We start from the raw sequence: 119,318 nt of genomic DNA, 5'->3' as shown, positions 1-119,318 counted from the left end.
GATGGCAGCACCATACGGCATATGGAATTTTACCGCCAGTGGCGAGAATGAGAACTGTTTTAAATACCTAAAATGGCGACGTTTTCCTTACTTGAACAGCATGCAATCATTCGTTTTCTGAATTTGCATGGTGTGAAACCAATTGAAATTCATCGACAGTTGAAGGACACATGTGGTGATGGAGTTATGGATGTGTCGAAACTGCGTTTGTGGGTGCGACAGTTTAATGAAGGCAGAACATCGTGTGACAACAAACCGAAACAACCTCGGGCTCACACAAGCCGGTCTGACGACATGATCGAGAAAGTGGAGAGAATTGTTTTGGGGGATCGCCAAATGACTGTTGAACAGATCGCCTCCAGAGTTGACATTTCTGTGGGTTCTGTGCACACAACCCTGCATGACGACCTGAAAATGCGAAAAGTGTCATCCAGGTGTGTGCCACGAATGCTGACGGACGACCACATGGCTGCCCATGTGGCATGTTGCCAAGCAATGTTGACGCGCAACGACAGCATGAATGAGACTTTCTTTTCGTCGGTTGTGACAATGGATGAGATGTGGATGCCATTTTTCAATCCAGAAACAAAGCGCCAGTCAGCTCAATGGAAGCACACAGATTCACCGCCACCAAAAAAATTTCGGGTAACCGCCAGTGCTGAAAAAATAATGGTGTCCATGTTCCGGGACAGCGAGGGCGTAATCCTTACCCATTGCGTTCCAAAGGGCACTACGGTAACAGGTGCATCCTACGAAAATGTTTTGAAGAACAAATTCCTTCCTGCACTGCAACAAAAACGTCCGGGAAGGGCTGCGCGTGTGCTGTGTCACCAAGACAACGCACCCGCACATCGAGCTTACGTTATGCAACAGTTTCTTCGTGATAACTTTGAAGTGATTCCTCATGCTCCCTACTCACCTGACCTGGCTCCTAGTAACTTTTGGCTTTTTCCAACAATGAAAGACACACTCCGTGGCCGCACATTCACCAGCCGTGCTGCTATTGCCTCAGCGATTTTCCAATGGTCAAAACAGACCCCTAAAGAAGCCTTCGCCGCTGCCGTGGAATCATGGCGTCAGCGTTGTGAGAAATGTGTACGTCTGCAGGGTGATTACGTCGAGAAGTAACGCCAGTTTCATCGATTTCGGGTGAGTAGTTAATCAGAAAAAAATCGGAGGCCTTAGAACTTGAATACACCTCATATATTTTGCTAAGAGCTTTCTCCTGGTTTATACACATTCTCCTGGAGATAAGCATGCTGAAGTACGTTAAATACAAATAACTTAAATAGTGGCAACTGTTTATTCACAACCGATACAAAAGGGTTATATGTTTGCACCTGTTACTGTCCTTCAAAGTAGTCCCCAGCGTTGTGTAGAACCCGCTGGTTGTTTCGATTTGCTGTCACACGATGTTCTGCCTTCATTAAACTGTCGCACCCACGAACGCACTTTCGACACATCCATTACTCTGTCACCACATGTCTCCTTCAACTGTAGATGAATTTCAATTGGTTTCACACCACGCAAATTCAGAAAACGAATGATTGCACGCTGTTCAAGTAAGGAAATCGTCGCCATTTTAAGTATTTAAAACAGTTCTCATTCTCGCCGCTGGCGGTAAAATTCCATCTGCCGTACGGTGCTGCCATCTCTGGGACGTATTGACAATGAACGCGGCCTCATTTTAAAACAATGCGCATATTTATATCTCTTTCCAGTCCGGAGAAAAAAAATCGGAGGTCTTAGAGCTTGAATGCACCTCGTAAAACGTGTTAAAACATTCGATGATTTTTTTTTATTTGTAAAGACATTCTACGATTTAGGCTACCAGACGTTTACCAGTTGCAGTGAACACAAATACATGAACATTCTTTTCTTACAAGAGTAACAATATCCAGGAATACATTCTTATTGATCTGTGCATGTAAAGAAGTGTTAAATGAATACACAGTGATTCAGTGTGCTACAGCTACTACTGACTACGTAGGCTTTTCCGTTGAAACAACTTTCTAAGCAATGGTAGAAATCACTTGAATTTTTTGAATATGTAGGCTTCAGATAATCGCTGCTGATTCCATTATGTTTGTATCTATTGTATGTTAACTTAGATTACATTTTACGCCGTATGTGACCTTAATCTACGGTGTACTGGAACTACCTGGAACTATTTGCTTATCTACGGCAAGGATGTCGTACGCGAGGTATTCTGCACGGAACCACAAGACTAGGACGGTACAGTGAAGTTCGCAGCTGAGGCAAAGTTGTCTGTTACTTTGAGAGCGGTCTCCTCTCTAGGACCAGTGATCTCCAGCTGCAAGTGCGGTACTGAGCAGAGGTGTGCCAGCTATTGGAGTTCACAGGTGTGTACAGCATATACAGGACCAGTTCCGGCGATTACGTAGGCCATAGGACGCGACTATCGAACCTCTGGCTATTGTCAAAGAAATAAGAGTGCAGACTACATACAGAACATTATGTCGACGTTCCAACTACATCATGTAATTGTACTTTTGCAGCAGGAGAGTGTCCATCATACACACACATCGCCCTTTAACCAACGCCCTCTGCTACATCTTTGGCAGCTGTCCTAGTCATCGAGATCGCCGGACCAGTCCACCGATGAGCATGTCGCGAACGCGGCGGCCTGTGTCTCCTCCTGTCAGAATTAAAGGCTCAGTCGACTCCGCGAGTACGTCTGTACAGGTGGAAGCTAGTATGGCAGATGACGCCAGGCTTCTCAGTGATCGCCTACGTTCTGACCACAGGAATGTAATACGAGATGTGACTATAAAATTGCGGGAGTGAAGGTATCACATGGTAAGTACGCATGCGACAGACGTGACCGGCCAATACCTGTGAAGCCTTCTCAGTCGAGTACAGCATCTCTGGTGCCTGTAGCCATATCTGTTTGGGCGTGCCCTTCGTTTGTGTTAGAGCTATTATGTCTTGCCGAAAAAATTATAATTGTAACAAAAGAGCAACGAATTGCCATGAACTTTCACATGAAAACTGGAAAAAACTGCTACTGAAACTTATCTGTTACTAAATGAAGTGTATGACGAAGGCTGTTTATCACGTAATCGAGTTTTTGAGTGGCGGAGATGTTGAAGGTGACTCATACCCCCCCCCCCCCGGACGTCCAATAACATCAAAAATGGATGAAAATATCAAAAACGTACGTAATCTGATTCGATCTGACAGTTGTTTGATTATTCGATCGACTGTTGAAAGTAGGAACGGACAAAAAATTCGTAAGAAAAATTTTACATGCCCAATTTAACACGAGAAAAGTGTGTGCGAAACCCATGCCAACAATTCTCACGATCGACCAAAAAGAAGTTCGTGAAATGTTTGTACAGTCGGTTTTAACACCACTGAAAAGACCAATTTCTTGGAAAGAGTGATAGCATGTGACGAACCTTGGTTTTTTACTTATGATCCAGAAAGTAAGCGCCAGTTCGCACACTGGACGGGACCCAACTTCACTGAGAGTGAAGAAAACTCGAATGAGCGAATCGAGATTCAGAGCGGTGATGACTGTTTTTTCGATATTCACGAAATTGTATACCTGCACAAAGATGCTGAAGGTGAAACTATTGATCAACATTATTACCTAAAGCTTCTTGATCCACTGCGTGAGAAAATGAGAAAAAACGACACGAATTGTGGGAGAACAAGTAACTGGTTTTGCACCAAGACAACGCATCGGTTCGTACTGCATTGCCTGTAAAGAGTGTTGCAACGAAGCACGGTATTCCAGTGTTAGACCATCCACCTTATTTGACTGACCTAGCACCAGGTGGGTGGTAAGTTCCTGTGGGACCAAACTGCTGAGGTCATCGGTCCATAGGCTTACACACTACTTAATCTAACATAAACGAACCTACGTTAAGGACAACATAAACACCCATGCCCAAGAGAGGACTCGAACCTCCAACGGGGAGAGCCGCGCGAACCGTGGCGGGGCGCTTACAGACCGTGCGGCTACCCCTCGCGCCTAGCACCAGGTGATTTTTATCTATTCCCCAAGGTCATAACTGATTTTTGACGGTATCGATAATAATAAAACATCTACCTTGATCTGAGTGAGATATGGGGTGCCATTGGTTACACGTCTCGGTCACTTCTTGTTCGCACTGACGGCACTTTGAACAGCCGACGTTACATTTCAGATGTGTTACGACCCGTGGCTCTACCCTTCATTCGATCCCTGTGAAATCCCACATTCCGGCAGGATAATGCACGACCGCCTGTTGCAGGTCCTGTACGGGCCTTTCTGGATACAGAAAATGTTCGACTGCTGCCCTGGCCAGCACACTCTCCAGATCTCTCATCAATTGAAAACGGCTGGTCAATGGTGGCCGAGCAACTGGCTCGTCACAATACGCCAGTCACTACTCTTAATGAACTGTGGTATCGTGTTGAAGATGGATGGGCAGCTGTACCTGTACATGCCATCCAAGCTCTGTTTGACTCAATGCCCAGGCCTATTAAGGCCGTTATTACGGCCAGAGATGGTTGTTCTGGGTACTGATTTCTCAGGATCTATGCTCCCAAATTGCGTGAAAATGTAACCGCATGTCAGTTCTAGTATAATATATTTGTCCAATGAATACCTGTTTATCATCTGCATTTCTTCTTGGTGTAGCAATTTTAATGGCCAGTAGTCTATTTTAAGCATAGGAACATCTCCTTTAATAGATTTTGGTAATTACTGGTGGTCCATGGTCAGTCGTTACAGAATCTGCATCCGGAGACCATCTGGTATATGAGCCTAACTCATTTCAAGGCAACATTCGAGCTGATTATTGACTATACAATTCAGAACGCACAGCAAATAGCTGCAGGTTACCTATATTAGGCCTATGGGGAAAAATTTACTTGCTTTACCGTTATTTATCGATTCATTAGCTGTCACCCGCGGTGTTACCCGCGATTAAGCGGTTATTTATAAAGAAACGTTAATGCTGAAACTCACTATCCATGCTTATGCGCCATCACAAAATTTATCTGTTATATCTTGGAGGTAATGAAGTGCGAACGGCGCAGTAAACCGCTCGACATTAGTAAAAAAAAGCACCAAACTTTGAGACGATGGGAGAAGCTGACAGAATACAAGTCGATCACAACTCACTCGTTTACTTAAGGAAAAAAAAAAATAGACAACGCAGTAGTGAATTACAAAATGTGGCAGGAAATGGAGTAAATAATTTCAAGACTGTCTCCGACATGCCTAGCACGGGAAAGTTCATAATTGTCTTGATGTGTGTGAAGAGCCAGAAATGTACTGTCATACTACGTTGACCATACCACAGGAACAGCGATCTTTTTTTGAAAATAAAAGTTGGCTATGTGTTAACTCACGGCAGAGGTTGTCTTGATTGGAAGTTCATGTAAATCCGTCCAGCCGCTTGAGCGTGAAAGCGTAACAAAAATACTAAATCGACGAAGAAAGAAAATAAGCAATTTCTAGTTCGATGCAGGGCAAATTTTATTTGGCCCTAATGAAAATTTCTACTCACTCCCCGTCTTGACAACATTGTTGCAGGTTTCTCGGAAGCAAAACAGCAAGCAGACAGCGGGCAAGCAAGATTCCTATATTTAAATAAAATTTCCAAACAATAATGAAACTGTTGCATATGATATGGTGCAATGTGGTAATGCGTAATGATAAACCTTCTTTAAACAGCCGGATGGGAAGAGTACGAGTAACTGTTCCTATGACATCATATTTCAAGACGACGATTTTAGAGTGAAGAATGTATTCAAAAAGAGCGAGTGAAACTCCGCGCTATCTTCTCACATGACATTGGTCTGAACAGTACTATGCTTAACGAATTCAACAATGATATGAAAATGACACAATTTTAACAGAGAACTATAAAAACCAAACAGCTTAATCGGTTGATATCTTAATGCATGATTCAGGGAAGGGGGGTCTCTCTCTCAGCCCTGACCAAGTCAACTAGCTGTCAATAATGATTCCGCCAAGCCAGCTGCCCAGTGCTGCAGTCTCACCTCCAAACTACTTCTCTTCATGAAAGTAATAACGGTATTCAAAATTTACGTTCTTTTCACCTTCCAATATATACACCATATTCATCCTTGCTCTCCTCTACAATAAATCTTTCTTCATCTAAAAGATACAATCACGAGTCAGCACAGCACTACTGAGACGTCCATCACCTGCCACACTTCAACTAAGAACGTATCAGACTGCACAGACGCAAAGACTGTGTCACAACAAGCCCAAAGATAGTTTAACAGTGACATACCTTGTGTCTCTGACGTGCACATACATAACTTACAAAAATCAAAATGACATGCCCATCTTACAAAGCTAATTCAGTTCCAAATTTCTTCAAAATCCCTCCAGCCGTTTCAGCGCGAAACAGTAACAAACATATCCTACACAAGCTTTCGCATTTAAAATATATATGGGACATGAGACAAAAATATCGCAAAGAAGTATTATAGTGACTGTTACTTGGAAGTTTTGCCCAGCTGCTATACTATACGACTACTTCGTAAAATAATATTATTTCGAAGGAGGATATTTTACTGCATGGTGAGTATTACTTGGTCAAGTGGTAATCCCAATAGTTGTAAAACTTTTTATGTAATAGGGTCATGAAAATGAAATGATAGTGTGCCATGATAACATTCGTGCATTGCACCATGTCAGTGCCTTGTATGCACAGTTAGGATGGCTGTGGCTTCCAGATAGCTTAAGCAGAACACAACGGCTCACTCATCTAGTATCGTAGCCGTGCCCATCCGTAGAACAGAAACATTCACACGCCCTTGTGTTGCTGCTTTCAGCCCCTGTAACAAGCTGACCAGCGTTTTGCGCACGATACAGTGCCCCGACGCATTTAGAAAAAGCTGACGTACTCCCCTTTGTCGACCTTATAACATTTCCCCAAAAATTAACGTGTATGGTCAGTTTCCCTCTGTCAAACAGTAAAGTGAACGCCCACATGTTTGCCCAGGCACGCTTCATTCACTTTTCATTTCTCGATTATCACGCCACTTTCTTTTCCCCTCCACTCATTAAGGCAGTTTTATCACGTCTCCTCTTCCATCCCATCTTTTGTGTCCACTGCTGCTCTCACTCCTAGTTTACCTGCGTGTATTTTGTTTCCTCTTCCTGGCCTCATCCCGTATCTTCAAGCATTCGACACGTTGTTTTAGATTGGGCCATATTAGTGGTAGAGAATGTCGAATTCCTAACCTAACTTTAGTCGCAAGTGCTAAGGATTACCCTCATGCCTGATGCGTTGGACATTTATAGGGAGTTCTAGTTTTCTATTTGTATCGCTATTGTTATGGTGCATTATTGTGCCGGTGGTTTTTGTTAGGGTTTGGATATAGATGGCACTTGGAGCAGTACAACAGGTGTCTAGCCGTACTTCCCGGTTGGCATTTCCGATCGCTGAGTAATCTTCTGCTTTTCATTAGCGTTTGGATTACAAATTCCATGTCTCACATCCATACGCCCAAACGGAAAACACACGCACCCTCTGTAAACTCTCATTTTTAAACATATTTTGACGTTGCAGAGTACCAAGCGTAATTACAGGAATAAACAACCAGGCTGAACGGGCAAACATACGCTTTGTGTACGCTGTTTCAGCGTCATGATCGACTTCATCTTAATGCGGCTGTTGGGCATGTTAACAGTCAGCTGATAGGAATACCTGCTTAAAGGAAGTTCCTCTAACGAAGGGCTCACTTTCAGAGGACGTCAGGTTTCCATGTAGAGAAAGAATTAGCATTTTCATCAGAATATAAGAGGTATTAGAGATAAAGTTAGTGAACTGCATTAGGATGTTGACTCTGACATTACTGGTATATCGGAGCACCACTTAAATAATTTGACAATTCGGAGGCTTCCTTTACCAGGATACAGATTAGCTGGCTGCTTTTCAAGGAGTTCCTTGCGGAGTGGGGGAGTGGCTATGTACGAAAAAACAGTATTCCATTTGAGTCCAAAGACGTATCACGGCACTGCACTGAAAGGATATTTGAATGTTGTGCAGGGACAGTTGAATTTAGTGAAACTAAATTTCTAATTGTTTTTGTTTATAGGTCACCTAATTCTGACTTCAGAGCATTTCTGCTCAAGCTAGAGAGGATTCTTGATTCACTTTGTAGGAAGTACCAGAAATTAGTTATATGTGGTGACTTCAATATAAATTTAGTATATGATGTTGCAAGAAAATGGTTGTAGGTAGATCTCATAAATTCATATGATCTGATCTTTTTCCAACTAGGGTCAGGGGAACAGTAGCACAGCCATAGACATATTTTTAATCATTCTTCATTACTGGATGGGCATTCTGTCAGTGAAAGGGAGCCTTTTAGAGCATGATGTAAAAATTTTAACACTGAAAGGCTTTAGTACTCAAACAAATGTCACATTTAATTACAAACTATGTAGGAAAGTTAATCAAACAGCAATAGAGATTTTTTAAACCTCGTCAAGGAACAAGAGTGGCATGATGTTAATAGTACCGATAACATAGATGACAAATACAATGCTTTCCGTAACACATTTCTCATACTCTTTGAGAGCTGCTTTGCATTATAACGTTCTAAACGGGGTACTAGTAGTAAAAGGCAGAGTGGGTGGCTGACTAGTGGGATAAGGATATCATGTAGAACAAAGTGGGAATTACATCAAAATGTTAGAAGTAGCCACCATCAAGCAACAGCAGCCCATTACAAACAATATTGTAAGGTGCTTAAAAATGTTATTAGAAAGGCAAAGAGTATGTGGTACACAAACAGAATAGCTAATTCACAGGATAAAATTAAAACCATATGGTCAGTCGTGAAGGAAGTGTCTGGTCAGCAGCACATGGTAGACGATATAAAGCCAGTTCATAGTAAAAATATTTCTATTACTGATAAGTCAGATATATGTACAGTATTTAGCAATTATTTTCTGACCTTTGCTGGTGAATTAAATAAAAATTTAGTTTCTACAGTGAACCATATAACTCTCTTGGCAAATGTCTTTCCGCGATCGATGTCTGAAATACTCCTCTGTGATACAGACAAGGCGGAGATAATTAAATAACTGAAGACTAAGGACTCGGGTGGATATGATGGAGTGCCTAGTAGAAAACTGAAGTACTATGCTGCACATGTTAGCCCTGTACTTAGCCATATTTGTAATTTTTCCTCTAAGAATGATCAGTTTCCTGAACGACTAAACTACTCAGTAGTAAAGCCGCCTTATAAAAAGGGAGAAAGGGATAATGTAGACAATTTTAGACCTATTGCTATGCCATCAATGTTTGCTAAAGTTGTTGAAAAGGCTGTATTTGTAAGGATAATTGATAATTTTATATCACATGATTTGCTATCAAATGTACAGTTCGGCTTTAGAAGTCGTTCAACAACTAAAAATGCTATATTCTCTTTTCTCTGTGAGGTACTGGATGGCTGAAACGACATATTTTTTTGATTTAACTAAGGCGTTTGATTGTGTTGATCACGAAATATTGCTCCAGAAGTTAGACCATTACAGAATATGGGGAGTAACTCACAACTAGGTAACCACTTACTTTAGCAACAGACAGCAAAGGGTGTGCTGAGAATGGCTGTGATGTGGAGTCTGAGTGGGGTATGGTCAAATGGGAGGTGCCCCAGGGATCAGTGTTGGGGCCACTCCTGTTCCATACTTCTATAAATGATATGCCTTCTAGTATTACGGGTAACTCTAAAATATTTCTGTTTGCTGATGGCACTAGCTTGGTAATGAAGGATGTTGTGTGCAACATTGGCTCGGTTTCAAATAGTGCAGTTCAAGACGTAAGTTCATGGCTTGTAGAAAATAAAGTGACGCTAAATCACAATAAGTCTCAGTTTTTGCACTTGTTTTGTAAATAAAACTGCATTTTCCTGCTGCTAGTTACTTTATTTACCATTACGTGATGGAGTCGCAATATTTATGTTGTGAAAAACAGTGTACGACGAAATAGTTGTATCGAGTGACAAAAGAACAATCGTCCACAACAAAAAAGAGTGAGAAACATGGTGAAAAGTGTGTGGAAGGCGAGAACACAAAGATGTGGTTATATGGCAGTGATAAAAGTGGTAGTGCGACCTCCAGACCAGATGTGAGGACACGCAGATCAGCAAATCATCCCACTGGTGATGCATTAGAACAGGAGAAGGCGAAAAGCGTATGGGATAAATAAAGTAACTAGCAGCAGGAAAAGGCAGTTTTATTTACAAAACAAGTATTTATATGCTTGCTGCGGAGGATGGCCATACAAACAAACTTGTTCAGTTTTTGCAATTTCTAACACACAATTCAACAAAAGCCGACGTTTTAATTTCACAGAATAGGCATATGATTAGTGAAACTGAAAAGTTCAAATTTCTAGGTGTTAAGATAGATAGTAAACTGTCGTGTAATACCCACGTTCAGGATCTTGTTCAAAGACGTAATGCTGCCATTTTTATTATTCGAAAGGTATCTGAAGTAAGTGATCGTTCGACACGAAAATTAGTCTACTTTGTTTATTTTAATTCGCTTATTTCGTGTGGTATTATATTTTGGGTAACTCTTCCCATTCGGAAAGGAAACGGGCTGTCCGAGCAATAAGTGGTGTAAGTTCACGAACCTCTTGTCGAGCCCTTCTCACTAGTCTGGGTATTTTGACATTGGCCTCTCAATATATATATATATATATGTATATATATATATATATATATATATATATATATATATATATATATATATATATTCTTTACTGTAGTTTCTTGTTAACAATATCAGCGTATTTCCAAGAATTAGCAGCTTTCAGTCAGTTAATTTTCGGCAGAAATCCAATCTGCATTTGGATCGTACTACCTTAACTCTTTTCGCAGAAAGGTGAGCAGTATACTGCTGCATCCATTTACAATAAGCTACCACAAGTATTAAAAATCTTAGCAGTAATCCAGGCGCTTTCAAATAGAAACTGAAGATTTCCTTATGGGTCACTCCTATTCTCTTGAGGAGTTCCTTGAAAAATTAAGCTGATTCTTATATTATATCGTTTATTGCGTTTACTGAAATTTGTGGCTTGAATTATTTTGGTTCATAAAAATTTTATTGTTGTTTGCTATTACTTTAATGTTGTAATTTTATGTAGTGACACGTTCCATGACCTTGGAGATTTGCTCCTCAATTTGGTCCTACGGAATTAGACGTGTAAATAAAAAATAAAAAATAAACGGGGCTCAACTACTCTTCTCTGTCTTCATAACTTCCTTGTTTGCGGAGGTTTTCTAAATGCAGCACAGTTAGAGTAAAACGCAAATTATTAAAATTATGTAAAAAAAGTCTGGGACGTGTCAGTGTTTTAGTACAAGAGATGAGAAGGAAAATGCAGCAACAAAACACGCCACATCTGTCGAATTACCCAACACCTGCTAAAGGAAATACAATTGTATTTGTTGAAACGCTGGAAGAAACATTAAATGGTACACGGGACACCGATTTGAAACGTGTGTTTTAAAATGTGTGATGAAGGTCAATGTCTTATATAAAGATAAAGACGCCTTAAAGGGCGAGACTTGTTTCGAGATGAGAAGATACGTGACGTTACTCATACAGCGACAAGAAAGCGACGAGGTGAAAACACGCACGTGGTTGTCAGTCACGGGAGTATTTGTCGTTGAAAGATTAAGGGAATACCGTTTTCTGACAGTTCCCACTATTGGTATAATAAGCGCTATCGCCAGGGGGTACCTCAGTCCACATGTTGAAGTAATATAGAATACATCCACTTGCTATAATTCAACTCATAAAATGAAAATATGCTTTTTCTTTTATACTGTGTTTCGCCAAACGTAATAAGTGTAAACATGCAATGCGTGTACGAAATATACAAATTCTTATCCCAACTGTATTTTTCAAAACTTTATCATTCAGTGCATAGTTGACAGTCTGCTGGTAACATGAGTGTAAATTGTTCACGAGGAAATATTTTAGTTAAAGAAACATTAAAAATTACAATTAGTGAAAACCATGTACACTGCCAAATTTCATGCAGACAGCAACAATCTGTATCGGGACTGACATGGCTTATTTGAAAGTCTTCATTCCCGTCTTCCTAACACTTTGACTGCCAGCCTCGTAAACGTTGCTGTTTCTTGCAGTGGTGGCTATTCTTATGGCTGTTTAGGAAACTACATGTCCATAACGGCTCAATGAAGAGCGATGGAGCTCGGCAATATAGAGGAATGTGTCTTTCCTTGGAACAGTTATCGAACTTACCCCTAGCTAGACCTGTAATAAAAACGTAATATGTTTTCTTACTCCATTTCCAAATGATGCCAATCAATTTTATGAGCTGCAGTTTTTTTTTAATTACAAAAATTACTCCCAAACATTAAGGTTTCTCCAAATGTGAAAACAAGTTCGAAGATATAACATGGCCAAGCACCTAGGAACAAATATTCTGTTGAAATATAAAAGCGGTGAAATATAGAAAATCGTGTCGATACTATATTTAATAGTGTATCTGTAACATTATTGCTCTGCACAACACAAATGTCAAGTAAGTGAAATCAAATTAAGCTGCAGTATTATCAAACACCAGTTGCAAGTTAAATTCATTTTGAAACAGAAAAGATTTGAAAATAACACATATGTCCACTTTCAAGACGGGTAAAATTGTTAAGACACTGAAAAAGCCTACTTCATTTGCAAGTATCACATTTTGCTTGGTGAAAGACCTTCTGATTCACGGCACACGATGGTGCACCACCGACGAAGTATGGCATGACGTATAAATAGTTCTAAAAATATATAACACTTCACTGACCATAAAATTATGTACCTGACGAATTAACAGTATTTCCCAGATAGCTTCAGTATATCATACAGCACTTAAATGTGGAGAACCGAAACATTTACAAATGCTGCACAAAACACATCCTCATGCGGAACAACAACGAAAACTACAAAATGCCGAAAAGTGCTTACGTCGGTCCTTTATGTGATTCTAAAATCAGTCACTACGCTAAAGTACCGACCAAAAATCATTGTGTGTTCTTAGGTACACTTTATACTACGAACAACACCACGTCCTGCGTGAACTCGTACTTAAAAGCAAAAAAAATCGTACCGAAATTTTCGCTTTCCGTCAGTTGATGGGATGGGCAGTCACAGTGCTAATTCACATGTGTTCTTTTCTGAAAACTGTGTATTTCAAAATTGTTGCCTCAGGTATCGAATCTTAAAACGTAATCCATTGAAAAATACAGTGTCACAGCGTAGTGGCCCTGATTTTCCTTTTTCCAAAAATGTACAATTTTGCTAGAATAACGTGTTATGAAATATGTCAGTTAGAAAATGTGAGATTTCATACAATTCTTGGTGGACTTTGGTAAATCTCAGTGTGTAACGACAACTGTACATATAATAATTTTTTTCTTTATGAATTTAGATAAATTAATGTAAACAATGTTTTGAATTTTTTTTTGGTTCGTATTGTTAGGTTAAAGAGACTGTGAGCAACTTTTGAAATTAATATTATTATTTATGTTAGATTTCAAATAATGTGGTAATCAAAGGAAAGTGTATTTAATGTTAAAACTATTGTAAGATGTGAAAATTGTAATTTATACACTTGGTCCATACGTAGGTAATGCATTAGGATACGTGTAGTAGAAAACCTGTGGTGAATACCCTACCTGTAGGGGAGCGGGAAAAGGTGGAGGCAGGCGAGGCAGGAAAACGCACACTGGCGCGGTTCGGCACAACGGGCACAGTATAACAGTCGGAGGCGAGCAACAGTCGGAGGTACACGTACTGTACCGAGGAGGCTACCCAGGAAAAGTTGATTCCATTGAGCCTCGGATGAACCGATTCCGACGACTACTGGGCATGGCTATATTCTGAGGCACAAAATTGGAAAGATTACGACGCTAAGAAGATGGAAAGTGCCGATGTTGTGTGAGCCTTAGCCGTGCTTGTATGTGTGCCGTGCTGCCCGCTATCTCGCTGCCCGCCAACCGCCGCACCGACTTGCACAGGTCAAACATTTATTTCATCTTTAGAAGTGTATCTGTGTGGACCAGTGTCGAAACTGTTTCTAACTGTTCAATAATAACGTGACTTTTACCAGAATTGCTTTAGCCATGACTTATCCTGATCACTGACCTAGACAGGATCCTTACCTCGTATTGTGCAATCCGAGTATCCTAAACTGAAAGTTTAATGTTAGTGCTAATGAAAATTATCAGCAGATTAATCTATGCCATAAAGGAATCTAAAGTGCTGTGTGTTATTGCAAATGTTGATAAAGAACAAAAGCATGACTAAATTGGAAGAGAGTTTTTTTTTTTAATTGAGTTAGCGATGTTATTTAATTAATTTGAGACAGAAATAATGACAGTTAAATTATTCAGAAGTAAGACAAAAGAGTAGTTATCCATAGATTGCTAAATTTGAGTGTAAATTTGCCTTCAGTACTTAATAGTTTCAGTATAACAACCATGACAGTTCCAGGCCCCCCCCCCCCTTTTTCTTGTCCATTCTTTCAAACCTTGAAATGTGTTGATCAGATCTGACCAGTAAAGCTAAGTCTATATTAATCCTAAGTGTATTAGTGTTTTTCCCTCATTAATAGTGATATTGTGTGTGTACTTTCAATATTGTCGATGCTAGGGCAATCTACGCCCGATTTCAGTCTGCTCAACATACAAAATGCAGTTCGTAGTAATCATTACTGTGTGGTGTTGTGTAAATTTAGCTCGTCCAAATTAGTACAAAAAGAGAAAACTTTAGTTCAGTGGATTTTTCTGGTTCCAAACTTTGCCATATAACGCAACTTTACTACGTGTAGTTATGCTTGTACATGCACCCACTTGTACAAGGAAAAACTCACTCATTGCCTAAGTAGGCTGGCGACCGAATTATTAATTATAGGTAGCATCTACTGTGTGTACTTCTTGCCCATGCGAACGAGTAGTTATACTTCACATTTGCTTGATGCATCACTGTAGTTATTGACTGAATATAAGTCCGATTTTGCTTCTATTAGGTACACGCGGTCAACTAATGTACTAAAATCCTTGTTTATAAGGTGAAGCCCGTGAACTTATTACAGTACAGGCTTTATAGAGCTATCGTACGTCCGAGCAGGGCGGTAGTGTTACAAGTGGACGTTAATGCATCCACGATGTAAAATACAACATATTATGTTACACATTTTTGAGGATATTTAACCAGTTGTTAATCAAGACAGCGTCTTTGCCCGAAGTGTATCCATGTTCTATATTTTTCCTGTCTTTTATGTTACCATCTAAAACCCAACAGCTTTGAACCCGCATCTCGTGGTCGTGCGGTAGCGTTCTCGCTTCCCACGCCCGGGTTCCCGGGTTCGATTCCCGGCGGGGTCAGAGATTTTCTCTGCCTCGTGATGGCTGGGTGTTGTGTGCTGTCCTTAGGTTAGTTAGGTTTAAGTAGTTCTAAGTTCTAGGGGACTTATGACCACAGCAGTTGAGTCCCATAGTGCTCAGAGCCATTTGAACCAACAGCTTTGATTTTAAAATTTTCTGATACGTGTCCCACGCGCGTCTCTTAATACGTGTCATGCAGAAACAGTCAGCCCGTGGAGAGTTGCAGTAGTGCGTAGTCAGCGTGCAGAATTCCGGGTAGCCCAGCATTTTTTCGGGTGAGCTCCTGTTTAGTAATCATCCAATGATGTTATGCAGTCAATGTGTGTTCAGCATTCCGTCACATAAAGTTCCACATCAGCAGAGTAAGCTGAGATACGACTGAAATATGTAAGTAATGTCACTTCTGTGGAACAGTTATTGTGTGTAGACAAAGCATTATTGTCATTTGTATCTGAGTTTACTGGTTTGTTGCGTGAAACTTATGAAGACTGAAATACATCGGGTCACGTAAAATACTTCTGCTGTGGCGCTATGTTACTCGGCTTGGGAATATGCCTCGCAGTGTGATATAAATCCCCCAGTACGAAAGAAGTAGACGTAACCGTTACCGGAAATGCCTGGCTAAGTACCCGATGTCTGAAACCAACTCCTGTTGACAAATTGTACTGCACGGCAGGTACTGCTTCTCCTGACGCCCCGGGAAGTAACCGAAAGCGGCGAAAGGAAGAAAGGCGAAGCAAATGAATTACAGCTAGTGCATGAGCATACTGCACCAAGACCTAGGCTGAGATCTAGGAAGAACTTTCTGCAGTAAACATCTGTCCTAGATACATCAACCAAGGAAGCCAGAGAAAACCTGTGAGCAGCCAAAATGAGTCATCTCCAAGCAGGGTTGAGGCTTGCACAGTGCCTTCCAGCCAGACACAACTTGGGCTGCGCAGCGGGCTACGAGCGGCTCTTAGCAAATCTAACAAGGGAACCTCCCCATCGCAACCCCCTCAGATTTAGTTGTAAGTTGGCACAGTGGATAGGCCTTGAAAAACTGAACACAGATCAATTGAGAAAACAGGAAGAAGTTGTGTCGAACTGTGAAAAAATAAGCAAAATATACAAACTGAGTAGTTCATGGCAAGATAGGCAACTTTAAGGGAGCTGGCACAGCAGCGGCACTGTGGTCTCGTGGTAACGTGAGCAGCTGCGGAACGAAAGGCCCTTGGTTCGAATCTTCCATCGAGTGATATTTTCAGTTTATGTGACAAACTCTTATGTTTTCATCACTTTTTTGGGAGTGATTATCACATCCACAAGAAAACCTAAATCGGGCAAGGTAGAAGAATCTTTTTACCCATTCGCCAAGTGTACAAGTTAGGTGGGTCGACAACATATTCCTGTCATATGACGCACATGCCGTCACCAGTGTCGTATAGAATATATCAGATGTGTTTTCCTGTGGAGGAATCGGTTGACCTATGACCTTGCGATCAAATGTTTTCGGTTCCGATTGGAGAGGCACGTCCTTTCGTCTACTAATCGCACGGTTTTGCGATGCGGTCGCAAAACACAGACACTAAACTTATTACATTGAACAGAGACGTCAATGAACGAACGGACAGATAATAACTATGCAAAAATAAAGAAAGAAAAATTTTCACTCGTGGGAAGATTTGAACCAAGGATCTCTCCTTCTGCAGCTGGTCACCGTACCACGGGACCACGGCGCTCCTAAGCTTACGGTCTTCTTTATGTTGCCTATGTGACCAAGACTGATGACCAGTTTGTATATTTTGCTTATTTTTTCACAGTTCCACACAACTTCTTCCTGTTTTCTCAATTGACCTGTGTTCAGTTTATCAAGGCCTATCCACTGTGCCAAGTTATAACTAAATCTGAGGGGGGTGCGATGGGGAGGTTCCCTTGTAAGGACGGCCTACTGAAATGGTGATACTCAAAAGGCCCAACACTGTGTGGATATGGAGTAGTACAGAGAACGAAACGTCCGTGTCAGTGTTTAGTTGCCCTGATTCTTCCAACGAGGAGTTGAAGAATAACAGAAGATAAGACCTACAAAAAAATGCAGACCAAATAAAGCAAGAAAATGGTATTGTTACAGAAGCAGACAAAAGTAACAGAATTATAATAACGAACGAACGAAGTGCATCAAAAAATTGAAATTCAGACAGATCAAGAATACTATGTAACCAACAAATGACCTGACAAACAGGTATCAAATAAATGTCCAGAGAGGAGGAAGACCATCGACATTGAAAACACTGCAATTAATTTTTAAAGCTTAGCTTCAAGCGGAACTTAGACAATAATTTTCCCAGATTATAGTTTTCAATGGATTTTGGGTTTCACTTGTCAAGAGGATTACAGTTATTCATTGTGTATGGTATTGGTAAACTGTCTACATCACTACTTCTAAAAAGAAAATGGTTTGATGGTTTAGGATTTAGAGGATAAATGAAAGACTACAAATCTGAATGTCTGGTCCACTACGTAGCTTGTCCTATATGATTTTCTCTGTCACACACTTCTTGAAATGGTTTATGTGTGAGAATAATGTCAAATTGCACCACGCTTCTGTGTTCGCACTGAATTCTAGATCCGAATTCAAAGGTCGGAGGAAGGCAAAAGACGATACCTAGCGATGTACTTCGGTGTTCAGACCAGCCTTGTGGCTGATGGTAGCTTCTCCTTCACATTATTTGCTGCAAACCTATTTGCCATTTGTACACACTGACAAAACCCAGTAGTTACGTTCGTCTTGTAGGTCAACTTATTTTTTTAATGCAATTACTGCAAAATTCCCTGCCTGTTAGGAGTATTTACAGTAAATGTAGGGGAAGCAATATCACCTAAGTGATTTCGTCTGTTCGGAGTTAAATCTCTCTCTTTTTCGCTTCGTTCGAGAGTTTTATCGTAAAATTCATACCTTTCATCACGAATAAGTCGGAAAATCTATTGAAGTGTGTGTGTTTAACGTTACTGTTCATCCATTTTGTGCTGTAATTTCATTATCTTAAATTGAGTTCCTACAAACACATAGTGAGAGAAGAAAGTACCGATACGTCTTGAAGTCACCAACTCAGTGGTTCTGCGACAGTACTGGACCGAAACGGTAGATGACACAGAGAGGCATCACAGCTAACAGCACTTTATTGTCGGCCAGGAAAGCAATGAAGACTACCAAGCGATCGGAAAGAAAAAACTGCGTGACACACCCTGTTAGAAGAAGAGTCGTCGGGCAGATGAACGAACTACAGAGCTAAATCGCTGGCCTCAATCTGTTGGAGAACCACTGAACATGTTTTGTGCTACGCGTTATTACAATTTTGGAGAACGGAAACCTCATCTATAAAAATCAAAATGTATTACGAAACTGCGGCCTGGAGGAACTCAGTTCACTCTGATTGTTCGTTGACAAAAGTGTCCAGGATGATGCCGAGTTTCTCAACTTCAGGAAAGCACCTGATGCTGATGCAGTCGGCGCTGTTTTTAGGTGAATAAAATATGAACTCTCTGGGTATCGGACGAGATTTGTGAGAGAGTTCGATACAGCTCACACGTTGTGCTTAACGGATCCAAGTTGACAACCGTAAACGTAATTAAAGGGGGTAGGATGGGAGGTTACTGTTTGCAGTGGGTAACCTTCGAGGATCTGTGGGGCTATTCGTGGACAGTACTGTTCTCTATTGAAAGTTTTTATTGCCAGAAAAGTAGTAAAGTGCAAGAATATCTGCAGAGGATGGACGGGCTGGTTAAAAAATTGGCAGCTGACCATTTACGTGAATAAATGTGACGTATTGCACCTACGAATACATGAACATATGGGGTGAAAGGAATGGAAAGGAAAGGGGATGGGAAAGAGATAGGGAGGAAATAATAACTTCCAGCAGTACAGGGCATTGCGGTAATGCAGTGGCGAAAGTTGAAAATTTGCGCCGAAGCCGTACGTTCTGGTTGTCTAGCACGGTCGCGTTAAGCGCCTCGGACATCCGGACACGCTTCCCGTCACACTCATACGTCGCAACTCTCCGCTCGCCGCACCGCAAATACCTCCGACTATTAGCCCTCTAATTGTACATTTCTGAGTCCTGTAGGAGTCCGGGCGTTGATCGTGCATCCTCACGGAAACTTTTCATCCAACAGCCATCGCGCCTATAAAGTGCATGGTGCCTGTTCTGTCGGACATCTCCAACAGAAGAGACCCCACTCATACCTGTAATAGTACTGTACATAGAAAGAAGAAGAGATCCCCTAGTGTTCATTTCCACTTTACTTTACATTACAGGGAACAGTGACAACTATACAACACAACAGACTAAACTGCTCGAGGCGAAATCAAGTGGAATGACCACATAAAACTCATTTTATGAAAAAGCAGATCCAAAGATGAAATTCACTGGAACCATCTCAAGTAAATGTTATTCATCCACGTAAAAAGTGTATCAGAGTCCCTAACGAGGCTGGAGTGACGGAACAGATAAAGAAGACCCAACGAAGAGAGGCGCTTTGCGTCACACGTACGTTCAGTAGGCACGAGAGCATCACCAAGATGGTCAACATACTCCAGTAGCAGACACTGCAAGAGATGGGCATCACGAAGACGTTTTGTCTTAAAGTTCTGTGTGCGTAACTTCCACGAGGACTCGGGAAAAATTTTATTTTCTCCTAGATACGTCTCGCGAAATCACAGAAATTAAGAGTTCATACGGCCGGCCGGAGTGGCCGTGCGGTTCTAGGCGCTACAGTCTGGAGCCGAGCGACCGCTACGGTCGCAGGTTCGAATCCTGCCTCGGGTGTGGATGTGTGTGATGTCCTTAGGTTAGTTAGGTTTAATTATTTCTATGTTCTAGGCGAATGATGACCTCATAAGTTAAGTTGCATAGTGCTCAGAGCCATTTTTTTTTAAGTTCATACGGTGGTTTAACGACAGTCGTTCTTCCTGTCCATCGTTCGGAAGAGGCGCGTGGGAAGTGGGACCGCTTATGAGAAGTGCTGTTCGCCAGACACAGTAAGCTAATCAAAGTTGGCTGTCTCCTTGGTAGTACGTCCCTCTAGTGTCTCGATCTTTCTCCATGGCTCTGAGCACTATGGGACTTAACATCTGTGGTCATCAGTCCCCTAGAACTTAGAACTACTTAAACCTAACTAACCTAAGGACATCACACACATCCATGCCCGAGGCAGGACTCGAACCTGCGACCGTAGCAGTCGCGCGGTTCCGGACTGAGCGCCTAGAACCGCTAGACCACCGCGGCCGGCGATCTTTCTCCATCCTTCTCATCTTGAAGTGATGTCCTGCTCACACACCAGGGCGAAGAAAGGAGGAGGCCGTTAACATTACTGGCTACAACTGTGGTGGGTCCCTGTTCAGTTCTGGGTGCTCATCCCATATTTTTCTGTGGTCGAGAAGTTTGAAACCGGGTCCACTCAAGCATGTGAGGGAAAATACGCAGTCGCTGAATAAAAGAAGCACTGACATTGTGAAGCAGTCTATTGAAGTAGCGTGTGCATCACTTCAAAAGAAACAAATAAAAAATGAATACAACCTGACACACACACACACACACACACACACACACACACACACACACACAGGCAGAGAGAGAGAGAGAGAGAGAGAAGGAGAGAGGAAGCAAACAAAGTTGGCGCCAGGATATTACAGAAACAAGTGAAGGTAAGAAGACTAGACAAACAGCAGCAAAATTAACTATGTGTCGTGGAATGCAGAAATGTAGCTTGCGAATGGAGTTCCACAAAAATCTGTATCGTCTTTCTGTGTGCATTTTCACAAGAGAGGATCATGCACGTGAGGACGGATACTCCGTGAATAATGTAAGCAATCATAAAAGAAACTCGTGAACTATTTCGCACAGCAAAAATACGTTTATAGTTAAAATGATTTGTTAACTGACGAATCTAACTCTCAATAAAAGCATTTAGTTGCAGATGACAAGCTAAGAACTGAATAAAAGTGCCAGGACTAAGATGCTGAAATGTGTCAGGGCATTTACGAGTGTAAAAACCAGCTGTTTGCATAACAGGAGGATCTCAGTTCCCATAATGTAATCCAACAGAAAGGCTTGCAATAGGGTGTGGGTGGGGAGGGGTGGGGTCTCACTCAAGGCAGGCTGCAGAGTACGTAATTCATCTACTGATGAACCATAGACGAACGAAAGTATTGGATGCGTACATTGTGTACGCTAGTTTCAATATTACCTTGTATTTGATACTACTTTCTGGGGCAATTATGCCTTCCAAAAGACAGATCACATACGCCGACCGTGACAGGACAAATTGCCAGGTATCAAAAACAAGGCGGAGTTGGCTGCAGAGAGTGGCGAAGAATGTAAGGCTGACCTCCGTGTGTGGTTCGTCGCGTCGCGGAGACATGGAGTTGATCGCTGACAGCGGTGATTAGTGGTGGAGGCCGGCGGGGGAGTGGAGAGAGGGGAAGGGGGGGGGGGGAATGGGCAGGCGTTGACAGGGCCACGCTGGCTGTGGGCCGCTGTATATAAAGAGCGAAGCTCGGGCGGTCACGTGGCAGTCAGTGCAGGCGGCGGCATCCGCGAGGGACACACAGCGGCAGGTGAGTGAAACACAGACAGTCGCCTCTCCTATAGGACTCGCCTGCTGATGCCAGCAGCCGAGTCAGAACCACCGTTTCCCTCGTTTGTAATTCTAAGCATCGATCGAAATATGATTTTCCCATTTCTCTGAAGTGAAACCAGTCACTGGGAGCTACCGAATGGAAATAAGTCCGTGCACCTGAGCCTTTTTACATTTCACAGACATTTAAAAGCAGCATGATCTGAAATAATAGTATTCACATTTACATATTGACGAGTAATTTCCACTGTTATAGTTTTACACATTCACTCAATTATTCACTCTTTGCTTTCAAGTGAAATCAGTCTAGTCTTTCCATCGGTTTAACCGTGTATTCATCCTTTCAGCTGAAACCATCCTCTAGTGTTTTAGCAGACTGAGGTATCAGTTCATTCTTCTGAATGAAACTAGTCTTGTTAAACTACAGCATATGTAATTATATGGAACAGTACACCCATGCCTTAGTCCAATGTGAGACGATAATACCGATCCGTACTACCACGGCGCCATCTGATGTGCTTACAAGTCAGTAACAATGTTTACCCTCGGATCTGTCAGCTGTAATGTGGTGATGAATGTGAGCACGTGTGATCGGCGCAATAAAATGTGTGTACACAGGTATTATTTTAAAAGTGACAAGCTCACTTCTAGTGTAGCTCACGATACCAACATGGACGTACATTCAGCACGACTTACTGTGCTGAAGGAGAAGACTGTGTAATAATGTAAACGTAGGTATGTCGTTATCCCATGTACTGCAACTCTTGGATATAATTATGTACCTTGTAATGTTAGTTGTTGTATCCAATCATTAAAGGAGAAGACTGTGTAATGATGTAAACATAGGTATGTCGTTATCCCATGTACTGCAACTCTTGGATATAATTATGTGCGTTGTAATGTTAGTTGTTGTATCCAATCATTTTCGGTCCCATTGTCTCCAGATCCGAAGATGGCAATAGAGAATTGGCGAAACCGATAACCTTTACGAATAAAGATTTTTAGCGTCCGCCCCCGGTAGCTGAGTGGTCAGCGCGACAGAATGTCAATCCTAAGGGCCGGGGCTCGATTCCTGTCTGGGTCGGAGATTTTCTCCGCTCAGCGACTGGGTGTTGTGTTGTCCTAATCATCATCATTTCATCCCCATCGACGCGCAAGTGGCCGAAGTGGCGTCAAACCGAAAGACTTGCACCCGGCGATCGGTCTACCCGACGGGAGGCCCTAGTCACACAACAACAACAACAACAGTACGTACTATTTACTCCACGTTTTCGTCAGCTTCATTAATAGTGCATTTACTGAACTGCGAAATATGTATCAGGACCAAAATGCCGAAACGCTCAGTGGCGTGAGAAAGAGGAAAATGATATGGCTGCATAAAAAGACATCCGTAAGATAAATTCAAAGCGATATGCAGTGTCTGCGAGGCTTACTCATATTCTGGAACTACGTTAATCGAAGAAAATTAACGTCTCATTACAAGTGAAGATGGAAAACGTTCTAAATGTCACTTTCTCACAAAACACATTTTCAGTGCTGTTGCGATCTCGGTACTGTCATGCACTGCCTTACACTTGATCAAGGTACCGAACCATGGACGAAGTCTTTTAAACATGCCGAGCTATGCTTCCCTCCGGATCTCCAGACTTTAAAAGATATGAGAATTGCTTTTTGTTGACTACAGTTCTGCCAGTCAGGAACCTAAAGCTGTATTTCTGTACTTGCATTATCACATATAAGACGTAGTGCCTCAGTATTAATGGCATTTGGAACAAAAACACTCTTCCCGCTATTTCGTCAAAAACAGGTTTTTTCAGACCACCGATTCATGCAGAGAAAAAACAACAAGCAGTCATTGTTAATAACGCTGGTTATTTACGCAAATAGCACTGTTACCGGTTTCGAGGCGACAGGTTCATCTTCAAACGGCTATTCACGTTTATAGTATCATTTTTGCTCTTTGTATTAGTTGTTGCATCCAACAAGCAATGTAAACACCACCGAATGTAATATAGTGACGTTATAAAAGTCATTGCATAGCGATATGCATATGTACAGATAGCAAATGCATCAAATGGCTCTGAGCACTATAGGACTTAACATCTGAGGTCATCAGTCTACAGATAGCAGTAGTATCGCGTACACAAGGTATAAAAGGGCAGTGAACGGATGGAGCTGTCGTTCGTACTCAGGTGATTCATGCGAAAAATGGTTCAAATGGCTCTGAGCACTATGGGACTTAACTACTGAGGTCATCAGTCCCCTAGAACTTAGAACTACTTAAACCTAACTAACCTAAGGACATCACACACATCCATGCCCGAGGCAGGATTCGAACCTGCGACCGTAGCGGTCACGCGGTTCCAAACTGACGCGCTTAGAACCGCACGGCCACACCGGCCGGCCATGCGAAAAGGTTTCCGACGTGATGATGACCGCACGACGGGAATTAACAGACTTTGAACGCGGAATAGCAGTTGGAGCTAGATGCATAGGATATTCCATTTCGGAAATCTTAAAGGAATTCAGTATTTCGACATCGACAGTGTCAAGTGTGTGCCGAGAACAGCAAATTTCAGGGGTTACCTCTCACCACTTACAGGGAGACAATTATTGAACTACATGAAATAAAATCGTCATAATTTCTGAATGGTTTGCGTTAGGACGTTGAAACAGCACGGTTGGCTGCGGGGCATGATGGGAACTAGTATGCGCTGTTCGGTTTGATTTAGCGACGAAGCCCACTTTCATCTAGATAGGTTCGTGAACAAGCAAAGTTGGCGCATTTGGGGGATTGAGAATACGCATTTCGAGATCGAGAAGTCGATTCACCCTTAACGGCTAAATGTTTGGTGTGCAATGTGCAGTTCAAATATACAAATGTGCGTGAAATCTTATGGGACTTAACTGCCAAGGTCATCAGTCCCTAAGCTTACACACTGCTTAACCTAAATTATCCTAAGGACAAACACACACACCCATGCCCGAGGGAGGACTCGAATCTCCGCCGGGACCAGCCGCACAGTCAATGACTGCAGCGCCTCAGACCGCTCGGCTAATCCTGCATGGCTGTAATGTCCAGTCACGGAATAATCTGTGCGATGTTCCTTGGTGGCACGGCGACTACCGAACGGTATGTGAATGTTTTGGAAGATTATTTCATCCCCATTATCCAAAGCGACTGATTTTGACTAGATGTGGCTCGACCCCATCAAATACATAGAAAGAAGGATCCTTTATTGTATGATTATATGATAGCGGAACAAACACTGGTAGCAGTTACTTCTGTAAAATATCTGGGAGTATGCGTACGGAACGATTTGAAGTGGAATGATCATATAAAATTAATTGTTGGTAAGGCGGGTACCAGGTTGAGATTCATTGGGAGAGTGCTTAGAAAATGTAGTCCATCAACAAAGGAGGTGGCTTACAAAACACTCGTTCGACCTATACTTGAGTATTGCTCATCAGTGTGGGATCCGTACCAGGTCGGGTTGACGGAGGAGATAGAAAAGATCCAAAGAAGAGCGGCGCGTTTCGTCACCGGGTTATTTGGTAACCGTGATAGCGTTACGGAGATGTTTAATAAACTCAAGTGGCAGACTCTGCAAGAGAGGCGCTCTGCATCGCGGTGTAGCTTGCTGTCCAGGTTTCGAGAGGGTGCGTTTCTGGATGAGGTATCGAATATATTGCTTCCCCCTACTTATACCTCCCGAGGAGATCACGAATGTAAAATTAGAGAGATTAGAGCGCGCACGGAGGCTTTCAGACAGTCGTTCTTCCCGCGAACCATACGCGACTGGAACAGGAAAGGGAGGTAATGACAGTGGCACGTAAAGTGCCCTCCGCCACACACCGTTGGGTGGCTTGCGGAGTATCAATGTAGATGTAGATGTAGAAAGTAGGAGAGTGTTTGATGTTCTGGAGGAGCACTTTGCAGATGGCATTCCGGCTCTGGGGTACCCTTAGGCCACTGGCATAGAACTTGGCCGCCCTGTTTTTCGAATCTGGACACATGCGACTCCTTTTTGTGGGGCTATATTAAAGACGAGGTGTACACCAATAACCCCAAAACCATCGCTGAGCTGAAAGCAGTCACTGAGGAGGTCATCGACGGCATCGATGTTGCGACACTTGAGCGAGTCATGGAGAATTTAGCTATTCGTGTGTGCCACGTCATCGCCAGTGATGGCAGGCATATCGAACATAACCTAAATCCGGATATCTGTAGTGACGTTTACATGTTGAATAAAGTAGTTTGTAAATAATTTACGTTTTTTTCATATAGTTCAATAGCTGTCACCCTGTACAATGCAGCGGCCGACGGCCTTCACTTAACAGCCGAGAGCAGTGGCGTTTGCGTAGTGCTAACAACCAACCAATATTGTGTGAAATGACCATAGAAATCAATGTGTGAAGTACGATGAACGTATCGTTGGAACAGCGCGGCGAACTTTGGCCTTAATGGGCTATGGTAGCAGACGAGTGCCTTGGCTAACAACGCGATGTCGCCTGCACCACCTCTCCTGGGCTCGTGACTACACCGTTGGATCCTGAAGGACAGGAAAACAGTGACCTAGTCAGGTGAGTCCCGATTTCAGTTGGTAAGAGCTGATGGTGGGGTTAGAGGATGGCGCAGACTCCACGAAACCGTGGGCGCAAGTTGTCAACAAGGCACTGTCCAAGCTGCCGATGGCTCCATAATGGTGAGGGCTGTACAGGGAATGGACCGGGTCCTCCGGTACAACTGACCCGTCACCGACTGAAAATGTTATGTTCGGCTACTTGGAGACCGTTTGCAGCGATTCATGGACTTCATATTCCCAAACAACGATGGAATTTTGATGGATGACAATGCGCCAACGTCTCCGGCAACAGTTGTTCGCGATTGGTTTGAAGAAATTTCTGGAGAATTCGAGTGAATAAACTGGCCACCCAGATCGCCCGACATGAATTCATCAATCGTTTGTGGGACATAATCGAGATGTCAGTTCGTGCACAAAATCTTATAGAAGCATCGTGGATCAGTATTTCTGCAATGGACTTGCAATGACTCTTTGAGTCCATACCACGTCGAGCTGCCGCACTACGGTGAGCAAAAGAAGGTCCGACACATTGTTGGGAGGTATCCCACGACTTAGGTCGCCTCATTGTAGCAACACGATCAGCCGTGCGGAGACGGAACCGTCGATTCGAAACCGGTAACGGCGATTTTTGTGAAAATAAACAACACTATTAACGGTGGATCGTTGCTGCTTTTTCTCTTTGCACGATTCAGCTCGTAAAAACTTTTTTGTTGGCACTTAGAACAAGTCAGCTTCCTGGTGTGGTAGTTAGAACTTCCTTGATAAAGCATTTATTTTCTAATTTATCATATTATTTTTCGCGGTGATGGGTGAGCAGCATAATTCTGTGGCATCAGAATAGGTTCTCAGTTTTTCGATACAAATCTGTTACGGAAACAAAGAAAAACATTGCTTTTTTTTCATTCTCCTGACAAATGTCAGACTTGGTGCTTATAACGCTCTTCGTTTCCAGCCTGTAGGCGATTATCACGAAAAATGCTTTCGACAGGTGGCTGCATATGTGTAAACAGCAGATGATTAAGTTAAGAAACAGGAAGTCGTATCCCACGTACTTTCTGTTCATGTCACCTCCGCATTTACGAAGAAAGAATAATCGGTGATTAGTACATACCAGTGCGAATAAAGAGACACAACTTCAACAAATCTATATAAATAAAAATGTAAATGTTCGTTTGTTCAGAATCTTAAATCTCCGTAAGTTCTTTTCACCGAGGAGAGCTGAGGGGAAAGAGAAGACGGGCAGAGGGGGGGGGGGGGGGGGGAGATGAACAAAGAGATGGGAGAAAGTGACGGGCAGTGACAAGGGCCAGAAGGACATCATATATCCAACTCCTATACTTATTAGAAAGTTGTTCCTTGTTTTTTTTTTGTTTTCCCTTTAACCACACTGCCCTGCAGCAATGCATAAACGGGAACAGGTGGTTTAAGACAAGTATGTAATTGGTCATTATTTTCAACGTAAATTTACAGTGTAGCATCAGTCACTAAATTTTTAAAACCAATCAGAAATCTTCATTTCATGTTATGAGTACGAAAAATTCGTATTTAAGTAAAAAAAGACACAAATTTTTGAAATGATTTTTAGAAATATATTTTTCTTCACCTCTCCCTGAAATAAGATACGTTATGTGTGTCTAAACAAGTGTGTAACACTAGTCATGGTTCATGTGTAACCGATAAAGTCTAACAAGCATGTAAGTGAAAGCACTCCTATCTGGAGTCTGACTGAAAGCACTTACAATTGCCGCAACAGTAAGAGAGTTGCACCATTCGTTAATGTCTCACTTTAAACGAAACCACTCAAACACGGTGAGTGAGCTGGCATGACCTAGGGACTAATTTCATTCGTTTCATTCGACTGAAAACAGAGAATGACCAAAGTGAGAACTGAATGGCCAATCGGTCGTTGCCCTGTCACTAGGTTCGTCCACGTGTCTGTTCCTCTTCCTGATGTGGAGTGCGAGGCGGAGAAATAAAGAGAGAGCCCTGGAAATAGAGGGGTCGAATGCCCCTTTTGCCATCGAAAGTTGTTTCCTATGTTTTCCCTACAGGCTGTTGTCCAGATGGTTGCCTTGGAAACAACACGGCCATTTTTCTACGGCAAGCTGGTCCAGTCTCACTTCACTCTCCGTCTTCAATGGGTTAGTCTTCAAGTGCTTAATCCCGGCTCTAGAGTAATAATTATGTTCCGATACTGGACGACACCAGCGATGTACACGGTCTAACACGTAAGTTCTTAGCTGAATTAACTACAGCGAAGCAATGAAAGAACTTATTGGTCCACTTATAATTTATTTGTCACATATCATATCCTACACAATCCATTTCAGTTACAGTACAGTCGCAATTAATTCTCCCATTTCAGATTGTTCCCTGGACATTATTTCGTATTCCTGTCTTTCCTACTGTTTCCTGTATCGTATCATGCACAGAGTCATTGGCACAAGTAGAAGTTAATTCAGGTGTGCCTCAGGGACGTGTGTTGCTCGTGTTTTATGTTAATGACCTGACAGACATTGATAACACCACCATACAGACGACGCACTGTTTGATAAAAGCTGCAGAAGTATTGTCTCAGGCCCCCCGTAAGATGGCAGCAGTTGACAACTTCTCTTCACAGCTGCCCTGTGGCTGGTCTCGGCAGAGGTCGACAGAGGAAGCTAGTCAACAGAAGGCCATGACCTCTCGCGTCGTCTGTGTTTTTACTGCGTGCCACTACTTTCAGGGGCAAGACAAGAGCAAAACAAGAAAAGACGAAGTGCAGCTAAGTCGGACTAAGGACTTGCTGATTCACGCCTTATTACGTCACACTCGCAGTCTAATACACTGACTGACGGCACCGCGAAAGTCAGATGGTGAATGCAAGAGAAAACTTGGCCTATAAGGGGTTCTAGGAAACATTCGGGATATGGTCCCTTCTTTTATCAAAATCAATTGTCTTCAAGCTTGTAACCAACTTCTTAAATTTCCTTTAAGTAGCAGGACTGCTGATAATCTGAAAACCAAAATGTTATCAATTCGATAGTGATATCTCCGATGCACCACTGACAGTTAACTGTAACCCTCGCATCATCGTATTGACGATGGAACACACAAATTGCGTCGTGATTCACTACTACAGTCTCCAGCCGACTTCTCCCCAAGCGACTAACGCGGCTGCAGTCGCCGTATGGACGTTCTCCTAGGAGTCAAGTTGCTACTATCGAGAACAAAACCTCCCGTTTTCGGCTGCAGATAAACTCGTGCAAGGAGGACTCAGCACCAAGACGAGAACAGCTGAACTCATTAAAGTTCTGGGTTCTCCGATGTGTATTCGCTTCCAATCAAATCATGATGTCCCTGTCCTATATGAATACTGTGAAACATGTTCAGTGCTACGTAAAATAGAATGTTACACCGAAAGCTGTATTTTAAAAGAAAGGTAACATTTAATAATGCTTGCCTTGTATTTGCATGAGCTCACCGACACAGAATTTCGCAGCGAAGTTCGCTATTAACATCTGGAAAGCGATAAATAAAAACACAACTATATAAAATATTTTGAAAGGAAGTTCTGGAGAAAATACTGTAGTTCAGATAGCAGTTTCAAATACTGTAGTTGTTTGGGTTGCAGTACGATATACAGAGCGCGGCGCTTAAATCCGGACAATTTTCAATTTGTATTCCCCACTGTATAGTAGTTCCGCTGGATGTCGCGCTTGGCGTTCTTGAAAGCCATTGACATCTAATAAATAGTCAGAACCACAAAATGGCCGAGATGTTACGGACAACCGCGGAGTACAACTGAAGCGCAGCGATTGTTGAAAGTCTTCGCGCTGGACGTTCGCCCACTGATTCTTCGGTTGCCCGAGATCAACTGTTAGTACGTTATTGTGGCCAAGTATAATGCTTCGGAGAAGTCTGGGGAACGTTCCGCTAACCCAGAGAGGGAAACCTCATTCGGGGAAACGCGTGTCACGAACAGCGGCAGCCATCGAAAAGGCTCAGACTCTGATTTCGGAGGACCGGAGCAAACGCTGAGGAAACTGGTGTCAGTATTGAACGTCAGCGAGTGAACAATGCGTCGGATGGCAGAGGAGGACCTCATACGAGTCATTCAGTCCAAAACTGGCTCTCAGATAACTCTGACATGTTCTGGACAAAGGAGTTCTGGCCCCCGAATAGCCCGTATTTGAATCCGTCTACTACTATGTTTGGAACGTAGTCGAAAGTGTTACCAATAAGACGAGGCACCCTAATGTCGCATGTCTACGCACCACTATCGAAGCAGTATTCGCGAGCCGGCCGGTGTGGCCGTGCGGTTAAAGGCGCTTCAGTCTGGAGCCGCGTGACCGCTACGGTCGCAGGTTCGAATCCTACCTCGGGCGTGGATGTGTGTGATGTCCTTAGGTTAGTTAGGTTTAATTAGTTCTAAGTTCTAGGCGACTGATGGCCTCAGAAGTTAAGTCGCATAGTGCTCAGAGCCATTTGAACCAGTATTCGCGAATATGGACAGTGCTGTTTTAAAGAGTGCGTGCGATCGCTTCAGGACAAGATTGGAGGCGGTAAATGCGGCTGAAGGGGGCTACATCGAGTAATGTTACTCTTGAAAGATACCACTATTTATAAGTAAAAGAATTTTCATTTTCATTTGCATTTTCTTTTAATAAATTTGCTTTAAAAAATTTTATTTGTCCGGACTTAACTGCCGCACCCTGTAGTTCTGGAGCTAACTTTTTAAAAGTTTCTTAATGGAAGATAAAAGTCATGTAATGCAACATAAAAGCCATAAAAATTCAGTTGAGCACAAATTAACCCCGATGAAATTGTAAAATTGGAAAATAAGTTAAAGATCATGGTAGCATATTAAATGAGGAGCAGGTGCTCATTATCACTAATGAGACAGGGTGTACTTGATAGAAGCCTGCAATATGTGGAAAGATGCACGCTATACTGCCTCTGCGTCATTAAAAATAGTTTGTGCAAGAGGTATTTAGAAATGATATAGGTCCATTTCATTTCGTTATGTCTATTTTTTCGCAATGTTCGGCGTTTGGCATTCAGTGAGGATCTGACGTAAGTGACCATAAGCGACCATAAATATTGACTCCATAATGTCTGCATATGGGGGACACTCCACTCCTTAAACTGCCAAGATATTGAGTTTAACCGACTGCCGTTACACGTTGTTCGGGCTGCCAGCAGCGAACATGTAATAAACGAGCAGAAACGAAACTTGCGCTGTTCGCCTGGTACAATTGCTGAAAAGAGCCATTCGTACTTAATGAGACATGACGGTAGGGCAAATAGCCAGTTTCCATCGTGAGCGAATCCCATCGATCCAGGGATTTAAGAAATGTGAAACATACACACACACACACACACACACACACACACACACACACACCGAGTGTGCGTGTGCCGCCTATGTTGAAAAAAAAAAAAAAACAGTGTGAGGGTGAGAACTACCTCATTCTAATATGGGTCAGAATGGAGGTGAAAAGCGAGTGGCCTCAGTAAAGTTAGTGACAACTGAAGAAATTGCTACAAAATTTTGTTTATATATCATTATTTATGTAAGAATTTCACTTGTTTGCCTAAAAACACTGTGCAGGTAATATTTCGCTACCACTTCTAAAGAAAGGGAGAGGATGAGAAGTTGTGCGTGAGGTTACGGCTGAGCCGTCGACATACCCCTGTGGATGTAAGAAACTCCTGTACAGGTGACCTTTCCGATAAACAGACTGCCCTCTATACAATCACGTGAATCAAATTACGTATGTTGTGCAACAGGTAACTTAATGAATTTATTAAAAAGGCGTTTCCCTAGCATATTTGAAACGTGGGTGCTGTAACTCGCAAGCTGATAAAAATACGGGGTTGGTGAAACTACTGAATGAAACAATGGTCTCAATAAAGCCCTATTTATTACAAGTCCCTGTAGACTTAAATTTAAACACAAGTGCACAAAGACAGGAAACTGTTATGTTTGTTGAGTATTAACACGGGTTAAATGCAGCTCAAATATCAATACTTTGACATGACCGGATAATGAATCTGAGGTGAATACTTACCTAAAGAGGAAGGTGCAACTCTCAAACATTCTCGGAGAAATTGTGTTTGAAAGTTTTAGGCATTTGTGTATATATATCATTGTGTGGTCGCCGAGTGATTAAATGCTTAGCTTTATAAGCGGAAGGTCTCTGGGTCGAATCTCGCTGCTGGTAATTTTTTTATTCCAACGTATCTCTAACAACAGATTTGTTATGACTGTCCAGATTGTCAGTATTTAATGAGTCATTTATGATTTGCATAATATTTATCCTGAAAAACAGGAAAACAAAATATTTTTGTAAGGACATTGGAAATAAAAAAAGAATACACGACCATTTTGAATGAAACCAGTCTAGTCTTTTTATTGACGTTATTGTACTTACATTTGTGACACGTGTGGAGCACTGCGCGAATCAGGATGATTCTGATCGTAGAAAAATGTAAAACAATTGTTTTGGGGTACAGCACAGAGCACGCGTAGTGAACGCTGAGTTTTTACATGACCATGTTTTTTTTTCAATATTTCTACTGCAAAACGAACTTGGTTTACCTTCATACGGTCATCACACAGTTTCGTGGCGGACCACGCATATCTGATCATATCATCGAATATTGGTGCAGACAACTGATGTGTACGATTCATTGAAATTTTATGCAGTCTTCTCTTGGAGCTACCTCTCTACAGTGTTTGGTGATGTACGAGCAATTTCGTAGTCACTTTATAATGTTTTTCGCTTGCCAGTAAAAATAAACGTCGCAGGGCTGCATCAAAGGACTACATTTTGGAGGAATTTCTTTAATACGGCACGTTGGCAAACCCTCTCTATCTCCAAAAATTTCGTCGTACAAAACCGGTTTCGTTTGCCCTCACCATGAATCGAGGAGCAAAAGGAATTGTTCCTCTCTCACGTATGACTTCAAGATGTCAATCACGAATTTCCTTTATACACTCCTGGAAATAGAAAAAAGAACACATTGACACCGGTGTGTCAGACCCACCATACTTGCTCCGGACACTGCGAGAGTGCTGTACAAGCAATGATCACACGAACGGCACAGCGGACACACCAGGAACCGCGGTGTTGGCCGTCGAATGGTGCTAGCTGCGCAGCATTTGTGCACCGCCGCCGTCAGTGTCAGCCAGTTTGCCGTGGCATACGGAGCTCCATCGCAGTCTTTAACACTGGTAGCATGCGGGGACAGCGTGGACGTGAACCGTATGTGCAGTTGACGGACTTTGAGCGAGGGCGTATAGTGGGCATGCGGGAGGCCGGGTGGACGTACCGCCGAATTGCTCAACACGTGGGGCGTGAGGTCTCCACAGTACATCGATGTTGTCGCCAGTGGTCGGCGGAAGGTGCACGTGCCCGTCGAACTGGGACCGGACCGCAGCGACGCACGGATGCACGCCAAGACCGTAGGATCCTACGCAGTGCCGTAGGGGACCGCACCGCCACTTCCCAGCAAATTAGGGACACTGTTGCTCCTGGGGTATCGGCGAGGACCATTCGCAACCGTCTCCATGAAGCTGGGCTACGGTCCCGCACACCGTTAGGCCGTCTTCCGCTCATGCCCCAACATCGTGCAGCCCGCCTCCAGTGGTGTCGCGACAGGCGTGAATGGAGGGACGAATGGAGACGTGTCGTCTTCAGCGATGAGAGTCGCTTCTGCCTTGGTGCCAATGATGGTCGTATGCGTGTTTGGCGCCGTGCAGGTGAGCGCCACAATCAGGACTGCATACGACCGAGGCACACAGGGCCACCACCCGGCATCATGGTGTGGGGAGCGATCTCCTACACTGGCCGTACACCACTGGTGATCGTCGAGGGGACACTGAATAGTGCACGGTACATCCAAACCGTCATCGAACCCATCGTTCTACCATTCCTAGACCGGCAAGGGAACTTGTTGTTCCAACAGGACAATGCACGTCCGCATGTATCCCGTGCCACCCAACGTGCTCTAGAAGGTGTAAGTCAACTACCCTGGCCAGCAAGATCTCCGGATCTGTCCCCCATTGAGCATGTTTGGGACTGGATGAAGCGTCGTCTCACGCGGTCTGCACGTCCAGCACGAAAGCTGGTCCAACTGAGGCGCCAGGTGGAAATGGCATGGCAAGCCATTCCACAGGACTACATCCAGCATCTCTACGATCGTCTCCATGGGAGAATACCAGCCTGCATTGCTGCGAAAGGTGGATATACACTGTACTAGTGCCGAAATTGTGCATGCTCTGTTGCCTGTGTCTATGTGCCTGTGGTTCTGTCAGTGTGATCATGTGATGTATCTGACCCCAGGAATGTGTCAATAAAGTTTCCCCTTAGTGGGACAATGAATTCACGGTGTTCTTATTTCAATTTCCAGGAGTTTAGAACTACTGTGAGTTTGCCGGATTTTGTAGAAGTTATCGTAACGTCTTTCCCTTTGCCCAAACGCGCCAGTGGTCTCTTGCAAGCAAACGAAGACCGTTAATAGTAATTTCCCAGATAGGGTGACAGCATTTGTGCAGAGTTCGAATGTCGCCTTGTGGCTATCGTTTCGCGGCACAGAAAAGCACCATTGTTGCGCTTTCAGCGAAAGTTCGGTCATAAGTTGTTTGATACTGGCACCCTAGAACAAAGATTCACAAACTAGCATCGTATGGTCTACAAAAATTACTATCACAATTGATGTGAATAAATCAGATAGTTTTATGTGTAATACCTGTTTGATCAGTGTTAATAACAAAATCCTTGCCGTATTTGCGTATGAGGACTTAATTCTGCATCGGAAATATGCTGCTGCATCAACGACTTGCTGCAGTGAAAAAGTTTCTCTTTCGGATACAAATCTCGTGATTTTTCTCCGACGAATGCGATGTCTTCGTTTGAAGAGCACTAACCAAGAGTAAGAAGCTTCGAAATTTAAATCAGAAAACGGTCTAGCAGCAGCAAGAGCTCATTATTGCTGCAGACTTCTCTTCGGCACCTGATGATTACATTCTTGAGCTTGTATTAAACGATCATGGGTCCACGAATCAATTGTTTTAAGTTGTTCATCCTTGTTCCACCATGTTTTACATATTGTTCCCATCTCGTTAAACCTCTCGTGCTTTTGAGGTGTGAAGCTTCCCTTATACGAAGAGTGGCCAAACTCCATCCTAAATGCTCTCTCGCTACATTGTCGACCCTAGCCTCGCATTACTGCGAAACGTAATGGCTGACCATTTTCGACTGCTTCTCTTCGGCCACGTAATCGTCTGATGAAGATGAAGCGACTTCTTCAGATTCTTCAAACACGCCTTCATTGATGTCATGGTGGGCAATTAGTTCGTCTTGTACCGTGAGTTATTTCTTCGCTAGCATTTGAAAAATTCTGCGAAATATTTCTTCTCCAATGTTCACGTATTCTTGTGTTGTTACTGCAGAAGGTTTCGAAACGATGAGATTGTTTTGGAGAAGATAGTACTTTTGAAACTTCACTGTAAAAGCGATTCGGTTTCCAGTGTGGTTCACGTTTTCTTGCTGTCGAAGTACCAGGCACATCAGTACATTTAATCGTAAAATCAGACATCCTGGAGCGTTGACCTGTAACTACCTCGGGGTAAGAATGAAGTATTCTTCGTGTTTTTAAACGCTGTTCCCTTTCTCCCTTGCCGACTGACGAGCCGGACGTCGAGGAACGGCCTAAATACCGTGGAAAGTGGGCGTGGACTGGATTTCACGTGATAGTAGAGATAAACCTTGTCAAAGATAAAATATACCTATCGATCATAGTACGTCAAAGATAAAAATTTCTCATCGATTCTGTAGCGCCACTGTCCATATATCGCTGTGTTTCATAGATTCTTCTTTTCTGTTAAAATTATCCCCATGTTAATATATTCCGATGACTTCTCTACATAGCCGTGGATAATGGTTCGTCATAGTACATAAAACTTCAGTTTCCGAAAATTTCACTACTTGATTACCCGACTGAAGAGCATGTCCCACTCGGCTGACTTGTCCGTTTTCCCTAGTCGGCAAAGACTTTTACGTTCCTTCAACCGTGTATTCACACTTCTCTTTGTAGTTCCAATGTAGACCCTACCACACGTACAGTGAATCTTGTATACACCACTTGCAGACAGAGGGGCACGTTTATCCTTAACGGAACGAAGTGCTTGGCCTATTTTCTTAGCTGGTCTGAAAATCGGTCGAACGTTATGTTTATTTAAAATCTTGCCGATTTGATCCGTTACTTTTTTGTAGTAGTACACTGCACCAGATGTATTAAAACTGCTACAAGACTAAGTTCCTGTTTGTCGCCCGGATCACTAATGTTGTCCGAACACATTGCTTCACTTCTGTAATATACATTATTGTGACCTGAATCAGCTCATACACTGTTCATTATTTTTTCCGTGTAATGGCAACACATAACAGCTCGCAAAAGATAAGTGGGAAATTCATTTATCACCTGTCTTAATACCTCACAATGGTGCCGTGGTGATATATGTACTACCATAGTTTTTGGTCCTAAATCACAAAAATAAAATTATCGCAAAATAAATATAGTCAGTTGATCACATTTCTAATAGGATACCAAAAAATTATCTTTGCTGAGTTGCTATAAAAAATGGGCCTGCCAAAGGGATAAATAACTGTAGCAGTAAGATATTACTAGCTCCCTTCGGGGTGGTAGAAGGCATGACATATAAAAATATACGAAAACGAACCGACGGTATTTCTTTCCTATATTTAATTAACTTGAAATACTTTAAAACTGCGAAGCGCAATCTGGCTCGTATCTACACACATCAAAAAAAGTGTTGCATCAGCCCGGTTCCCAGACCTCCTGGAGATCGACGTTGACTGTGGATATTGTATCACAGACACAATCCCTTTGACTGTTCAGAGATGTCGCTAAACCCGCCTAAAGATGTAAACAACAATGCACGAGCAGCGCCTATTAGACGGAGGGGGTCAGACAGCCGATCAGTTCCAGTCATTCCACTAGGAAGGAGGTATACGGCTCATGTTGTCTGTAGTTCAATTATGCCTAGATGGTCAATACCCCGGTTCGATCGCGTCCGCATTGTTACTTTGTGCCAGTAAGGGATCCCAAGAAGGGAAGTGTCCAGGCGTCTAAGCGATGTTGATCGGACAAGGAGAAGATACAGAGAGACAGGAACTGTCGATGACATGCCTCGCTCAGGCCGACTAAGGGCTACTACTTCAGTGGATGACCGCTACCTACGGATTATGGCGCGAAGGAACCCTAACAGCAACGCCACCATGTTGAATAATGCTTTTCGTGCAGCCACATGACGTCGTGTTACGACTCAATAGGCTGCATGAGGCGCAACTTCACTCCCGACGTCCACGGCGAAGTCCATCTTTGCAACCACGATACCATGCAGCGCGGTACAGATGGGCCCAACAACCATGCCGAATGGACCGCTCAGGATTGGCATCACGTTCTCTTCACCGATGAGTGTCGCATATGCCTTCAACCAGACAATCGTCGGAGACGTGTTTGGAGGCAACCCAGTCAGGCTGATCGCCTTAGACACACCGTCCAGCGAGTGCAGCGAGGTGGAGGTTCCCTGCTGTTTTGGGGTGGCATTATGGGGGGCCGACGTATGCCGCTGGTGGTCATGGCAGGTGCCATAATGGCTGTACGCTACGTGAATGCCATCGTCCGACAGATAGGGTAACCATATCGGCAGGATCTTAGCGAGGCATTCGTCTTCATTGACGACAATTCGCGCCCCCATCGTGCACATCTTGTGAATGACTTCTTTCAGGATAACGACATCGCTCGACTAGAGTGATCAGCATGTTCTCCAGACATGAATCCTATCGAACATGCCTGGGATATTAATATCTGGTATTCACAGTCATGTAGAACTTTATAAAAGACATCATATTTACGCCAGTGACTGTAACGCTTTCTTTATTTCACGATTGCAATTTCGGCCTTAGGCCATTATCAAGTGCAGATTTTTGTGGCTTTACATCATGTCAACTTAAAATGAGCTCACACGATACATAAATGTGTCAGCTCATTTTAAGTTGGCAGTTGGCATGACGTAAAGCCACAAAAATCTGCACTTCATAACAGCCTAAGGCCGAAATTGCAATCGTGAAATAAAGAAAGTGCTACAGTCACTGGCGTAAATATGATGTCTTTTATAAAATGCCTGAGATAGATTGAAAAGGGCTGTTTATGGACGACGTGTCCCACCAACAACTCTGAGAGATGTACGCCAAATCGCCATTGAGGAGTGGGACAATCTGGACCAACAGTGCCTTGATGAACTTGTGGATGAATACAGGCATGCATCAATGCAAGAGGACCTGCTACTGGGTATTAGAGGTATCGGTGTGTACAGAAATCTAAACCACTACCACTGAAGTTCTCGCTGTATGGTGGTACAACACGCAATGTGTGATTTTCATGAGCAATAAAAAGGGCAGAAATGATGTTTATGTTGATCTCTATTCCAATTTTCTGTACAGGTTCCGGAACTCTCGGAACCGAGGTGATGCAAAACTTTTTTTGATGTGTGTATGTTGTTCGCAACGGCCTTGCCGCAGTGGATACACCGGTTCCCGTGAGATCACCGAAGTTAAGCGCTGTCGGGCGTGGTCGGCACTTGGATGGGTGACCATCCAGTCCGCCATGCGCTGTTGCCATTTTTCGGGGTACACTGAGCCTCGTGAAGGCAATTGAGGAGCTATTCGACCGATTAGTAGCGGCTTCGGTTAAGAATACCATCATAACGGCCGGGAGAGCGGTGTGCTGACCCCACGCCCTTCCTATCCGCGGCGGTCGGATGGTCCCGGTAGGCCACTTGTGTCCTGAAGACGGAGTGTATGTTGTTCAGTTCGTCAACCAGGTCACAAGAATGAGCACAGCAATGAGCCAGTGATGTTGCCAGAGTGTCTCAGGGCTAAAGATGATTCCTCAGGGCTGTGTATGACACACAAAATTTAACGTCCCCTGTGGAGTCGCACGGTGTAAAACTGCAGAATCAGACAGTGACGTATGTGTATGTGTGAGCGTGGTCATACAGCTAGTGTAAAGTAAGTTCTGTTCCACCAGAAAGCAGGCTTCGTGTATTTACCAGTATAACTTTATTGCCTTTTCAGTCGAGTCGACTTGTAAGAGCTGAGCGATGGCCGTGCTGCTGGACTCGTGGTTGGCGGAGCTGGTGGTGGTGGCGTCAGCAGCTGCGCTGGCGCTCTACGCCTGGATGTCCCGCTGCCAGCGGCATTGGCAGAGCAAGGGCGCGCCCTACGTGGAGCCGGAGGTGCCCTTCGGCAACTTCCGACCCGTCGCCATGGGCCAAAAGTCCCTCGGCCTCTTCCTGCAGGACATTTACAATATGGCACCAGGTAAGGCCCTGCGAACATCCTGACAGTATGAAAATTCGTCATCCACTGTACGGTTTCCAATGTGTTGTAGCGGTAGGTGTTACCTACGGTGAATAACACTGACCTTAAAACTATCCAATGCGTGCTTTAATCTCGCTGCCCTCTTGTATCACTTCATACCGTGGGCTCGACAGATACGCTTAACGCTAGATGAGCATTTTTATCAGGGGTTCAACTGACAAGGAGAGGTAGGATCTTCGTTTTGAAACCACCACGTTCTGGTATAGGTTCTGTAATTTACCGTCTAGTTAGGTCATCCGAAGACCAGTATCAGTTGCAAAGCGATTTAGAAAATATTGCTGTAAGGTGTGGCAGGTGGCAGTTGACGCTAAATAACGAAAAGTGTGAGGTGATCCACATGAGTTTCAAAAGAAATCCGTTGGTATTCGATTACTCGATAAATAGTACAAGTCTCAAGGCTGTCAATTCAACTAAGTACCTGGGTGTAAAAATTGCGAACAACTTCAGTTGGAAAGACCACATAGATAATTGTAGTGTCACTGCCAGACACCACACTTGCTACGTGGTAGCCTTTAAATCGGCCGCAGTCCGTTAGTATACGTCGGACCCGCGTGTCGCCACTATCAATGATTGCAGACCGAGCGCCGCCACACGGCAGGTCTAGAGAGACGTCCTAGCACTCGCCCCAGTTGTACAGCCGACTTTGCTAGCGATGGTTCACTGACAAAATACGCTCTAATTTGCCGAGATGATAGTTAGCATAGCCTTCAGCTACGTCATTTGCTACGACCTAGCAAGGCGCCATTACCAGTTACTATTGATGCTGTAAAACATGTACCGTCAAGAGCGATGTTCACCAATTATGGATTAAAGTTAAGTATTCCAGCAGCTACGTACGTTTTTTGTTAGTCTCATTTCCTTGACCTGTTCCAGACCTCACGCCAGTCTGCGTGAGCTAAAACGCGTGCCTTTCGGCTTCCTCTCATAGTGGGTTGGCTGTCTTGCCAATCCACAACAATAATATTATGGGGAAGGAGAGCCAAAGGTTGCGTTTCATTGGCAGGGCGCTTAGAAGATGCAACAAGTCCACTAAAGAGACAGCTTACACTACACTCGTTCGTCCTCTGTTAGAATATTGCTTCGCGGTGTGGGATCCTTAACAGGTGGGATTGACGGAGAACATCGAAAGGGTGTAAAAAAGGGCAGCTCGTTTTGTATTATCACGTAATAGGGGAGAGAGTGTGGCAAATATGATACGCGAGTTGGGATGGAAGTCATTAAAACAAAGACTTTTTCGTCGCGGCGAGATCTATTTACGAAATTTCAGTCACCAACTTTCTCTTCCGAATGCGAAAATATTTTGTTGAGCCCAACCTATATAGGTACGAATGATCATCAAAATAAAATAAGAGAAATCAGAGCTCGAACAGAAAGGTTTAGGTGTTCGTTTTTCCCGCGCGCTGTTCGGGAGTGGAATGGTAGGGAGATAGTATGATTGTGGTTCGATGCACCCTCTGCCAAGCACTTAAATGTGAATTGCAGAGTAATCATGTAGATGTAGATGTAGATGTAGATGTAGGGTCGCATGTACCACACGCTGCAGCCACGCAGAAAGTAGGCCGTCACTTGAGAATAATCGACATGAATAATGCCTGAATTCCTTGTGACTGATGTTATGTCTCTTTCTGGTATAAGATATATGAGGATTCTATTAAGTTCGTGAAGTTAAATTTCATAAAGCTATATTTCATAAAGCCTCGTAAGAAACAATTACAAGTAAGCAATATTATATTTGCTGGTTGCCAAATTAAACTTTAAATTCTGATTGTAAACGAGCGCCAGGCTCCCTACAAATAATATCAGATGCGTTAGCGTAATAAAATTTATGCAAAGAGGCACCTGACCTATAATAAATTGTATCACTGAAAATAGTCACTTTATGATAAAATAAATCTTGTGATTTGATGCTAATTAATTTTGATAGTATTTTTAAATAAGTTCTTCTGCTCCGGCTTCGTCCTATTTCCTGTGGAAATAACAAGTTTAAATGCACCGCGTAATTGCGGCCAACTTTCTCAGTCAAAGATGGTCGCGGCTAGCTCCGGAGCAGCTGCAAAAAATGCTACACAAACTCTTGCGTTATAACAAATGTGGCGTGGGTTCCTTAAATGATTACTCTGCACTCCAGATTAGCTTATTATATTTTCGTAACTCTTTTACACATCAATTATGTTATAGTAATTGAACGAAAGCAAGACAAAAGCTATCGCAATACAATCGTACCTTATGCAGTCAAAAAATACCCAAGACACAAGAAAACATCAGAAGACAACTAAGTACATTGGCTTCCAGTCATTTTATAATGTAACAAAGATTATAGTGTTCAGTTCTTTAGTTTACACATATGATCTCATATCACGGAGAATAATGTCTTTTTTCTATTATCAGAATCGATAAATTGTCTTTAAAGCTATTTCGTCACTTTTTCTGTATCACAATTAGGCATTAACGTTCACACAACATTACGTATGTATAGTTCTTTTGTCGTTATTTATATTGTTCATGTCAAATATATGGAAAGGGACGCTATACTGACTAGAGCATTCAAAATAGTGAGTTTATCACAACACGTTTGCTGGCAATTAAGTTAACTGACTGGTATGTTGAACTTTGTGGCTTGGAATCCTGTTGGGTGCAACGTATATTCTCTGTTTTATGTCTTTATCAAAACGTCTTCAATCATTATTTTCATTGACATAATTGGCTTAAATATAATGTTTCTCATTTACAATCATTTTCTAGATAATTTTAATCTTTCACTTGCTCTCACTTTTTACTTCATTTTATTCTCTTTTCGTTTGGAATTTTTTTTTATGTCATTTTTATTACTTCATGTATTTATTTCGATTTAATTTCTTCCGTTTCGTTGTTTTATATTTTCCTCTGTATTAGGGCAATCGTAATTCTATGACTCACATTATTTGAATTTAGTTTCATTTATAAAACATTCTTTCATATAATTAACGTTCGCAATATTTTGTCCAAGGTGCGAAAGAATCTACTTTTTAAATTTCTCTCTGACAATAACCATTCAAAAAAGTTCATCTTGTAACGACTATTAATTTTTGACACCATTTCACAGTCAGCATACATTAACTAGATTATTTTGTCTTGTTTTTTGACGAACAGATCGGTATTTCGATACTCTTAAATATTACAATAGATAGATCAATATATTTAAAATCGATTTGACAAAGTTTCCAAATGATAAAAAGCATAAAAGCAAAAAAAAAAAAAAAAAAAAAAAAAAAATGGAGCAAATAAGAAATTTAATGTGACTGAAATGATGCAGTGAAGGATTAGAAATAAAAAGAAATATATTTAAATCAGTTAATTGAATAAAAATAATAACTTGTAGTGGATTCATTAAGATTTTAAAAAAACTGGAATGCACATGACAAAATTCGAACCCACAGCCTTCGGCATACGACACAGTTGGCTTTAGCGCTATCAGCGATGCCATTTTGGCAACAATGGTTTTTCAGTGTTCTAGAGCAGTGCTGTGATTCTGCAGCCCGAATCAGGTATCCTTGCGACCCGCTGTTCTCAGTCATATTTTATAACAATGTACATCCAGCAACTACCAGCTAAATCCACATACGCCAATTAAGGTTAAGAGGGTAGTTTTCCAGCTCAGTAACAAACAAAAATACTTACGGATACAGTAATATTTTAAGATGTGCTTAATTGTAATTGACGTTCGTGAATCTGGCCACTTACCTCAGTGGCAGAGGGGAAATCCGCGCGGGTGTGACAAGGGAGAATGTCCTATTGTTTTGTCTGCCAGTACTGGCAACTCAGGGGCGTGCGCTACTCGTACCGATCAGCTGCTACGGTGTAACTTCTGACGCAGAAGTACCACGAACTCATGAATATACACTCCTGGAAATTGAAATAAGAACACCGTGAATTCATTGTCCCAGGAAGGGGAAACTTTATTGACACATTCCTGGGGTCAGATACATCACATGATCACACTGACAGAACCACAGGCACATAGACACAGGCAACAGAGCATGCACAATGTCGGCACTAGTACAGTGTATATCCACCTTTCGCAGCAATGCAGGCCGCTATTCTCCCATGGAGACGATCGTAGAGATGCTGGATGTAGTCCTGTGGAACGGCTTGCCATGCCATTTCCACCTGGCGCCTCAGTTGGACCAGCGTTCGTGCTGGACGTGCAGACCGCGTGAGACGACGCTTCATCCAGTCCCAAACATGCTCAATGGGGGACAGATCCGGAGATCTTGCTGGCCAGGGTAGTTGACTTACACCTTCTAGAGCACGTTGGGTGGCACGGGATACATGCGGACGTGCATTGTCCTGTTGGAACAGCAAGTTCCCTTGCCGGTCTAGGAATGGTAGAACGATGGGTTCGATGACGGTTTGGATGTACCGTGCACTATTCAGTGTCCCCTCGACGATCACCAGTGGTGTACGGCCAGTGTAGGAGATCGCTCCCCACACCATGATGCCGGGTGTTGGCCCTGTGTGCCTCGGTCGTATGCAGTCCTGATTGTGGCGCTCACCTGCACGGCGCCAAACACGCGTACGACCATCATTGGCACCAAGGCAGAAGCGACTCTCATCGCTGAAGACGACACGTCTCCATTCGTCCCTCCATTCACGCCTGTCGCGACACCACTGGAGGCGGGCTGCACGATGTTGGGGCGTGAGCGGAAGACGGCCTAACGGTGTGCGGGACCGTAGCCCAGCTTCATGGAGACGGTTGCGAATGGTCCTCGCCGATACCCCAGGAGCAACAGTGTCCCTAATTTGCTGGGAAGTGGCGGTGCGGTCCCCTACGGCACTGCGTAGGATCCTACGTTCTTGGCGTGCATCCGTGCGTCGCTGCGGTCCGGTCCCAGGTCGACGGGCACGTGCACCTTCCGCCGACCACTGGCGACAACATCGATGTACTGTGGAGACCTCACGCCCCACGTGTTGAGCAATTCGGCGGTACGTCCACCCGGCCTCCCGCATGCCCACTATACGCCCTCGCTCAAAGTCCGTCAACTGCACATACGGTTCACGTCCACGCTGTCGCGGCATGCTACCAGTGTTAAAGACTGCGATGGAGCTCCGTATGCCACGGCAAACTGGCTGACACTGACGGCGGCGGTGCACAAATGCTGCGCAGCTAGCGCCATTCGACGGCCAACACCGCGGTTCCTGGTGTGTCCGCTGTGCCGTGCGTGTGATCATTGCTTGTACAGCCCTCTCGCAGTGTCCGGAGCAAGTATGGTGGGTCTGACACACCGGTGTCAATGTGTTCTTTTTTCCATTTCCAGGAGTGTATATTATAGAGACGGCTGTCCTCAAATGCGGTTGATATTTGTAGCAACGAATTCGAAATTAAATTAAGCCTGTTGAATTACAAAACAGTAAGTAGAAGAAACATGACATTTAAAATATTTAGGAAACGTTTGTATATTATACTACAGAACACATTTAAATGTAAGTAGCCAATTAAACATCCTTTCACACAGACAACACAGCTCCACTTTGTCAGGCAATCATGCTGTCGAGGGTGGCAGCAATCGGGAACAGAGAAGAGTCGACACGAAATGTTTCGAATGGTGCCGACTTTTACTGATCAGTATTTGAGGGCTAGCGGCCAACTTATCGCACCCTGGTCTACTGGTGGGCTCATAATGCACTAACTTGTGTAGGTTACCAATTAATAATAAGATCGATACACGTGCAGTCGTAAGTGTCATCCCACCAGTGGCGGATACAGAAGAACCTCAAGGAGGGGCGTTAAAAATATCTTGAGCTAGCTTTACTTTTAACGTAATAAAAAATAATCAGGTCACATGTAAAGTTTAAGAAAGTTTTATTTAAACTAATTACACACATATACAAGACAATGCCATCTTATGATATAAAAAGTTATAATTACGAGCTGGGTATGGGAAACTATTGTTACGTTATCAGTAAAAATATTATTAGAAGTCTCGTAACAATATTTTTACTGAGAAATTAATATGAATTACTGTTATTAATACTTCACAATCAACTGATCACTCTCACTCTTGACTAATCTTCACACGCGCACTTGCTACAACTAGGACTTTTTACTTAATCATTTTCAGTCTTAATATTTCTGCTTCTGAATGTAAACTAGCTTCCTATTCGGCGAATAGTTCGTATTTATAACGCTACATATCGAAGGTTCTCTGTAAAAAGAAAGCAGTAGAATATTCGCGACTTTTCTCGAACAAATGCCAGACAGAATAACGTATCGAGATCACTAGAATGGCCGCGACTTTTCTCGTAGGTATGTAAAATATAAAATAAAATGACACGGTCGCGCGTGCTATAGGAAGGAAAGTGAAACTACTCGATTACTCGATTCAGTCGGGTCGACTGACGAAAGAAACGAACTAATAGCGTGCGGGCTGACTGGCGGGGGCGGAGCGGGTGGCAATGTGGTGGCCCCCCAAGGGTGGCGTGGGGGGGGGGGGGGGGAACCGCGGGCCGCCATATGTTTCCGCCACTGCGTCCCACAACCTCAGTATTGGCTCTGGAGCAATATAGTTTGACGACCACTGCTCGTGACAGTAACAAAAATTCCGAAATTCTTTCTTGTCGATTACATGGAAATGAGGGCCCACATGGGGAGTGGCTGCTGGAGCCCTGACCTACACCAAGATGTTTCAAAGAGTCTAACCCTCTCGCCGGCACTTCTACTGACACATAAAAGAGATGACATTTGTTGTTGTAGTCTTCAGACAAACGAATGGTTTGATGCAGCTCTCCATGCTACTTTATCCTGTGCAAGCCTCCTTATCTCCGAACAATTACTGCAACCTACATCCTTCTGCAGCTGCTTATTGTATTCATCTCTTGGCCTTCCTCTACAATTTTTACCCCACATGCTTCCCTCTGTACTATACTGGTGAGCCCTTGATACCTCAGACTGTGCGCTACCAACCGATCCCGTATTCTAGTCAGGTTGTACCACAAACTTCTCTTCTCCACAATTCTATTCGCTACCTCCACATTAGCTACGTGATCTATCCATGTAATCTTCATCATTCTTCTGTAGCACCACATTTCAAAACCTTGTATTCACTTCTTGTCTAAACTGTTTATCATCCATGTTTCACTTCCATACGTGGCTACACTCCGTACAAATACTTTCAAAAAGGACTTCCTGACAACTGTATACTCGAGGTTAACAAATTTCTCTTCTTCAGAAACGCTTTTCTTGCCATTGCCAGTCTACATTTTACATCCTCCTTACTCTGATCAACATCAGTTACTTTGCTTCGCAAATAGCAAAACTCGTTTACCACTTTAAGTGTCTAGTTTATTAACCCACTTTCCTCAGAATCACCTTATTTAATTCAACTACATTCCATTATCCTTGTTTTGCTTTTGTTGATGTTCCCCTTATATCCTTCTTTCAAGACACTGTCCATTCCGTTCAAGAGCTCTTCCAAGTCGTTTGCCGTGTCTGACAGAATTACAATGTCATTGGCAAACCTCAAATTTTTATTTCTTCCCCTGGACCATAATTCCTACTACAAATTTTTCTTTTGTTTCCTTTTACTGCTTGCACAGTATACAGATTGAATAATACTGGAGATAGGCTACAACCCTGCCTAACTCCCTTCTCAACCACTGCTTCCCTTTCGTGCCCATCGACTTTTATAGCTGCCATCTGGTTTCTGTACAAATTGTAAATAGCCTTTCGCTCCCTGTGTTTCGCCCCTGCCACCTTTAGAATTTGAAAGAGAGTATTCCAGTCAACAGTGTCAAAAGCCTTCTCATAGTGTAGAAATGTTACAAACGTAGGTTTTCCCTTCCTTAATACATGTTTTATGAGGAGTAGTAGGGTCAGTATTGCCTCGCGTGTTTCGACATTTCTCTGGAGTCCAAACTGATCTCCCACGTGCCATTTATTCTACACTCAGGCTCATAAAACCGAGCGAGGTGGCGCAGTGGTTAGCACACTGGACTCGCATTCGGGAGGACGACGGTTCAATCCCGTCTCCGGCCATCCTGATTTAGGTTTTCCGTGATTTCCCTAAATCACTTCAGGCAAATGCCGGGATGGTTCCTTTGAAAGGGCACGGCCGATTTCCTTCCCCATCCTTCCCTCACCCGAGCTTGCGCTCCGTCTCTAATGACCTCGTTGTCGACGGGACGTTAAACACTAATATCCTCCTCCTCCTCCTCCTCCTCCTCAGGCTCATAAATTAAGGATAATGCTGATAAATGGTGAAACAACACTCTGGTGGGCGGTTTGCGGGTTTAAATCACCTCGGAGTATGCATTTGACCTCCGGTCGACTCACGGTGGCCCTGGCAGCAGTCCACATACGCAGTCCACATACTGCTGATGGTGCATGTCAGAGTACGGTTCACTGAGTAAGTGTGCTGACGTTTTCAGACGTTCTAATGATGGCTGTTTGTTGAAAATGGCTCAAAGAACACATATTGATGACGTCATGAGGGGTAGAATACTAGGGCGACTGGAGGCTGGTCAAACAAAGCAGGTAGTAGCACAGGCCCTCCGTGTACCACAAAGTGTGATCTCAAGATTATGGCAACGATTCCAGCAGACAGGAAAAGTGTCCAGGCGCTACAGTACAGGACGTCCACAGTGTACAACACCATAAGAAGGGCGATATCACACCATCAGTGTCCGCTGACGGCCACGGAGTACTGCAGGTAGCATTGCTCGGAACCTTACCCCAGGCACTGAAACAGTTGTCTCCAGACACACAGTCTGCATACGACTGAACAGACATGGTTAATTCGCCCGGAGACCTGCAAGGTGCATTCCACCGACCCCTGGTCACAGGAGAGCCCGTAAAGCCTGGTGTCAAGAACACAGTACATGATCATTGGAACAGTGGTCATGGACGAGTCCAGGCATAGTCTGAACAGTGACTCTTTCCGGGTTTTTATCTGGCATGAACCAGGAACCAGATACCAACCCCTTAACGTCCTTGAAAGAGATTTGTATGGAGGTCGTGGTTTGATGGTGTGGGGTGGGATTGTGATTGGTTCACGTACACCCCTGCATGTCTTTGACAGAGGAACTGTAAGAGGTCAGGTGTATCGGGACGTCATTCTGCACCAGTATGTCCGCCTTTTCAGGGGTGCTGTGGGTCCCAACTTCCTGCTGATGGGTGATACCGCACGGCCCCACCGAGCTGCCATCGTGGAGGAGCACCTATAAAAAGAAGATATCAGGCGAATGGAGTGGCCTGCCTGTTCTCCAGACCTAAACACCATCGAGCACATCTGGGATGCTCTCGGTCGACGTATCGCTGCACGTCTTCAAACCCCTAGGACACCTCAGGAGCTCCGACAGGCACTGGTGCAAGAATGGGAGGCAGCTGCTCGACCACTTGATGCAGAGTATACCAACCCGTTGTGCGGCCTTTGTCCGTGAGCAAGGTGATCACATCCCATATTGATGTTGGGGTACATGTGCAGGAAACAGTGGCGTTTTGTAGCACATGTGTTTCGAGACCGTTTTCTCAACTCATCACCAATACCGTGGACTGACAGACCTGTGCCGTGTGTGTTCCGTATGTGACTATAATATTAGCGCCAGTTTTGTGTAGTGCCACGTTGTGTAGCACCACATTCTGCAATTATCTTTCAAAAATTCAAATGTGTGTGAAATGTTATGGGACTTAACTGCTAAGGTCATCAGTCCCTACGCTTACACACTACTTAACCTAAATTATCCTAAGGACAAACACACACACCCATGCCTGAGGGAGGACTCGAACCTCCACCGGGACCAGCCGCACAGTCCAGGACTGCAGCGCCCTAGACCGCTCGGTTAATCCCGCGAGGCAATTATCTTTAATTTATGAGCATGAGTGTATATACATTCCCCAACAGTTAATGACACAGATGCATAAGAATGAGGGGTGCACTCAGGGTCACTTGAACTATGTCCAAAGTATGGGCCAGTGCTTTATGTCGTTTTTCATGCGTGAGGACTTCTGCTGCTGCTGCAGAGAGGCTGCTCCGCCCTGCTCTGTGCTGCAGTGAAATGAAATGATCGTATGGCATTGTTGGCCGGGAGGCCCCATGCGGGGAAGTTCGGCCGCCGTATTGCAAGTCCTTTTTAGTTGACGCCACTTCGGCGACTTGCGAGTCAATGATGATGAAATGATGATGAAGAACACACAACACCCAGTCATCACGAGGCAGAGAAAATCCCTGACCCCTCCGGAAATCGAACTCGGGACCCCACGCGCGGGAAGCGAGATCGCTACCGCAAGACCACGAGCTGCGGACTGTGCTGCAGTGGGCCGGCACGTAAACAAACACACCGTTGATGCACCCGCTCGATGGTCTGCGATGCCTGTGAGTGCGGCGGTCGTAGAATTGTCCCCAAAATCTTGTTTTCGGCATCAGTATAAACAATTTCGTTTCCCCTTCCATTTGTTACGGGTTTGGTTAGGATCGACACGATTAGCTAAATTCAATCCCTCCGTCTACCAATTCCCATTATTCTACCAAGTGCGTCTCTCTTTCTCCTTTCTCATTTCCTTTATCAGTTTTCATGTTGGTTTTCGTCGCCAGTTCGTCGTGTGAGGGTCTTACATTCTGTGTACTTCAAAACTAACGCCCCTCCATTGGATTTCCAGTCGCCAGTGTAAAGGATTGTGTAGTGACCATTTGGTCGCTCTTTGCATGTCGCACAACGTTGCCTGCCTGTAACAGCACGCAAATACTTTAAACTGTGCCCGGGGGAAAGGGGGGGGGGGGGGAACTCAGCGTACGTTACGTCCCAAAAAATGTCTCGCTGCGTGTGTTTGTCAGCCGTTGGTCAACGAATCGAGTGTGGCCACATTCCTGGAATTCCGCCCTTACCAGTGGCGCATGGCGTCGCTTGCGAAAGGTAATGCTTAACCCTCAGTGGAAGAGCGGTTCCTTGTCCACGTATATTCAGCACGTAGCGTAGCGACTGACATCATCCACGAAGCGGATTCACCGGAGATGAAGCTTCCTGGCTCTTTCTGTCGCAGACAATGACTTGATCCGCTTGGACACGAATGGGTGGCTCGATATCGCTGCCCTCTGTTATTTTGAAGCGAGTTGGGTACTAAAAATCTGGAGGAATTATCGAATGTGTATGTACTACAGAGGGATTAGAAATGCAGAAAAAAATTGTTTAAAACGTACTGCTGTCGCATAAATGGCACCACACACGAGCGACGGATCGCAGCGATCCGTCGCATGGGCGACCGACTGCATCATAGATTGCACGTGTCTGGGCAAATCGCAGCGATCGGTCGCTGATCGCTTGTCGCAGAGAAATGCCAGGCAGTCTGATCGATTGCAGCATTAGCAGCGATGTGGGCAATATGGCTGTGACTGGCTTCTCTATTTATCAAGCGTTGTAGTGCAGTTTTCTTTCGTTTCGCTTCACCCAATTTAAATAAAAAGTTACGTTAGAATTTTTAGTTATCCACAGACAACGAACTACTGTGAGAAGTGAAGTGGAAGCCAGAGTTGCCATTTACATTAAGAACTAATACAACAAAATGCACCCTCCGATTTTGCAGTGATTAGCATTTTGAAGCTTATAGCGTAAAAGTAGAACTGATAGGAAGTTCATAGTAATAGTCGCGATATAGTGGGCGCAATCTTATGATGTACAGTTATTTATGAAGTAATGTTATGCATTATTAAAGTTTTTAACTTTTAAACAGAATGACATACTTCCATACTATGATGTTAAGAGACATTTTTTAATCTAGTTCTGGTTGACGCAATTTATAACAAGAGTTATCGTAATCAGCAGTGCTGCTATTGACAAAATATCTCTGTAGACGTATCGAGCAAATTGTATAAATATTTGCAGTTAAACTACAAGGGCAACGAATAGAAAACGAAATGCGGACTAATAAAGGTAAAACGAATTTCATTGTCACTCTGAAACAATGTACGCAATTAATTTGCCGCCAGGGGAAAACGTAAATGCGCTGGAAAATAACCTACAGTTCCCAATAAAAGCGTTTGAAGACAAGTTTAATAAATTGTAATTCTCGTTTACTTTAAATTTGTTTTGCACATATTCTTGGGGATACGGAACCACTTATCAGAATGACATCGCACCCGCTCTGGCCTGGCTCGAGTTCTGTCGGGGACAGATCTGGGGGATCTCAAAATCGCACAGACAGTGCATAGACACACGTGCCACGTGTAAACGGGCATTGTCCTACTCAAAAATATAACAACGATACTGTCACACGAGATGTGACACATGAGGAAGCTGGATGTCTGTGACATTTCGTTGTGCCGTCAGAATTCCGTCAGTCACTGCCAACCTTGACCTGAAGTCACTGCCCCACACAGTGACGTCAGTAGTAACACCGCAGTGTCTCTCCAAAACACTGGAAGAAAGACCCACATCCTCAGGACGCCACCGTGCCGACGATGGTCATCCAGGCTACTGCAGAAGCGTCCTCCGAACGCAGCCTTTTGTGTTGTGGTGTTAACGGCAACCTAAGCTTGGTTCGGTGATACCATACTCTTGCAGACGCCTGTCTCCGACCAATGTTATGGGATGACAAAGACTGTCAGAGGGAGTCCATTTATTGTCCTCGGACAGCAGTCTAGACGTGCAGGGGTCGCGATATGCTTCGTGCACACTACGGCCATACTTCCTAGTAGTGGTCAGATGTGGTCGACCAAAACCTTCAAAACTTTGACGACCAGTATGCCTGCCCAGACGTTCCCATGCAGTCAGGCAACGGGCCTCTGTCGCATCTGAATGCTCCACAGATATGGATATTATACGATTCGACCAGCTGGCCAAATGGAGACCCCACAATGAAACTCTTTTCAAACTGAGTCACGCGCTGATAACGCTGTCTCACATCAGCACACAGCATCTCCGTGTCTGTCACACTGATCACTCAGCATCTGACGCTCTTGACGCCTCTTATACAGTGTGAAGGAAAATCGCGCGCTCTGACTTCGTAGCGCAATTCCTCACATACCAGCAAGACAAAAATGTGTGTCCCAAAATTTCGTCCTGCGCATATTTCTGGCAGTAAATGGACGTTAAGGACTGGCAATCTGGCGACATTGTAACAACATGTACGGTAACTATTTCTGTCAGCAAATACAGTAGTGCTGTGCAGTGGGTGCAGCGGATAGCGTTTTGGGTTAGCACGCAGGAGGTCGACGGTTTGCTACTGGGTCGAGGTTTATTTGTTTTTATTTGTCAAAAGCAGTCTGCATGGTATAGCATCTGGCGTCGTAATCGTTATACAGCGAATAGAGAGGGTCTTCTACAAAACATTTGCAATTGCCTACTACGAACACAGAAATGCAAGTACAACCGTTTTCATTGGTCAGCTTTCAAAGAAACGTTTTGCATGTCGTGGAGGACAACTGTTTCGCAACACTTCATCTATTAGATTCCAAACATGCTTTCTGTGTACCCTCTCCCTATAGCCCCATTGAAATTATTTGCAAAGCACGTTGCTATCCCTATTGGTGACGTAACGCCCTAACAAAATGTAATGGGCCTGAATGTGGCAAATTAATAGTTGGTATTATTCGATGTGACCATTAGGGGAAGGTACACAAAAAATTTTGGGACCTGGTAGGTGCAGTGGTGCGAAACAATTCGCGTCCATGACGCGTAGAAGGCTTTGAAACCTCACCACGAAACGATTGTTCTTACATTTCTGTGTTCGTAATACGTAACTGCAAATATTTTGTAGAAGTCTCACTGTAATCGCTGTATGACGATTAAGACATCAGATACTGTACTGCGCAGACCATTTTTAGCAAATAAAAACAAACAGGTCTCAACCCAGAATCGAACCTTCGACCTCCTACATGCTACCCAAAACGCTATCCACTATAGAAATCGCACAACACAACTTCTTTATCCCGACAGAGGTTGTTACCGTACACTTGATTACAGTGTTGCCAGATTGAAATCTTTAAATTCCATTTACTGCCCGAAATATGTGCAGGACGAAATTTTATGAGGGACATTTTTGTGTTTCTGGTATGTGAGGAATCGCGCTGCGAAGTGCGAGTGCGCGAATTTCTCTTAACCCTGTATACCGAGCCGAGTCAGGCAACAACACCAAATACGAGCAACGTCAGGGCATTCCAATGGCCGTTCTCTCACAGAGAATTGCAACTGAGGTCATTTACATGGCCGTCGATGGTGCGTTAGTGTACAGAGTTAACTGACACCCGACCATTTCTGCTGGGTGGTTCCCTTAATTTGTCAGGTAGTGTGTGTCAGATTGTTACTCGCTACACACATCGGTCGTCTAGTTTGACAGACAATGGAAGTTCCTCCGAATGCGTCTTCCAGCACTGTGGTGCTACTTCGCTTACGAAATGTGCCTACCTTCATGATGGACAGTTCTGATGTTTCGAGTTGGTACTTTGCGTCTCGTCATTGCAGTTTTGAGTGCACTTTGTCGCTTACACAGACTGGCCGTGAGCATAACATATGGAACCTACAGATGTTACTGGAACACCTTTCGCGAGCTGCAAGCTTGTCTGTGGCCTTGACATTATCCTAGGGCCTCCAAACGCTTTTGACATCGATCATCATCTGACCAACCAGTCAGCCGTAATGGTGCAACTAAGTAAATCGTGTTGTTGAAACATTACACCATCCTCCATATATAGAACAGAGATAGATCATGAATGCTTCGGCATTTAAGTAATTCCAGCTGTCTACGTGATCGGAGAAATCTATGCCCACTTTCTATGGCAGTACAGCTCGGCTGTACGTTTACCTGTCCACATGCAACATTCTCCCGTGTTCGGGAGCTGAAGTAATGAATTAAAATATATGCCGAGGCCTGCCCGGTGACCAGTGGCTGACATACCTGCTCGGACCACTCAAGTCCAATGCCCTCTATAACGGATCTTTTACGTTGGGATAAATCTATTTTATTTTTTGTTAGATGTTTTCGTTAAATAGCTGAATAAATTGTAATTAAGAATAATTTAATTAAGCAGAGTAGAAAAGATAGTCAAAGAGATGTTCATTGAGCGGACATTGTCGTAATGTAACGTCATTGCGATGTTCGGTTGTTAAAACAAGTCGTTTGTGTTCCGTTCTGCTATTCGGTCGTGCGCGTATCTGGAAGGAATTAATTCGGGGACTATAATAAACTTTCACATAATAGTTAAGATTCGATGTTCCGACAAAAGGGGTTAACGTCAGTGTTAATTTGAATTGTGGGCGACAGGATTAGTTTTGACAGATATGTGAAACGGACGTAACGAAAGTTATTCCCATATCATCCTTGAACGTGACTTTTTATTTAATTAACGATTGCGGGCTCATTAAAAGCTATTATCTCATGATTAGGATCAATCCCTCTTTCCTCCTAGATAGTGATCATTCATTAACATTTACGTCATAAGAAAAAGAATTATTAATAAAAGTGATGTTAAATGACAATTACGTGTTATTCCGTTAGTGTGGAACCGACGTAATATCTCTGAAATGACATTGATATATAATTTGTGTTCAGTACTGAACTGAGATAGGAAGTAAATTGAAATTAGTGAACATTTGATACTGAGACTATAGAAGCAGAAGCGCTTAAGGTTTCTCTTCTCTAACAAGGGGAGGCCGCCAATTGTGAAATTCAGATTCGATTCATACTGCGCATATCAAAAGCTCATGGCCAGAGGTGTAATGTGGCAAAGCACCAAGATGCACTTCTCAGCCGTTGTCGAGAAAATCGACAGTTAAAAGAAACCGTTGCGGTGATATACTCTTACGACTAATAATTTTCTACAGCGTCGTGGCGCAGCGGAAAGCGCTCGGGTTAGTAATCAGAAGGTCGCCGGATCGAATCTCGCGCCATGCAACCTTTTTTTTTTTAGTTTTAGTTTTTTGTGATTCAAATATATATATATATATATATATATATATATATATATATATATATATATATATAAAATTCCCGGCAATCAGTTGCAACAACTATGCATATAATAAGTTGTTGAAAGTCGTTTGTCGTGGAAAAACTGGCGACTTCGAACATCATTATGTTTTCCGCAAACAAAGTTGTATTTCACAAATGTTATTAATTATCTTCATAATGTTATCCACGTATAGTTAACGGAAGACGTAGAAACGATATTCCGAAACGAATACGTATAGCGTAAGTCAAACGTTCGAATTAGAATAGAGACATTACGAACTCAAATTTGCTGTGGCAGGTATGAAATATAAACTCCGTTACTCGCTCGTTACACTTGAAGGACAGATGTTGAATGGGCCGAAACGAGCCGTCGCATAACAGCGTAGTTGCGTGCTAACTTCGAAAGAAGGTAGATGCGGTCCCTAGCGCAACTTAAAACATCGTCGAAATATATATATATTTGAATTACAAAAAACTAATAATAAAAAAAAAAAGTTGCATGGCGCGAGATTCGATCCGGCTACCTTCGGATTACGATCCCGAGCGCTTACCGCTGCGCCACGACACTGTAGAACATTATTAACCGTAGAGCGTATTTCACCGAAACGGTTTCTTTTAACTGCCGATTTTCTCGACAACGGCTGAGAAGTGCATCTTGGTGCTTTGCCACATTACACCTTTGGCCATGAGCTTTTATTATGCGCAGTATGAATCGAATCTGAATTTCACAATTGGCCGTCTCCCCTTGTAAAATGGCAAAATAGGTACGAACTTTAACTCAATAGTCGACATTATGTATTGCAAAGACATTAGCATTTCATACTTATTTTGACGACGCGCTGTTAAACAAAGGAACGTTGAGTCTCTGTACGAGTAATAAAATTAAATCTAAAAACATAATCAATAACGGCGAACTCCGCTTTAGCAAACTGTATTGCGTGTCGTCATCGGGCAATGAAATGAAATGGCGTGTGACGAGGACCTCCCGTCGGTTAGACCGCTCGCCTGGTGCAAGTCTTTCGATTCGACGCCACTTCGGCGACTTGCGCGTCGATGTGGATGAAATGATGATGATTACGACAACACAACACCCAGTCCCTGAGTGGAGAAAATCTCCAACCCAGCCGGGAATCGAACCCGGGCCCTTAGGATTGAGAGTCTGTCGCGCTGACCACTCAACTACCGGGGGCGGACGTTAGCGAGCAATAACTGCTCGACCCTGGAGACTTATGTGGTGAAATTAGAAGTCGGGCATATAAAATAAACTTAAAAATCCATTCAAGCTACAGTGGAGTCGGCACAACACGACGTGGGCAGTTATACCTCCCTAACACAAACTTCACTTTACATTTCAGGCCATCTTGATTTTCCCCTCCTTAAATCGTCCTTGGTACAAACTTTAATGCATTACTTCAGCTTCTATCCTTATGGAAGATTAGGTTGAGATTCAATACGCCTCCAGGAAAATGTAATTACATCAAATCAATTCCCCCTTGTACTGTGAAAACACCGTAATTCCTTTTATGAAACGTTTGCTTTACAAATTGTAATTCACTACCTCCTCCCCCCTTGTAATGTGAAGATACCATAATTGTTTTGTCTTTTCATTTTGTTGCGCATTGTTATGCCAAGGTTTTCATAGCTCTAATGGTAATTCCGATTCCAGGAGCCCGATATGTGGGATTTTACGGATTCAATCGTCCAATGCTCCTGATCCGCGACCCTGAGCTGATAAGAGATGTGCTGATAAAGGATTTCGGGACGTTCCACGACAGGGGGATATTCTTCGACGAGGAGGAGCCGCTCAACAGGCACCTGTTCGCTCTGACAGGTATCAAGTGGCGCCAGCTGAGGATCAAGCTATCGCCAGCGTTCACGTCGGGCAAGCTCAAGGGCATGTTCAAGGTGAGTGGCGCCGCAGGAGAGGCAGCTGTCCTCGTGGAGACATCAATCGTCTGTAGTACACTGAAGTTATTTTAAATCTCCTGACTGATTTACAGTTTACATTTATTCTGTACAGTGTTGTGCTACAAGAAGGAAGGAACATACCACTTTCAGTTTATTTCAATTTTATTCAGAGGCTATCGGTCCCACTGGGTCCATTGGGTAGGCCACGTTGCCCCAATGGCTCTGCGTCCACCTTCTCCACTCCGTCCATTTTACCAGCATCGAAATACAGGTCCACACATGATCCAGGAACTACGCATGTAGTTTGAGTTGCCCATATTTGTGGTGAAAAAATGATGACTAAATACAATTAAAATCAGTATGCAAGGTGATTTTGCTTAGTGGGCACAAACTGTAGGAGACGATCCTTCAGAGGATAATGAAGATAAAATGTCATGTGCACACATGGTCAGAAATGTGTTACGAGGGAGGTGGTGATAAAAGATTTTTGACAGTGTAATTTTCAGTGAAGACACATACGGCAACACAACAGGCAAGTCGAGATGTTCTGACTGTACAGTGTTTTAGTTCCACACAGCTCCACACTCAACTGGAGCAACACCACGTAGTAGCCACATGTCACACCACCAAAGGCACAATGTCCAGCAGAAGAGGCACGCTCACCTGCAGGAAGTGCAGATATGACTCTCCTATGAGGCCTTGTGGACGGATAACTGGTCCCATGAGGTTGTCGCCAATAATCCCAACCTACACATCAAGACTGAGTCGGTACTGATTGTTTGCTGACACCATACCATAGGGATTTTCCGTAAACCACAGGTGAGTATTGTGAAGATTGTCGATACAGCCCCTCATTAAGGTAGCCACATCTGTGAATAGAATGGATTATAGAAATTACAGAGCCGTGGAGGCCTTTGCGATGAACCAGCGACAAAAGTGTTGCCATGCAGACAACTCTGTAGGCCTGAAAGCGTTGTAAGTTGTACAGACAGTGACAATAATCATGGGGAATCTTCCACATGTTCCTCCGGGTTACCACGTGCTGATGGGTCACCTACCCGGTTCAGAAAACAGGCCCACTGTTGAAGGTCTTTTATCTCCACTTTCAAGTGGGTGTATCTACTTTAGAACGCATTTCCGGCAATATGTCTGTAACATTTTCTGCTCCTTATTCTCTCAGTAATCGCTTCCTGCTGTTTGTATCCATTCAGCAAACTCACCCTGTATATATTTTGCTACAGACAAACAGTGCAGAGAAGAAATAGACGGTTTTATTCTAAACAAGAAAATTGAAAACAATATTATGAATACTGAACGAATCAGACAGACACATTAACTACAGATATCGTCTGGAAGCCACTGCATAAACACGCACACATTGTAATAAGAGGGTTGAGGACTTATGCAAAGTCATGAAAGCTGCCAAATTACAGCAAACTCAAGCACTAGGTGAGAAGGGAGGATTTTATTGCGAAAGTACGTGAAAAATTAAATAACGATTATTTATAGATAAATTTCAGATATGATACCAGAAGCAACAGTAAATATGTCGAGAAGAACGACAGATACATCCTTAGCACATTCTTTCAGAAGAAAACAGAAAATGAACTCTCTAAATGGAACCAAAACTTGTTTATCATAAAAATAAACAAATTGTAGAGAATGTGATGGCTTTGAACCACATTCGGACTGAAAGTGATCATCGACTCATCAGACGTGAGAAATCAAAGAGAGTTGTGGACAGGAGGTCATATTTGCACATTATCAGAATTTATTTAAGAATAGACAGGTATACCAGATTAAATTAAGGAACACGTTCTACATCTTAGAAAACGAAGGTTACGCAGACATACATGAAACGGATAATTATGTGACACCGGTTCTTATATATAGAGAAAAGGTCTTGGTATTACAAGGAAACCAAAAGATAAAGAAATCGTAATTATAGAGAAGTCGAGAATTTCAAGCAACCTATAATTAGAACTGCTGAATTGAAAAATCTAACTGAAAATATCTCCTAAAGGGACTCAGAAGATGTACACAATCCAAACTGATCTTTTCCAAGATTGGCTTCTACCAGTTTTTCCATTTTTATTTAAAGAATTCGTTTTAGTATTTTGCAACAATGAATAACTAAACTGATAGGTCCTTCATATTCACATCTGTTGGCACGTGCTTCTTTTGGAATTGGAATTATTATACTTTTCTTGAAGCCTGAGGGTATTTCGCCTGTCTCATACATCTTGCACACCAGATGGAAGAGTTCGCTCATGGCTGGCTCTCCAAAGGATGATTAAATGTCGTCTACTCTTGGAGCCTTGCTTCAACTTAGGTATTTCAGTGCTCTGTCAAATTTTTCTCACCGTACCATATCTACCATCTCATCTTCAGCTACGTCCTCTTCCATTTCTGTAATATTGCCATCAAGTACATCTCCTTTGTATACGCCCTCTAAACTGTGTATAAACAGCATAAGCTATGAAAATTATACAGATGGTACACGTCGGCGTGCTTGACAAAAGTGTAATGGAATATCTTTGTATCATGTTCTTTATTTTTGTGTACCTAAAAGACAGCTATTCATAGGAGTGATAGTAGATGCATTTCTGTTTACATTACGAACTGTCGGTACATGATCTTGCTTGTGTATTATCGACATCGACGCGGCGGTCAGAGAAAGGTAACGGACGGACCAGAGGAGTGTAAACATTGGATGTGTACAACGAAGAGGCGCTTCAGTTTGGTGTTGCTGAGAGAAGAGGTGTAAACAATCATTTGGTTCTAAAGAACAGGTAGTTCTTTTCACATAAGCAGTGAGCCAACTGTAACCAAACGTTTTCTGTTTTGCAACATTACCATGACGACGGCTGTGGTAGTAAAGAAAAACTAACATAAAATAAAATGTGGTTCTCTTAGTACAAAATCAACCAATTACCACCCAATTCGTTGTGCATTAATTGCAATCAAGTCTTCCCTCTTTTACAACAGTATCATATGGAAAACTAAATTAAGATTTTTTTCTTTAAACACAACAGCCACGAAAATGAGACCCATATTACTTTGTTTTCTCTTACACCAGTACTACTATAGGTGTTCTAAACGTCCACCATTCGATTCAACATATGCTTCATTACGACAAAGCCAGTTTCGTCGCACTCGTTCACACACATGCACGTTTGCCTTTATGGTACTGGCAGCACCGAAAATGCTCTGAGTATGTTCATCCACATTATTTGCTTGTTAAGCATAAGTAAGTTCCTTCATATGGTCCCAAATGTAAATATCTAGTGGATTTGAATAACGACTGCATGCTGTCCATCGATATGGACCAGAACGTCCTGGAAATCAACCGCTCAAAAATCTTTGTACTCTGTTACCAAGGTGGGGTGGAGCACCATCGTGGAATATCCATATGTTATGACGTTACGGCTAACGAATGTCCTGTACTAAAGTTGGGAGTAATGTTTCCTGTTGTTACCAGTGAATCGTACAGGCAAATCGTAAGGCCCAATAACGTAATTATCAATTATACCCCATCTCCCCCACCCCCTCCCCCACGCATTAACGGAAAAGCTGCACTGCAAATGTGTTGCTACTACTCGGCGCGGGCTGTCTACACATGACATGTGCGTGTTACGGAAATTAGTTATTGCGTCACGAGTGATACACGGTTCATCCTTGACGAGTATTTTGTTTACAAAATCATGCTGCGCAAAAATGGTTCAAATGGCTCTGAGCACTATGGGACTTACCATCTGAGGTCATCAGTACCCTAAAACTTAGAACTACTTAAACCTAACTAAGCTAAGGACATCACACGCATCCATGCCCGAGGCAGGATTCGAACCTGAGACCATAGTGGTCGCGCGGTTCCAGACTGAAGCGCCTAGAACCGCTCGGCCACACCGGCCTGCCATGCTGAGCACTTTGTCACAAAAACCACTCTCGTGGAGGGAAATCTTGTTCTTCCAACTCTTGTATGCGTTGAACGTGGGAAGGTAGCAGAATCAATGTGCGATGAACAACATTGTGCGATATCCGGAATTGGTTGGCAATGCTTCTAGTACTCTGTGTAGGATCTTGTTCCTCAGCTTCCAATGTGCGTTCTCCGGTTTGTGGCCTCTGCCTTCTGAGCGGGGCAATAAAGAGCCAGCATCTCTCAGTCTATGCAAATTAAATACGCATATTAGAACAGACAATATGCTTCGCTAACAGAATTAAATGCAAAAAGGTAAAGATAACTAACTACTGCACTTCATTACAAATGAATAGCAAAATAATCGTTCAAAAGCAGAGGATTGTGATGATACAAATCTTTGGTGAACAGCAACAAATGTTGGTCAGCAGGTAGTCTTCGTTGTGGGAGGCGTTCTCGATAAATTCGTACAGCTGCCCTCGCAGCACCTTTTGCCTCGCCATAAATTAAATGAATATCGAAAAGTTCAGCGATAGTAAATATCCCTTCCATCCTAATGTTTAACAGAGTAGCAATAACGTGTGCACAGGCAATCCGACAACAGGCCGTAGCTGCCTAAGAGTTTGCGACTCACGCTCGCGGCGTCAATGTGCGGATAATTAATCTGTGTTTGGGGGAGGGCGTGGAGCAGCCACCCCGTAGTGTTTTGACCTTTTTAGGCTGGAAGCCTAATGTGCATGGTGTTTACACAAGTGACGTATAATCCGGGTGCACTTTCAAGTGTCTGCTTGTCCAAAGACGTTGTTCCGAGATTAATATTTTTGTTTTGTTTTTTTCGTTGGCAACCGTAGCAAACGGACAAACACGTTAATACACGTTTTAAATCAGTTACTTGTGTTCTGTTAACAGGATTTTTTTGGCAGCTTATATCGTTTACATCCTGTATACTCCTTCCATTTCTCAGCTTTCCCTGCTTCGCTCAGGACTGATTTTGCATCAGAGATCTTGTTATTCAGGCAACTGCTTCTTTCTCCAAATGCCTCTTTAATTTTCCTGTAGGTGATATCCATCTCTGCCCTAGTGATATAACCTTCTAAATCCTTACACTTGTCCCCCAGCCATACCTGCTTAGGCGTTTTGCACTTCCTGTCAATTTCACTTTTCAGAGGTTTGTATTCCCTTTCGCCTGCTTCATTTACTGCATTTTTATATTTCTTCCTTACATCAATTAAATTCAATATCTCTTGTGTTATCCAACAATTTCTACTAGCCCTCGTATTTTTACCTATTCGATCATTTGCTGCCTTCATTATTTCATCTCTCAAAGCAACCCATTCGTCTTCTACTGTATTCCTTCCACTGTTGCCGCCATTCGTTTACTAACGCTCGCTCTGAAACTCACGACAGCCTTTTGTTCTGTCAGTTTATCCAAGTCCCATCTCCTTAAATTCCCACCTTTTTGCAGTTTCTTCATTTTTAGTCTACATTTTATAACCAGGACATTGTGGTCAACACCACGTCTGATACTAGAAATGTCTTACAAGCTAAAATCTGTCTTACCGTTACATAATCAATCTGAAACCTTCTGGTGTCTCCAAGTGTAAGGAATGATTAAACAGCGCTCTGTGCAAAATTCTACCAGGTGGATTCCTCTTTAACTCCTTTTCCTCAGTACATATTCACCTACTATTTTCTCATCTGTTTCCTACAACCGAATTCAAGCTCCCACCGCGATTAAATTTTGATCTTCTTTAACTAGCTGAATAATTTGTTTTAACTCATCATACATTTTTTCCGTGTCTTCATCATTTGGGGAACTAATTGCCTTCTAAACTTGTATTATTGTGATGGGTATTGGCTTAGTGCCTATCTTGGTCTTGCTAATACATTCACCATGCTTTATGTAGATACCGTCTGCAAAATGGTTGCGAATCGAGTTGGTAGTAAAAATGCAATAAAGTAAAACCTGATACCTGATGCTGAGGATTTACTGCATGAACAGTGAAAATGTAGTAAGACATGAACTGTTTTCCTTCCATTACTTTGTGCGGGATATTTGCGAGAAAAAGTTTCGATAAGGTTTGAAATTATGAGTAAAGTTTGAAGATGGTAAGTGCCCTCATTCGCAAATACTGGACGAATATAGTCCGAATAATTTGTGCGCCGTGAGTTAGGCTGCCTCAAGACAATGTTCACAGTCTGTAACTTTAATATTTGTCTTATAATGTCAAACCTTTAACTTAAGATTATTCCTTCTAACGAATAAAGTATGACAGCATTTTAAATTTTAAATTCTGTCAACAGTTACAGGGGCTGGACGAAAATATAGAAACAACACAGACACAACACATCTCATACCTGAACTTCTCCTTTACTGCATCTGTCTTATGTAGGTTTCAACTAGAGGCTCTCCGTCGTCTCTTGTTCTGAGCATCTTCCTTCATCTCTTTCTATGTTCATCCTCTTGTAGTGTCATCCAATTCTTTTCTACCTGTTCTTCTCATTCCTTTCACTTTTCCTTCTATAATTCTTTGTTACAGACAGTTCCAATGCAGTGTTTGTCCCAACCAAGATTTTTCCCCTTTCTGATTACTTCCAGCAATTATCTTTCTTGCCCTATTACCTTCATTACTTATTCATTCTTAAGTCTGTCAATCAGCCTAAACATTATCTCCATAGTCAATGTTCATAACATCCTAGTTATGTTTTTCTTTCTTATAATACTACACTCTAGGGATAACATTTAGCAGATATTTTCCTCAGCTCTATTGGATTTCTTTTAGATGTTAGTAATTGCTTCACCGTTTCAAATGTTCTCCTTCTCATAGTCATCCTCCTCATTGCTTCTGTACAACTGTTATTCTGTTATTAAACTTCTCAGATACAGAAAGAATTGTACTCATACTGTCTTCTTCCATCTTCCGCTCCTTTCTTACTTATTATAATCATTTTCCTCTTTCCTATTTTCTTATTCCTCCAGCGCTACTTGATCATACGCATATTTTATAGTCTGTATCCTTTCTTCCCCAATCATAATGCCTCTTGTATCGTCTCTGGCGTTATCTATCAGATTATCTCCATGTAAGTTGAATAGCATCGGGGACACTGAGCCTTAAACCCCTTCTAATGCTCATCTCTTCCATCCCCTCATTCCCTACTGCAATTTTCACTTTTTGCTGTGAATACATCTCCTTTATTAACCTTATATCTTTCCAGTCTAGACCCATATCTTATAAAATTCTGAACAGCATACTCCAGTTGACTATCGAAAACCTCCCCCCAGACCATAATAGAAAAATACACCTTGTTCATTTGTATAATTCTTTTTTCAATCATCCTGAGACAACACGTAGCATCTCGTGCTCCTTTACCTTTTCTGAAACCGGTTTGATCTTCCCCAGTGTCTTCTTCAGTTTTCTTGTTAACTCTGCCTAGTGTGACTCTAGTTATAGCCTTTGTAAGATGACTGATACAACCAGTTGTTCTACGGACTTTGCCTTCTTTTGTATCGCACTTTTTCCGTAAGATAGGGTGCAGGAAAAATCGTTGGCACTCAGTCCAGTTCCAGTCGTCTAGGAATGCATAAATACAGATCCTATATCGTTTTCAAGAGAATCTTGTTCCATTCTTTCTACAAAACAGTGGCAAGTTCAGGTAACGACTGTGAACGTGGGTAGCGATCACGTACCCTTCTCTCCAACGCAGACCTCAAAGTCTGAGTAATATTGAGATGTGGGGACTACGGTGGCCGGGGGTGATGTGACATTCCAAATTAGTGGTGACAAAGCCAGTCCTGGACAATGTGAGCCGTGTAAAGAGGGACCCTGTCGTCTTCAAACACATCGTCACCATTGGGGAACATACATTGTACCATGGGATGAACCTGATCAGCCAAAGTGGTCAGATAATCGTTGGCAATAATGCGATCTTGCAGAGAAACCACGGAGCCCACGGTATACCATGATATGGCTCCCCAAATCATCACTGACCACTTGCAATGTTTCACCCTTGAGACATAAAGTTGGAAACAGTCTGCAGCAACACTCGACCGACCAAAAGACTATCTTTCATTGCTCCATGGTTCACCTTTTATAGTTTCAGCCCACGTTTTCCTGTTACAAGCGTTTGCATCTCTGAAGGACGGTTTTGGAGTTCCAGCTTGCCCTGCAAATTGCAGGTTATGGAACCCACTGCATGTCATTTTGGTGCTGACAGGATTCGTGAGTACCACGTTCAGTTCTGCAGTAATTTTTTCAACCATCGTCCTCTTATTTTTCGTCACAATTCCCTTCACTAACTGTTCGTCACTATCACTCAACACACACTTTCATCCACGTTGTCACTTAGTGGACAACGTTCTTCCGCTTACCCCATTTGCTGTTTCAGTCTCCGACATGGTGCCTCTTGAAACGCCAAACACTTGTGCTCTCTTTGTTATCGGAGAAACCACCATATAAGCACCAGCAATTTGCATTCACTTAGCTCCGACAGAATGCACTCACAACTAGACGGAACACTGTTCTCATTGCGACTGACACTTCATCGTATTGAGGGCACTGCACAGGTGCCATTCTTGGTCAAACACGAGAGTGCATCCCGCATGCTTGGCTAGCATCTCCATTTATGTTCAACTACGCATTTCTCATGGTGTTTCCATGTTTTCGTTCACCTCCTGTATCACTTTCTGGAATTCGTTAGACAGGCTATCTGTATCTGGGACTGGGTGACTATTTGAGCCACTTAGGCCGGTATTACACTATCAAATTTCTTTGTCAAAGATTTGATCAAAGATGTGATCCAATATTCCTTCCAATATATTTGACAAAGATCTTTGACGTAGCGCTAGAAGGGGTATTACACTGTCATCAAATTTTTCGTCAAAGTTCAAGATGGCTGAGAACAACTTGTTATTAACCGCAGCAGTTGTACGTACTCCAATTGCATTGTGTGCACATGCGGAAAGGAAGTGGGGGAAAAATGGAACCATACATACGAGGTTGACAGTCTTAAAAGTCCTGGGATTACAACTTGATAATAAATTCAGTTGGGAGGAGCACACCATAGAACTGCAGAAAGGCCTTAACAAATCTGTATTTGCAATTCGAGTGTTGGCAGACATAGGCAACATAAAAATGAAAAAGCTTGCATACTTTGCCTACTTTCATTCCATAATGTCATATGGGATAATATTTTGGGGTAAATCAAACAAAGTCAAACAAAAGTTTTCAGAGTCCAAAAGCGTGTAATACGTATTATTTGTGGAGTAAATTCACGGACGTCCTGCAGAACCCTCTTCAAAGAACTGGGTATACTAACTACTGCCTCTCAGTATATTTACTTCTTAATGAAATTTGTCGTAAATAATATATCTCTTTTTCCAACAAACAACTCAGTTCATACATACAATACCAGGAACAAAAATGATCTGCACAAGGACTTAAAAGCACTTACTTTAGTTCAAAAAGGGGTCCACTACTCAGGAACACTCATCTTCAATAATTTGCCAGGAAACATAAAAAAATTAGTTAGAAATAAAGATCAGTTTAAAAGGAGCCTGAAAGACTTACTACTGGCCAACTCCTTCTACTCCATTGGCGAAATTTTTAATAGAAACGAATGATGTATTGTATTTATTCATACTATTAGTATTGTTATTTCAGCTTAAAAAAATCGACATGTTCAACATCCACGACGATCTCCTCAGCACGGATGTATGGAACGAAAAACTAATCTAATCTGGGTGAAGCCGTGGGTTTTACGACGACACGATAAAAGCATTCAACAAAACTTGTTACGTGAGCTTACAGTGGAAGACGTCAAGTTGTACATCAATTACTTAAGAATGGATGAGCATACATTTCTGTATGTGCTCAATGAAGTGTATCCTCATATCACAAAGCACAATATTCACTTAAGAACTGCTACATCTTCAGAAGAAAGGCTCACTGTAACACTCCGATTCCTTGCTACAGGAGAGGGTTATGTTAGGCTAGATTAGGTCTCCAACCTTCTTAATCTATTTTTGTATTCAGGGTGCCTCACGTTGTAAAGCGCCTCATCAGCTTCATACATCTCTATTAATTTTGTAGTTGTCGGCACACACCAATTGTATTTACCGACAATGTTTATAAAAACACTACAGACGACAGAACGCTGCAGTGATTCTAGCGCTCCATGTGGTAACATGTCACATTGCAGTGAACAGAAGACAAGCGACTTCTTTGATCAAATATACAGCGAGGCCCTAGATTTGATCAAATATTGGACGACATTTGACAAAGTCCCTATTACACTATCAAATATCTTTGACAAAGATATTGGACAAAGATATTGGACAAAGAAATTTGATAGTGTAATGCCGGCCTTACTGATACAGATTGTCTGGATGACTGATTATTCGCGTCCTCTTTCATCAGTATTAACTGCCCGAGAGGACTCTCGGGCAGTTTTCAAGTGATTGTAAGGTCACGAGTGATTCGCGTCCACTAAGAGACACTGCGAGCAGAGCCAGTGAGTAGTGAGTGGGTGTACTTACTTATCCAGACGCTGGTGGACTGCGGCCACGAGATGGCGGCTGTGCTGGAGGGGGCGGCGGGGCGCGGCGAGACGGTGGAGGTGCGCGAGCTGCTCGCCAGGTACTCCACCGACTTCATCGCCTCCGTCGGCTTCGGCATCGAGGTCCACTGCCAGCGCGACCCGGACAACGAGTTTCGCCGCTGGGGGCGCAAGATCTTCGAGCCCTCCCTCATCACCGGGCTCGCCATAATGCTGTCCATCATCAGCCCCAAGTTGACCAGATTCATTCAGTAAGTAGCAGTCTGGGGCAGTCACATTAACTTTAAAATGACGGTAAACGATTTTTCTTTCTTCTCACTGTATTTTTAGCACACCCCCTTGTTCCATAATGACGGTAGTCGTATATTGTGGCATGGACTTTAGGAGACATAGACAGTGACGAGAGTTGCTCGACTATCCGCCAAACATTAGAAGCATTAAATAATAAAATATCGCCAGTTCTTTTTTGTGATCTTACCAAACTGACTGATAGTATAGACCACACTAACTCTTGGAAAAACTTAGTTTTCTGGAGTAGATGGTATTACACACAATTGGTTTGAATTGTGGAACCGTAGAATGCAAGAAACTGTGCTGAGCAATTCCTACAATGGTGAAAAGAGAGAAAATTATTGTAACTGGGGGAGAGATCACAAAAAGAGATCAGCAGCGTCCGCTACAATTCCCTATTTTCATAGTAAGACACCCAAAAAAACCGACACATTAGAAAGCAATTGTCCGAATGGGACGAAATTGGTAGATGCGACTTATGTATAGAGACAAACAAATTATTACTTCAGAAAATTTGGATGATTTGTGCAAGAGAAACAGCTTCACAAATTGAGCAAGTCAATAACGCGTTGGTCCACCTCTGGCCCTTATGCAAGCAGTTTTTTGGCTTGGCATTAATTTATGAATTTGTTGGATTTCCTCCAGAGGATTTCGTGCCAAATTCTGTCCACATGGCTCGTTAGATCGTCAGAATCTCGAGACAGTTGGAGGGCCCTGCCCATAACGCTCCAAATTCTCAATAGGGGAGAGATCCAGCGACCTTTCTGGCCAAGGTAGGGTTCGGAAAGAACGAAGACAAGCAGTAGAAACGCTCGCTCCGAATGGGTGGGCCTTATCTTGGTGAAATGCAAGCCTAATAAGGCTTACCATGAAGGACAACAAAACGGGGCATAGTATATCTTCGACGTAGCGTCGTGCTATAAAAGTGCTGCGAACAACAACCAAAGGGCTCCTGCTATGAAACTATATGGTACCCCAGACTATCACTTATCGTTTTTGGGTCCACATGCCGAGCGACAGTAAGGCTGGCATCCCACCTCTGCCCAGGGAGTCTCCAGACGCTGGCCATTGTCCCTCATTTCGAAGTGGTACTCATCAGTGAAGACAATTCTATTCTAGGAAATGAGATTCCAGACCAAAGATGTGTCAGGACACTGCCCAGAACGTGGTGATATACCAACATGACTGTTGCCTGGTATATGGCCTAACAGCCATGAGATGCCCGTTCTTCTCATTGCAAGACCCCTTCGGTTGTTGTACGCAGCACCCTTACAGCACAGCTCTACATATACTGTACCTTGGCCAGCAAAGCCGCTGGATCGCTCCCCAATTGAGAACATTTGGAGCATTATTGAAAGGACCTTCCAGCCTATCTAACGTGCTAATTGGACAGAATTTGTCACGACATACCTCAGGAAGAAATCCCACAGCTCTTTCAATCAATGCCAAGCCGAGTGCCTGCTATCATAATGGCAAGAAGTGGACCAACGCGTACTGACTTGCTGAAGCTCTAACTCCTGAATAAATATTCAATTTTCTGTAATTGTAATAATTTGTTTATCCGTATATGTACATCACATCTACTGGTTTCTGTCCCATTCCGATAATGCCTGCATAGTGCACGGTTCGTTTTTTTTTTAGTTGGATGAGATTGACCTTCCACTTAACATTCAACAAGCAGAACTGGTACTTTTTACAGACGATAATAGTGTTATAATAAACCGCAGTAATGACGTTTCTCGAGGAATCATTAAGTGGTGCTCTGAAAATGCACGCTCTCTTAATTTTGAGAAAACATTCTGTATTCAGTTCTGGACAACAAACAGAGCCACACAAAAAACTGATGTAGCCCATGAGCAGGAGTCAGTAAACAGGGTAGAATGCTCCAGATTTTCGTACATATTGATGAAAACTTGAACTGGAATAAGCACATTACTGAGCTTCCCACACTCTTTAAGGTCTGCTACTTTTCCTCCTCGTATATTTGCTAGTCTTGGAAGCAAACGAATTACCCTCCTTACAGATTTTGCATATCTCCATTCAAAAATGTTTACTGAATAACATTATGGGCAAACTCATCACCTTGAGAGAAAGTAATGGTCGCGCAAAAGCGAACAGTAATAATAATATGTGGTATTCGCTTGTGGTCATCATGTAGGTATCCCTTCAAGGAATTGGGCAATACACAATACATTTTTGTTAATTAAATTCGACATAAATAATCCCTTAGAGTTTGGGAAGAGTACTCATGTCCACAATTACAACAATAAAGGAGGAAAAAGTGGGCTTTATTACCCATTATTGAAACTTCAGTGGCCCAGAAAGGAGTTCAGTATGCAGCAATAAAAAGTTTTGGTCATTTGCCCAAAAACATGAAATGTTGACGAATAGCAAAGTAAGCTTTAAACTTAAACGAAAATCGTTTCTCCTGGATAACTGTTCCATAGACTAATCTGTATTTAAAAACTGGTAGTCTGTAAAAAATTGTTTTTTTAATATAGCTGCACGAGTAGGAATAAAAAATAAGAAATAATGTTTTCGTTGATATTAACAGTAAACGTATGTACATATACTGTAAACTGACTCATTTCAAATCAATTCGAGGAACGAATGATTTATATAACATGCAATCAACTAGCCATCGTGATTCGTGACTGTGCGAGAACACTATACAGGTTGGTCCAAAGTGGTTCCAAAGTTAGCACATTTGACCACGTGGTGGACAGTTGGTTCCTGTATTGTTCTTTGGCGAGAAACTGTGACAGGCGCACCAGGGGCCTCATCTCATCCCGTGTAAACATCCCCCACGCGAGTGTCCTTCCACCATTTGGCTGACCACTACTCCATTAAAACGCACGACGCATCGCTTCATGTGGGTTGTAACTGTGGCGATTCCCAATCTCAACTGAACAGACAGCCTTGATCCTAATCGTTGATGTTCGAAATAAAACGTAGTTCTATTTGTAAAGCGTTGCTGCGACAAACCATAGCTTTTAACAGATCTCACTGAAAATTATTACTAACACAAAATACTTTACTGGGACCCTAAATGATCATCTCACTGCTTAGTATTAATACCCGCAGCTGTGCTGAGTATTTCTACTAGGCTCAATCGTCTCCTCTACTGAAATTCTGTCACTTTCGAATTAAACATCGTCGCCTTTCCCCCATTCTGATAGTTTGACTGGATAACCTTTAGAGCTTTTCTCTGAACTATTTCCTTTGTCCAAGGTGCTAAGCGAATCATTTTGTTTTCTTCTTTTTTTAGTTCGTAAGTGTCAATTATAACTTTCCTGTCAAAACCTTATGTAACGTACTAGCGAGTACCTTGCATGTCATTTAGGGAAAGAAAATGTTTGTGTTTAAATTTTGTTTGTTGAAGTGCTTTTGGATACACTATAGTTTTTTGTGCATAGGCAAATAAATCAGGTTTCCCTACACACCGGAAGGCCACACACAACTGCCCAGGCGAGAAGATTAGGATTCGTCAAATTTAATTCACAAACTAGAGCAATTGTCCCTGTGCTTCGTTGATAGTCATAGCAAATGCGAGTCGCACCAGAAATCGCAAACGTTTGAATTCAAATGGTATACCTGTTGGGATCTTTGGGACAGGTAGTAACTGTATAGCTTTTCATGCAAATTTTGCATTTGAAACTGTAGCTTCGATTGTATTGTTCATTTTTGTCACTGACATTCTGATGCGGTTGAAAGTCGTGGTGGATTTATGTTTCGGAGCAAAATGTAGAGAAGTCGTTTGATTTCGATTTTCGCATACATATCGACAATGTATTGACAGAACAAATGTCCACATTTCGAGATGTGATTTTCGTATCGACTGATGATTCACGAAACGTGATGTGAATAATTTTTGCGCCAAATTATGTCATTTGGAAAAATGAATTGTGCTTTCGTATGTTTGCCAAGAAATATTCGATTGCGTTATGTCATCTGATACCAAGGCTGATAAAGGTTTCGGATAGTGAAAATATTCTGGCAGTTTCAGTTTTCCCTCCTGTGCACCACATTCCCGGTGTTTAATTCTCAAATTTGAGGTCACCGCAATAGAAGCGCAAATTTTTCAAATAACTCCACTTGGATAAAGGCTGTGACAACAACACCGTAATGGAATGCACCGAGATGTAAATCAGTATGCTGTGTTCGTCTGGACCGAGCAATGCCTACTCGAGAACATTCCAGTTTCCCGTTTCTCGTATGTTTCTGAAGCTCGTAACGCCTTTTTCTTTCGCGCCTGAGGTGTAGATCGAGCAATCGTTTGTTTTGGTGGCATAACTCATTTGACAGCAAAAGTAAAGTTTTGAGACGGCTATTAGAAATTCGCTTGGAAAAAGAAAAGAGAATGAGAGTGATACCTGTCTCATAATGTCCATCGGCAACTGGAATTTCAGAGTGAACCGCACTTTTTATGTCACACATTAACGGAAATGTCGCTATTTGTATTTGATTAAATTCAGTTACGTGATGCGTATGTACTCACACATCGAAAACACACACCTGCAGCTAAGCTATATGAAATACACACAAAGATTGAAACTACTCGATCGTCACCTATAGTAAAATCGATATACTAATTGAGAAAATTTGGCGGGTGTACGCACAAAATTTCAGTGCAGTCGGATGAATGCTGTGGGATGGCATGTGGGACAAATGAAGACACAGTCATTTGTATATGTAGATAACCAAATGCAAATGCTGAAAGCACACATTTCTCATCAGTTCATCTACTCTACTAGCATTCAGCATATGAAACAGTGAATCAAAGAGGCCTAGCTGGCACAACCAAAATCCTTCAATCCATTTAGAATACAAAAGCAATGACTGACTATACAGTGTGTTTCAAAAAGGACTTTACAACTTTAAAATTTCATGTAAATTTATTGAAAGAAGATATAGAACTGGGTTTAGTATTATTTTGTAGGGAAACACATCAAGTTTTTTTTTTACCTTCAAGTAAAGATGTTGTATGTGGCTTCCATTGGTTATCCTGCACACGACCCATCGCAAGTCGGTTTCTTCCCAAACTCGCTGTAGCATTGCAGGTGTAACTTTCTCAGTGACGGCGTAAATTCTTGCTCTAAGTTCAGGTAGAGAAGCCGACACAGAAGGTTCAAACACAGTATTCTTGATGAATCCCCATAAAGAAAAGACTAGTGGTCTCAGGTCTGGGGAACTTGGAGGCCATGCAATTGGCGCATCATGGTCAATCCATCGATCTGGAAAGCGGTCACTGAGATAATCCCAGACGTCAGCCAGGTAGTGGGGTGGAGCACCGTCTGTCATGAAGAAAATATTTTGTTATTGGTCATCCTCGCCGATCTGTGGTATCAAAAACTGTTGTAACATATCCAGGTACACTACACCGTTCGTGGTTCTCTCACGGATAAAAAGGGACCGTACACTTTGTTCTTTCTGAATGCACAAAAAAAGGTTCAGTTTAGGGCTATCACGAACATGTTGCAATGTTTGATGTGGATTTTCACTGCCCCAAATCCTGCAGTTGTGTATGTTAACCTTGCCACTTAAGTGAAAAGTCGACTCGTCAGAAAAGATGATTTTGTCCAAGAAATGTTCATTCTCATGTAATCGATTTAACATATCAGCACAGAACTTCTTGCGAGCAATTTTATCAGTATCTTCTAGTGCTTGTACGATCGTCAATCTTTACGGTTTCAAATGCAAACTGTTTCTCAACACACGCCAAACAGTCATATGTGTGATTTGCAGTTTACGAGATGCATGGTGGGCCGATTTCGTAGGGCTGCTGACAAAACGTCGTCTCACTCTCTCAACGACGTCGTCAGGTGCGCTTGGACGACCTACTGATTACCCATATCTTACCGACTGCCCTGTTTCTACAAAACAGTTATGCCACTCATAATTTAGAGGACTACTAGGAGGATCTTTAGCGTACTTGGTACGGAAATTGCGATGAACTATTGTCGCCGACTTCAATTCTTCAAACAAAAACACACAGCTTGGGGCCAGCAGAGACAGCCATTTTTAACGAAACTGCCGCTACCGCTCCTTACGGTGCGATTCGGTACTAGTGAACTACGCGAGTCAAAACTTGATGTATTTCCATACAAATTGACACTACAATCACCTCTGTAGGTACTAGGAATTAATTTATATGAAATTTCAAAACTGTAAAGTCCTTTTTAAAACACCCTATATTGTAATAAATTTTTATTTTTCTAAAATAACTGCTGACCTTGAACAATACCTCGTCGTATTCCTTGCCCATGGCCTCTGTCACATGCACGTTTCCCAGACACTCAGTCTCCACCAAAAAAAGAATCACAAAAATATTTTTCATAACAAGCAAAAAATGAACTGTCCATAAAGGATGGAGGACAAAGAATGAAATTTTATGGGTCGAGAGGATACATGACGTTATTTCAGAGATATTAAAATCGAGCAACATTTACAAAAAATATGATAGTATGAGCGCACTTATCAGTAACACGTTGCAGCACATGTATATGAATGCATGCACTAATTCGGATGGGAACTGTCTCATTAATCCTCCTGCCCTCAGGCAAACTGGCCCACTGTTGTGACTGCTCATTGATATCCTGGATACTGGAACTGGGGATGAGCTGAAATTCGAGTTGATCCCACATGTTCTTTCAGGCACACATCTGCACTTATTGCTGGCCACACAGACAATCTTAGTGACACGTGTCGTGTGCGGACGGGCATTTCCTGCTGAAACATGTCACCACAATACTACCACATGTGAGTTAACACTCGAGGACGCAGGATGTCCGTAATGTGCAATTTTGTGGTTAAGAGTTCCCTCAGCCACTACCAGCTGTGACCATGTAGTACCCAATGGCTCTCCACACCGTGACACTAGGGGTAACACCGCTGTTCCTCCCTGTAGCATTGGAAGAATGGGACCTCTGTCCATGTTTCCGCCATACTCGCTGATGATGGCTGTCCAGGGTATTGCAGAACCGCAGTTCATCACTGAACTCAATGCGACAGCACTCAATAAGCAGTGCATGGTTCCCAGTCTCAGCACCACTCAAAACACAGCTGTTTGTGTTATGCTGTCAACAGCAGCCTACGTGTACAAGTGCAATTCCCTAGTCTGGTTACTGCTAGTGTCCGACCAATGATGTGGGGTGACACAGACCATTGCACGTACTCTCGCAGCCAAGGAGGCGTGTCTCGCCCCACAAGTATCTCAGTGTGCTATCCCCTTGCACGCACTCACCTCACTGTTGAGCTCACGAGTCATGCGTCGGTGGGAGGATGAGTGGCTGGAAGTGACTGACAATAAGCTCCGTATAGTCAAGCCCACAACGCGTGTGTGGTGTACTTCCTTTCAGCCCCATCGACGGGACGAGGTTCTCCTCACGCGGCTTCGAATAGGCCACAGCCCTATGACGCATGGCTTCCTGCTCCGGCGAGAGGACCCTCCAATGTGTGGTGCTTGCGGCGTCCAGGTCACTGTGCGCCACGTTTTATTGGATTGCGTTTTATTTTCTGACCAGCGGGCCGCGGCTGCCTTGCCGGTGGACCTGCCATCTCTTTTAGGCAACACTCGGACGAATGTGGTTAAAGTTTTAAAGTTCTGTGCCATGTCAAATGTTTTTACAAAGATTTTAGGGAGAGGATTTTAACTTGTTCACTGTGTGACAAGCTCGCCCATATTTTATGTAAGTGGCCAGCCAATGACATTTTCCTGTGGCATTCTTGTTGCTCTGTTTTCCGTTTCCTTAGGTTTTACTTTCTTGTGCAGCATTTTCCTTCTTTTCCTGATTTCTTTGAGTGAGTGCTTCAGTTTTATTAGGCCTGTCCACGTTTGTTCCTTTTAATGTGTGTCAGGGCGCTGATGACCTCGATGTTGAGCGCCCATAAGCCCCAACACACCACCACTGCACGTACTCCATTACTTCCTCTCACATGACAGGCATAGATGTGAAGGGGTTATGAAGTGCTTGGTATTGTTACAACTGCACGAGCTCAGGGGTTGTAATATGTCAGAACGACCGAGAGGTATGGTTTTGGGGAGAGGGGTGACTCACACCAAAGTGTGCAGAGAAACAATGGAAGTTTGTCATTAACTTTATTGCACTCAAGTACACAGGTCACCTTTCGCTGACCCTAGTGAAGGCGGCACACAGCGTGCGTGCGTGCACCACTACCAATACTAATTCCGGGATCTTCTGCATCCAGCCACCCAGCCTTGTAGACGTAGTGCTGCCACTGACGCTACGGCGAAATGGTTTCTGTGTGTACTGGCTATGCTGGTAGCCCATGACACAGCTGACTGGTCCCCCAAGCGCAACTTGTCGACCCCACGTAGAGCACCAAAGGGAAACAGCCTTTGTCTCTCATTGTAGTGAGCTCTGGCAGTCCTCCCAGGGCAGATAAGTCTGTGAGCACATATAGTTCTGCAACCAGGCAGCGATGTTACATCCCGACCTCTCCCCTGAGATGGCAGCTAAGGCCGCTGAACGATGTCACCCGGAGAGCAGAGGCCAGCAGCCCCCTCGCTCTAGGCGCCAGTGTAGTTCCAAGGTAAAGCCTGCCCCACCGCAGCTATGGCATGACCGTGGCAGTAGTTTCAGAGGGCCGGTTGGTCGCTGATGTCCGTCACCAGAGGTCGTCGTCATTCTCTTTAGTTCTCGATGCAGACAAAATGGCGACACAACTGCCTGATTTGAGCTTCCGGGCTCACTGTTTTAAACGTCATATTCCTACGCATCTGACATAGTTCCTTTGGAGGGGACAAGTGGTGTGCTCTTTAATAATTACAACGTCAGCTTTCTTCAGTCCGCTTCGGCTCTGAATGGCTCTGAGCACCATGGGACTTAACATCTGGGGTCATCAGTCCCCTAGAACTACTTAAACCTAACTAACTTAAGGAGATCACACACATCCATGCCCGAGGCAGGATTGGAAGCTGCGACCGTAGCAGTCGCGCGGTTCCGGACTGAAGCGCCTATAACTGCTCGGCCACGGAGGCCGGCCCCGCTTCGGGCCTACACGCAGAACACTAGGTACTGTTGTATCTGGGTTCTTCACAGCACATCAGTGTCCTTTGCTGCCCTGATTACTTTATCATACTTGTATACAGTGCCCGCCAGGCCATGCCTCCTCGCTGTTGCTTAAACCTGCCTTGCTGAATCGCTTGCTAAATATCAAGATCGCCTGTGCCTGCCATTCAATGCGACTATCAGCCCCTCAGCTATTACCTTCGAGCCATACTGGGCGAAATTTAGAAGAATTCCCCAAATCCTCGCCTGTACTTATTAGTGGTGTAGCGTACCTCCTGCCTTCCGGGAAGATTCCTCCCGAATCTTAAACATCATACTCCCACTCAAGTACCTTTAATAATTTACAGGTTGAGGACAAACCCCAGAATTCAATATACTAATTAAGAGCTTAAAATTAATTGCTTCTGCGACTAATGGTCGTCAACTATTCTATTGGTAATTGGTGTGTTGCTATGTCCACAACCTGTGCCCTCTTGCATCTTACCCAGAAATGCAATACGCAGAAGCCTGCTAGAAACACGCCACAACAGGTGAGCTCCTGTTATTCCCGGAAATCGTATACATGCCGCCATATTTGCTCCGTCGAAATTTCCCATTACTGGCACTCTATTAATCTGTCCAAGGACTGCAAAAGCTCTGGATTGGGGTGTCATTTAAATAAGTTTAATTGTGAATGGGTAATACTCTCAGAGGTCCTTCTGCAAAATACAATGTATTCAGCGACAATGTCATAACAATTGAGCCTGTAAATGTAGCCAGAAGACGAAAATCCGTCCCGACTACCTCACAAGTCGTGCCATTAACAATAATTCCGCTTTCATGAAGCTCGAGTTTTTTCAACCCTACCGGTCTGCCTTCTTCATAGCAATTCAATCATACAGTTTCTGGCGTAAATACGGTGAATGACCATTGACTACCCACCCTCTGGAAGTATGTTCAGGCTGGCAGAAGCTCCTTCCCACAACTCGTCCCGTTTACTTCGCCCACGAACAAACTCGCTTCACATGTCCGCATACAAGACTGTACTTTACCATGTGGACAAATCAAAAATTACTCTATCACTCCCTCCCTCTTCCCGAGAACTCACAATCCACTAAACACAATATTAATAATAACGACATGAAAAACTAAAAACACCAGGAAAAAATAATATCTCTGTGGCAATAAAAAATACTCCCTGATACCCTAAATAAAAAGAAATACGTGTACGTTACAAGCAACATGCTGTCATTGAATTTCTCACTGCAGAGAAAGAAACTGTGGGGAATATTCACAAATACTTGTCCAATGTCTATGGAGCATCTGCCGTCGACAGAAGTACAGTTAGTCGCTGGGCATGGAGGGTGACGTCACCAGAAGGCGCTTCGGCGGAGCTCCAAGATTTGCAGCGGTCGGGGAGACCATCCAAGGCTGTTACACCTGACATGTTGCAGCGAGCTGATATTGTCATTCGCGACGACAGACTCATTACGATTCGGCAGTTGACGCTGCATCTGTCAATCAGCAAAGGAAGTGTGAATGCAATTATCCGCATTCTTGGATTCTCAAATGTGTGCAAGAAGGGGCCCACGGTGTCTAACGATGGATCACAAATCGCACACAAAAACATTTGTCTTGATTTGTTGCAGCGTTTTGAAGCTGAGGGGTGGCCTTCTTCTCTCAGGCAGGTGATGAAACCTGGGTTCACCATTTTGAGCCAGAAACAAAACGACAGTCGATGGAATGGCGCCATTCTCATTCCACACAGAAGAATAAATTCAAAGCTACTGCCTCCTCCTGTAAGGGCATGGTCACCGTGCTCTGGGACTGTGAAGGTGTGATTCTCAGTGATGTGATGCCAAGAGGCGGTACCATTAATACAGAAGCATATGTCAACGCTTTAACAAAACTCAAGATGCGCTTCCAACGACTTCAGCGTCACAGCAACCCAGAAGATGTTTTGTTGCAACGCGATAACACTCGGCCCCACTCAAGTCTGATGACTGCCGAACACATCACAAAACAAGACTGGACATTGTTACCCCATTCACCCCACAGCCCTGACCTAGCCCCATCGGCCTTCCACTTATTTGGGCTATTAAAGGATACCATTCGTGGAAGACATTTTGAGGTCGACGTAGAGATGATTCACACGGTGAAGCACAGGCTCCGCCACCAGGACAAAGATTGGTACCGATAGGGCATACACGCCCTTGTTTCGCGCTGGAGGAAGGCCATAGAACGGGATGGAGATTAAGTGGAAAAAAAGGGTGTGTAGATAAAACACCATTCTTTCATGTGTATAATTCTCATTATGTTCAATATAGAATTGTTGAAGAAAAAAATGCAATGCATTACTTTCTGGGCAACCTTCCTAGCATTTTTGTTGTTTACACTACTTCCTTACATGCCCCTCCCCACAACGTCTACAACACTAGACTTCAGAAGCGTACATGCGCAGGTCCATTCTCTGCTTTTTGGGCATATCCACCTCCTCTACAAGTGTTGCAATCCTAAGAGCAGACTCCAGGTCCTCTGGGTTCTTCATCCGTACCCTTCGTGAAATTTCTGTGGGTATACCACCCAAAAAAACATCCATCGATCTACCTCCTGTAACTGCATTCTGGGTCTGTACTTGTGTCCTTGCCATTAGCTTACAGATTCTATCCGAGAACGCTTCCACATACTCTTTGCGCAGCATCGATGACGTACTTAATTTCTCCCGAAAGAATCGCACACTGTTCTGGTTTTAGCATCACTGGCACAGTCCAGTGGCCCACTCGTGAAACATGCGTACTTTACTGAATGTCTCGTGGTAGACAACATAAGCATTGACGTCCCCCGCCAAACGCATATTGGCAACACACTAGGTTACCTCACCTGGCCACCCATGTGCTTCCGCAACGTCGCTAACATCCTTAATGGAAACTGTCACGTTCTCCATTGCCTTGCCCGAGAAGGGATTAATCAACGTTACCACTGTCGGGTCATATGGAACAGAAGGCACACTCAGCCCAGACTTATTCGACCGTTTCTCTGCTTCATGCCCTCAAACTACTTTATTAACGATACCATTTGCCGAGATAAAGCACCAACTGCATCTGAGGTAGTGACATGTGTTTCAACCATTTTGTGTGTGGTGTCACCGCCAGACACCACACTTGCTAGGTGGTAGCCTTTAAATCGACCGCGGTCCGTTAGTATACGTCGGACCCGCGTGTCGCCACTATAAGTGATTGCAGACCGAGCGCCGCCACACGGCAGGTCTAGTTTAGAGAGACTCCGTAGCACTCGTCCCAGTTGTAAAGCCGACTTTGCTAGCGATGGTTCACTGACTACATACGCTCTCATTTGCAGAGACGACAGTTTAGCATAGCCTTCAGCTACGTCATTTGCTACGACCTAGCAAGGCGCGATATTCAGTTACTATGAATGTATTCTGAACAGATAATATTGTGAATCATGTACCGTCAAGAGCGACGTTCATCATTAATGGATTAAAGTTAAGTATTAAACTAATTACGTCTGCTTTCTGAATTCTCATTCCTTGTCATGTTCCAGACCTCACGTCAGTATAGTTCTTCCCTCTTCACGCCAGCCTGCGTGAGCTAAAACGCGTGCATTTCGGCCTCCACTCGTAACACGGTGTTGGCTCTTCTGCTAACACAAAATTGTGTTCTCTACTTCCACCTTAATTCAACTCATTTTTTAAAAAAAAGACGAAACACCAACTCCCATTTAAACCAACACAAAAGATGTAAACACAAATTAGTTCCTCCATCGGATCGTCGCCCATCTACAGTCAGTACAACTACTAGACTGATGACTTTTATGCCTACATATGGAACAAACAGCTGCTGCAGTTCTGGTAAATGGCGACATATGCCGTGACAAACTGTAAAATGAACACCTCATTGGCACTAAATTATCTTGTCCACCATTACCGATAAACAAATCCACAAGTAGCCGGCCGGAGTGGCTGTGCGGTTCTAGGCGATACAGTCTCGAGCCGAGAGACCGCTACGGTCGCAGGTTCGAATCCTGCCTCGGGCATGGATGTATGTGATGTCCTTAGGTTAGTTACGTTTAATTAGTTCTAACTTCTAGGTGACTGATGACCTTAGACGTTAAGTCGCATAGTGCTCAAAGCCATTTGAACCATTTGAAGCAAAGTCCACAGGTTCTATGGCTTCACAAAAGTAACTGGGAATATCCTGTACCCTAGCTCACACAACTAAATCTGACAAAGACCACAAACATCCAAAATAATATAAATAAACCTTAAACTCACCACACCACATTGTGCTGAACTGGTACCACTCAACCTATTTCAATTGCCACTGCCTCACTCACCGCTCACCAAATCTAACTCTCCCACCAAACTGTAGAGTTGGATGTGGGCGAACACTTTCTGACACAACCACTTCCTGACGCCAAATTGTTACAACCCCCCAAGCTCAGGGGTTGTAATATGTCAGAACTACCAAGAGGTATGGTTCGGCAGAGAGGGGTGACTCACACTGAAGTGTGCAGAGAAACATTGGCGAGTGTATCGTTAACTTTAACGCATCGAAGGTACACAGGCGACCTTTCGCTGATCCTGGTGAAGGTGCCAATGGCAGTGCTGGAACCTGCTGTATCGGGGTCCGGTCGCCCACCCTTGCAGACTTAGGGCTTCCACTCACACCACAGCTGAGTAGCCAGTTGTGCCAACAGCCCGGGGTACAACTGACTGCTCCCTCAAGCGCAACTAGTAGATCCCAAGTAGGGTGCCCGAGGGAAACAGCCGTCCGCCGTCGTTGTAGTGAGCCCTAGCAGTTCTGGCTGTCCACCCAGTGCAGCTTCAGCTTTTTCAGTAACCACATACAACTGGCAGGCACCGTGTCTGTACCACGGCCTTGCCCTTGCGGATGGCAGCTTGCAGTCTGCCAGACGATGACAACCAAGAGAGCGCAGGCCAGCAGCCATCTCACTCCTCACACTAGTGCAGCTCCAAAGTGCAGCCCACCCCACCAGAGCTATGGCGTGTCCATTCGGCGGAGATTGGTGGTAAATCAGAGGACCAGTTGGCGGCCAATATCCATCAGCAGAAGTTGTTGTGGTTGTCCTACAACTTAAACAACCGCCGTTCTCCCCAGTTGTAGACGCGACAGAATAGCGACATGACTACCTGATTTCAGCCTCCAGGATTGCTTTTTTATAAATCGTTTCCCTACGCCTCTGACGTAGTTCCTCTGTAGGGGACAACTGGAGTGCTCTTTAATACACTACTGGCCATTAAAATTACTACACCGAGAAGAAATGCAGATGATAAACGGGTATTCATTGGACAAATATATTATACTACAACTGACATGTGATTACATTTTCACGCAATTTGGGTGCACAGATCCAGAGAAATCAGTACCCAGAACAACCACCTCTGGCCGTAATAACGGCCATGATACGCCTGGGCATTGAGTCAAACAGAGCTTGCATGGCATGTACAGGTACAACTGCCCATGCAGCTTCAACATGATATCACAGTTCATCAAGAGTAGTGACTGGCATATTGTGACGAACCAGTTGCTCGGCCACCATTGACCAGACGTTTTCAGTTGGTGAGAGATCTGGAGAATGTGCTGGCCAGGAAAGCAGTCGAACATTTTCTGTATCCAGAAAGGCCCGTACAGGACCTGCAACATGCGGTCGTGCATTATCCTGCTGAAATGTAGGGTTTCACAGGGATCGAATGAAGGCTAGAGCCGCGGGTCATAACACATCTGAAATGTAACGTCCACTGCTCAAAGTGCCTTCAGTGCGAACAAAAGGTGACCGAGACGTGTAACCAATGGCACCCCATACCATCACGCCGGGTGATACGCCAGTATGGCGATGACGAATACATGTTTAGAATGTGCGTTCACCGCGATGTCGCCAAACACGGATGCGACCATCATGATGCTGTAAACAGAACCTGGATTCATCCGAAAAAATGACGTTTTGCCATTCGTGCACCCAGGTTCGTCGTTGAGTACACCATCGCAGGCGTTCCTGTCTGTGATGCAGCGTCAAGGATAACCGCAGCCATGGTCTCCGAGCTGATAGTCCATGCTGCTGCAAACGTCGTCGAACTGTGCGTGCAGATGGTTGTTGTCTTGCAAACGTCCCCGTCTGTTGACTCAGGGATCGAGACGTGGCTGCACGATCCGTTACAGCCATGCGGATAAGATGCCTGTCATCTCGACTGCTAGTGATACGAGGCCGTTGGGATCCAGCACGGCGTTCCGTATTACCCTCCTGAACCCACCGAGTCCATATTATGCTAACAGTCATTGGATCTCGACCAACGCGAGCAGCAATGTCGCGATACGATAAACCGCAATCGCGATAGGCTACAATCCGAACTTTATCAAAGTCGGAAACGTGATGGAACGCATTTCTCCTACTTACACGAGGCATCACAACTACGTTTCACGAGGCAACGCCGGTCAACTGCTGTTTGTGAAAGAGAAATCAGTTGGAATCTTTCCTCAAGTCAGCATGTTGTAGGTGTCGCCACCGTCGCTAACATTGTGTGAATGCTCTGAAAAGCTAACCATTTGTATATCACAGCATCTTCTTCCTGTCGGTTAAATTTCGCGTCTGTAGCACGTCATCTTCGTGGTGTAGCAATTTTAATGGCCAATTGTGTAGTTATGTCAGTTTTCCTCAGCCTGCTTTGGCCCTTACACACAGGTCACTAAGAGCTGTTATAAACGCAATGTATGGGTTCTTCACAGCATTTCAGTGCCTGCGCTGCCCTGATTACTTAACACAGCGCCTGACAGGCCATGCCTTCTGGGTTGCGAGTGGTGTTGTAAACCTGCCTCACATAATTGTATGTTAAATATCAACATCGCCCGTGCCTGCATCCGATGTGATAATCGGCCTCTTAAATACTAATTGCGCGAAGTTTACAATAATTCCCCAAATCCAAGTCTGTAGATATTCCGGACGTAGCTGTACTCAATACAACTATCCTCGTTTGTGGTGCACAGGTATGGTCGACCAGAACCTTGAAGAGCGATGTGCTGGCCCTCAGGTTCCCATGCAGTCAACACTAGGCTTCTGTCGCACCTGAATCCCCCCATGTCTTGACGTCGCACAATTCGACCAGCAACCCAAAAGGAGGTCCTAAATGAGGACCTTACATACTGTCAGAGATGATAACGCTGTCTCATATGAGTACATGGCATCTCCGAGTCCTTCAAAGTGATGACTCAGTATCTGACTATGTTCACGCCTGTTTTATATCCTGCCAAGCCTACTCACAACACTAAACGTGAGCCACACTAGTGCATTCTAGTGTCCATTCTAATTACCACAGAGAACCGCGACTATAATCATTTACACACCGGCCGATAGTGTGTATTTGTATGAAGTTACATTGACATCCAATGGTGTCTTCTAGATGCTTCACTATTTTTTTCAGTTAGTGTACTTATGAAATCTAACTAGCAGATATAATAAATTAACGAATATGTAAGTACATATAATGAAATAAAATAACTGAAAATATATGGAATGAGTGAATAAAATTCCACAGTATAATAATAAAAGCTAAACCGAATATTTTAAAGGTAAATTCCAAAGAATATTTGAATAATTGATGTGGCCACATATGAGAATGGTGGCCTCACGATATGTTTGTTGATTGAATGTAATGAAACATTTAAACAATAATTAACTGAACAGTGGAAAACGTAGTCATGTAGAGTGTGAGCAGAAAATTAAACACCGTTTTATATGTTTTATCTAATGCAACCTGTTGCTTGCTTTAATCATAATTATATGTCTGAGTGACGCTAAACGTTATTTTCTTTACATAAATCATGAGTTACTCCCATAATTTTTATATATGAAATCAGTGAATTTACTCGTGGCGTTTATGTTGCCTATGTTTGCAGTCACTTTCAGAACTCAAATTAATAATCAAATTAACTAAGTTACATAGACTAAACCTTGAATTGCTGAGGTAACTGTGTATCACCACATTAAATAAAAACAGTGAATATTTGAGGGAGTATGAATGAGAAGAGCGGCGTATTTAAGTTTACAAAAATAGTGACAAGTTTTATTAATTCTTTTATAACTACAATGAGCTGATAAATCTTACAAAAAAAAGTGACAAACCCAAATCAGAAATGGAATGGTGCTTGACTGGCAAAGCATTCATTGATGTGGAAGATATACAAATTCTCCCCTGCATTCATCCCTTTTACAATTCAATGTCACTTTGTCTACATAAATGCACTGTAAGGTCCAGTTCTATTCAGATGGAGTCAACAAAGACCAAGCACATCACAAACTATGGTTCATCAGAGAACAGAGAGCTGTGAATGTCATTTAACAACCATATGGCAGTGCAGCAATACTTTACCCTTTCACCTTGATTCAGGGGGCAGCAAAAAAATGGCTCTGAGAACTATGGGACTTAACATCTGTGGTCATCAGTCCCCTAGAACTTAGAACTACTTAAACCTAACTAACCTAAGGACATCACACACATCCATGCCCGAGGCAGGATTCGAACCTGCGACCGTAGCAGTCGCGCGGTTCCGGACTGAGCGCCTTAACCGCGAGACCACCGCGGCCGGCAGGGGGGCAGCAGAAAACGACGCGCTATGGGCAAGCCAGTGTGCTCCCTGCCGCCGTTGGATAAGCAGCTGCCAGCAGAAAGTCGTATACACCTAGCTCACTCATTTGTTACATAGTTTAATTCTTAATTTCTTTGCGTATTTTTGGTACTTGCATTGTTTAATTCGTAAATTTCGGGCGTATTATTGTACTTGAGAGTTGTAGCTTCGCGCTTTAGTACCTGAATAGTGTAAATTCGCGTAGTCGTCTGTCTTCTGTTTTTGTTTTGAACGGCCAGTGTCGGTTGGTCACAGCCAGTGTGCTCCCTGCCGCCGTTGGATAAGCAGCTGCCAGCAGAAAGTCGTATACTTCTAGCTCACTCATTTGTTACATAATTTAGTCCTTAATTTCTTTGCGTGTTTTTGGTACTTGCATTGTTTAATTCATAAATTTTGGGCGTATTATAGTATTTGAGAGTTGTAGCATCACGTTTTAGTACCTGAATAGTGTAAAATCGCGTAGTCTCCTTCCGCCGCCAAGCAGTGTGTCAGCAGTGGGCAAGTAGCAGCATTACTGCATTTACTAGGCAGTCTTGTATTTTAATGACCGTTTAAATTTTGTGTCGATTTGTTTGTGCTCTCTGTAGATTAATTCAGACGTTCTTTGCACAACAGTTTTTAGCATGGATAGGGACTGCAACTGCTGTATTCGGATGCAGGCTGAGTTGGCATCTCTTCGCTCCCAGCTTCAGGCAGTGTTGGCTTCAGTCACACAGCTTGAGGCTGTTGCCAATGGGCATCACTGTGGTGGTCCGGATGGGGGTTTGTCGGGGACGGCCAGCTCGTCCCACGTATCCCCCGATCGGACTACGACTGTGGCTGCCCGGGATATTACCCACATTGAGGCTGATCCCTCACCTGTGGTAGAGTGGGAGGTCGTCTCGAGGTGTGGCAGGGGGCGAAAGACATTCCGGAGGGCTGAACGGAAGGCCTCTCCAGTTTGTCTGACGAATCGGTTCCAGACTCCGTCTCCGGCTGATACTGATGTTCGGCCGGAGATGGCTGCTTGTCCCTTTCCAGAGGTTGCCCCTCAGTCTGCAAGATCCGGGCAGTCGCAGAGCGTGGGCTTACTGGTAGTCGGGAGCTCCAACGTCAGGCGCGTAATGGGGCCCCTTAGGGATATGGCAGCAAGAGAGGGGAAGAAAACCAATGTGCACTCCGTGTGCATACCGGGAGGAGTCATTCCAGATGTGGAAAGGGTCCTTTCGGATGCCACGAAGGGACAGGGTGCACCCATCTGCTGGTGGTCGCTCATGTCGGCACCAAAGATGTGTGTCGCTATGGATTGGAGGAAATCCTCTCTGGCTTCCGGCGGCTATCTGATTTGGTGAAGACTGCCAGTCTCGCTAGCGGGATGAAAGCAGAGCTCACCATCTGCAGCATCGTCGACAGGACTGACTGCGGACCTTTGGTACAGAGCCGAGTGGAGGGTCTGAATCAGAGGCTGAGACGGTTCTGCGACCGTGTGGGCTGCAGATTCCTCGACTTGCGCCATAGGGTGGTGGAGTTTCGGGTTCCGCTGGATAGATCAGGAGTCCACTACACGCAGGAAGCGGCTACACGGGTAGCAGGGGTTGTGTGGCGTGGACTGGGCGGTTTTTTAGGTTAGATGGCCTCGGGCAAGTACAGAAAGGGCAACAGCCTCAAAGGGTGCGGGGCCAAGTCAGGACATGTGGGGACCAAGCAGCAATCGGTATTGTAATTGTAAACTGTCGAAGCTGCATTGGTAAAGTACCGGAACTTCAAGCGCTGATAGAAAGCACCGAAGCTGAAATCGTTATAGGTACAGAAAGCTGGCTGAAGCCAGAGATAAATTCAGCCGAAATTTTTACAAAGGCACAGACGGTGTTTAGAAAGGATAGATTGCATGCAACAGGTGGTGGCGTGTTTGTCGCTGTTAGTAGTATATTATCCTGTAGTGAAGTAGAAGTGGATAGTTCCTGTGAAATATTATGGGTGGAGGTTACACACAACAACCGAGCTAGGTTAACAATTGGCTCCTTTTACCGACCTCCCGACTCAGCAGCATTAGTGGCAGAACAACTGAGAGAAAATTTGGAATACATTGCACATAAATTTTCTCAGCATATTATAGTCTTCGGTGGAGATTTCAATTTACCAGATATAGACTGGGACACTCAGATGTTTAGGACGGGTGGTAGAGACAGAGCATCGAGTTACATTACACTGAGTTCACTATCCGAAAATTACCTCGAGCAATTAAACAGAGAACCGACTCGTGGAGATAACATCTTGGACCTACTAATAACAAACTGACCCGAACTTTTCGACTCTGTAAGTGCAGAACAGGGAATCAGTGATCATAAGGCCGTTGCAGCATCCCTGAATATGGAAGTTAATAGGAATATAAAAAAAAGGGAGGAAGGTTTCTCTATTTAGCAAGAGCAATAGAAGGCAGATTTCAGACTACCTAACAGATCAAAACGAAAATTTCTGTTCCGATACTGACAATGTTGAGTGTTTATGTAAAAAGTTTAAGTCAATTGTAAAATGCGTTTTAGACAGGCACGTGCCGAGTAAAACTGTGAGGGACGGGAAAAACCCGCCGTGGTTCAACAACAAAGTTAGGAAACTACTGCGAAAGCAAAGAGAGCTTCACTCCAAGTTTAAACGCAGCCAAAACCTCTCAGACAAACAGAACCTAAACGAAGTCAAACTTAGCGTAAGGGGGGCTATGCGTGAAGCGTTCAGTGCATTCGAAAGTAAAATTCTATGTACCGACTTGACAGAAAATCCAAGGAAGTTCTGGTCTTACGTTAAATCAGTAAGTGGCTCGAAACAACATATCCAGACACTCCGGGATGATGATGGCATTGAAACAGAGGATGACACGCGAAAAGCTGAAATACTAAACACCTTTTTCCAAAGCTGTTTCACAGAGGAAGACCGCCGCACTACAGTTCCTTCTCTAAATCCTCGCACAAACGAAAAAATGGCTGACATCGAAATAAGTGTCCAAGGAATAGAAAAGCAACTGGAATCACTCAACAAAGTCCACTGGACCTGACGGGATACCAATTCGTTTCTACACAGAGTACGCGAAAGAACTTGTCCCCCTTCTAACAGCCGTGTACCGCAAGTCTCTAGAGGAACGGAAGGTTCCAAATGATTGGAAAAGAGCACAGGTAGTCCCAGTCTTCAAGAAGGGTCGTCGAGCAGATGCGCAAAACTATAGACCTATATCTCTGACGTCGATCTGTTGTAGAATTTTAGAACATGTTTTTTGCTCGAGCATCATGTCGTTTTTGGAAACACAGAATCTACTCAGTAGGTATCAACATGGATTCCGGAAACAGCGATCGTGTGAGACCCAACTCGCTTTATTTGTTCATGAGACCCAGAAAATATTAGATACAGGCTCCCAGGTAGATGCAATTTTCCTTGACTTCCGGAAGGCGTTCGATACAGTTCCGCACTGTCGCCTGATAAACAAAGTAAGAGCCTACGGAATATCAGACCAGCTGTGTGGCTGGATTGAAGAGTTATTAGCAAACAGAACACAGCATTTGTTATCAATGAGTTATCAATGGAGAGACGTCTACAGACGTTATAGTAACCTCTGGCGTGCCACAGGGGAGTGTTATGGGACCATTACTTTTCACAATATATATAAATGACCTAGTAGATAGTGTCGGAAGTTCCATGCGGCTTTTCGCGGATGATGCTGTAGTATACAGAGAAGTTGCAGCATTAGAAAATTGTAGCGAAATGCAGGAAGATCTGCAGCGGATAGGCACTTGGTGCAGGGAGTGGCAACTGACCCTTAACATAGACAAATGTAATGTATTGCGAATACATAGAAAGAAGGATCCTTTATTGTATGATTATATGATAGCGGAACAAACACTGGTAGCAGTTACTTCTGTAACATATCTGGGAGTATGCGTGCGGAACGATTTGAAGTGGAATGATCATATAAAATTAATTGTTGGTAAGGCGGGTACCAGGTTGAGATTCATTGGGAGAGTCCTTCGAAAAGCCCGCATCTCGTGGTCGTGCGGTGGCGTTCTCGCTTCCCACGCCCGGGTTCCCGGGTTCGATTCCCGGCGGGGTCAGGGATTTTCTCTGCCTCGTGATGGCTGGGTGTTGTGTGCTGTCCTTAGGTTAGTTAGGTTTAAGTAGTTCTAAGTTCTAGGGGACTGATGACCACAGATGTTGAGTCCCATAGTGCTCAGAGCCAGTCCTTCGAAAATGTAGTCCATCAACAAAGGAGGTGGCTTACAAAACACTCGTTCGACCTATACTTGAGTATTGTTCATCAGTGTGGGATCCGTACCAGATTGGGTTGACGAAGGAGATAGAGAAGATCCAAAGAAGAGCGGCGCGTTTCGTCACAGGGTTATTTGGTAACCGTGATAGCTTTACGGAGATGTTTAGCAAACTCAAGTGGCAGACTCTGCAAGAGAGGCGCTCTGCATCGCGGTGTATCTTGCTCGCCAGGTTTCGAGAGGGTGCGTTTCTGGACGAGGTATCGAATATATTGCTTCCCCCTACTTATACCTCCCGAGGAGATCACGAATGTAAAATTAGAGAGATTCGAGCGCGCACGGAGGCTTTCAGACAGTCGTTCTTCCCGCGAACCATACGCGACTGGAACAGAAAAGGGAGGTAATGACAGTGGCACGTAAAGTGCCCTCCGCCACACACCGTTGGGTGGCTTGCGGAGTATAAATGTAGATGTAGATGAAGAAGCAGAGCACTGCAGCGCCTGGAATGCTATAACGAGTCTATGGAAATTTGCCAACTGCACAGACTGGCGTTCTGATTGTTAGGAACTTCCCTACCAGAGCCCTGAAATCCCGGCAGATTTCTTTGTGATGTGCGCCCATTCGCTGTTCTGGTCAAGCCAATTTGACTCACAGGCAGTACGGTGAGTGCTGGAATTGTCAGACGTCAGACAGCCGACTCGGGACGAATAAATCCATCCTCATGACACACCATATGTCCGAGATGATACGCAGTTCCACTGTCAGTACAGTTGGAAACTGCCAGTGGCTCTTAGCCAACCGCAAGTTACAGACCACAAGTCTCGCCCACTAGGGAAAGACCTGAAGTATTCAACCAGGGGTGGACCAGAGGATGTAGAAGGCAGAAGAATCACAACAACTTTCCATCGAGCCTCACTACAGGAACCGAATTAGGAAAAACGAAAACACCTCCACATTGTACAAACCAAATGAACTGTCCCCTACTCATTGAATCTCTCCTCTGGACTGTTCTGTTGGCCAGATAGCCAATCCAGACACAGCACTGGGATTTCCACGCATGGGAAGCAAGCCTTTGCTTTGATTATCCTGAGAGGAGCCATCAGCGACTCGAAATCTCTCTTGTCTGAAAAAACAGGATTTTAAACTAGGGAGGTGTCTGCCTAGATGGGACCACAGTCCCTCACTTACCGAGATATCTGATCTTTCCAGGCCAATCATTTCCAGTTTCTGAAAGAACACTGTTAAGTTTCCCAAACACTCATGGACATGAAATATTTTTTTTTTTGCCGTTCGGTAAAAGAACCTGGCGACCTCCCGACTTCTGGGGAGTTACGTCTTGCCTCCTGTATACATGTGCTCCAGCTGGTCGGTCCATATCAATCCAGCTTCTAACATGAGAATGCTGAGAGTTTTATGATCTTCCCACCACTTGCACAAAATGAAATGATAATTAAATAAAGACCCTACGCTGCCGACAGGTGTTGACAAACATCAATGGGGACAGTTTAAAATGTGTGCCCCAACCAAGACTCGAACCCAGAATCTGTGGTGTCACCGCCAGACACCACACTTGCTAGGTGGTAGCTTAAATCGGCCGCGGTCCATTTAGTACATGTCGGACCCGCGTGTCGCCACTGTGTGATCGCAGACCGAGCGCCACCACAAGGCAGGTCTCGAGATACGGGATAGCTCTCGTCCCAGTTGTACGACGACTTTGCTAGCGACTACACTTACGAAGCCTTTCTCTCATTTGCCTAGAGACTGTTAGAATAGCCTTCAGCTAAGTCCATGGCTACGACCTAGCAAGGCGCCATTAGCCTTACATAGTTTGATAGCTATCGTATGAAATGTCTCATCAAGAATGCTGTATTCACATCAAAGAATAAAAGATAAGTATTCGAGGAGCTGCATACTTTTCTTATTAGAATTCACTACTTATCCTGTTCCAGAATTCACGCCCGTCTGCGTTAGATTTCGGCCTCCTCTATCTACAAGGTGTTGGCACATTTACCAACACATCATTTTCGTGCACCGCAGTTTCGCAATTTTGATGCGGCGCATGAAAATGATGTGTTGGTAAATGTGCCAACACCTTGTAGATAGACGGGGCCGAAATGCACGCTATCTAAGGCAGACGGGCGTGAATTCTGGAACAGGATAAGTAGTGAATTCTAATAAGAAAAGTATGCAGCTCCTCGAATACTTATCTTTTATTCTTTGATGTGAATACAGCATTCTTGATGAGACATTTCATACGATAGCTATCAAACTATGTAAGGCTAATGGCGCCTTGCTAGGTCGTAGCCATGGACTTAGCTGAAGGCTATTCTAACAGTCTCTCGGCAAATGAGAGAAAGGCTTCGTAAGTGTAGTCGCTAGCAAAGTCGTCGTACAACTGGGACGAGAGCTATCCCGTATCTCGAGACCTGCCTTGTGGTGGCGCTCGGTCTGCGATCACACAGTGGCGACACGCGGGTCCGACATGTACTAAATGGACCGCGGCCGATTTAAGCTACCACCTAGCAAGTGTGGTGTCTGGCGGTGACACCACAGAATCTCCTGCTTATATGGCAGATGCTCTATCCATTTGAGCCACCAAGGGCACAGAGGATAGTGCGACTTCAGGGACTTATCCCTTGCACACTCATTCCCAGCTTAATGTCCACATACTGCATTTGTAGTGCCCCTATCCATTACACTCACTACTCATGGCAGACAATTTTATTGAGTCCCGTAAGAGTTCGGGCAACAAATGTGCATCCACGTAGAAGAAGAAGGTCAATGGCCGCTTAGCTTTAACTATATGAAGATGGTATCACATCAGCCCACACTCCGCTGCAGAGTGAAAATCTCATTCTGGAAGCATCCCCCAGGCTGTGGCTAAGCCATGTCTCCGCCATATCGTTTCTTCCAGGAGTGCTAGTTCTGCAAGGTTCGCAGGTGAGCTTCTGTGAAGTTTGGAAAGTAGGAGACGAGGTACTGGCGGAAGTAAAGCTGTGAGGAGGGGGCGTCAGTCGTGCTTGGGTAGCTCAGTTGGTAGAGCACTTGCCCCCGAAAGGCAAAGGTCCCGAGTTCGAGTCTCGGTCCGGCACACAGTTTTAATCACCCAGGAAGTTTCATATCAACGCACACTCCGCTGCTGAGTGAAAATCTCATTATGGTATCTGTTCTTTCGGACATGTCTTTATACATTTGCACAAAAGCTCAGACTGCAGCAGTCTCTCTTAGATGGGTTGCTGCACTCACTTTCCTCCAATGGACTGTCACCTGGCCCAGGTAAAATGTTTGGTGAACTGGTGCCCTCCTGCTCTGACCCTCAGTAGAAAGAGGGGAGTGCCATGGCACGAAGTCCCTCTGCAGGTTCAATCCATAAAGCCTTGCTTCCCAGAACCACTCACACAGCCAGGTCGCTGGACTCAGCATTCATGACCCGCAATCCATCTCTCTTCCTGCTCGTACAGTCCACAGGTGTGCTGCAGGTCCATAGTGCCCTACCTGCGCAATATTTCGGCGATCAGACATGTCGCCATCGTCAGGTGCGCTGACGACCTGGCTCCTGAGGGCGGGCGGCCGTCTTAAATCCCCTCCACTCGCGAGGCGTTCTCTCCGCGGTCCGCGCCCGCGCGTCATCGGACGGTGAGACGCTGGCGTCGGCATATATGGTGGCGTCGGTGTAATTGCCTCGTCCGACCTAATCGCCCGTTCGTTTCCTTTGCTGAGGGTCTTTTTGATTAGACTCAGTGCCCTGATGAGGTTGTAGCCGCAATCTCAGTTGATGAGTCTGTCCCTGGAACGAATTTCGATAGCCTCCCTAACGACGCTGTCCCAGTGTTTAGATGTCTGTGCCAAGACCCTGGTATGTTGGTAGTCCATTTCGTGATTTTCGGACAAACAGTCCTCTGCGACCACGGTTTGTTGGGGTACCCAAGTCGAGTGTGCCTCTGATGCTCTCGGCAATGATCTTCGATGGAGCGCACTGTCTGTCCAATATAAGTCTTCCCATATTGACACGTAATATGTCGGCCTTCCGCAAACCGAGATCGTCTTTGACACTTCCCAATAATGCTCGCGTTTTCTTTGGTGGGCAAAAGACAGTTCCTACTCGGTGTTTCCTCAATATTCGTCCTATTTTCCCCGATAGAGCGCCAATATTCGGCATATAGGCCGTGGCTATAACCGCGATCATCCGACCTCATTAGATATGCTAAAAGGCAACATCCAACAGCTATTTCTTACCTCATCTACTGATATGCGGTGCAGTGTTGTTTGCTTGACTACAGGTATTGTTGATGAAGGACAACCAACATGTTTAGCATTTGTTATAGAGAACACTGTCTTTGCTAAATACAAATAGTTACGGTAACATTTGCGTTTGAATTGCTTGAAGCGCCATGTGATGGTCATTTTGTCCAGTTTTTGGTGGAATAAAATTGCATATTTTTTCAAGCATCTGTGTCAGCTTTTACCTCCCTATCTACATTATTCTGTGAAGTACTCACCTGTACAGTAATTTTCTGTTGCAATTCCAAACTCAGACACGGAGTATTCACTGTGGAGAAAAGACCTATTATGGTAATATCAGGTGTCCATCGTCAAACCTTACGTAATTTAACTTTTTGAGAAACTAGGCTTCATAATAACAGCATCACGGTGCACATACTCTTATTTTGGAGAACAATTTACAGTTTGAAAATAACAGAAGCATCCGTAGACATAACACTAGGATCGAAACTGGCTTCTATCCACAGTGTAGCCGTATTCTTGCACAGAGAGGAAGAAAGCATGCAATCGTAAATATATTTTACCACCTCCCTCATGAATATAAGATGCTGACACGCAGTGGAAGATTTTGAAAAATAAACTAAAATACTTTCTGCTTAACAAGTTATTCTCTTCCATAGATGAATTTTTAAATAGATGATATATTTTGAGTTGCTTATATTAAATTTTATTGTATAGTAAGATTAAAGTAAAAGTACAATTATGCAAATGGTCAGGCTGTAGCCATACATTCACTGAGAAAATGTGTGTTATTTGTAGCGTTATTGACATTTTCCGTGAGTTTTCCTGTGGAATATGTATACAACAAAATAAAACTAAAATTTCGTCACCTTCCCTATAATTGTTTCCACTTCCTTGTTACTGAAAGTCTTGCGAATAAAATACCCATTTTGCACAATGCCTAAACTGTTCTGTTCCTCGTTATTTTGTGTTATTAATTACTAAGTTTCATTTTGTTGCAGAGTCAGAGATAAAAGAGCTGCTGCTGTCTGTAAATATTTTCGTGACATGGTGGCGCACACAGTTGCTTATAGGGAGAAAAATAACATTACTAGGAAAGATTTCATGGATCTTCTGATACAACTCAAGAACAGAGGATACCTCGACGGTGAAAAGATTGAGAATGTAGACAGTACTAGCAAAGAAGTTTCGCAAATGGGTATGTGTCTTGTCTTTTGTAAGAAGCACTGCATATTATTTCTTCCTGGCCTATGTCTGGCAGGTATAGGGTGTAAAACTTGAACACTATTCGTTGTAAGATAGATGATAACAGCAAACTTCAGATTCAGTAAACAACTGTATCCATATCCGCTTACAGCCTGTAAAGGAACTATGAAGTCTGTGGAAGATGATAATCAGTATTATAAGTCTGGTACTAAATATGCTTCCAAATAAATTCTTTGGAGGACGTGGGGTTAATTTAATTTTTATTTTCTACTGCCACGAACTACGATAGATTGTTTGTTTAAACATATCTAAATTGCTGCGTAACTTCAACCCTTAAAGCTCTGTAACTTTTTTTCTGCCAGACGATAGCTATCCTTTTTCCATTTTTAACTTATTCAAAGAGATGTACAAAGTATTTATCAGGTTTGTGCATAAGTTAGTAGCGTTTCTCCATAAGTTTCATAAACACAACAGATGCATATAGCAGAGCCTTTAGTCATCAGTAGTATCTGCTCCTTCACTTTTTACAACAGACCTCCAACAATGTGGTAACTTTTTCGATTCTGCGACTGTAGAAATCACGTAGTTTTGAGGCGAAAAACTCCATGTGAATGTTCGGAGCTCATTTTCGTACGGAAAGGAAGTTCCTTGAAGGTCGTTCGGTAGAGATGTGAAAACATGAGGCGCAAGATCAGATAAATAAGATGTGTGCTAACTGCCCAGCTCAACTGCTGTAAGTATTGCGTCAGCTAGCAGAGTGCGGGAGGGCGTTATCATGGAGTAGCGTCACTTCAAACAATCTTCTGATCGTCGTTGTCGGACTGCGTCTGCAAGACGTCTCACATGTCGAAAATAAATGTCAGCAGTGATGGTTACGCCTCGGGGAAGTAATTCGTAATACAACACAGCGTTGCTATTCCACCAGACGCATAACGTTATCTTTTGTGGACGCACACAGGTCTTTGTACAGCGAGTTGCTGCTTTTTTTGATCTCAACCATTCCTTTCTTTTCCTTTTGCTAGCGTAAACACACCATTTCTCGTCACCAGTAACGGAATGGGTGGCGTTGTTCACGAGCCAATTTATGGTGAGCAAGCAGAGATGTACACATGACCAGCCACTGATTTTTCATGATTTTGGCTTAGAGAATGCAGTACCCGTACATCCAATTTTTCAACCTTCCCAATGCATATAAATGTCGTGTCATGGTGGAATAATCATAGTTCATCATATTTGCCAGTTCCGAAGTACACTGATATGGAATCATTATTGATTAATGCGTTAAAACGAACTTCACCAATCCCCGAACCCGAAGGCCTTCCTCAAAATGGAAAGTCACTAATGTCAAAACGATCCTCGTTAAAACAAGAAAACCATTATCTTGCCGTGATCTGTCCAACGGTATTATCCTCATGCACGGCGCAAATGTTTATGGCTGTCTCTGCTGCCGTCACCTCTCTGCTGAACTCAAACAGAAAAATATGTCGAAAATATTCCGATTTCTCCACTAGGTACTCCATTTGCTAGTGTCCATGGCTCCACTGAGTATCTCCTGATGACAACATGTAAACTCAAATAGCAACAGTTCAAATGGTTCAAATGGGTCTGAGCAGTACGGGACTTAACTTCTGAGGTCATCAGTCCCCTAGAACTTAGAACTACTTAAGTCTTAAACCTAACTAACCTAAGGACATCACACACAACCATGCCCGAGGCAGGATTCGAACCTGCGACCGTACCGATCGCGCGGTTCCAGATAGTAGCGCCTAGAACCGCTCGGTCCCACCGGCCGGCATAGCAACAGTGAACTACAAATAAATGATAATCGATTAACAAGCCATAGCAACCGGAATACCAACAGGCATAACAAAAACGCTATGAACTTATACATCAGCAAAATACATCCCACAACCTAGCAGTCATTCATCTGATGCTGTCCTTTTGCACACTTGAGTAAATGCGCATTGACTCATCACATCATTTTATCCCTACAGAGTTCACAATGGACGACGTAGCGGCTCAGGCGTTTATCTTCTTTGGAGCGGGTTTCGAGACATCTTCATCAACTATGAGCTTTGCTCTCCACGAATTGGCGTTCAACCTACACATTCAAACGAAGTTGCAAGAGGAAATAGATTCAATCCTTAAGGAGAACGGCGGAGAGATTTCATATGAAGCACTTTCCAAAATGTCTTACCTTGACAAAGTAGTATCTGGTAAGTAAATTCATCTCTGAAACCAAATCAGTATTTGTAAATATTTTTCATTTTATTGTTTACCATAAACCATATTACTGATTTTCCACCACGCTCTGTTCTTTTGTAGTAAAACATTGCTTGAATTAAATTTGTTCTTCTGTGGTTAGCTAAAAGTTTGCTACTGAATATAATAGAAGTTCTGAATTACAGTGCGTAGTCCTCATTTTGGCTTATAAAAGTGGGCTTCCCACAGGAGTAAGTGTTGCGGTACGTGTTGTGAATCTAGGAACCACTGCTTTAATAGTGCTGTACTTAGCCATTTTTTGAACATTAAGTTCCATATAGATATTCTCACTTCTAATTTGATCTCATACAAACTCTGCGTTGGTCTCTAGCAAAAATTTCTGCTGTTTGTATGCTCCTCTTACTTTTTTTGTCTTAATGTCACTGCCTTTTCATAAAACAAAGCAGATTTAGATATGGTATTCTGCTTTTTGTTCTTAAGATGTTTCCCTATACGTATTCCACAGTGACCACTAATGCATTCGTCTTATTATACTTCTCGATATTAAATTCGACGTCAGCTCTGTAGATATACTGCAGTCCAAATATCTGATGAAGTTACGTGTTATATTATTTCCTCTGTTTTAGCCATCTGTAAATATTTTCCATCTGTAGCAACTGTTTTCGGTTTACTGATCTAATTTCCATATTACACATGCCTGGTATTTTATTCAAGTTGGAAGTTGTCTTTAAAGCATACTATCATCCACGAACAAGACTGACGAAATTTTGTTGTTAAATGGTTCAAATGGCTCTGAGCACTATGGGACTTAACATGTGTGTTTATTCCCCAATTATATTTCTTCTGGCTTCATCTCTTGACATTCTTGTACGACTTCATTTTGTCGAAGTCAAATAATAAATGTGACAGAACACAATCTTACCTTAAAGAGTTGATAACTGCTACAAATTTCTTATTGCCCTAAAATACACTGTCTGTTTTATCATATGGGATCTAATGGCACTGATTAAATTAAATGAGATTTAATAATTTTTTTTTCAGTGAGCTATGTAATAGCATTGGTCTTACAACATTCCAGAGACCCTGAGGAAGTATCCACCAGTGCCTTTCTTGAACCGGGAGCCCAACAAGGAATACAAGATTCCAGATAGCGACGTCGTGCTGGAGAAAGGAACCCCGCTCTCCATCTCGGTGCTGGGTCTCCATCGTGATCCCAACTACTACCCGGACCCTGAACACTTCGACCCTGAGAGGTTCTCCGAAGAGCAGAAGGCCCAGAGACAGCCTTACGTCTACCTACCATTCGGAGACGGACCACGCAACTGTATAGGTCGGTATCTACCAGACTTGAAGGAAATAGCTGTATTAGTTTTCGACGGCACCATACTTCGTAATCCGCTCTCTGTTCTGCACTCTCTGTACTTTGAAGTTTCGTGAAACCAGAATCTTTTCTTAAATTCATGTTGATGTAGACATTTGCTAGACCTATTGGAACTTTTATAAAAGATGAGTAGGCAATAATTACTAATTTCTCATATGAAGCATCTGTATTGGTCTCTTTGAATCCATCCACATAGGATTAAGATAACTGGTAAACAAATAAAACGTTAGTCCGCAGCTCGTGGTCGTGCGGTAGCGTTCTGGCTGCCCGCGCCCGGGTTCCTGGGTTCGATTCCCGGCGGGGTCAGGGATTTTCTCTGCCTCATGATGACTGGGTGTTGTGTGATGTCCTTAGGTTAGTTAGGTTTAAGTAGTTCTAAGTTCTAGGGGACTGATGACCATAGCTGTTAAGTCCCATAGTGCTCAGAGCCATTTGAACCATTTTTGAAATAAAACGTTAAGTTCACAATACAGGGTTATTACAAATGATTGAAGCGATTTCACAGCTCTACAATAACTTTATTATTTGAGATATTTTCACAATGCTTTGCTCACACATACAAAAACTCAAAAAGTTTTTTTAGGCGTTCACAAATGTTCTATATGTGCCCGTTTAGTGATTCGGCAGACATCAAGCCGATAATCAAGTTCCTCCCACACTCGGCGCAGCATGTCCCCATCAATGAGTTCGAAAGCATCGTTGATCCGAGCTCGCAGTTCTGGCACGTTTCTTGGTAGAGGTGGTTTAAACACTGAATCTTTCACATAACCCCACAGAAAGAAATCGCATGGGGTTAAGTCGGGAGAGCGTGGAGGCCATGACATGAATTGCTGATCGTGATCTCCACCATGACCGATCCATCGGTTTTCCAATCTCCTGTTTAAGAAATGCCGAACATCGTGATGGATGTGCAGTGGAGCACCATCCTGTTGAAAGATGAAGTCGGCGCTGTCGGTCTCCAGTTGTGGCATGAGCCAATTTTCCAGCATGTCCAGATACACGTGTCCTGTAACGTTTTTTTCGCAGAAGAAAAAGGGGCCATAAACTTTAAACCGTGAGATTGCACAAAACACGTTAACTTTTGGTGAATTGCGAATTTGCTGCACGAATGCGTGAGGATTCTCTACCGCCCAGATTCGCACATTGTGTCTGTTCACTTCACCATTAAGAAACAAATGTTGCTTCATCACTGAAAACAAGTTTCGCACTGAACGCATCCTCTTCCATGAGCTGTTGCAACCGCGCCGAAAATTCAAAGCGTTTGATTTTGTCATCGGGTGTCAGGGCTTGTAGCAATTGTAAACGGTAAGGCTTCTGCTTTAGCCTTTTCCGTAAGATTTTCCAAACCGTCGGCTGTGGTACGTTTAGCTTCCTGCTTGCTTTATTCGTCGACTTCCGCGGGCTACGCGTGAAACTTGCCCGCACGCGTTCAACCGTTTCTTCGCTCACTGCAGGCCGACCCGTTGATTTCCCCTTACAGAGGCATCCAGAAGCTTTAAACTGCGCATACCATCGCCGAATGGAGTTAGCAGTTGGTGGATCTTTGTTTAACTTCGTCCTGAAGTGTCGTTGCACTGTTATGACTGACTGATGTGAGTGCATTTCTCGGCTCCTGTCGTCATTTTGTCTCACTGCGCTCTCGAGCGCTCTGGCGGCAGAAACCTGAAGTGCGGCTTCAGCCGAACAAAAGTTTATGAGTTTTTCTACGTATCTGTAGTGTGTCGTGACCATATGTCAATGAATGGAGCTACAGTGAATTTATGAAATCGCTTCAATAATTTGTAATAGCCCTGTATATGCAATGTGATATACATTACGGCATTCATCTTATTTGCTGCCCTTCTCCATAGAGTAATAGAATTTTTAATACTTGTAATGTCTTCTACTACCTTTTTGAACGAAAAAAGTGATTATTTCATAGCATTAGTTGTTAAAGATAAAGAAATTGACAACAGTCACTAAGTGTTGTTCTTTTTGGAACATGGGGTGTTTGCCTGGAATCCACTCAGACTGCAAGAAGAGGCTACTGTAGTTGAACTTAGAAGCACTTTACTAGTACCAGTGGTAGTGATCGTGTGTAACCTTATGGGTATCATAAAATTGGTCAGGTGCAAGTAGCTCTGAAGGTCGCATACGAACGTAATCATCCGTATAGGCGGTTGATCCACCCTGGCAATCGGGAATCTCAACAGTTTTGCCTGTTACGACATTCATACTGGCAAGATATTGGTCCTGGGAATTCCAAGACTTCCGAGAAAGTTTTAATTTTATGTGTGAATTCTAATAACAAACGACAAAAGAATTACATATTTGTCTGATATAAGTACAAATGACAATGTAGTAATTTTTCTCTTTACTTATACTGTGAAACCTTGCCTCTCGCCAAATTTCATTATTCTAGGTGAACGGGAGCTACTAAACAGGTTTTACTGAAGGAATTTGCATATGTCAAAATATGCGAAATAAATAGGGCATATTTTAACTTCAGTCTTTTGAAACCGACAAGGTACCTTAGATCTTAGTAGGAGACATAAATTTCAACCTGATACATGAACCACTTTCTGAGAAAAAGAGTTTCTTAAAGTCGGACAGATGGACGAGAAATGGATTCTGCAATTGTCCTGTTTTTACCGACCCAGGTACGGAAGTCTATAATGTGGGACTGGGTAATACGCAGATAGAAATAGCATGTTAATAGTAAACGTTGACCAAAGACGTACAAACGTACTTTTAAGAATAATACCTTTAATTGTTGTAATGTATGATGAGCAAATGCGCAAGTGTCCCTGTTTTATATATAGGGCTGAATGTAGGGCTGTAATTTGGAACCCAGATTATTATCATTAAATGAAGTACTCTTACATGGAACAGCCCAGTACAGAGCTATCGAACCCTAACATCTTGTCTCTTGAAGAATGAAAGCAATAAAAAAGTGCGTAAAATGTTTGCCCGCGCTGAAACACTCACGATCGTAACCGTCCGAAATACGTTAGTGCGCCACGCTCTTTTTGTTGCATGAAAAGAGTTGCAATTTATTCGGCTGTGTCTGAATTCCGCAAGTTAGGTGAGAAGCACAGCACACACAAAGTCTCAGCGGTGGCTGGCTGACCCCTACACTAAAGAGCCCTACCATAAAGCGGGTCGCCGGCCAAAGTGGCCGTGCGTTTCTAGGCGCTGCAGTCTGGAACCGCGAGACCGCTACGGTCGCAGGTTTGAATCCTGCCTCGGACATGGATGCGTGTGATGTCCTTAGGTTAGTTAGGTTTAACTAATTCTAAGTTCTAGGGGACTAATGACCTCAGAAGTTGAGTCCCATAGTGCTCAGAGCCTAAAGTGGGTCCACCTGTTTGTAGCTGCTGGTTGGCCCACACCAGAGACTCTGCCGCCTGCCTTCCTAGATCCTCAAGTTGCGCTCATGTGGGTGGCACGTGCAGCAACTTTGAAAGAAATGATAGGCCTTAGATGAGGCTGGTTGGCGAGAAAAGAAGTAAAAGACGGATCTGGTAAAATGAGACTATGTTGCTGAGGCCCTGGCTTACATTGGTATGACATTCAAATCGAAGATAGAAGTCAGGAAGCCCTGACGGAAGCTACTAATTCCGAATCATCGCCTTACCAACGGAGTCTACGAACTGGCGACGGCAGAGGGAGATGATTCGGCGGGTGAGCATTAAGGCACATCTTCTGTCGTGCTTGTACAAAATACACTGCCACCCAGGGCTTTATACATCAAGCGCCAGGATCTTTAAGATATTGTGAAACACCATTAACTATAACATACTCGACAGTATTACGTTTACGCACTCAGTCGCTACCATAACACCATCCGCAACGTACACAGCAAGATTGTGAGCAAGGCCCTACTTATCAGTGCCATTCAAACTAAGCTTTCTTCTTCTGATCTATCCACGTCTAAGTCTGTAGTTACTGTCAACATTCAGAATAAAACGTTCATCCATCAAACATCCATGGCATCGCACTTGATTTTATTTTGCAAGATCAGATGAACTACCCACAAAGCTTGTTGCGACTCAGGTTGAGCGGCCTCCAGCTACATGGTAGCAAACCCCCCTCTGCTTCTAACAAGGGAACGCTACTCCTATTTGTAAATTCTCCCCCACCCCCTCCTATGACGTCACACACCGACTCTTCGTAACATCTGTAATTAGACACTTTTATTAGCACCAACAGTCAGTCCTGCTGACAGTCACGCAGAGCAAGTCTTGCGAGGAATTTAGAATGTACCTTTCTCAACCAAAGCGAAGTTTTACTGTCTGATTTTTTTCCACCCTGCAGGGACAGGGAGGAGTCCATTCTGCTGTTTCCATGGTGTGTCTCTCCCCTGAAACTGCTGCTTACTTTTCAGTTTAGATGGAAGTATTCCTACGCAAACCCTCCACAATGTTCGCGAGGCCTCCCTCTTCACTCTCTGGGACACGGCTTTCTCCAACCGTTAGTGGACTCCCTTTTCCCGCGACCTTAAATAACAATGGCTAAACATGGCTTCACAAACCTCAACGAATTCTGCTGTTCTGCTCGATTAAAAATTACGTTACACTCAAACCAAATGTTGGATTTAGATGTGGGCTGCATCAATAAATTGCAAAATTCCAGCTGCATGATTTACGACTGTTTGTACAATAAGTTATGCTTTTCTTCAACTTCAAGTTTTACACAAGATTATTTTTTCATATCAACGTGGACATGGAAATGACATGTCACTGTAACCTCACAAGGATGTGTAGGATATTGTTCTGAGTGTCATACACGAAAACGTCTGTTAAAATTATTTGAAGTCGTGACTTGATATAGTGGTAGGATAAAACCGCAAACGTTTAAATTTATCAACATAATTCCCATAGTCAAGTTATTGAAAGTCTGCACAGTGACACTCTCTAAAGAGGCTCCAAAACGCATGCCATATTTTTATCACAATTTTCTTACATATCCGAAAATATTCGATGTCCACAGTTTTGTCATCTTATGCAGATAAGAGAATTGAGTGACGTTGACTGGGCTCAGCTGCATAGCCAAGTAAATCCCCGATCATTTTTTTATTACTCTTCATTCCCTGTACTTAAAGGTAAATCGGGTTGTTTCGGTAATAATCCATTGAAGAATGAGAGACTATGCAACAAATCCCAGATGAGTTGACAGTGGGGCACAGGGAATCCCAGTCCCAGTGGGAATCATTTGAGAGGGGATTCCCCATTCTGGCATTTGCCTCAGAACCAAGGAAAACCTTCAGGAAACATTGGTCGGAATGAGGTGTGGGAGATATTTTTAATTTAATGTACCTTCCAGAAAAAAAATGTCAAGATTAGAGTGTTTGAGTGTGTATTTGCTCATGTGTATACCGAGTAAAGTCGGTGACTTGCTTTACTTTTAAATTGCATGACAAATTTCCTGCGTCTTATACATACAACAGGAGTGAATTTCGTACAGAATGATTGTTGATTTTCACTGCATTCTCGTAATGAAAAATCAAACCTCTCCTTGCCGCCCCATTTGTGCAGCTACCGACTCCCTCAATTCTTCCTAAAAAGACATATCTCTTTCATTTGCTTCAGTGTAAAGCGCCTCTTCCTATCTATTAAAATTTGCCCGTAGGAATCTTGAAAACTAACACAATTTTGCTACCAATACTTCTGTGAGATTCTTCAAAAATTCCTACAGCCGGCGTCATAAGTCTGATGGACCTCAAACTTGGCACGCCTAAACTGTTTAAACTGTCTTATACAATCCAATCAGTAATTTTGACCACCAATCAAAAGTGCTACTAGATAATCTACACTGATAGACCAGAAATGGGAAGAATCACGAATAACTCAAAAACTGCTTCTCCGATTAGATGGCTCTGAGCACTATGGGACTAAACATCTTAGGTCATCAGTCCCCTAGAACTTAGAACTACTTAAACCTAACGAACCTAAGGACATCACACAACACCCAGCCATCACGAGGCAGAGAAAATCCCTGACCCCGCCGGGAATCGAACCCGGGAACCCGGGCGGCTTCTCCGATTACCAGATGGCGTTAATCCCAGGTATATAATGCGCTAACTCACCACTCACGTCAGATATGGTGTTGGCAGCTTTAATCCATAGCGCAACTCAGTTTCAATCAAACATGATAAAATGCTAAATACTCGCAAAATATTGGTCACAAGAGAATGGGGTATTTAGACACCGTGAATACATATCTCTAGCCAAAATAATAGGTTATGATAGAAAAGCAAATCCATGACATTTGATGACATTGTATTACTCATTTGTGGTTCAACTTCATTATCTAGATGGGTAGGTCCATGGTTGCATTCGGCTTCTTTTGTCATGTGCCTAAATAGTAGATGAAGTGTTTACCTTGGCGTTAAATAGTTAGTTGTAACTTCCAAAGAAAATCAAACCCTAGCATTGAGGTAGTATTACAATTTCAATCGGTGTCATTAATATTCTGACAGCTACACACATTTCTTGTGAGCTACTCATCATGTCTCCACCTTAACTATCCACACACAGCTCCTCTTCAGCCGAGGCAGCTTATTTTAACCGGTAGCTGATGATATCACTGTTCAAAGGTCAGACGATATACACTTCAGGATGATATAACTTATCACTAATTCTGTCCTTCAGTGATCGACAACAACAATACAAAAGGGAGTCCCTGACAGAGGTCTGGTCTGCAAGTATGGAAACGGTATTGATAAGGTATTTATTGTACCTTCTCATACGAGGTGCTACAAACATAGAAAATAAAATTTGCCCTAATAGTGTCAAAATAAAAGTGAATCTTCATGCAAGTCAAACAACAGCATGTGATTCAGAAAATATGAATGGGGAGTCTCATTTTATCGAAGCAACATGTATGCAAAGCAGCCGAATTGGTGTTTATATTTTGATGTTTAAATTGTTACATGTTAAATAAAGTATCAATTTGTGTGGGGAAACTACTTGTTAGAACCGAGGCATTTTTACCTTCTATGTCAATATAGTTCAATTATTTGAACAGCTTGTCTCTAAAAATTAAGTGCTACAGTGTTTGCAGATGATGTTAAGCGGGGTAAGTTGTCCCTCACAAATAGTATACCACTCCGAATAACAGGCGGTTCTGACTATCAATAAATGTAAATAACAACAGGCATAATGTCTACACAGGAAAACACAAGTGAAAACCTGAAAAGTTTGTTGTTGTCATTGTGGTCTCCACTCCAAAGACTGATCTGATGCATCTCTTAACGCTAAGTCATCTAATGCTGGTCGGTTCATCTCTGCATAACTACAAAACTGTACATACATCTGAAACTGCTTAGCATAATCAAGTATTAATCTCCCTGCCCAACAGCTCTTATTCTTCTCAGCTGTGAATTTGTGTTGATAATGATCTGTGGTAACCAGTGCCACGAAAGTACCGCCAGTCAGCTTTAATCGAATTTCTCTGATCATGTTGCAGGTATGAGACTTGGACTGCTACAGGTCAAGGTTGGGCTGGTGTGTCTGCTGTCCAAGTACAATGTGCGGCCCACAGAGAAGACGCGAGAAACCTTGGAGTACAACGCCAGGACTGTAATACTTCTACCTAATGGCGGCATTCAACTTCGACTGGAGAAGAGGTGCAGTTGATGGGGACACTGACACAAAGACGGATTTACTGAAGTCGGGTGTGGCTCTGAAACGACGCAGGGGGACGCTTAAAGAGCACGTAATTTCACTGTGTTATGCAAGATTCTCAGAAATATTTTCCTCACACCAGGCGTTATAATGGTCTAAAAAGTGTTCAGAGATTTTCATGTGTTCACCTGCTCTTCGTGACAGAACTGATTTCGGTCAAAGCTATTATAATAATACTTGACAATTATAATCGCAGTTCATCACAGAAGGATTTCCTTAACCATATCTGTACTGCGTATGAGTTACTGTGGCCGAATACTCACGCACAAAGCTCGTTGGTTTTATGCAGAGTAATCACGTAGCCTCAATAAAATCATTAACATCGTTTCTCGTTTTTTCATCATCTATTTGAAATACTTGTAGCATTTTTATACATGTTGTATCAATCTATTTTGTAAATAAAAACCATTTTAACGCAAATTGACTGAATTTTGACAGGAAGAGAAGACGTTGCCTTCTGTTTATTCCTTGACACAGACTCGAGTACAGGTTTGTAACTGTTTCACAGCTCATCCTATACAAAACTGAGTGCTTACTCCTCTCTTCAGATGATTTACAATTTATAACGTAGATATACCTAATTTTGAGTAACAGTTAACAGCTACACATGAAATGACAATTTCGATTTATTTGATTATACTAAGTAATGAAGATCAAAACTTATGTCACTAAGCAAATAAAAAGGAAAAGAATGGATGAGAGAAAAATGAAACAACTAGACGTAACATGTCTAAGAATTTGGGTGACAATCTTGAGACTATGGTGTATGTACACTGAGGGAGAGCAATCGTTTATTTTTAAAACTGAGAAAATGGGTAATTTCTCTGAAGTAGTGGATGCTTATTTCATAGTCTAGTGTATCCAACAGAAAACCACTTCTTGTATAAAAAGGAAATGAAGGCAACTTAGAATGTAATAGCTGAGTGCCTCGTGGGTCTTTGATGTGTGAAAGAATAGTCTGGGGAGCTGACGGTCGAACAAAGTGTGTAGTAATCGCTCCCCAGGACTGTACAGGAGCAGAGTAGGTCCCTTCAGGAAGGGATAATGTCATCACACATTGATCCGTAAATACTCTTCCTTGAACAGTAGTGTAGGACGAAATCAGAGGTGCCAGAACTTGTAAGCTAATCACTGCCAATCATATAGAGCCTTCGTTATGTTCCCGCTGTGAGCCACTTCCCCTTAACCTCTAAAACACAGTTTCATCACCAGTACGCCACCTTCTGAATTGAAGTCACAGCATTAGATTCTTTTGAACAATAAAAAGACTTAGCCGAGTCTGAATTACTGTGCCATATACTTCTCTAAGCATCAGCTCCTCTCTCTGGAAACGAACCTGTTCATCCAGTCTAGCTACAACTACTTCACACTCAAATGGTCGTACCGAAACAGACCCATAGTTTCTCAGAGTCATCAAATGAATGAAGGTGAAGGAAGATGTGAACGTTACTATTATTTGGTTTAACTACAAAGATGCGACATGTAGATTCCAGTGTCAGTTACGGTTAACGGGGCTCATAACTTCTTAATAAGACAGCAGTCCACTATTTCATATACTTTTGTATATGAGGTTTTATTTATTAACATTTGAGTGCTAATGGCTACTAAGTCGTGTACATTCTAAACTACACTCCTGGAAATGGAAAAAAGAACACATTGACACCGGTGTGTCGGACTCACCATACTTGCTCCGGACACTGCGAGAGGGCTGTACAAGCAATGATCACACGCACGGCACAGCGGACACACCAGGAACCGCGGTGTTGGCCGTCGAATGGCGCTAGCTGCGCAGCATTTGTGCACCGCCGCCGTCAGTGTCAGCCAGTTTGCCGTGGCATACGGAGCTCCATCGCAGTCTTTAACACTGGTAGCATGCCGCGACAGCGTGGACGTGAACCGTATGTGCAGTTGACGGACTTTGAGCGAGGGCGTATAGTGGGCATGCGGGAGGCCGGGTGGACGTACCGCCGAATTGCTCAACACGTGGGGCGTGAGGTCTCCACAGTACATCGATGTCGTCGCCAGTGGTCGGCGGAAGGTGCACGTGCCCGTCGACCTGGGACCGGACCGCAGCGACGCACGGATGCACGCCAAGACCGTAGGATCCTACGCAGTGCCGTAGGGGACCGCACCGCCACTTCCCAGCAAATTAGGGACACTGTTGCTCCTGGGGTATCGGCGAGGACCATTCGCAACCGTCTCCATGAAGCTGGGCTACGGTCCCGCACACCGTTAGGCCGTCTTCCGCTCACGCCCCAACATAGAGCAGCCCGCCTGCAGTGGTGTCGCGACAGGCGTGAATGGAGGGACGAATGGAGACGTGTCGTCTTCAGCGATGAGAGTCGCTTCTGCCTTGGTGCCAATGATGGTCGTATGCGTGTTTGGCGCCGTGCAGGTGAGCGCCACAATCAGGACTGCATACGACCGAGGCACACAGGGCCAACACCCGGCATCATGGTGTGGGGAGCGATCTCCTACACTGGCCGTACACCACTGGTGATCGTCGAGGGGACACTGAATAGTGCACGGTACATCCAAACCGTCATCGAACCCATCGTTCTACCATTCCTAGACCGGCAAGGGAACTTGCTGTTCCAACAGGACAATGCACGTCCGCATGTATCCCGTGCCACCCAACGTGCTCTAGAAGGTGTAAGTCAACTACCCTGGCCAGCAAGATCTCCGGATCTGTCCCCCATCGAGCATGTTTGGGACTGGATGAAGCGTCGCCTCACGCGGTCTGCACGTCCAGCACGAACGCTGGTCCAACTGAGGCGCCAGGTGGAAATGGCATGGCAAGCCGTTCCACAGGACTACATCCAGCATCTCTACGATCGTCTCCATGGGAGAATAGCAGCCTGCATTGCTGCGAAAGGTGGATATACACTGTACTAGTGCCGACATTGTGCATGCTCTGTTGCCTGTGTCTATGTGCCTGTGGTTCTGTCAGTGTGATCATGTGATGTATCTGACCCCAGGAATGTGTCAATAAAGTTTCCCCTTCCTGGGACAATGAATTCACGGTGTTCTTATTTCAATTTCCAGGAGTTTATTTGAAACGACAAACATACAGTTGTTACCGTTGATGAGGCTCTCATGGAAGGCTGTGTCGTTACATGCAGGAAGAAGGCAGAAAGAATCTGCCACGAGACAAAAAGCACTTGTTCATGGCCTTACGTCATATGACAGACACACGATCAGCTATGATTTTTTCTCAGAGGGACTCTATACTAACTTTTATAGAATCAGAAGGGCCTTTGGAAAACTATTAAAAAGATTTGTGTGTCTTCATGTTTAAACAGACAGATTGTGTTGAAACATATAGTTTCTTCACGTAATTTTCCTTTAACGACGAAGCCTGGCATGAGAGACCTACATGGTGGTGGTGTTTCCATCGCAATGGAATATTCTGATCAACTTGCATCTTACTGGTACAATATTTCTCAAATACTGTGGCAAATAATTCCAACGTCCACGTTTACAAGTGTTATATCACTTTGCTCGTTTGACGCGCAAGTCGCCGAAGTGGCGTCAATTCAAAAGACTTCCACCAGGCGACCGGTTTAACCGACGGGAGGCCCTTGCCACACGACATTTCATTTCACTCTACTCGTCTTTTCAAGAGCTACCAAATAACGTTAAAGAATAGCGCTGAATTTAAAGAAACGAAACTTGTCCCTGTATTTCGATTGGTACAAAAGTAAAGTGTAGAAACCATGTAACAAAATCTCATGGGCTAGTGAGTGCTGTCATTCGTCGGAAAAAATTTTTCATACTCTTGAACCTTTTACGAAATAGGGAGTCGTAAAGTCTTATGAGACACACCTTGTATACTGGAAAAATTATCAAGGTGGATCCCAACAAACGCTTTACAAAACTGTAAAAATCTGAATCCCATTCCCTGTTATCTTTTACCTGTACAGCATAAAAGTATCACATGTAGCACTTTCCTTTTACGTCAATCATCCAAGTATGACAGTAATTCGATAATTTTTTCTTAGTAAAGATCAAAGACCGACGAAAAATTTTGTGTAAAATCGAGCTTTACAGTCCTGTGACTGGATTAGTATATATATAGAAATCACTGTGAGCATGATTAAAATGAACACTACGTATTTATTTACATGTTTTCAGTTGAGAAAATAACGTCTATATGATTGCCACTTTCCTTCCACGCCTGTAGAGTTATTTACAGATGAACCCTGTAGTTGTTTAACTTGAAAACGAGCTGCATTTGGAAAAGCCAAAAGGAAAGAGGAAAAAGCTGACTGATTTTTAAAAGGTAGTGCAATCCACAACGGGAACAGTGTTTGAAATGTGACTTTTTCTCTTCACGTTTCTTTACCTTTGTTTTTACATGAAGAGAGATTGTCATAGGTAAGCGAATCCCCTGAGAAGGAACGTCTCCACGTGTTTGGTGTTTGGCAAGAAGACATTTCCCATCTTCGTTTAAAAAATCTGTTATACGTGTAATCTCGTGACGCTAACCCAATGTCTACACATCTCCTCTGGGAATGAGCGTAGGGTTTTAAGTGCCACTATTGGGCTATAACGGTCTACATCCTCGTCCATTGCTTCCGCCGTTTGAATTCGGTAACAGCATTCTACATATGTCGTACTCAGCGATTGCATGCTATCGGAAAGAACTCATTAGATGTTTTCTGCGTATTCGAGATGGGACTGACTAATTGTGTTCTTATCTGCATATTCGATTTTAGGCTCTGTTTATTTTACTTATAGTTTTTTTGCAGTGACTTCTATACCATCAATCAGTTCTTTGTATCCTGCATCTAAGCACCATAGAAGGAATACGCGCTTGTGACAGTTGAAACTGTGGATTTTCATCGACAGAAGCTGTAAACTATATCTACAATCTAGGTTACGTGTTCAATTTCCCATAAATTAACGAAATTTAATAGTTGGTAGCTTGATATAAATGGGTTAAAGCGCTGTGTATGTAGTGTTATTTCTATCCGCTGAAAATACTCCACTAACGTTTGTACTCCACAACAGCCAGTCTGAATTTATCTGTACCTTGCCGACTGTAAATCGGCTTCACATTCATCACTATCAAATAAATCCAGAACACACATGAATGAGCACTGTTCAATACAAACCATTTGTGTCTCACTAACGTTGCCGCCAGTAATTGAATATGTAGTACAGACGTTCTTTCTTACCTTTATTTCCTTTCAGTGTGGTGAAGCAACACGTCAAGGTAACGGTTTTCTTCCCTTTTCCTTCCTCCTTCTCCAAAACTCTTCCATTGCCTCAGGACGAGTTCTTTCCTCTCATTTGACCATTTGACAACAGTTTTTTCTATTTTTTATCTTCTAGAAAATCTTGAAATTTTTTGAACCGTAGTCTGAACTTTTCTCTGATGAGTAATGCAACCTATTTAATTTCATTTCTTGGAATTCCTTCTTTGTCATGTCTCCCCACCCACTTTCTTTGTCAGTTTTCCTGTTTTGGAAGACCTCCATCTTTGTTAAACTGTCTTCCTTCATTCTCTGTGGATGTCTGTAGACTGTAACACATCTTTTCTTGATCTCGTTTGTTACCTTACAATAGAATGAATATATGTCTTTTTCGATCTCAAAATACATTTTCTACGTTTGTTCTTGACTACACCTAATATTTTTCGCAAGATTCTCCTTTCTGCCTTTTCCAGATCTTCTGATGTCATATCACATTCAGATAAAACCATTGATTTACGTCTGTTTTATAATGCCTTCATTTAACAACCATCATAGAACATTTTTTATTGTACAAATTTATCAAATGAAAATGTTAATATGTTTTAACAAAAGTAACACCTTCTTACTTTTTATTACTGATATTTTGAAAATAAATTAAAATTTAATAGAGACATGTGAAATGCCTTACTCTTACTTGAAAAGAAAAATGATATACATAGTAATACTACTTTATTTCGAGAAACGAAAAAGTATTTTATTTTCTGTTTGGTTAACTTGTGAGTACTCACATATCTGTGTCATTAGTAGTGAGACATAAAAAGATATTTTAACACAAAATCATGATTCGAATTTGTTAGTTACCATTTTCCATTTTTAATATGAAATTTAAATAAATGTATAAATAAAAAATCATGTTAGCGAAATTCGAATCAGCACCTTTAGGACTGAAAGCCTTTTCTAGCACTCGGCTACCAGCCACTATATTAATAACATAAAACTTTTTTGCTAACCACCCTCTGAAATATTCTAATTTTATATTAGAACAAATAAGCCCGCGGTCACAAATATTAAGTCAAAATTGACCAGGTTTCGACGCTACTATGAGCGTCGTCTTCAGAATTAAACTAACTGTTCTAAAACATAATAGGTATATAAAACATTAAAAACTAAAGTGTGTACTGACTCGAAAGAGATGCAGTACTTCAGTACTTACAAGTCACATTCTAAAAAAAATCTAAGCCGAAAAGGCGACGTCATGAAAAGTTGTAAATAAGATAAGATGGCGAGCCGCTAAGTGCTGCTCGTACCTGAGTGAACACGGGTTGCAACGAAACAGGTGCCACGTCGGAAAGTGTGGGCAAGTAAACATAGTGTTGCTACGAGCGCCATCTAGTAGCCGCAGAAACAACTAGGCTACTGTACATTCAAAATTAGACACATGAAATTGTAATGAAGCTGATTCAGGCATAACGTAAGCACTAATAATAATAAGATGAAGTTACATATTTATCTGCTTTACGATTTTTACCTGCCCAGGCATCTAAGGCTGCTTCGAAATATAAAGAATTAAAAAAGAAAATTTTAAATACAAGTATGCCTATCTATTTTAACAAGCAGTGTGAAAAAAGGGGACTTGTCCCGCCTTATACAAAAGCCTACATCAATTTTTCTGTTTGTAAGAAATATTCAAAATCCTTTAGACATGTCATTAAGAATATTATTTGTAATAGGATAAAAGAGCTGTACGCTAAGAAAGACCGTCTTAACGAAGAAGCATACCATTTGTACTTAAATATCACAAACACTTATCGTATTAACTATAATTTTAATATTGACGACATGTGGACGCAAATTAAGGAACACCTAGAGATTTGTAAAATAGGTATAATGCAGAAACACGAGAAGAAGCTCAGCAATCTTTTTTGTCTGCTTTCTAACGAAAAATGCCCTCAGAATACATTTCAAAAAAGCAGTCACGTCTTTCATGAAAGAATTTTAAATAAAACCAACATCGTCTTTACTCAGAATGAATAAGTCCTGTTAGGAAAAGGACTAAAATGCAACGTCAGGCCTAACCTGTCAGACAGAAATGTGAGAGAAAATATGCTTGTTGATTTAAAAATCGGTCTCGATTTTAATAAGATAGATAATGCTTCTCAAGCCAGAATTGCGTATGATGTAACCCGCATGCTAGAGAAAAATACATCTACTTTGCCTAATGCTACGCATACCGACAGAATTTTAGTAACTTCCATTAATAATAAACTTAAAACAGCAAATGCTTTAATAACTAAATCCGATAAAGGTTGTTGTCTAGTCATTGCTTATATTTCTGAGTATATTTCTAAAACTGAAAATTTCCTCAGTGAAAACAACATATCGGAGCTGCATGAGGATCCGACTTCCAAATTACAGAAAGAAGTGAGGTCAGCCATTAACAATGCAAAATTTCTTATAAAACCTCTCCAAAAGAAACTACTCATTAACATGAACCCTCAGCCCCCTAAACTTCGGTCCCAGTTGTTCAAAATTCACAAACCTAATCATCCAATATGTCCAATTTCCAATAGCACAAATAGCCTATATCACGATTTGGCCCGATTTCTACATGAAACTATGAAAAAATCTTTCGTTTTCGAAAATAATTATTCCGTTCCCAACAACTACGTTTTGGTCCAAAATAGTAAAAAAAAGAACTTAGTATGCAGTTCAGACACCAAGCTCTTTTCCTTAGATATTAAAAATCTTTATACCAATGTCCCGGTACATGAGACGCTCACAATTGTGGAAGAAAATTTACGTCAATTTAAAGAGATCTATCAGATGAACAGATTACCGATTTTATGAATGTCATTGATGTCGTTGTCAAGTACAACTACTTAGAATTCAAAGGACAACTCTAACAGCAATCTGATGGGCTCGCTATGGGCAACCCTTTAGTCGGCATCAATTCCTTGGAAAAAAAGCTGTTTAACCGTTTCTCAGCCATTTCACTAGGTATCCTTTCTTACACAAGATACGTTGATGACATTTTAGTCATCTATAACGGACCCGCCGATAGCATTGATCATATATTTAAACTTTTTAACGGCCTACATGGAAAAATTTCTTTCACTATTGAACTCGAAAACGAAAACCGCCAATTACATTATTTAGATTTGACACTTACAATAGAAGACAATAGCATCACTTTCAATATTTTCTCGAAAAGAAACGTATACTGACCAAATCGTACCTGCTCCCTCTTTTCATCCACAGTCTCAAAAAATTGCCTTTTTTTCACTCTGCCGTCCACCGAGCCATCTCTATACCATTTTCCACAGAAAAGTTTAATGAGGAGATTAATTTACTTAAAACCATAGCAGTCAATAATGAATATACGCCTGACATAGTGGACGATATCCTCAAAAAGAAAACTGCAAGAACTACTACGCTCAACACCTCACGCGCTGAAGTTACCCAAAAAAATTTCTATTCCTTTAGTGGGACCCATTTCCTATCATATTCAGCGCATGCTACGCAACAAACACAACTGCAATATTGCCTTTTCTACTAATAACAATCTGAAGAGAAACTTCATTCATAATTTAAAATCCATTCGCTCCCCTACAGAAAGCTCTGGCGTTTATAAGATCGTCTGTGATACCTGATCCTCCTACTATATAGGACAAACTGGACGTGCTTTCACCATCAGATACAGAGAACATCTTTTGAGAAAAAACGGCACCGGTCCCCTAAATTCATCCTTTGCCGATCATCTCTTAATTACTGGACACATGCCTAAAGCCATTGGCGATAGCAATATTCTGCATACCGAAAAGAAGGGGAGTAGGTTAGACGTTTTATGGAATTGGAGATTTTCAAACATCTATCTCGTCATGATGGCCTCATTCTCAACCAACAACTGCAGCTGGGAAATAAAAACTTTTTCGACTGTATAAAGCCGTTGCTTGATCTTTGATTAAGATTTCCTCATGCAGATTGCCGGAATGTTATTTTCCTGTTACGTCTTCGCTGTTTTCTTGTATGTCATAACTGACGTTTTTTACGTTACAAGATGTATCTCCGTTTAAAGCAGATAAATATGTAACTTCATCTTATTATTATTAGTGCTTACGTTATGCCTGAATCAGCTTCATTACAATTTCATGTGTCTAATTTTGAATGTACAGTAGCCTAGTTGTTTCTGCGGCTACTAGATAGCGCTCGTAGCAACACCATTTTTACTTGCCCACACTTTCCAACGTGGGCACCTGTTTTGTTGCAACCCGTGTTCACTCAGGTACGAGCAGCACTTAGCGGCTCGCCATCTTATCTTATTTACAACTTTTCATGACGTCGCCTTTCCGGCTTAGATTTTTTTAGAATGTGACTTGTAAGTACTGAAGTACTGCATCTCTTTCGAGTCAGTACACACTTTAGTTTTTAATGTTTTATATACCTATTATGTTTTAGAACAGTTAGTTTAATTCTGAAGACGACGCTCATAGTAGCGTCGAAACCTGGTCAATTTTGACTTAATATTTGTGACCGAGGGCTTATTTGTTCTAATATAATTCTGACACGGTCACTGAACCTTAGCAGCTATGTTCAATGTTTTATTCTTTTTTTTTCTGCCACAGTGCGTAATTCTATCAGTATCCGTACTTAGATTGTGCGAAGAATCAGCGCTACAATCACAGATTTAATATTTGTGTGTGTAGAGATACATGCAGAACAGAATCTTACCCGTTTGCTGAGTGTAATCAACCAGCCCGGATTTAGGAGTGGTGGCGGAGAGGTTGGGGGGCAAACCGTGATGTCTAACGTGCACGGAAATTCCAGGGGGCGGTAAATTCACATTCTTGAAGAAAAAACTTTGTTTCACAATGCGCTTAATTTCCAGCGCACATTAGTCTATCGACTATCCATATGATTTTGATATGCATCCCTGCTGGTTTCTGAACAGTTTTGAACACATTCTGAGTCGATTTCATATTGCATATTATCATCTCAGTGTATCCAAGAAAATGAAATCTTGACAGAAAATTTTTGTCAGATCGTTACACTGCTAACAGCCAGTTGTGCAGTCCCCCATTAACAGCCACTTACTTTCCATTCTCGGAACAGCACGGAAAACGCTTTGTATGAACATGTAATAATGCCTAACACAGGATAACTGAACCAGTTATTCTGGCACCGTTAGTGAAGTTAAGCAGAGAATAAGTTTTGACAATGACAGGAACAGTTACACAATTAGTAGTAGCAGGATTGTTTGTTAGAACCAGGAAGGAGAAGAAATGGGGACATTGCACAAATTATATGGAAGAATATGATGATTACAAATTCGTATAAAAATTTTGTACTACTATTATTACTATGAGAAACTAGAACATGTGGATGAAAAGTGAAACTGTTTCCTGACATAAAACGTTTTGCTTGTAATAAGCCCAATAGACAAACGGTACTAGTAATTCGAGAATTATATTCTGTCGTGTGATTTACATAAATGAGGTAGAAAAAATGACCATTTGTACCAAACACTCTCGTTTATTTGGCGTGTGCTACCATTCCTGCTGTATTACAAAGGCCTATTTCGTTTTATCTAGCAGACAGCGACAAAATAAACGTAATAAATTCAAGAAACGACACCACTCTTGGGTACTATTTGTATTCTTTTTCAGCATAATGCAACGATACTTTAATTTTTTGTGTAGCAAAACGTTTAAAAAACTATGATGAGAAAATAGAAGCAATAGGCCAAAGTTCGTTCTGGTGCATTTTGTTAGTGCAGGTTGTCTACATTTAGGGGCAAGGATGCATTCAGGGGCATTCCTATTGTTATCTTTTGACTGGCAGGTGCTTAACCTATAGTTTGGTTAAGAGGATTATCACCCACTGAATATAATCCTTCCTTTCGATTGACAGGTCCTTAACCTACTGTCCCCCACCCCTCCCCCTCCCTCTCCCGCTCCACCTTCCCCACCACCTATAACGATATGTTTGCATAATGTGTATACATAAACATATAGTTATAAATGTCCCTGTTTGTAGTCGCTAATTATAACAATATGTTTACTTTTGTGCTGTAACATATAGCTATAATCAGCGGTGGAAATATATTTGCGAACGCCGACCGTGTGCGGCTGTTTCTTGTTGGATCGTCTGATCAGTCGGAAGTTGCATTGCAGAGGAGAGTAAATGCCTATTCAAAATATAATTATTTTTGGATAGCTCAACATGAATTTCCTAAGGGACCGTAGAATATGCTGCGGAGAAAATATTTCGCCGCATACAACTTCTGTCTGATTTCGGCGAAAGAATTCGTGACTGTGAACTCTCTATTTGGCAGAAACATAAATGATGAGGCAATCACATAATGTTACACACCCTGGCAACTCGCCTCACTGATACAACCACAATTTTGATATCAGTTTGACTGACTAATTAATTAAATCGATCAATTAATTAAATCTCCCCTTTGAAAAACCCCTAGCCCTCCCCCTTCCCTTCTCCTCTCGGAAATTGGAGGGAAAAAGATGTAGGTGACAGGCCATTTCGGGGGGTGGGGGGGGGGGGTGGGGGGGGGATCGATTGCAATGTATGGAATACTGTTAAACAACTTACAGCATGTGAGTTTATTTATTTATTTAAGGAATTTGGTGAAAAACTGAATGCCGTGTAAGGAGTATTGTTTACACAATTTAGACAAAGTAAGGAATATTTTTTATTTAAACAATTTTTGGGATATAAGACCATGTATAGAGTATAGTTCATTTGTTTATTTAAAGAATTTGGTGGGAAATCGATTGCAATGTATGGAATATTGTTCGATGAGTTTAGACAATGTGTGGAATATTGTTTATTTAAACA

The 119,318-nt window shown here is 43.0% G+C and overlaps 1 protein-coding gene and 1 non-coding gene across 2 annotated transcripts; both read left to right on the top strand.

The window, feature by feature from the left end:
- Nucleotides 1-21,961: 21,961 nt before the first annotated feature.
- LOC124615523 (cytochrome P450 6k1-like) lies at nt 21,962-107,688 on the top strand. The gene is made up of 8 exons (XM_047143482.1): nt 21,962-22,009; nt 39,764-40,009; nt 57,649-57,887; nt 68,350-68,612; nt 95,793-95,989; nt 97,992-98,213; nt 99,299-99,550; nt 107,051-107,688. The coding sequence occupies exons 2-8, from the start codon at nt 39,790-39,792 to the stop codon at nt 107,218-107,220; spliced, it is 1,563 nt and encodes a 520-aa protein (XP_046999438.1). The 5' UTR covers nt 21,962-22,009; nt 39,764-39,789; the 3' UTR covers nt 107,221-107,688.
- Nucleotides 93,567-93,641, top strand: Trnas-cga. The gene has a single exon. It is a non-coding gene; the product is annotated as a tRNA-Ser (tRNA).
- Nucleotides 107,689-119,318: the final 11,630 nt, after the last annotated feature.

Source organism: Schistocerca americana, chromosome 5 (assembly GCF_021461395.2).
Source record: "Schistocerca americana isolate TAMUIC-IGC-003095 chromosome 5, iqSchAmer2.1, whole genome shotgun sequence".
In the NCBI taxonomy this organism is placed as follows: Eukaryota; Metazoa; Arthropoda; class Insecta; order Orthoptera; family Acrididae; genus Schistocerca; species Schistocerca americana.
Note: the sequence above shows the minus strand (reverse complement) of the source record. Positions and strands in the feature narration are given on the sequence as shown.

What these genes read in the sequence shown, in the direction of transcription:
- LOC124615523 (XM_047143482.1), top strand. Translation starts at nt 39,790, where the DNA reads ATGGCCGTGCTGCTGGACTCGTGGTTGGCGGAGCTGGTGGTGGTGGCG. An exon ending in CATTTACAATATGGCACCAG is followed by an intron (nt 40,010 to 57,648) that starts GTAAGGCCCTGC and finishes TTCCGATTCCAG; the next exon opens with GAGCCCGATATGTGGGATTT. An exon ending in AAGTTGACCAGATTCATTCA is followed by an intron (nt 68,613 to 95,792) that starts GTAAGTAGCAGT and finishes ATTTTGTTGCAG; the next exon opens with AGTCAGAGATAAAAGAGCTG.